The 115154-nt window shown below is 43.4% G+C and overlaps 1 protein-coding gene across 2 annotated transcripts; it reads left to right on the top strand.

The window, feature by feature from the left end:
* The first annotated feature begins 25274 nt into the window (after positions 1–25274).
* On the top strand, positions 25275–87461 carry DEPDC1B (DEP domain containing 1B). 2 transcript variants are annotated; one of them, XM_074952586.1, is made up of 11 exons: positions 25275–25383; positions 27304–27569; positions 49484–49619; positions 61842–61969; positions 63521–63651; positions 64801–64848; positions 70470–70610; positions 77132–77298; positions 79267–79443; positions 85508–85693; positions 86390–87461. In XM_074952586.1, exons 1-11 carry the CDS (start codon positions 25336–25338, stop codon positions 86549–86551), a joined length of 1590 nt encoding a protein of 529 aa, XP_074808687.1. In that variant the 5' UTR covers positions 25275–25335; the 3' UTR covers positions 86552–87461. The 2 variants fall into 2 exon arrangements, with proteins under 2 accessions (XP_074808687.1, XP_074808689.1); XM_074952588.1 differs by lacking the exon at positions 27304–27569 and having other exon boundaries at positions 25284–25383.
* Positions 87462–115154: the final 27693 nt, after the last annotated feature.

The following is a 115154-nucleotide window of genomic DNA, read 5'->3' as shown; positions in this document are numbered from 1 at the left end:
GTTCCCAAAGCAGGATTAATGTCTTATTGGGAAAGGTGCTTTCTAGACATATATGAAGACCAAGCTCCTGTGCTGAAGAGTTTACAAACTTGTCTAGATAACATCCAAATAGGGAAGTGAGAGAGAGAACAAGTAAAACAATACTGTTCATTAGTGAAGCTAAGCAAGGCATGTTTTAGGGTTTATTGGCCTCCTGGAAGAAAGGTGTTACTGAGAGCAATTTAGAAGAGAGGGTGAAGGCATAGAGGGCAGTAGATTAGGCCTAGTTTAAATATGACTCTCGCAATCGGGAGAAAATCATTGAAGGGAGTTTGAGTGGCTGGTGAGGGGAGATTATTTTGGACAGCTCTGGTGTAGAAAGGTGGATGTCTTGGAGGCCAGAACTGGCTATCTGTAATAGGAGTGTTAGGAAAAAGTGACCAAGAAAAATATTTGATTGAAAAGATGGGCAGGGGAGAAATCAGCAAGAATTTGTAGATGCTATGTTATCCTTAAACAATCAGTTTCCCATTGCCAAGATTATCAGATGTAGCAAACTTTTCACAGGACTGAAAATTCTCTAAAATAGAGTGCAGCACTGGTAGCTCATAAGTGGCTCTAGGTTGTGTGTGCACCCATGAATTTTCTTAAAGTAGCAGCAGAGAATTTTAATGTAGTTTTAGTATCATTAAGAAAAAAAAGTTGTTACTCTTCTGGCTACGAAAACAAACAAAAAGTCCCCTCAGGCACTAGTCTAGAAGTCATTCCCTTGTGAGAGCCAAATTCAATATTAAATGTTGGTCCATAAACCATGCCTACAACATTAGAGCCATATGCTACCCTTTCTTCACAGACATATACTGCTATTACCAATGAGATTTGGACATGTACTATTTGAAAGTACAAATATTGTAGTAACTAAAATGTCAGTAAAATTTCCTGTTTGTCAGCATTACTGAGTGAGGGAAAAATGGTATTAACCACCTTTAGGAGCACTGCTGTATAAATATTTAAATAGTCATTGGGTCAGAAAGAGAGGGACTGAGAATAACTCTACAGCCTGACAGATCACCCCTGACAGGAGGTGAGACAGGCCAGGTCCAGTTTCCCCTACTCCAGTGACTCTGTTTAGTTATACACATTGGAACAGCTTCAACAGGAGATGCTGTAGGAGCTGTGCATCAGAACAGTCTCTAGTTCAGTGATTAGAGCACTCAACTGAGATGTGTGGGAGACCTGTGTTCAAACCCATTTTCCCCAGCAGCAGAAAGGGGGGGACATTGAACATGGGTCTCCTACAATCCAGACGAGTGCTCTGACCACTGGGCTAAAAGTTATAACAGAGGTGATAGCAGCACCTCCACCACCTCTGGCAGCAGCTTGTGATTGAGATCCAGGCCTGAAAGTAACTTCTGAGCACACCTACGGGACTGGGTCTCACAAGTGAGCTAGGTTCTCCTTGGCCAGTCTTGTTTGGGTTCATGGGTAGCACAAGGATTTAGGTGTGAGCTAGACACCTGGATGCCCAGAATGAGTCAGCGCACGTGCCCAGGGGCAGAAACTTAGGGTATCCCAACACAGCAAGCAAAAAAACATGGTAGAGTCTTATAGCCCAGGTCTACAGACTTGGGCTTATGTGATGGTGCTAAAAATAGCTGTGTGAGGTTTGTGCTCAGGCTATGAACTCCACCCCCATCTGGACCTCTACACAGCTATTTTGAGTGTCATAGCATAAGCCCTTCAAGCCCAAGTCTGTAGACCCAGGCTCTGAGACTCGCTGCTCAGGTTTTCCGCTTGCTGTGTAGATGTAGCCATAGGCACATAGGGAACTTTTACAGTGGAAATTTAGGTGCTGAGTAAGTTTTTATGCACCTACAGTGGTAGGCAGCAGCTGCATGGTGTTTTGTGAATCACAGTGGTACCTAAAACTGGGCCTTAGGTGTGTAGGTACCTCTGTAGTCTGGTACCTTCCAGTGCTTTTGTATAGCCATCAAAGTTTTCACTGGAGGAAAGTTTCCAGGTTCCTGCAAATGATTCATATGTTATCCAGGGCTTGCTAAGCAGATGTCTGGGAGACAGCAACCAGTAGAAAGTAGAAGCAACAGCTATACGCAGCCATTCAGCTAACCACCTATGGACAAACTCTTACACCCACATCTCCCCACATCTTTTCCCCATGGCTTCCCTTACCTATCCTCTACCAGCCCTCAATTATCACTAGTTCCACTCAGACACTCCCCCAAACCCAGCTGCCCTGTTTCTTGCCTGCAGTAGCCTTTTGCCTGTGCTCCTAAAATACCCTTTGGCACTCACTTACCAACAGCAGCTGCCACGTTTTGTGGTGTTCCTTGTCTACCCCTGGCACTGCTTGGAGAAAGGTGTATGGACTTGGAGCTGAAGTTTATGATCCTATACAAATTTGATGATGAGCCAATTTGAACATCATTTGCATAAAATGTCACATGGAGCTGCACAAAGCTTGGCAGTGATGTTTGGCAGTGATATTTACAATGCTGGTTCTAACTAGAGTCTGTGCTAAGTCTGTGCTACATTTCAAAGAACTTGGTGTGAACTTGAACCTCTTCAACCCAGTATTTACAGAATGGAAGATGTGGTGTCTAACTAGAACCAGCATTGTAAATACCTCTCGTGAACTCTAGATGCTTCAGAGCCTGGCCTTTTTCTGCAACTACTTCTTTTAGATAAAGACACTACTCTAGGCTGCTGAGAGAGGCATGGCTGCTGCCTGCTGCAGGCAGAGACTTCCCATTCTCTCTCTCACATTTCTTCCTGTGCTGGCCATGTTAACTCATTCTCTCCTCCACTTCTGTCCCATGGGGGCAGTAGGTGCTATACTGCTGTCCCAGGCCTTACCTAGATTAGGGTAAAACCAGAGGTGAAAGTGGGCTGGTATGGTGTACTGGTAAGACGTGGGCGCCGGGACCAGCCTGTACACAACAGATGTTAAAACACTGCCGCGGCAGTGCTTTAATGTTGCTGCTCCTTTTGCCCCTCCCTCCCACCAGGGCCACCGACCGGGGAGGGGGAGGGGAGAGGGCAAAAGGGGTCTCTGCCCCAGGGTCCGGCTATTTAAAAGAGTTGATGGCTCCCGGCCACAGCCACTGCTATCATGGCAGCGGCTGGAGCCCCAGGCCCTTTAAATCACAACCAGAGCCCCGGGCGGCACAAGCCGGGCACTGTGGAAGGGCTGGCTGGGGGAGGCTGACCCCAGCCCCACCCCTTCTGCCCAAGGCCCCGCCCCTTCCAGGGGCCTGGAGCTGGGCCCCCATACCAGTAACTCTTTTATGTTACTTCCACCCCTGGATAAAACATGTGTTGCTAGCATATGTTAGAAAAGTCTAGTGTAGACAAGGCACACTGCTCAACTGGTGGCGTTAAAACCCATAGGGGAGCTGTATTAATTTAATTTGAATATATGGGCCCAAAGAGTCAAAGGTGTTAACATGACCCTGCAACTGTCCAACATTAAACAGTTTTAAACAAGGGTTGGGGTTTGGTATACAGAGACCTCAGCCTGCTTAATACCATGGCAAACACACCATTAACAATCTTTTTAACCCTTTATTAAAATACAAGAAAAAAGGAAAAACCAGTTAAAGCATTTCAAATGTAAAGTATTAAATAAGGCTTTCATTTTAACAACATGCTTTGTTCCTTTTCTCTCGAGCTGAAGAGAGCTTTCAGAGGGAACCCACTATCTGACAGTCTCTTGGATGGCTAAAAAGATGGTTCTAACCACAGGCGAAGGAATATGTCACCCTACGCACAAAGGTACCTTTTAGTTCATGCCAGCAGAATCTACACAGAGGTGTCAGTGCTCTGCAATTCACACCCCCATCTGCAGAGCCACTTCTCCCGGAAATCTGCCACCCCAGAGGCAGCTGCCACCCTCTTTAACGGCCTGTAGGTAGGGCAGCCTCTGGGTGTGGGGGAGGCAGCAAACTAGGAGAGTTCCACTAGTCTTGCTGTTAGGATCCTGGAGTTAGAATCCTGCACAGATGCTAGAATGAAACACTCAACAGAGCAAGAAAACGTACTTTTATTGGTGCTATGAGAAAAAGAATTGATTTCAATCCTTTCCTTTGGCATGGCCTTAAGTCTGTGCTACATTTCAAAGAACTTGGTGTGAACTTGAACCTCTTCAACCCAGTATTTACAGAACGGAAGATGTGGTGTCTAATTACAATTGATTAGATAATTAAAATGAATAGATTTCATAGAATCCTAGAAGATTAGGGTTAGAAGAGACCTCAGGAGGTCATCTGGTCCAACCCCCTGCTCAAAGCAGGACCACTCCAACTAAATCATCCCAGCCAGGGCTTTGTCAAGCCGGGCCTTAAAAAGCTCTAAGGATGGAGATTCCACCACCTCCCTAGGTAACCCATTCCAGTGCTTCACCACCCTTCTAGTGAAATAGTGTTTCCTAATATCCAACCTAGAGCTTCCACACTGCAACTTGAGACCTTGTGAGCCAAGAACTTCTGAATGCCAAGTGGTAGAGGGCACAGGGGTACAGAGATCCCCTGAGTTCACCAAAAGAACACCTTGTCAGGTCTCTACTTAAAGTCTGTGTCACACTGGTCATCATAATCACTGCAAAATATATGTATGGGTGTTGTGTAAGGAATTATGTATATATACTGAAAATTATGTTCTTAAATTCTGTGACTAGGGACTGGTCATCAGAGAAGTAAAAAAGCAGGTTTTCTTTCAGGCAACAAATGTTTATCCATCTGTCTGTTTACATGTAAATTAGGTATTGTATGGTTCAGAAGGGGCAGTCATTTAGCGTCTGAATGGATTGGTAATGAAGGATTGTGAAATCGTCAAAGAGAGGACATTGACAAGAAGAAAACAAGGGAGAGCCCTGTTTGAAATAAGGACAATGAACCTTTGTGAGTATAAATTAAGGGGTATGGAGATACACCCCTATTCCTTCAACGTGTGATGACGAGCCGCCAGTGGGCCTGATCTTATGAGAAGGGATCTCAGCCAAACTGGTTGAAAAGGCTGAGAAAAGGACTTGGTGTAAGTTATTTTGTAGTAGATGGGGCAGAATGCCTTGTGAGCTTAGGCTTTAAAAATTGTGTTATGATTTTTTATACGATTTTATTATATGTTATATATTATAAATTGTTTATAAATTGTTATATGATTTTTTTTTCATTTCCCCCCAATATTCTTACTTTCTGTCATTTGAATCTGTTCTTTGATGAAAAGCTCATTCTTGTATTTTTTCTCTCGCTCTCCCTCCTCCTGCCAATGGTGTGTATTAAGTAGACTGGGGATCCTGAGTTGAATCTTGAAAGCAGGGGGTACTATTCCTTCAGGAGTAGTGGATCTGAGTGTTCTATGAGTGTTCAATGAAGCATGAGCGGGGCACTCCAGAGGGAAGCTTGGAGGACTCAGAGGTTGGTGTGTGCCCATTGCAACCTGTACAGAGAGAGCAAAGCTTGTGGAGGCCTTCAAGGTTGTGCTTGTGTTGCCAGAGGCTGGTGGATTCAGGGAGCTGCTTCATAGCAGACACAGAAAAGACTTCCTGACACTAAGGGCTCACATCCCTGTGTTATCCTGAGACACATCATAGGAGGCAAAGGTCTATCTAAACATGATGAAAATCTGACAAATTTAAACCAAATAGGAATATTTCCAGTTCTCTCAGCATTCCATGAACAATTCAGACTGATTAAGCATAAAGTAAGGTGTGACCGTGGGACTTTTTTTTTTGGTTAGTTGTTTTAATATTTTTTTTTTAATTGCATGGCAATATGGATCCTTGTGTTTGATTTCTGTGACACAGAGAACACATTTTCAAAAACAGGATATATATTTGTTGATGACCACTTGTTTGCATTTGGTGCCCAGCTGCATGACTGGGGAATGCCCAACAAATGCTGTTTGTGCTTAAATTGCAAGTTTTTCCAGGGGCAGCATTGAGGGTTCAGATATAAAGGGGCCTGAATCTCTGTTGAATAACTCTGCTTTTACAGGGATGTAACTCCATTCATTTAGTTCCAGCAGAGTTACACAAACTTGAAACTGAAGTGACTCAAGAACTTCGGTGAGAACCTTTTGAAAATTCAGCCAATTGAGCATAAACTCACATGCCACAGAGGCCCATGAGCATTTGTGAAATTAACGAAGGAAAAGTGGTAATTCTTATTATTAGCTCTCTGACATTAAGCAGGCAGAAAATGTCTCGTGCACCTTTGTTCATAATCCTGCTCTAGAATAGAAGTGTATAATCCTTTATCATAAAGTAAATCACCTGATACGGTTCCAAATTTGCAGACTCGAAACTTAAAATCCATGTAAAGTTTGAGATCAGTGTAAATTACTCTTTTGGAAACTTAAATGCTTTATTTGAAGTTTGTAGAGAATATTAATGTTGTAAAACCAGTATATTACATGTATCGCCCATGAGTTTTTTGACGAAATGCACATGTGCTTTGGAAGTGCCTTGCTACTTAGGCCTGGTCTACACTAGGAGTTGAGGTCGAATTTAGCAGTGTTAAATCAATTTAACCCTGCACCTGTCCACATGACGAAGCGCTTTTTTTCGACTTAAAGGGCCCTTAAAATCGATTACTCCACTCCACAAGGGGATTAGTGCTGAAATTGGCCTTGCCGGGTCGAATGTGGGGTACTGTGGACGCAATTTGACGGTATTGGCCTCTGGGAGCTATCCCAGAGTGCTCCATTGTGACCGCGCTGGACAGCACTTTCAACTCAGATGCACTGGACAGGTAGACAGGAAAAGGCCCGCGAACTTTTGAATTTCATTTCCTGTTTGGCCAGCGTGGCAAGCTGCAGGTGAGTGCAGAGCTCATCAGCAGAGGTGACCATGATGGAGTCCCAGAATCACAAAAGAGCTCCAGCATGGGCCGAACGGGAGGTACGGGATCTGATCGCTGTATGGGGAGAGGAATCCGTGCTATCAGAACTCCGTTCCAGTTTTCGAAATGCCAAAATATTTGTCAAAATCTCCCAGGGCATGAAGGACAGAGGCCATAACAGGGAACTGAAGCAATGCTGTGTGAAACTTAAGGAACTGAGGCAAGCCTACCAGAGAGGCAAATGGCCGCTCTGGGTCAGAGCCCAAAACATGCCGTTTCTATGATGAGCTGCATGCCATTTTAGGGGGTTCAGCGACCACTACCCCAGCCGTGTTGTTTGACTCCTTCAATGGAGATGGAGGCAACACGGAAGCAGGTTTTGGGGATGAGGAAGATGATGATGATGAAGTTGTAGATAGCTCACAGCAAGCAAGCGGAGAAACCGGTTTTCCCGACAGCCAGGAACTATTTCTCACCCTGGACCTGAAGCCAGTACCACCTGAACCCACCCAAGGCTGCCTCTCAGACCCACCAGGTGGAGAAGGGACCTCTGGTGAGTGTACCTTTTTAAATAGTATACATCGTTTAAAAGCAAGCGTGTTTAATGATTAATTTGCCCTGGCATTTGCGGCCAGTACAGCTACTGGAAAAGTCTGATAACATGTTTGGGGATGGAGCGGAAATCCTTCAGGGACATCTCCATAAAGCTCTCCTGGATGTATTCCCAAAGCCTTTGCAAAAGGTTTCTGGGGAGGGCAGCCTTATTCCGTCCACCATGGTAGGACACTTTACCATGCCAGGCCAACAGCACATAATTGGGAATCACTGCAGAACAAAGCATTGCAGTGTATGTTTGCTGGCATTCAAACAACATCCCTTCTTTATCTCTCTGTGTTATCCTCAGGAGAGTGATATCATTCATGGTCACCTGGTTGAAATAGGGTGCTTTTCTTAAGGGGACATTCGGAGGTGGCTGTTCCTGCTGGGCTGTTTGCCGTTGCTCTGACGGAGGGAGGGGTGATTGACGACATAGCTTACAGGGTTGGCTTACAGGGAATTAAAATCAACAAAGGGGATGGCTTTACATTAAGGAGAAACAAAAACAACTGTCACACAGAATGGCCCTCTCAAGGATTGAATTCAAAACCCTGGGTTTAGCAGGCCAATGTTCAACCCAATGCTCAACCCACCAAGCTATCCCTCCCCCTAGTATTTCAGGCAGGACTGAATCTCCATTAAACTTTTCAAGGTGCCCCTGACAGGCCTCACCGAAACGATTGTTGGCTGTTGATTTCACGGAGGGAGGGAGGGGGGAGCAAATGAATACAAAACAAATCTGGTGTATCTCTTGTTTTGATCCACTCCGTCTATCTTTTACATCTTTGGCTGCCAGCAGACGGTGCAGTAGGACTGCTAGCCATCCTCATCTCCTGCCTGCTCAGCAGAAGATGGTACAATAGGACTGCCGGCAGGACTAAAGAGAATGACCTGGTCGAGTCATTCCTATTTTAGTCCCTGTGCCCATGTCTGCCCAGGCACTCCTGACCGACCTTATCAAGGCGGCCAGGAGCACCTCGGACATGACGATGACGGCTACCAGTCGTACTGTACCGTCTGCTGCCACAAGGCAAGGTGTTGCTGCTGCTGTGTAGCAATGCAGTAGCGCATCTGCCAGCACCCAGGAGATGTACGGTGACAGTGAGCTGAGCAGGCTCCATGCTTGCCGTGGTATGGCGTCTGCACAGGTAACTCAGGAAAAAAGGCGCAAAACGATTGTCTGCCATTGCTTTCACGGAGGGAGAGAGGAAGGGCTTGACGACATGTACCCAGAACCACCGACGACAATGTTTTTGCCCCATTAGGCATTGGGATCTCAACCCAGAATTCCAATGGGTGGCGGAGATTGCGGGAACTGTGGGACAGCTACCCACAGTGCAACGCTCCGGAAGTCGATGCTAGCCTTGGTACTGTGGAAGCACTCCACCGAGTTAATGCACTTAATGCACTTAGGGCATTCTGTGTGGGGACACACACAATCGACTATATAAAAATGATTTATAAAAAACTGACTTCTATAAATTCAAACTAATTTCGTAGTATAGACATACCCTTAGTTTACTGTTTGGCAGATAAAAGCGGAGTTATGTGTGTTTTATGTTGATGAGATATGTGTATGTATTACTAACGTGTGAAGTCTCATAATTGCTGTTGCACAGATTTTCAGTTAGATAAAATTTACTGGTAAAATGTTAGTTAGGTTTTGAATATGGGTACTTTATGGTGATGTCACACACAAGATAGATTTTAGAAACTATCTCGTGTGACAGAATTACCAATGTGAGGTCATTTCTGCAGGGCTCCTGCACTATAAAATTTAGCAGTACATCACTGGTAATAACTGGGGAAAAGAGAAAATGCTAGTTAATATGGGCTGAAGCTGCTGTTTCCTGTTTCCTGGAAGACAAAACAGGACAAACACATACAAAAGGGGAAAGAAAAGAACAGTAAAGATAGCAAATGCAGCTTCTGTCTCTGGTGCTGACTTTCACTTGCAACCTCTCTGCTGGAAAAACACAGGCACAGCCTTTCATCCTTATCAGCCTCTCCAAAACCTGGCAAACTTGTTCCAGTGTGGGGCTGTGTAGGGCATTGTTTTGCTTGGTTTTCTGGTCACAGGCTCTCAGCGGTATTGTAAAATATGTAGTATTGGCTGGCTGAGCCAGACTTTTATTAGACAGAAGGAAAAAGGAGAGGGATAAGAAGAAGAAATAAGGTGGGGGGGGGGGTGGAGGGAAGGAAACTTGCAGGGGCAGGGGGTAGGAGAACAAAGTCTCACATTCCAGCCAGCACAGGTGACTGGTGAAAATGTTCTTTGAGGGACTGAATGAAACTTAATAGCAACTGTGCTCAGGAACATTTTGTGCCATTCAGAATTGTGCGATTCTGACAGCAGTGGTTTTGGTGTATAATAGTGTATATGTAAGGGGACCGTTGCCCCCTTACTAACATTCTGTGGGGGTGTTTTGGTTGGCTAGCTCCCACTACTAAAAGGGAAGTGTTGACAGGAAATCAGGACCCTGAGACTGACAGTCCCTAGGAGCAATGAGGAGAGGCCAGTGCTCCAGGTCAGTCTGAATGACAGGGCGGACCGGCTAATCAGGGAGTCAGGAGGCCAGGGAGGTCCTGTCCTCTGTGTGAGCTGGAATTGCCTGGGTCAGACAGAGTGGGGCCAAGCTAAGGAGAAAACGGGGGCCCAAGCTGAGCTGTGCCAGATCCAGAGGGACCAGAAAAGCAGCCCAGAGAGAGCAGACCCTGTCCTGGGAGCAGAGCTGCAGCACCAAAGCCAGAGGCACAGCCCAGAGAGAGCAGACTTGCCCTGGGAGGAGAGCTGCAGCAACCAGAGCCAGAGGGACCAGAGAAGCAGCCCATGAAGCAGGTCAGTGCTGGGAGCAGAGTCACAGAAGCAGCCTGCAGAGCAGACCTGTCCTGGGAGCAGAGCTGCAGCAACCAGAGCCAGAGGGGCCAGAGAAGCAGCCCAGGGAGCTGGAGGTAGAGCAGCAGCTGTGCTGAGACAGAGTGGGGCTGGAGCTGAGACAGAGTGGTGGAGCTGGAGCTAGAGCAGTCCAGAGCCGGGTGTGGTGAGCAGCTGGGGAGAGCAAGGGGGGACGCTGGGCAGCAGGCCCAGCACAGGGAGACGCCTCAGCCAGGAGGCTCTGCAGACCAGACTCAGAGGGGGATTGGTAACCCTGACAGGGCGGGGACAACGCTGGGAAGAAGGGCCCTGCCACCTAGAACCTGAGAGCGTGTGGCCACCACCAGAGCGAGTGTCCAACCCACAGCATCCCTGCAGCACAGCCAGGGCCTGAGCAGGGGGCCTGGGACTTACAAGGAGCAGACTGTGAACTGCCCTGACATTCCAGAGACACTGTTTGTGATGTTCCCTGCCACAGAGCGGGGTGATGTGTTTCCTTTAACCTTTCCCATTTTTCCTTATTCTTTTTAAAATTAATTGTTGATTAAATAACTTGCATTTGCTTTAAATTGTATGTAATGGTCAGTGGGTCAGAGAAGTGCCCAGTGCAGAGAGAGTACCCCTTAGTGGGGACACCCTGGTCCCTGTCCTAGTGACCACAGCAGGGTTGGGGGTTGAGCCCCCCAGGAATCCTGGGCCCAGCCTTGTTGGGGTTACGAGGACTCTGCCAGACAAGAGAGTGGAAGGGGAATCCTCAAGGGCAGGGAGGCCTCTGGGTAAAGGAAGTGGGAGCGAGGACTCAGATCCTTTCGCCAGCCCAATTCACCGGGGTAGTGCAGAAACCAGGAAAGTTCCCCACAATAACAGGACTATTCCCCTGCTTACATATATATTCAAGCTGCAAATAGAAACATTGCTTGCTTACTGTATACAACATTTGACCACAACCCAGTGGCCAGTCTGTTTATCTTGTGTTAGTCCACTTACATCGGTAGTAAAACACATTCAGCGAGAACACAAAAAATAAAAACCTTGCTCTTACCTTCTTATTCCAGTAGAAATTGTCTGTTTCCCTTGGTAGCATAAATTTTCACAGCTTCTGAAGGATCAATGTCTTCAGTGATGTCAGATTTAATGTTCAGGATAGCCAAAGCTGAAAACCTTTCCTGGCTCATTGTTCTCAAGTATGTTTTAATTTGATGCATGGCTGAGGAGGATGTTTGAGATTTTACTGAGCCAGCAGACAGTGAAGAACTAACTGAATCAGTTTACAGAAATCTGAGGCTGTTAGCTTGGATCTCAGATTTTCTAACATTACAACCTGTCCATGAGATTCAGTATCAGTATGTGCAATCTGCATTTCAGATTTTGCTAAACTGGCATTGCTTGCTATGATCTTCCGTTAGATTTCCAGCACCTTGTCAACTGTGAGAGGTTCACAAGTCAGAATGGCATTTACACTTCTGGCAAGCATTGATGTTTCCTCAGAAAACCTTCTTTTAATTTCCCCATTAATGTATTAATAACTGGGGGAAAAAAGTGGTTGGCACCACTTTTGCTTAAGGTTCTGTGGTTCAGCTGGAAGGTGTTCTCTTGCTCCACTGCTTGAGTACACAATGAAGTCGCTTGGTTTTAAATTTTACCTTGGTCTCCAAACACCTTTTGTCTTCCTCTCCCTTAATAGAAATTCCAGCATTTTTGGCATTTTGCAAGACATCGTCCCAAATACAATTCCATGATTTTTTATTTCTCATGTTTTCCAAACTTGTGGCAGTAGTGCTAAGTACTTTTCCTGTTCAGGAGAGTGTGACCTTCTTGGTTTGCAGGGCCTTGTGTGTGATCTAATGATCAAAAACTAATAGATGTGATAAAAATCCGTCTCTTGCACTTGTTGCAGTAAACCACTTACTTCAACAAAACTTCAGTTACTTCCAGGCTGGCAGAGCTTGTTTAGATACTAGATGATAATATGAAATTAGAATAACTAACATGAAAGCTAAGTCAAACTTCAGAAAAAGAGCATCACTTGCATTTTGAAGTTATTACATGGAGGAGAAAAATCCATTTGATAACACCCTTACTGAAACGGTAGAACATACGGGATTAACACAGGGTCTTACCATTTTACCACACACCTACAAGTCAGAGCTGATATGAAAACTGTGTGGGTGGGGCCCCACCAGCAAGATCGAAGGAAACACTATGACGAAAAGTCCACTGCTCACCACTGATACCAGCTCCTGGAGAGGGATATAGATAGGACCCTCCCATATTCATGGCCCATTTTGGTCAATTTCATGGTCATAGGATTTTTAAAATAATAAATTTAATGATTTCAGCAATTTAAATCTTAAATTTCACGGTGTTGTAACTGTAGGGGTCCTGACCCAAAAGGGAGTTGCCAGGGGTGGGAGTGGTGGTTTGCAAGGTTAGTGTAGGGAGGTTGCAGTACTGCTACCCTTACTTCTGCTGCAGTGACTTTGGAGCTGGGCAGCCGGAGAGCAGTGGCTGCTGGCCAGGAGCCCAGGTCTGAAGGCAAAGTCACAGCCAGCAGCAGTGCAGACGTAAGGATGGCATGGTATGGTATTGCCACCCTTACTTCTGTGCTGCTGCCTTCAGAGCTGAGCCCTTGGTCAGTAGCTGCTACTCTCTGACCACCCATCTCTGAAGGCAGTGCAGAAGTAAGGGTCGCAACACCATGACCCCCCTAAAATAACCTTGCAATCCCCTTTTCGGTCAGGATTCCCAGTTTGAGAAATGCTGGTCTCCCCCATGAAATCTGCATAGTATAGGGTTAAAGCACACAAAAGACCACATTTCATGGCTGGAGACCAGATTTTGTGGTCCATTACACATTTTTCATGGCCGTGAATTTGGCAGGACCCTAGATATAGATAATCTTAGCAGCATGCTGCCCTGGGACACTGCATATGTGCTCCATCTTTTACATATTTCATATCACCCTAAGTCTAGTGAGTGTCTGATAGGTGTGAAGCAACCACCCTCAGCTGCTGGATGAGAGAATCGCCCTCTTTCTTATGCTACTGCCATATAGCCTGCAAGATGCTGTGAGTAGGGGGCATCTCCACAACACTATACCTCTCCCCGTACCTTCCAGGCTACCAGTGAATATCTCCAGTGCTCTATTCCTCTTTCAGCCTTTTAAAAAAATTATTTGTATTATTTTATCCCCCCACCCCACAAATAGATTCAGTACCTACCTCTCCTGTTCATCACTTTCCTAAATAGCAAGTAAACATTACAATTGATTATTGTTAGTTTTAGTGCTGTCCACAGGGCTTCAAACAGCATAGAAAACAGTGAACACCCTACGTGCTCACAAGCTCCTTAAAGGAATAGTACCCTATTACTGTATACGACAGTTAGCTGAAGTAGCTAGTGTTTTTAGTGTTGCTATGAGACTCAGACAGTGGCAATGTGGCTTGGTACACTTTAATGGAGTGTGGTGAACTCTGTTTGTGGCTAGAATATCTTAGCCTCCTTTCTGTTTTAATTCCAGAACTCCATCACAGACATGCCAGCCCTCAGTTTGACCAAGTTTGTGGAAACATACAAAGTGGTTTCTAATGTTGTATGTGAGTGATTTCCAAACTTGTTCCGCCCCTTATACAGGGAAAGCCCCTGTCGGGCCGGCCGGTTTGTTTACCTGCTGCATCCACAGGTTTGGCCGATCGCAGCTCCCAGTGGCTGCGGTTCGCTGCTCCAGGCCAATGGGAGCTGCTGGAAGCGGCGGCCAGTATGTCCCTTGGCCCGCGCTGCTTCCAGCAGCCCCCATTGGCCTGGAGCAGCGAACTGTGGCCACTGGGAGCCGCGATCAGCCGAACCTGCGGATGCAGCAGGTAAACAAACCAGCCTGGCCTGCCAGCGGCTTTCCCTGCAAAAGCGGCAGAACAAGTTTGGGAACCACTGTTGTATGTTATCCCAAAAACTTTGTACCTATAATGACAACACCTTTGCTTTAATAAACTCTAGTATTTATGCCAATAATTTTGATGACCTTAATTGCAATAATCAATATTTGAAACATTAGTTTAAATATTAATGCTATGTTAAATTTACTTGGAAAAGAGCTACAGAAAGGGCACATGAAAGATTTTTCTGGGGTAGGGACATTTATTTTTTGTTTGAATAGTCAGTGAATGGTATTTGAAATGATGCAGATGATTACTTTTGAGATGTATCCACCAAAATGTGTCCAGTTTTCTTTCAACTTACTTATTGTCATGTACAGACATCTCTGATGAAAGTAGCAAAGGATCAAATGTTTGAATCTTTCTGTAATCAGACTTAACTGCAAGTGTAATGAGTAAGATTCACCATTAATGAAATGATGTGTACTCAATTGACGTAATCATTCGCACATGTTCACTTTGACTCTGAAATTGTAAAATAAGCTAAAAAGTTGCTATTTATTATAATAAAAATATTTTAATTAATTGAGCAATTGTTGCTGTTGTTGTTAATGACGATCACTGATGACACCTATATTTAAGCATTCGTATGACCCTGTTTTGCACAGAAAGGAAGATTCTTTGTAATGTGGTGCTCTCTGTCTCTCCATAAAGAGGTTTATATGGTCTGTATTCCAAACACAATTAACTACTGCACCAAACATCCCCATGGAGGAGAAAGCTTTGGAAAAGGTATGTGCAGAAGGGCCAGTAATGGGGTTTCATAGATTGAAGGATTTTCAGGCTAGACAGAACCATTAGATAATCTAGTTTGATATCCTGTATATCACCATAGAATTTCATCCAGTTACCCCTGTCCTGAGCCCAGTAACAAAGTGTCTGACTAAAATGTATATTCAAAAATGGCATCCACTCTTGATTTGAAGACATGGAGAATCTACCATTTCCCTTGGTAGTTTGCTCCAATGGTTGATCACTCTCGTTAAAAATTTGTGCCTAATTTCTAATTTAAATTTGTCTGGCTTCAGCTTCCAGACATTGATTCTTGTTCTCTCTTTCTCTGCTAGATTAAAGATCCCTTTAATGCATAGTATTTTGTCCTCGTGAAGGTGCTTACACACCCTAATCAAGTCAAATCTCAATGTTCTTTTTGATAAACTAAACAGATGGCGCTCTTTAACTCTCTCGCTGTAAGGCATTTTCTCAAGCCCTTGGATCTGTGCCCTCTCCAATTTTTGATAATCCGTTAAAAAATGTGGACACCAGAACTGGATGCAGTATTTCAGTATTGGTCTCACCATTGCCATAAATAGAGGTAAAATCACCTCCATGTTCTTACTCATTTTTCCTGTTTATATATCCAACAATCACATTAGCCCCTGCACTGCACTGGGAGCTCCTGTTCAGTTACTTGTCCACTTCATTAATGACTTGGATACCAGAGCGGAAGATGGGGAATATGCTTATACAATTTGTGGATGACACCAAACGGGGAGGGGTTGCAAGCACGTTGGAAGACAGGATTATAATTCAAAAGGGCCTTGATAAATTGGAGAATGCATCTGCAATCAAGATAAAAGTCAGTAAAGACAAGTGCTACACTTAGGAAGGAAAAATCAAATGCACAACTATAAAATGGGGAATAACTGGCTAGCCAGTACTACTACAGAAAAGGATTTGGGGATGATAATGGATCACAAACTGAGTATGAGCTAACAATGTGATGCAATGGCAAAAAAGAATAATATCATTCCGGGGTGTATTAACAAGCATCATATATAAGCTCTGGGAGGTAATGGGCCCATTCTACTGGGCACTGGTGAGGCCTCAGCTGGAGTAAGGTGTCCAATTGTAGGTGCCACACTTTTGATAAGATGTGGACAAACTGGAGAGAGTCCAGAGGAGAACATCATAAGTGATCAAAGGTTTAGAAATCCCAGCCTCTGAGGAAAAGTTAATAAAACTGGTCATGTTTAGTCTTGAGATGAGAAGACTGTAGGAGATGGGGGTAGAACCTGATAACAGCCTTCAAATATGTTAAGGGCTGCTACAAAGAGGACAGTAATCAGTTGTACTCCATGTCCACTGAAGATAGGACAAGAAATAATGGGTTTAATCTACAGTAAGGGAGATCCAGGTTAGTGTCACCACGTAAGCCACCACTACTCCCTGGCTCTAAGCACATGCTGCCACATTCAGTCTCAAGTCTCAGTCAAGGAGGTTTATTTATTTAAATTTTTTATAACAAAGGATAGCAAAACAAACAGAAGGCCATCTTAGCTCATTACCCAGGCTTCAGGGCCACCCCTCACACGGGACTCTGGTACTCTAGCTCCTGGCAGCTTCCTCACCTCTGCCAGCTCTGCTCCCCTTTTGGAGCTGCAGCCACAGGATTGTTTCCTTGAGCTGCTGGCCACCTTGCTCCAGGGACCCATCACCAGCATTAGCTCTACTCCAACATGACTGCTCCCCAGCCCTCTTTAATTAGCTGGATTAGGATCAGCTGTTCCAGTGCACAGGAGCTAGACTCAGTCTATCCCCAGAGAGCAGTTACCCTGTGACCGTTAGCTATTACAAAAAACTTTCTAACTACCAGGATAGTTAAATACTAAGGGAAGTTGTAGAATCCATATCACTGGAGGTTTTTAAGAACAGGTTGGACAAACCACTGTCAGGGAGGGTCTAGGTTTACTTGATTGTGTGTTAGCAGGAGGGGGCTCGACCTTTCCAGCCCTATATTTCTATCATTCTATACTCCTACATTGGGGTATATATACCCCACATTGGGATAGAATTGGGTTAAGCAGTTTTGGGCTCCCACACCACTGCCGCTGCAAAGCCTGCACTAGCTAGAAGAGGAGCTTAAAAGAGAGCCAGGCAGCTCAGTTAGGGGAGGAAATAGCACATAGGCTAGTGGAATAGCCCAGCAGCTCATGTGCAACCATATAGCAGAAGCCCTTGCTGCAGGAAAGGTGGGTCCACAAACAGCAACTATCCCAGAGCAGGGATTAATTTATCCCTAAGGATTAAGGAAGCCTTCACTTGGATTGTTTGGTACTGCGATCATGCCCAGGGAAAGTAAATAGTAGGAAGTGTCCCAGGGAGACACTTGATATTGCTGCCACTTGTAGAACCCTTGGTCAGCGCCTAGTGGAGAGGGAGGACCCAAGTTCCTCTGCCAAACCTCTCTCATGAAACAAGAGCAAACCCTTCTCCAGACTAAGGGGGAATACAGATGTTGTGAGATCTGAGTCAAAGGCACGCAGCCCATAGGAACCTGGAGGAGGGCTGAAGGCTCTTCATTTTGTGGGGACATTGGACATCTATATCTTGTTGGATTCTGTTACTCTGGGAGGGAATTGACTCAACCGGTAACCTGGCTGGAGGGCCCAGTTACTACCTACTGGAACTGGACTGCCACAGAGCTGGACTGCATGCTGGCAAGGGATACGCAAGACAGGGGAGAGCTGGGACCCAGTGACCTAAGTGCTACACAGCAAAACAGTAAGTCACAGACCCCTAAATCCTTTCCAGAGTGACTGTTTTCAAGTCCCGCATTTGGTAGGTATGGCCTGTGTTCCTTGTTCCTAAACATGTTTTATTTGAATCCAGATCTCTCTGTAAGACTACTCTTGCCTCATCATTATTTACCACTTTGCCAAGCATTGGGTCAGCCACAAATTTTATCAAGAGTGAGTTTATATTTACTACCCAGTCATTGGTGAAAATGTTAAATAGTGTTGGACCTAGTACTGATCCCTGCAGAACCCTCACTAGAAAGACCTCCATTCGGTGATGACTTCCCGTTGACAACTACCTTGACAATTAGCCATTTCTTAAACCTTTTAATGTGTTCTTTAATGATCACGTATAGAGTGGTCACGTTTCAATCAGAATGTCACATGGTACTGTGTCAAATGCCTGACAGTAGTCTAAATATATTACATCTATTGTATCGTCCTATATCAAACTCATCACTGCAGTATCTGAGTGCCTTCCAATAGTGCATTAAGCAAAGTGACTATACATCTGTCATATGGTGTTTGTTTTTTCATCCTCTCCACAAGGATTGAAGAGTGTGCAGTGCAGTGTCTAGTTCTGGCTGGATTTTGGGTTTTGTTTTTAATTATTTGAATATACATGTTGCTATGTGTTTATATTAGAGTAGACATAGACAGAGGCCTTGCACTTGGAGCAGAAGGTGGTGAGGTTTATGTGGGTCCTTCGTTCTTGGGGGCGTTCAGTCACGCCCCTCAGAAAGTTCTGTCTACTGCACAGACAAGTTTCATCCTTATTGTAGAGAGTTGTTCTATTGTGCCTGAGGAGCGGAGCTGCTGAACGTAATCTTTGTTCAGGAACGTAGGAAATCTTTTAAATATTGTAATGCTGGCAGACTAGATGCCAGCTCATGCCAAAGCCCCTAGGCCTCACTATCACTGACAGATGAATAGTTGGAAACCAATCTGGCTCACCTGTGTGTTAGCATTGTTAAAATAGGTATTAAGTTTATGAAAATGTTTTTAGTGTTTAGACTTTATGGAATGCTTATAAGCTGCTGCAAGCAGCATTTATAATAGCCATATCCCATGTTAGAAGGTAATATTTAAGTGTTTGCCCTGGAACTGTAAACCCTCAGAGTCAGGAGAAAAGCATTACCAAGTATGAAATACTAGTTTGCCACAGGAAGTGTTATCACCTGTCCAACAAAAGAAGGCCCATAGACATCAGACAAACCAATGTGGAACATCAGTGGACAAATTACTTTCATTTCTTCCCCCGTGCCCATGAAGAGGAGATGTGCATGGGGACTGGTCCCATCAGCTAGAACTATGGGAGAAGGAAATAAAAATCTCGGACAGGAAGAAACTGCATCTCTATGCTGCTTGGACTTGGATATGGCAAGATTTCTAAGAATAAGCAAGGGATCCACAGCTACTTAGCGTAGCTAGGCCTAAAGGACTTAGAGGGCTTGCATATTAAACAGCAGCCTCTATTATCTTTTGGAACCAAAGACTGTAACTCATTTGTGTGTGTGTTTGTGTATTTTACCTGCTTTGTCGCACTACCCACCTCCAGCTGGGAAACTTGTAAATAACTCTTATTTCCTCTTCCTAGTTTAGTTTATTACAGGATTGGCTACAGGCGTTGTCTTTGGTGTGAGATCAAAGGTGCAATTTACCTGGGGTAAGTGATGGTACTTTGGAACTGGGAGTAACCTGAATAATATTGTGATTTTTTTTGGGGGGGGGGGGGGGGTGTCTAACGGACCACCTACCACAAAGGCAATGTTATCTGGATATGCCTAATGGATTACACTGCTCTGGTGCTGAAAGAAAGGCTATCTGGAAAACTAGTCCTATGTAAAAGAACTTGTGTAGCTCCAATGGTATGTTACTGTCACTGAATCTGAGTACCATCCTGAGCTCTGTGTGCTTGACTCCAACCCAGGACAGATATCTGAAGTTAAAAAGCTGGCATTCTGCTCCAGTCTGCCTCTGTCAAAGCTTTTTTATTTTTGGAAATTATAATCTGAATACAGCAGAATATTCAAAAGGCCCTGAAAAGCAAACACTTGCTGGGAGAGGTGGATGATTGGCGTGCAAGAGTAGGGGAGAATAGCAGGAGAGGGTTGTGGATCCAGGTGATGGGGAGGGGAGAATTAGGACACCAGGAAGAAGGACAGGGACAGAATTTTGTTGCCATTTAATTTCCTAGATTTTTAAACAGAAAGAGAAATGTTTGTTGGTAGGAGTTAGTGGCTTTTTAGACAGTTGTAGCTCTCACTTAGGTTGGCAGTTGATATGGTACTGTAATGCTTTTCTTCTGTAGATCTCAAACACCATTACATCATTATCCTCATTTTACAGATGGGAAACTGAGGCACAGAGAGGTAACATGACTTGCCCAAGGTCACCCAGCAAGCCAGTGGTAGAGATAGGAATAGTCCCAGTCCAGTGATCTTTCCACTAGGCCACACAGTTGCTATGTAATTCCTCAGTGCTCCCCTCCCCTGTATATTTTGTTATAGTGGAATGGGAATCATGGTCATACTTTGAAATGTTTGCAGTTGCTAACAGGGCCAATGAGAAAAATCTCAACCATTGTCTATGTCCTAAAATGTTGACAGTTTTATTACATGATTGTTACAGTAACTTTACGCACGTGAGAGAGGACTGGTGTGTCTTTCTCCTCCTCCACCATTTCCCACATGTAGCTCACCCGACCAACATTTCTAGTTCCGCCTCTTCTTCTCATCCTAGTAAGCCACTGGTTAGTACCGTAGAAGCCATTAACGTGTAAGAGGTTGCTTCTTGCTCTTTCCTGCCGTAAGCTGCTGTGTATAAAAATCACTGTTAGCAATTTACTGGAGGGCTGCATCCTACCTTGGTTAGGTAGCCTGAACTGCACACTGAGCTGGGCCCCTCACTCCCACTACCTACCTCCAGCTGGGATTTCTGCCCCTGCTGAAGCCAGGCTTCCCCAGATGTACCCAGTCTACCCCTCCTCCAAACCAAGATCTATTTTCTATAAAACCATGTTGACTGGAATTAATTATGTTCCTATTCTTTAATTTTTTAGTCACTGAGATTTCCTTAACCAACTCTTCTAGGACTTTTTGGTGCAAGTTATTAGGGTCTGCTGATGGGCTGGAAAGAAATTCATTGGCTTCATATGATACAAATACATGTGACACAAAGCACCCCTGTATTCACACCTTATCCACTGGTGTAATAATCTTTGTACAACATATGCCTTGGGAGATATCATTTGACAACTAATAACTCACTGACAATTAATATTCTTGTGTGATGTATGTGCATGACAGGCATTAGGAGTTATGAATATATGCTGGAATGATAACTAAAAGGTGTTCAAACCACGTATGTCGGGGGAGTTGTTAAACAGGCGTATGCTAAACAAAGGAATGTGTGTTACCTCAATTTACATATAAACAGTAAATAGGCCCATCAAGCTAACAAAAGGTGGAAGCAAACCATACACTAACAAGTGGGGAAGATGACACAATAGTGTCTACACTTAGCAAGAGAGAGAAGCTTGCTCTGGGTTTCACTTTGCAGAAGAATCCATTTCAAAGGTTTACTGGCATATAAAGACAGGGAACTGAACCTGAAGTGATAAGCAACAGAATCAACTGACTGTATACAATATGACTGTATTATAAAAGTGTAAGTGTGGTTCTTTTCTGAATGCTAATGACACACTGGTGATTAATATAATTGTGAAATGTATGTATTAACACTACATAAGAAATTATGGATACTCATTGATATTAGGCTGTATAGTCTGCCCAGACAGGAGAGAAAAATCACAGGAGGACAGGAATGGCTACAGATCTCATATGTAAATTAAGCAGGGTGGAATCAGAAACAATGGAAGCCCCATTTACATAGAAATCATACAGGTGCATAGGAAGCCCATAGGAAGGGAAGAACATCATGAGGTCATCCTTCCTCTTGAAACAAGTTAATTGAACTTTGGAAGATACAAGGAAGGGCAGGAGCCATCTGTGGCATCCATCACTAGATAGGCACAAGAGGCCAGAGCTCTTGCAACCTGAGAAAGATGGGTCCTTCAACCAAGCGGGGTTGAAGTCTCTGGAACTGAATATAGGTGAGAAACCTGAGTAGGCAAAGTTCTTTCACAAGGGAAGCCAACACCTTATACTTTTGTGGAAGATCTTGACTGAGGGAAAGTCAGCCATGGCTGGGAAAAAGAATGACTGAGAGAAACAATCTTGAATAAAGCCTGTATCTTCCGAGATTAAGTTGTAAACTCTTAGAAGTGTATTTTGTTTTACTTGTAACTCTTTCTATCTTCATTCCTTATACTTGAATTCACTTAATTGTATATATATTTTTGTTAATACATTTATTTCATTTTTACAATAAACCAGCTCAGTGCTGTTTTTCAAGGGAAGGGTGTATTTACTCAGTTAAGTTAATAAACTGTGGTGTATTTTTGTGTCTTTCGAGGAACAAATCAACCAAATTATATCTCTGAACTGCCCAGGAGAGAGCTGGACATTGCAGAGCACGTGGTTTTGGAAAAAATCTGGGACTGCGATTATGTGGGGGTCGCACCGCAAGTAGTAACCAAGGCTGGTGGAAGCCAGAGTGGGGCTGTAGACAGGCTGCTGGGGTCAGAGCTGCTGAACCAGGGCTGTGAGCACACAGACACTCAGGGTGCAATCTGCGTGCTGGGAGGCTGGTTGTGAGCAGCCCAGCTTGGGAGCTACAACAGCAAAGCATTGGGAGGCACCCAAATTACAGGGCAGACAGTGACACAAACCTTCATGGTCTGGATTGCACCCAGAATGTGACAGTACATCATCCTGCTTCTTTCCAAACACAAAACAGAAATAATGATTGAATAGTTTCTGAATCATTATTAACAATTTGACCATCTCTATCTGATAATGTGCTTATATCCCTATGCCATTTCTAGAACGTCTTTAGTTCCTAATATTCTTTAAAAAACCCTTTTTATTGTGCTTTAGCCCTCCCAGCTATGGATTTTTCCCTGTCTTCCCTTCCCTTATCACTTCTCTACACTTCATAACTTCTAATTTCTATTGATTGCTATCTATATCTTATTTATAATTGCCTACTCCACTTCAACACTGAATCAGGATGGACTTTTAACCAAAGTTTTCCTCTTTCTTGATTGTGAAATCTTTTTGTCCATCCAATAAACTCCTCTTAAAAAAATCCCAATTTCTCTCTAATTTTTTTCTCCCAATCAATGTCACTCATAATTTTCCTCATCTTGGTCCCTAGGCAAACACCAACATCCAGTCCAGTGATTAATTTTTTATCTGTCGTAATAAGGATCAAAATAGCATTCCCTCATGTTGGATGCTGTACCTTCTATATTAGAAAATCATCTATAATTTTTAGTAACTGGACGGAAGTTTTACTACTGACCACGTGAGACCTCTAGCATATCTCTCCCAAATCCAACTCCCCCATAACAGCACCATTTCTTTTAACACCTTAAGCATCTGTCTGTAATGAGTTAACTCATGCTGTGGGCATGCCACTCCACACACCTCTTCTACCCACTCTATTTTTCCTGAAGAGGTTATAGTTAATGGTTTCAAGTATATAAGTTTTTTCCTCATCAAGGAGAATTTATAATTCCTCTTGATGGTTACCCAGACTGCTAGCATTGATACACAGTATGAGCAATTGAAAAAATTCTCCTCTTTGCATTCTTTGCCACATCAGTACAATTTGTTCTTTGACGCTTTGGGTTTGAGTTTTGCCTCCTTAACACTCTCCCAATGTGTTGGTAATTTAATACCCTTCTAGCTGCTCCAGCTAATCTCTAGTTTATTATAATTTAGCCCCCTACTTGTGAGGGGTGACCTGAGACTGACTTTGTCATATACAGCCAGTCAAAACCCAGCTCTTTATGTGTTTATTTCATTAATCATAAAGAAATAAGTAATTTAAATTTGATCACATTCAATCACATTAATTTGATTACTTTTTTTGGAAATGTCATCTTACACTGATGTGTTTAAATAATTTTGGCCATTTAATGGGGAGCTGGGAACCACCAATAAGGAGCTGGCACCGCACCATGAATATTGTACTGGGAATAAGGAACCAACTTCAGCTTCAGTTGTTTTAAGTTATTGTAACACTTTACAAACTTTTGTCCACTTTCCCACACGTAGGCTCACAAGTAGGGTAAATCTGTAGGCCCAGTTATTATAACAGACCCACGCTTTAACAGAAACAGCCCAGCACGTTATAGCAGACACTGACAAAATCCTAACATAGACCAGGTAATGTGTGAGCAGCTGTTAGCACCTTTCTAACCTGGGTGAGACAACCTGAGGGTATGTCATTTTTTTGGGGGGGGGAGTGTTTTTAACACAAGTTAAATTAAATACCCTTACAGAAGACACAAGCAACTGGGCTTCTAATTCAGATGAGCAGCTTGAGTACAACATCATGCTCTCCCATGCCTTCAACTTGAGCTGCTACTCTGAGGCTACGTTTATACTTATGGTAGTACACTCTTACATGTGATTTGTTGTGCCATAACCCCCCTATTAGGCCAGCTTCCACAGGGCAATAGGGCACCCTCCCAATGTCCCTTCCAAGGACTCCCCCTCCATCACCTCCCAATGCCCTTTCCCAGCACCCCTCAATGTCCCCTCCCAGTACCCCCTCCATCTCCTCCCAATGCCCTTTCCCAGTGCCCCCATTACCCTCAATGCCCCCTCCCAGTGCCCCCTCCATCTCCTCCCAATGCCCTTTCCCAGTGCCCCCGCCATTACCCTCAATGCCCCCTCCCAATGCCCCCTCCATCTCTTCCCAATGCCCTTTCCCAGTGCCCCCGCCATTACCCTCAATGCCCCCTCCCAGTGCCCCCTCCATCTCCACCCAATGCCCTTTCCCAGTGCCCCCGCCGTTACCCTCAATGCCCCCTCCCAATGCCCCCTCCATCTCCTCCCAATGCCCTTTCCCAGTGCCCCCGCCGTTACCCTCAATGCCCCCTCCCAGTGCCCCCTCCATCTCCTCCCAATGCCCTTTCCCAGTGCCCCCTCCCTCTCCTCCCAATGCCCTTTCCCAGTGCCCCCGCCATTACCCTCAATGCCCCTTCCCAGTGCCCCCTCCATCTCCTCCCAATGCCCCCTCCCAGTGCCCCCTCCCTCTCCTCCCAATGCCCTTTCCCAGCACCCCCCTCCAGCACCCCTCAATGTCCCCTCCCAGTACCCCTTCCATCTCCTCCCAATGCCCTTTCCCAGTGCCCCCGCCATTACCCTCAATGCCCCTCCCAGTGCCCCCTCCCTCTCTTCCCAATGCCCCCTCCCAGTGCCCCCTCCCCGTACTCCCCCGAGGCTGCACAGTCCTTGTGCTGGGAGCTGGCCGATGTATCGGCCTCTTTGTCCTGCCCCGGCCCCTGCCCCTGCAATCAGGGAGCGATGAGGGGTCACGTGGTCACTTTGCAGTCCAATGAGAGGGCAGCATCGTGGGGGCCCTAATTCAAACTCTTCTTCGGCTCCGCCTTGTCCTGTGTCTTGTCGGGTTTCCGTGGAGACAGCGGGGCCTACCGGGCTATGGAGCCGCGACTGGTGGGCCCCGGGCCCTACCGGGCAACCCGGCTGGTAAGTCCCCGGCCGGATGTTGCAGCATCCGGTCATGCCAGGGCATCGAGCTCGGCACAGCCCCCCCCCCCCCAGTCCTCCTGCCCCGGACCGGTCCCCAGAGCCCCCCGATCCCGCCCCCTCCGAACAGTCCCCGTAGCCCCCCAGCCTCGCCCCTCTGCCCCCGAGCCGTCCCCGGAGGCGAGCCCTCCGACCTCGCGCTCCCCGGCCTCCCTCACCCCCTTGCGGTCCCCGGAACCCCCCTGTCTCGCCCCCCCCAAGCGGTGCCCTGAGCTCCGGGCCTCGACCCCCCTCCCAGCGGTCCGCGGAGCCCCGCTTCTCGCCCCCTCCCCCAGAGGTCTGCAGTGGCAGAGCCCTCCCGAGGGGTGCCCGGAGCCCCCCGCCCCTGTCCTTCGGGCTGGTCCCCGGAGCCCTGTCTCGTTCCCCTCCCCCCGCATCTGCCTCTTTCTCTCTCTAGTCTGCCTCCAGTCGCCCGGCTGCCCTATCCTGACCACCCCCCACCTCCCCAGTGCTGCTATTTGTAGTCTCCTTGGTCTCTCCCTCTACCTGGAGCCTTCTTCCTGCCCTCTGCTATCCCAGCCCCCAAATGGCCTCTCACGACTGTATCCTAGTCCAGTAGCTTCACCTCCTGGCTCTGAGCCCCAAAATACTGACACACACTTGTACACTCGCTCCCTGCTGGGTCTGTTAGACTGTGAGCTGTTACCGGAGAGAAAAGGAAGAGTGACACCAAGAAGGATGTTCAAGGTTTAATAAAAGCAGAAGTGACCTACAGTGAGCTCTTCCTTATGCACAAACTTACACCAGTTTAACTAAGGCTGTGTCAGCACTTAAACTGCTACAGCAACACACCTGCAGGAACACAATTGCGGTGCTGCAGCTATGCTGCTGTAGTGCTTCAGTGTAGACACTCACTACAGTGACCAGAGTCGCTTTAGTAGTTAATCCACCTCCGTGAGAGGCGGTAGCTAGGTTGATGGAAGAGTTCTTCCAACATTGTGGAGTCTATGCTGGGGGTTAGGTCAGTTTAACTGTTACACAGGCATGTGGATTTTTCACACCCCTGTGTGACATAGCTTGGTCAACCTAACTTTTTAGTGTAGACCTGGCCTTACTTAGGGCTAATGTACACTACAGCAATTGAAGGAGCAGAGTCTGTCACTGTAGTAACTCACCTCCCCAGGACATAGTAGCTAGGTTGATAGAAGAATGTCTATTTTGGGGGTTTAGGTGGGCATAGCTGTGGTGCTCAGGACTTTTGATGACCCGAGTGTCATAGCTACATCAACCAAAGTTTTAAGTGTAGACCAGGCCTAAAAATATGTGTGTGTTTTGTTTTAAACTGATTTACTTAAACCGGTGCAAACTCCTCTGCTCCTATTTCAGTTTAAGAGTGGTTTATATTGTTTTTAGTTTAAGCCAGACTGGAATAAGTCACTCTGAAACTGAGTACCTTCATAGGCATTTGCACTGGTTTCACTACATGGGTTTTTAAACTGATTTTAAGTTAAGTTGGTGTAGCTTTCTCATGTAGATGTACTCTAAGGTATAACTTTCAGAATGTATTAAATGAGGAGTTGATAATTTACTCCATGCTCTATTTAACGAATATTCTCTATGTTCAGCAGATTTATTTAACTTGCTGGGGGCATGGCATTGGAGATGTAGCAGTACAGGTATTTTTCATTCTGTCTAGTGGTTTTAGTCCTCAGGCTAACAGCAAAACTTTGGCCACAGTTGTGACATGATTGATAACTCTGGGACCTGAATATTTGCAGTTTTATTTTGTATCCATTAAAACCAATGCCTGCAAAATGCTCTAATTGTATTGGTATTGATTTCACATACAGCATCATTTCACCCATAAAGATTATTTTTAGAGCTCCTGTAATTGTATCTCTCTCCCCCCCTCTTTTCCAGTGGAATCAGACCATTGAACTCTTTCGTGAAGGGATGCCATTACGGAGGCATCGTAGTCTTTTCAAAAACTATGAGTGTTGCTTCAAAGCCTCAGAGGCAGTAGACTGGTTACATAAACTGCTCAGATGTAACCAAAACTTTGGCCCAGAAGTGACTCGTAATCAAACAATTCAGCTGCTTAAAAAATTTCTGAAAAATCATGTTATTGAAGATATCAAAGGAAGATGGGGCAAGGAAGACTTTGAGGACGACAGTCATTTATATAGGTAAATCATTGTATGATGTATCCTGGGTGAATTTAGTTCTTGTGAAAGTAAGGGATTAATGACATTAGTTAGGGGTTTTGCAAACCCACTTACTTTGTGCATCTACTTATCTCTAAGCATGCTCACCCGTTATCTTTTATTACAGTCCTGCTCTTCAGTAGACCCAGAGATACTATGTTGTTCTAATATTAGGAATCAAGTATCAGGGAGTAGCCATGATAGTCTGTATCCACAAAAACAACAAGGAGTTCGGTGGCACCTTAAAGACTAACAAATAAATCTGTTAGTCTTTAAGGTGCCACTGAACTCCTTGTTGTTAATATTGGGAATGTTACTCGAAGCACCCTTGTATCTGAAGTTTTATTTTTTAAGCAACATATATAAACAGTTTCTGGTCACTCCCAAATAATCTGTAGTATACAAACCTGGTTTTTGCTTACTGTGACCAATATTTTTACTAAATAAATCAAAACATACACTAAAGTCCCCAATGGACTAACACTTATGCATGTGATTAATTATACACGCTTGAGTACTTCCCTTGGTGGACTCCTGACTACACTTCCAGGAAGTTTTGGTCCTCGTTTATCATGGGCATCTGGGAAAATCAACTCCAGAGATAACTCCATTGAGTTTCTTCTGGGTCTCTTCCTCCTGTTTTCTTTCTACCTCTTAGCCTTCAGCCCCCTAAATTCCTTACTCTGCTCTGATGTTCAGGAGTTTCTGCAGGGGCCATTTTTTTCAACACCTTAGGGACAGAAGAGACAGGTGTTTTCTGAATCTGAATCCGAATCCTTCTTGCACTGTTAGATATCGCTTAGCATGTGAACAAGACTCCACCATCCCTGTCTATCCTGAACTGCTCTTTGTGTGGCCTCTTTGTTAAGTCCCATAAGTTTTCCCTCTCTCAGTAGTGTTAAATGGAGGGATTCTTTCAGTTAGTGTCATTATGTTTTCCTCCAGCTGCCTAATAGCATACCTGCCATGGTAGTTATTCTGGCTTCATTCCTAAACCATGTACCAAATATTTTGATTTGTCTTTTCTGGATAACTTTAGAGATAGAGGGTTGATGAACTCTGATGATTTTCAGCATTTGTTACAAATTCATTCCATTTATTACCTTGTATTTTTCTAAGGCATTTGCTTTTGAAGGCATTTAGATGTCTGTCTGTACCTTTCACCGGCTTCCAGCTTTCACATTCATGTATTAAGATGGAAATAACATTGGAATTGAAGATTTGTAGGTTGGGGTGTAAATTGTAGATTTTCAATGACCAATTCTTGTTTAAACTGGAAAATGTGGCTGCAAGCTTGCTCATCATGATATTATTTCCTTCTGGACACCCCCCATTGGCTTGCATGTTCCTGCCAAGGTGTGTGAATTAATTCACTTCTTGTATTCCTTTGCCTTCTAAAGTAATGCTTGAGTGGGAGTTTCTGGAGTTCTTATTACACTTGTTTTTTCATAACTGATTAGTAACTTTGCCTTCTTTGCTATGCTGGACAGACTTGCAATCTCTGCTTGCATGTTAGTAGAACTGTGGCTTAGAAGAGCTACGACTGTCCAAACACTGGATAAATCTCAAACAAGACTGGAGGCTATGTATGTTGGGTTAAAAAGAAATTTAGGTCACCAAAAATTAAAAATCAACTGTTCATTGAGACCATCTTAGGAGGATGGGACAATTTTTTAAAAATTCCTGTCACTGGGGCCCTCTTCCTTAGCTACTTGAATTAATAACCAGGGATTTATCCCTAGGAAATATCAAAGTGTCTATTTGTTGTGTGGAAGAGCTGAGATTACTCAATTCAGACAGCTATTCCTTGGTCTTGGTTTGAAATAATACCATGAGATATATAATATACAGATCCCATATTTTCATTGTTTACAAATAAAATATTTTATTGTGAAATTTGGATATAAGATTGCTCTATCTTGACCTTTAACCACATTTGAGGCACTTCAGAGCAAACTGGAAGATCACAAAACATTTAATTTCTAAGACGTATATAATGTTGGTTGAAAAAGATGTTGATCAGAAAATAACCTAGATGAAAAGGTGGGGGAGAGATTTGGACAAATTGATCTAGATGTACAGGTCTCTGTATGGCAAAGGGGATATACATCTTCAATTAGTTTAGCTCACAAATGAAATTTTTATAAATTACTGTGTAGATGGCATTAGACTCCAGTTAAGATGCATCATATTTTTGCTACTAGGGATGCACTCCATTTGAGGGATTGCAGGGACAGGGGAACATACTTGCACATGTGGTGGTTGTGTCTAGAAATTAGATGGTTTGGGGAGGAAATTATTAAAGAGATTAATCTTATAGCAAAATGCCAGCTTCTGAGAGATCCCCTGACCAGTTTACTTAATGCTCCAGTAAGGATCTACATTTTAAACAGAAATGACAAATTTAATTTTTTTCATTGTTAGCAGCAAGACTTTGTATTGAATGTTATTGGAAAAATGTGACTTCTCCTATGGAAGTGTGGTGTAGTAAAATATGGACTGGCCTTATAATGGAGAAATTTTCATGCCCAGTACATACACAAGAGAAGGGCCCCCAAAAGTTATTTAGAAATTTGGTCACCCTTTTTAGCATACTCTGAGAGGGGGGACTCCTCAGCCACCAAGCCAGAATTGCTAGCTAGGTACTTCTGAATATTAACTTGATTCTGATAAACATATTACACCGTACTATACTTATTACTTAATGTTTTATTGTAACTTCACCTTAATAAAGTTTCAAAAAAGGAAGGGAAAATAAAGGGCAACATCATCAGCAAAATCTAGATCTTCTAGCGTACTGCTGTTGAACCGTATGATGGTTGCGTTGTATCCATTTATACTTTTTCTCATAATGAAGTTAATGGCAATACCCAACAGTAGATTTTATTCCTGCTATTTCTTGGTGCAACCAATGCCCAGTAGGAGTCCATCCAACTCTGGACCTCCAGAGGTTGATCACCATCTTGGGAAGAAAAAGTTCTGGATGAAAACACCTTCCAGATTGTGCTCTTTCTTTCTTTTTTTCTTTCTTTCCCCCTCCCTTCCCTCCCTCCCATGGTAATACTATATTATCTGGTCAGCCTGAAGGATACCTACTTTCATGCCTCAATTTATCCCAGGCATTGGCAGTCCTTCCCTTTGACTTAGGGGAATCTTATTTCAGTTTGTTTCCCCACTTCTTCCTACTTTTACTTTTCAGGCTTCCACCAAGATCCTAGTAGCATTGCAAGGGCATATATCTATACCCTTATTTTGACAATATTCTCATCCATGCCTTCTCTGAGTCTCAGGAGATTCACTCTCAGGACAGTGTTCTTCAATATCTTCGTTTCCATGGCTTCCTGATGAATCTGCAAAGCTCTCTCTCCCACCCTGGTAATGCCGCACTGAGGAGCGATGGTATACATTTAAATGTGGCAAAGCAGGTTGGGAGCCCTGTTCCACGTTCTTATTTCCTCTCTTGTCTTGGTAAAGGCTATTTTTCATCTGCCAGGCCATTTCATAACCTGTGTGGACATAGTCTCGTGGGCTTGCTGCTTGCCTTCACCTTGTTGGTTTGGTCAGGTCCTCTCCTTCACTAGTCCTTCTCAGGTTGAGTGGAGCTTGGCAGGCAATCTCCTTTTGTAATGCTGGTGCCGTGTAGTGCAGTTCATTTCAGGATCAGGGAAAAACTGATGGAGAGAAAGATAACAGGAGATGAAAAGGGATACTGGAAGGAGAGGAAGACAGACCAGGATCTCACATGTATCCGGCTGGAGTCCTCGCTGGTGCAGCGCTGATAGTCAAAAGTTGGCCCCACTTGGTGTCATGATGAAAATCCTTCTGTTGTGTGTGCAGTGGGATGAGAGAAGTTCCTTTCTTTCCTCCCCCAAGTCTTTTTTTTTAAGGGTCCCCAAAAGGGGCAATTGGCAGACTTGTCCATCCTTTTGTTATTTTGTCCACCAATTAGATCTAATTTTTTAAGCACCAATTTTGGTCCTTTGATTTCCGAGTCCCCATCTCCTCTTGTTTACTAGTCATATCTTAAAAGTCCTTGGGTAGCATCAGTAGATCCTCTCTGTTTTTAAATAAATTCTGTCTTTTTTGTCTCCTTCTTACATCTTTTCTTAAACAATCGTATAAAACAGATCATTGTGACAATTCATTAACCTTTACCTACTTTTCACCTGCTAGGCCCCAATTATTACATCATCGTCTGCTGAGCCATTTTGTAACTGGCATGGACCTAACGTGTTGGGTCTATTTTCACCTTTGGCTATTTCAACCATACCCAGCTAACCTAGTGCTATTCTCTGAGAGAATCAGTTTGTTACTCCAGTCTTCCCTTTTGACAGCTTCCATTTCCTCAAGAGGGTCTCTACATCCTAGTTTTTGACCCTTCTTTCCTTATAAACATTATTATTCAATATTTTATATTGCAGCTTTTCAAATTGGGGTGCCTATATTGGGCTACTTTTCCATTCAAGGGGTTTGGTCTTTCGCCAAACAGAGGCCAAATATCACTCTTCTATAGCTCAGGGCCTTTTCCCTAGTCCTTTAGGCCTGAGAGCTCCATGTCACGAGCAGACATGTCTTGATTCAATGTGGCACCAGGGCTGCTGTTGCCTACATGAATAGATGGATATACTAAAGCCACCTTCCCCTAGTAGAAGTTCATATTTTCTTCTCGTGTGCAGTTTCTCCAGGGCAAGAGCACTACTGTTGCACAACGGCTCAGCTGTCATTCACTCACTCCTGGGGGTGGATCTTTTTTGCCTCTCAGGAAGCATAGTTTAGGGTGTGCAGTCCTACAAGCATCACACTGATGTAAATTTTCTTTCAGTAATGGTTGCTACATCCACAGCCTGTCTGAAATATTTCTTCCTAGCATGTAAGAAGATAGAGACATTTGAGAAGTGAAAATTATACACCAGTAATTCCCTTTCTCTTTCCCCGCTTGCTCAGGGATGTGTCTCTTGCATATCTCTTCTAGTCTGTCTTGTCTATTAACATCTCTTTAGCCCAGGAAGTCATTAGTTGATTGGAAGAAGGCTGATTAGATGCTCAGATAGGTAACTTGATTGCCTGCACTTCTGGTAAGTGGAGCCAGAATGCAATCTATTCAGAATCTTCTTTCCTAGGATGAGAGGTGAGGAGGAACAAAAGGAATTCATGTTAGTAACTTCTCCTGTCTTCAACTTTTGCTAGCTGATAATTGGCTGGGGTCATCAGAATAGGTAAAATTCATTTAAGTGTTGTCTGGGTTTTTGTGTCCACATACTCCCATAGTAACAACCACCGTTAAAATATTTGTAACATCTTTATTAAAGATAGAGAAAAGAAGAAAAAAACTTAATATTTGAAACATAAAGAATTAAGACTTTCATTTTAACAATTTCTCTTAATTCCTTTCCTTTAACTCAACAGAATCTTTCATTTGAAAAAACCCTGTTTGACAGTGCTTTTACATAGTATTAATGGTATTAATTGTCCTATTGGGATTGTCCTATTCACCGCAGCAGTGAAAGGAGCAGACCGTGGGGCCGCCCAGCGGCTCCACGCCAGCAGCTCCTCCGGCGTGACTGTAGCGCCTCCAACCATGCCTCCAGCCCTTCCACGCAGTGGCGTCTCCTGTCTGGGGTCTGAACTGCAGGGCTCTCCTGGGAACTGCAGTGGAGAAAGAAGCATAATGTGCAGCTCCTCTGGTGCGGCTGTACCGCCCTGGGCCCTGCCCCCAGCCCTGTCCTCTGGCGGGGCTGCCTACAGACCCCGGACAGAGGACGCTAGACACAGCCGTGTGGAAGGGCTGGGGGCGGTACAGCAGCTCCATGTTCTGCTCCTCCAGTGTCTTTCCAGTACAGCGTACCAGCTACAAATATCCTACTGGTATGGCATACCGTTCCGTACCACCCTACTTGCACCACTGGATGTGGTGAGATGATTTAGTTGTCCCTGCTACAGGCCAACCTCCTTTCTTCAGCAGCAGCATATGCTCTGCACACTCCCCATGCCCTATCCTAGTCATAAAGGGGCAGCTCCCATTTCTGTTGTATAATTTATATCACTATTAACAAAAACAACAAATAGAACAATAAACAATGTTCAAAACTGTTACTAAATATAAAAATATTAACCTATTTCTAAAAAGTCTCTTCTAGGGAACTCACTCACATATGTTCTTGACGGATTCATTGATATTCCTTCTGAAGACCCATCTTTCTCTGGTATCTTGACCACAGTTCTTTGCTCAAGGGAAGCAATTTCATGGCGCTAATATGGGCTTTTTCTTTTTCAGTTGTGATGCATGTGGGTTGAACCTGTGATGGGTCAACAAGTATTTGGATCAGGGTGTGCTCTGTGACTGGTCCATGACACACTTTATTGAGAAGGAAGATACATACGGATCTGTTTCATGTGCTGTCTGCTTTGCTTTGGTGCGTTGTGCAACTGTCTTGAGAGCTAACGCTTGACAAGTTCTGCATGTGCCATCTTATTATTTGCCGTTCATTGTTGTGAAACTTCAACTCTAAGTAACCATTAATCAGTGTGAATGTGGTGGTGGTGTTTTATTATGTTGGAATGAATCTCTGCTTGAGCAATAAGCATTGCACTCCAGGTGAGTAGTAAGGAATGCTAACTCTCTAGTTTTCATGCCTCTTTTCCCCCTTCCTCCCACATCTTGAGAGAACTTTCTGCAGTATTTTTGTATGCATTTATATAGATTTTAATCTCTGGCAGATTATATGTTTTACCAGTAGCTTTTAATTGACGTAGCCTTCATTCATTTTCTGGTTTATTTTTATGATCTTAACTCGTCTATTTTAGTAATAATTTCAAAACTCTTTTGAAAGATTAAACCAGGTTAATAGATCTTTGATCTATAGGTGCAACTGCTTACTATAATTCTCATTTTCTTTATGAACCTTGAATACCGTGTGCAGTTCTGATTGCCCCATCTCAATAAAAGATATATTAGAACTGGAAAAGGTACAGAGAAGGGCAACAAAAATTATTAGCATTATGGAATGGCTTCCATTTGAGGAGAGAGGAAAAAGACTGGCACTGTTCAGCTTGCAAAAGAGCCAATTAAGGGGAGATCTGATAGAGGTCTAAAAATCATGACTGGTGTGGAGAAAGTAAATAAGGGAGTGTTATTTACTCCTTCTCATAACACAAGAACTAGGGGTCACCAAATGAAATTAATAGGCAGCAGCAATGTTCCCTCTAATTTTTTCCACCCATTTGCGGAATGAATTTTGCTATGTGTGCACCAAGGTAATGTGCGGATGTGCGTCACCAGTAGAAACAAAAAACCTAGAGATAATATATATATTTTTAAAAAGTTACCATAGGGATAATTACTCCAACCAGGACAGGTTAGGCATTTTAGAACTCACAACTCAAAGAATTAAATTTAAGCATAAGAGAGAAATAAAAATGATGAAATATAAAATAACGCTTTGAAAGAATAAAATTACAGAGAATATATGTGCATTGCAGGAAGTATCAAGAAGTAACAACAACAACAACAATAATACAAGTATGTGGTGGGAGGTGAGTGTGAAAGACTTTGTGTGTACGTGTGGGAGACATAGACTCTGTGTGTGACAAAGTGTGTGTGTGTGGGGGGGGCTGTGGAGGGGAGAGGGGTGTGTGTGGGTGTCTGACACACACACACACACACACACACACACACACACACACACACACACACACACACACACACACACGTCTCTCCCCTCCACGGCCCCGAGGCTGTGGGGGAGAGGCGCCTCTTTTCCCCTCCCCCCCAAGCTCCCCTAAACACCCGTCACCTCACCCCACTGCCCCCACCCTCCACATTCTCCATGCTCACCAGTGTGCGTGCCTGTGCGGCTGGTGCACAGACCCTTGATGGCCTCATGTGTGGCCATGTAGGCACGCACCTGAGAGGGAACACAGTAGGCTTAAAACAAACATAAGAAAGTACTGAACTTCTTCACACAACACACTGTCAATCTGCAGAACTTGTTGCCAAGGGATGATGTGAAGGCCAAAACTATAATTGGGTTAAAAAAAGAATTAGATAAGTTCATGGTGGATAGGTCCATCAGTGGCTATGATGATCAGGGACACAACCCCACGCTCTGGGTTTCACCAAGGCTCTGACTGCCAGATGCTAGGACTGGATGACAGGGTAAGGCTCACTTGCCTTGTTCCTTTCAGTCTCTCTGAAGCATGTGGCATTGGCCACTATTGGAAGACAGGACACTGGGCTAGATGGACCATTGGTCTTACCCAGTATGGCTATTCTTATGTTCTTATGAACTTGGAATACTTTTTATTTTATTTTAAAGTATGCAGTAAGATTGTGACTCTTTCACAGCTTGTTTCTTCTTCTTGCATGAAAGCTCAGCTATCCTGAGAAATGTTTTTTCTACATTGTATCTTATAATATACAAGATAATGGTTCAGGTTAACTAACAGTACATGTTTCAATGTATGACTATATTGGTTGATCCATGTTATAGTTAGAGCCCTGCACGGATACAAAAATGTGGATCCGTATCTGATCCACAAGAATTAACTTGTATCCGACCCGCGATCCACAGTCCATCTTTTATCTGCATCCGCACCATACCCGCAGCAGCATGCTATCTCACAGTGCCTCTATGGCTTAATAATTGTGCATACTATTATTATTGTTTGTTTGTTGTTATTTTAAACATCAATCTTATTATACAACAGGCATCAGAACAAATAGCCTTTTATATTAAAAATAATAAAATAAACGTCTCAAGTCAATACTGCTCAAAATCACAAACTGAACTATAAAATAAAAAAGTCTGTCGCCTATTTAGAGCGATTTATAAAGTCATCACACTTAGAGCTCAGTAAGCCCAGTTTCTTTGCACCAGCCACTGTTCTCCCTGTGGAAGCATGCAAGGGGAATACTATCGCAGGGCTACAGTGCTTAATTTTTGCTGTGGCTTCCTGGGGCTGAGCCCTGGCACCTCTCAGCTTGGCAAGTCATCCTCCTAGAGGGGTTGTGAGGGGGCAGTGAGGAGCAATGACAGGCGCTCCATGACAGTTTCCCCATGTGGATGCAGGAGGGGGATGCACAGTTTAGGAGGTAAAGGGGGCATAGGAGGGGGAGTGCAGGGGGTAGGGGCGCACAGGAGGGGGGTGAAGGTGCTCTCTGGCTGCTCAGCCAGTGCTTAATTTGTGCCATATCAGGTCAGTTGGAGAGGGAGGCAGCTGTTTCTGCAAAGTAAGTCAGTATGGCTTCCCTCTCCGACTGACCTGATACGGCAATGAAGTCAGGAGAGGTTTTCTAAATTGCTTGGCTGCTTAAACTGCGGCAATAGGAGCATGTGGGATTTTACTACCTGTCTTAATCTATCGCCTCCCCTTTCTCTGTATATGGAGGGTGAGGGAATATGGGATCTGGAAGGTGGGAAAGCAGCCTCATAGGCTATGAGATGCAGACAGTTGTTTCACTGCCTTTTGAGACCCTATATTTAGAACTCTGCATAAATACAAAATTTGTGTTTGCGTCCCATCTGCGATCTGCAAAAATGGTCTGTGGATATAAAGTGGATATCCGTGGATTTGCAGGGCTCTAGTTATAGTAGAATCACTTTATTTGTATATAGTTCTGTCACATGTTACTCTTGTAACAAACTAATCTCCACTCAACTCATTTCTTAATTAAATGTAATTTATCTTGTGACATTTTGTGACCTAAGGGTTTTTTCCCTGGTGAAAAGACTTTCTTTTGTGTGCTGAAAATTGTCCTTTCACATTCATGTCCTCCTTTCAAATATCTTAAAGCAGTTTTGATTCTGTCTGTAGTTGGATTTTTTTAAAACAAGATTATAGGTCTGCTTGATAAATGCAATTCTGTTGATATAGTACACTTGGATTTCTCCAAGGCATTTGACTTGGTACATCATGGCATTCTGATTAAAAAATCTTGCATTATATGGACTTAATAGGGGACACATTAAAAACTGGCTTGCTGACAAATCTCAGTGTCAATGAGGGGACCATTTCTAGAAGGCTTTCATGGTCCAACACTTTTTAATATTTTTTTTAATCAACTATCTAGATGATGGTATAAAATCTTTGCTGTTAAAGTGTGCACATGACACACAGATTAGTGGGATAGTAAAGGAGGACAGATTACTGTAGCAGAGTGATCTGAATCACCTGGTAAAATGGTCACAGGCTAACAAAATGCATTTTTAATACAGTTAAATGCAAGGTAATATATCTGGGAACCAAGAATGCAGGTTATACTTAAGGGGTGCAAGATACTGTATTAGAAAGCAGTGACTCATGGCTTGTCTTCACTACGGCACTAAATTGGTACAGCATTGATTTAGCAGGTCTGGTGAAGACGCTATAAGTTGACGGGAGAGCATCTCCCACTGACATAGCGCAGTGTAGAGACCATGTTAAGTCAATGTAAGTTACATCACTCAGGGGGGATGGGTTTTTTACACCCCTGAGTGATGTAACATATGTCGACTTAAGCGGTAGTGTAGACAAGGCCTCAGAGAAAAACTTAGGGGTCATTGTAGAAAATTGCCTCAGCATGAGTTCCCAGTGTGGTGTCATGGCAAAAATGACTAATCTGATCCTTGCGTGTATAGAGGGGAATATCAAGTAGAAGGGAAGTGATATTTTGTCTCTGTATACAGCATTGGTAAGACTGCTGCTAGGATACTATGTTCTATTCGGGTGTCTGGGCTTCAAGAAGGATGTGGAAACGAACAGAACATAAGAATGGCCCTACTGGGTCAGACCAAAGGTCCATCTAGCCTAGTATCCTGTCTTCTGACAGTGGCCAGTGCCAGGTGCCCCAGAGGGAATGAACAGAACAGGTAATCATCAAGTGATCCCGGTTAACTGTGAGCTGTGTGAAGAAATACTTCCTTTTATTTGTTTTAAACCTGCTGCCTGTTCATTTCATTTGGTGACCCCTAGTTTTTGTGTTATGAGAAGGAGTGTAAATAACACTTCCTTATTTATTTTCTCCACACCAGTCATGATTTTATAGACCTCAATCCTATCCCCCCTTAGTCATCTCTTTTCCAAGCTGAAAAGTCCCAATCTTATTAATCTCTCCTCATATGGAAGCTGTTCCATACCCCTAATCACTTTTGTTGCCCTTTTCTGAACCTTTTCCAATTCCAATATATCTTTTTTGAGATGGGGCGACCACATCTGCACACAGTATTCAAGATGTGGATGTACCATGGATTTATATAGAGGCAACATGATATTTTCTGTCCTATTATCTATCCCTTTCTTAATTATTCCCAGGATTCTGTTCACTTTTTTAACTGACGCTGCACGTTGAGCGGATGTTTTCAGAGAACTATCCACAATGACTCCAAGATCTCTTTCTTGAGTGGTAACAGCTAATTTAGACCCCATCATTTTATATGTATACTTGGGATTATGCTTTCCAATGTGCATTACTTTGCATTTATCAACATTAAATTTCGACTATTTTGTTGCCCAGTCACCCCGTTTTGAGAGATCCTTTTGTAGCTCTTCGCAGTCTGCCTGGGTCTTAATTATTTTTAGTAATTTTGTATCATCTGCAAATTTTGCCATCTCACTGTGTATCCCTTTTTCCAGATCATTTACGAATATGTTGAATAGGACTGGGCTCAGAACAAACCCCCTGAGGGACACCACTGTTTACCTCTTTCCGTTCTGAAAACTGACCATTTATACCTACCCTTTGTTTCCTATCTTTTAACCAGTTACCAATCCAAGAGAGCACCTTCCCTCTTATCCCATGGCAACTTAGTTTGCGTAAGAGCCTTTGGTGAGGGACCTTGTCTGAAAATCTAAGTACACTATATCCACTGGATCCCCTTGGTCCACATACTTGTTGACCCCCTCAAAGAATTCTAGTAGATTGGTGAGGCATGATTTCCCTTTACTAAAACCATGTTGACTCTTCCTGAACAAATTATGTTCATCTATATGTCTGACAATATTGTTCTTTATTATAGTTTCAACCAGTTTGCCTGGTACTGAAGTCAGGCTTACAGGCCTGTAATTGCCGGGATCACCTCTGGAGCCCTTTTTAAAAATTGGCGTCACATTAGCTATCCTCCCGTCATCTGGTACAGAAGCTGATTTAAACGATCGGTTACAGACTACAGTTAGTAGTTCTGCAATTTCACATCTCAGTTCCTTCAGAACTCTTGGGTGAATACCATCTGGTCCTGGTGACTTATGGCTGTTTAATTTATCAATTTGTTCCAAAACCTCATCTAATGATACCACAAATGCTGGGGAAAGTTCAAAGAAGGGGCCACAAAAATGATCCTAGAGCTGGAAAACATATGATTTGAGGCTTAAGGAGTTCAATTGATTTAGTTTATTGGGGAAAAAAAAAAAGTTACACATGGAAAACATTTGATAGTGGGGTTTTTCAATCTTGCTGACAGAGGCATAAGAAAATTTAATGGCTGAAAGCTGAACAAATTTAGTCTTGAAATAAGATGCAATTTCCTAACTATTAGGGTAATCAGACATTGGAAGACCTTACCAGTGGAAGTGGTTGTCATCATTTGGAGTCTTTTTTTTTTCCTTCGGGTTGGGGGGGGGTGTTAATATGTCTACACTGCAATTAAACACTTTTGTCAGCTGATTTGGGCTTGTGGGGCTCAGGCTACAGGGCTGTAAAATTGTGGTGTAGATGTTAAGGCTGGAGCCCAAGCTCTGGGACCCTGCAAGGGTGGAGAGTCCCAGAACCTGGACTCCAACTGGAGCCTGAAATTCTACACTGCAATTTTATAGCCCCGCAGCCCAAACCAGAGTCAGCTGACATGGGCCAGCTGGGGGTGTTTAATTGTAGACATACCCTTGGACAAGATTAGGAATCTTTTGAAAAGATAAACTCTAATGCATTTTCTAAGGAAAACTCCTCAGCCTGTGTGTGCAAGCAGTTGAGCCAGATAGTTGTGATGGTCTCCTCTGGACTTGGAATCTGTAACTCTGTGAATCCCCCAGTTCATCTCCTTCCTTCATGAGCCTCCTCTTCATGGGGAGAACGGAAATGGTTGCATTGCCCTCAGCATGCTCATAACCCTTGCAGCTCTGCATTAAAGACCACGACTGTCATCAAGTTTTATGCTTCAGGGCTTCAACTGGCCACCTGCAGTGGGCAGGAAGGAATTTTGTTACCTGCAATTGACCAGATGTATTCAGAATTATTCATCAGATTTGGGGTTGGGGAGAAATTTTTCCCAGGTCAGATTGGAAGGGACCTTGGATTTTTTTCGACCTTCCCTTGTAGCATGGGGCGCGGATCACCTGGTTAGGGTAGGGGTAGTCAATAGGCGGACTGCAGATCAAATTTGGACTGCCAGATCCTTTTGAATTGATCCCCAAATCTTTTTATTTACTTATAATTATTATTTTATTTATTATTATCATTATTTTTATTATTTTCTCTGGACTCTGGACCTTGACTATACCTTGACCAAGAAATTTGGACCTTTTAAAAAAATTAATTGATTATCCCTGGTCATATCTCAGCTAATCAATTCCATGCCATTGTGAAGGCTTTGTGGATTGATGGCAACTTAGTCTTTCCTGTTTTCTGCTTGTGATACACAACTTAGTTTCCCGAGGACTGAAATGCTTTGGTCTAATTAAAGTCTTTGGGCTCAGTATAGGGGTATTTGGGTGAAATGTGATGGCTTGTGATATGTGGTAGGTCAGCCTAGTTAAAATAATGGTCCCTTCTGGCCTTAAACTCTAAAATATTGGTGGCAATCTTTTGGCACTGGTGGGTATGCAATTCTTATCCTTAAATACTCAACATATTTTGTGTTTTCTGCTTAATATTTGCAGAGAGAGAAAGTCAGTTAGGCAATTTTTGAGTGAAATCAAGAATTTTGCATGATTTCTTCTTGAATAGACACAATCTTTCTTCAAGTATGCTTGATATATTTTTTTTTTGACTTGTTTAAGCCATCTATGACTGTGGAGTTTGGATTTCCAGTACCCAACCATGCTCAATATGCACTAAAAAAACTTTCGCTTTCCATCTTTATTTTTCAGTATATTTAATATCCTGGGCGCTTCAGCTGTAATGGTGTAGGTAGGGGTGAAAAAGAGGTGAATGTAGGTATGTTCCTTTTTTTAATTGAATCAACAAATACTACACAAGTTTTGGGGACAGTAGTCACCTTTATACTTTATGTAAACTGTTAAATTGATCCTTTTTATGGTGACTTTCAATGATGAGACCATTACTGAAAGATGTGAAGGGTAGTCCTTCCATTTCTGTTTTATAGGAGTGGAGAAAATAAGTGAGTAAACTCTGACTAAAACTTCCAGGCACATGGTCAAATGCCTAAATTGCTCATGAAATTAAACCGCCAAAAATATTAACATATTAAGTACAGCCTAATGCAAGAGAATACTTATAATTTTGTAATGGCAAATACCCTATGGTTTATACATCAGTATGTCTTCACTGATTGCCACAATTTGAGGCTTCAGTGCTGTTGGGTGTTATATTTCATTGTGGTGTGTAAAAGCATTGACACCTGTAGGTTCTGCAGTTTCTGGAATCTGAGCAGTTGCATTTAAAGTTTCTCAGAAAAAAGACCTGCACCTCAGATGGCTGGCTGACATCTGGGAGGATTGTGGCAGCTCTTTCACTACTGGTGGCAGTGTGGGTGGCACTGTCTCCAGTCACCACTTCAACCATAAACTTCTCTGGGGTGTTGTTTCCCTCTTTTCCCATCCCCTCCCACATCCAATACTCTCAGCTGAAGGCTTCACTAACCCCAAAGGTCAGTCTTGGTTTGCTGTATCTAGGGTGCTTGTTATGAATAATTAATCAGATTAGCTTTAACCATCTCAAAGCCTGAGGTGGTCCATCTGTTGGCTCCACAACCCAAAAGGGTGACTTTGCCTAAAGCTGAGTTCAATGCTATCAGGAGGAAGTGAACAAGCCCACTAGTACCTCTTACTGTGAGAGGTATGATAGCCTACTTTACCTTCCTTCCAGAGGGGAAGAGGGTAGAGCTGGGGTGTGACAATCTTCCCTCACTGTACAAAATGCTGGTACCGTTGTTTATTCTTAGACTGCCAGGAGTTGGCTCTATCAGTCTCATTTCCTCATAGCCAGTGCTTCTGCCTATTGATCACTCTTCCTGAATCTATGGCTTCAGCAGGGAGGGCAGCAGTGGGAATGCTGAAACAATGGAGATGAAATGGAGGTTGCTTGGAAAAAAGGAGGGAGAGAATTATAGGCAAAGAGACCGTAAGAAAAGCACCACAGACACGGTCATTTAAAACTCTAAAAATCATGTAATAGTTGAAATACAAAAATGTTACATTAGTAGTGAGGGTATTAACTATATTGCTTGTAAGACATACTACTAGAGTTGTGAAATTTGTGTGGAGGAGGCTTTTGTTGTCTGTAGTAAGAGTTCATGCCCTTCTTTGGATACTGCTAAACCATTCCTGCCAAGGCTTTGACATGTCTCTGGATTATAAAGATTCTTTTGAAGAGGGATTCTGGTGATGGTGATTGTGACGTTAAACCCCATATTCTTCATGGAAATATGGTTGTGATATGAATATGGTACAACTAAGATATACTTTATGCAAGATGGCTCATGTAAGGTATCATTGGAAAGGTTATGATTTACTGAATGTGTTTATCCTATTTGTATGCATGTATCATTTTTATATCTGAAGCTGGGAATATTGACCATGTCTCTGTATTTCAAATGTGCTATGTTGGATGAGGCCAAACAATGGTAGTGGCTTCTTGAAGAAATGCACACAAGCATAAGGATCACCCCAGGAATTGTGTGCAATAGAAACCTCTCAGAGATAGCACTACACAATGGGAACTGTTTAACCCAGGTCACAGCAAAAAAGCTTTCCAGCAAGTGGGGGGAAGATATAAAAGAGGGACAATGACAACAGGAAGGGTCCTCACTCTCCCTACAACAACACACCTGAAAACACCTGAGGAAAAAAGACTGAACTGTGAGAAGTGATGGTCCCAGGCTAAGATCTTTTAGCCTATGTATGAAAAGCTGGGAAAGCAAAGGCAACTTGTACCTTAAGAATCTGCCAGCCTGTTTATCACTCAGGATGAGAATTTGTTAATTTGTATCTTACCTATCTAGTGTGTTAAGCTCAGTCTGCGGCTTTTGTTTATTTACTAAGGTAATCTGCTTTGTTCTGTTTGCTATCTCTTTAACCACTTAAAATTCACCTTTTGTAGTTAATAAAGTTTTTATACTGTTTATAATAAAACCCAGTTTATGTAATTTCTAACTGGGAGGGCAAGAAGTTGTGCACATCTCTCTTCACACTGAGGAAGAGGGTGGATTTTTATGAGCTTGCACTGTGCAGATTTTTCTATATGGTGCAAGACAGTATTATTTTGGGTTTATCTCCCAAAAGGGGTGGGCACGTGAGTGCTGGGGGAATCCTCTCACACAAAGCTGACTTCAGTTTGTGACTGCAGCGGGGCGTTGCCCTACCTTTGTGTGTGTGCTACAAGAGGCCAGAGAGCCTAATTCAGCAAAGCAGGGAGAGGGAACCGTGGCTGGTTGAGCAAGAGAGGCTCAGTGAAATTCCAGTACATCAGGTGGCACCCCAGAAGGGGGATCCAACCCGTCACAGTGACGTTTTGGGAATGGGTATGTGTGTGTGTTCGTTTTGTTCAAAAACGCTTCCCCATATAGGATAACCCGCACCCTGAAAGGACTTTTATCTTGCATACTGCTCTTCCCCCCAAGATGCAGGTGCAGAGAACCTGCAATCTACTCAGTATTGGCTGAGTCACTTGCACTAGCTAGTTGAGCTTTGAAGAAAGCCTTGTCAACAAAACTGAAGGGAAGTGTGTGTGTGTGTGTGTGTGTGTGTGTGAGAGAGAGAGAGAGAGAGAGAGAGAGAGAGAGAGAGAATCCCCTTGAAAATCAATGAAAATGTTTGATCAATTGGAGGAGTGGGTAGTGAATTTTCGGGAAAATTTCTGTCACTCTAGTTAAAATGTCCCCCTCCTGTCGGAGACAGGCCTAAGTTCCTTGTTAGCTGGCACTTCTGGGGGAGCTTCCCCTTGGTTGTAGGGACTGTGCATGGGTGGTCAGGCTTAATGGTTAGTTAGGTTCCAAGCCAAAGATGAGAGACAGAGTCAGATGTCAAGCTAGGGGTCAAAGTGTTGGGTAGGATGTAGGAGCAGGGACCTGGAGTGAGGCAGGTACCAGGATACACAGGAGTCTGGGTTAAGGAGGATAAGAACCAGGAACAGCCAGAGAGGCGGGAAGGCAGGGCTCAGGAATCATGTAAGTAGGCAGAGTCTATAGTAGCAGCCAGCCAGGGATTCCTGTAGTTGCTTGGACAACTTCCTGTGACTCTTCACGGTTTAAATAGAGCTTTCCAGCTAATTGGTGGTGCTGGATGTTTTTCCCAGTGAGGAACTTTGAGGGTGGGTCCTTTGTGAGCTAGCTCCATTCTCTAGTTGTTCAGGTGAGCTGCTTGGTGGTGTCCATGTGCTGAGCACTGCCTGGGGACCCATTGGCCTGGGTTCAAGCCCATTATCCCTCACATTGGCTGGACACATTCTTCCAGGGTCCAGTTCCTCACCTACACTGGCTAGGAGATTGAGTCCCCACTTCCTAGGTACTATTGAGTTAGCCCTTCTGGGGGTTCTAGGCCCATATTAACTCCACCCACTACCTCTGAGAGTACTCCTAAATTTGTCCCAAGATAATGGGATAGGCCAGTGTCGAGGCCAGCCCCACTACCAGGATCATAAGAACGGCAATAGTGGGTCAAACCAAAGGTCCATCTAGCCCACTATCCTCTCTTCCGACAGTGGCCAATGCCAGGTACCCCAGAGGGAATGAACAAAACAGGTAATCCTCAAGTGATCTGTCGTCCATTCCCAGCTTCTGGCAAACAGAGGCTAGGGACATCATCCCTGCCCAGCCTGGCTAATAGCCATTGATGGATCTATCCTCCATGAATTTATCTAGTTCTTTTTTGAACCCTGTTATAGTGTTGGCCTTCACAACATCCTCTGGCAAGGAGTTCCACAGGTTGACTGTGTGCTGAGTGAAGAAATACTTCCTTTTATTTGTTTTAAACTTGCTGCCTATTAATTGCATTTGGTGACCCCTAGTTCTTGTGTTATGAGGAGTGTAAATAACACTTCCTTATTTATTTTCTCCACACCAGTCATGATTTTATAGACCTCAATCCTATCCCCCCTTAGTCATCTCTTTTCCAAGCTGAAAAGTCCCACTCTTATTAATCTCTCCTCATATGGCAGCTGTTCCATACCCCTAATCACTTTTGTTGCCCTTTTCTGAACCTTTTCCAATTCCAGTATATCTTTTTTGAGACGGGGCGACCACATCTGTACACAGTATTCAAGATGTGGACGTATCATGGATTTATATCGAGGCAACACGATATTTTCTGTCCTATTATCTATATCTCTTTCTTAATAATTCCCAACATTCTGTTTGCTTTTTTGACTGACACTGCACATTGAGCGGATGTTTTCAGAGAACTATCCACAATGACTTCAAGATCTCTTTCTTGAGTGGTAACAGCTAATTTAGTCCCCATGCACTCACCAAGGCCACTGCTTTGCAGTGCTGGGCATTCCATCACACTAGTCTAGTCGGAAGGGACTCGGCCTCTGGCTGAGCCCTAGACAGTCTGCCTCCTTCCAGGGTTGTCAATGAACACAAAAAAGAAACACAAATGAATAGTCCCACAGCCTGAAGAAAGAGCACCTTACTAAACATGTTCCTGTTAAGCTGTGGCCCCACAGATTAATATAGGGAAAATAGTCCCCTCAAGTAGGTGGATCAGCATCAAGCCCTCTCTTCTTCCAGGGAGGTGCTGCTTGGCAGTGGTCATCTGAAAAGCTCTTGCCTTCAGTCAACCCTCTCTCCAGGAGCTGGACACTGGGGTTCTGCTCTCCTTTCTGGTCTGCCACCAACAATACTATGTCTTTCCCTTTTAAGTTCCTCCAAATCTGACATTTCTTACAGGTGTGGTGGGATGGGGCTACCTAAACCCATATTAGCTCATTAACCCTGTGTTGCCCAGAGTGGGATTTGTTATACCACATCACAGTTCACAATTATTGGATCGCTTTTTCGTATTAGCTACAGCTTTCCTTCTGCTTACCCATAAGGAGTTGGAATCTAGACTTTCTTCTTGAATGATTCAAGTTTCTCCAGCTCTTCTACCTTCAGGAGAAAGCCCTCCACAGAGAACTAGTCTTACCTCCTTGGCTTTTCTCTCTTTTTACATGAGTTTCATGTTTTAAGATTTGATTTATTTAATCATTACTGTAACAAGCCTTTTTAAAATTCAGATTTCCAGATGTTATGAATAGCTCATTGTTCAGTTGTATGATTGTGACACAAGCGGTAAATCATACAGTTGACCTGATTAAAGAAAAATAATACATTTTTATTTGGTTTTTGAAAGTAAAACACATCAAGACTGGACAGGCAGGAACCTTTCCCAAGCTGCCGTAAAACAAAGTGCATACACTATAGCAGGGGTGGGCAAACATTTTGGCCTGAGGGCCACATCTGGGTTTGGAAATTGTATGGTGGGCCATGAATGCTTATGAAATTGGGGGTTGAGAGGCTGAGGGCTCTAGCTGGGGCTCTGGAGTGGGGCCAGAAATGAGGAGTTCAGGGTGTGGGAGGGGGCTCCCGGCTGGGGCAGGGGGCTGGGGTACGGAGGTGGGGTGAGGGCTCTGGCTGGAGGTACAGGCTCTGGGGTGGGGTTGGGGATGAGGGGTTGGGGGTACAGGAGGGTGCTCTGGGCTGGGACCAAGGGGTTTAGAGGGCGGGAGGGGAATCCAAGGCAGAGGGCTAGGGTGCAGGAGGGGGTCGGGGTGCAGGCTCCAGGCAGTGTTTACCTCAAGCAGCTCCCAGAAGCAGCGGCATGTCCCCTCACCAGCTCCGTTGCAGAGGCGCAGCCAGGTGGCTTTGCACACTGCCCCGTCCACAAGCGCTACCACTGCAGCTCCCATTGGCCATGGTTCCCAACCAACGGGAGCTGCAGAGCCCCTTGTCTGACCCTATGCATAAGAGCCGGAAGGGGGACATGCCGCTGCTTCTGGGAGCTGTGTGGAGCCACAGCATAGCACAGATCCTGGCGGGAATTTGAGGGCCAGATTAAAATGTCTGAAGGGCTGGACGTGGCTCCACATCACCTCCATATTCGTGCACATAACAAAATTTATGAGGCAGGGGTGGGACTGAGGGGTTTGGAGTGTGGGAGGGGGCTCAGGGCTGAGGCAGAGGGTTGGGGTGTGGGGGGGGTGAGGGCTCTGACTGGGGGTGGGGGCTCTGGGGTCGGGCTGGGGTCGAGGGGTTGGTGTAGGCTGCCCTGTTGCTACAGCAGGGAGAGAGGACTCCCCCTAGCTCTCTCTCCCACCACAGCAGCACCTGGGCTGGAGGGGAGAGGCACCTCTCCCTGCCGCAGCAGCTCCGGGGCTGGGGCCATGGGATAGGCGCCTCTCCCCTGGATGTGGCAGGTCCGGGGTTCGGCTGAGTTGGGGCGCCTTTTCCCTGTTCGCAGCAGGTTTGGGCTGGAGCTGGGGCTGGGTGGGGGCGCCTCTTCTCCATCTGTGGCAGTTCTGGGCTGGGTTGGGGCCAGGGGAGGGGCCCCGCTTCCCCGGCTGGCGGTCCTAGAGGAGTGCAGGGGAGGGGCCGGAGAGGAGAGGAGTCAGCGCTGTGGCCTCAGGGCCACAGCACAAGTGAAATGGAGGGCCAGGTCAGTGGGGCCCCTGCTGAGCGCAGGCCTGGCACCATTATAAACCTGGTACTGGCCAGGCTGGGTTGGGGCCGGAGGAGGGGCGCCTCTCCCCGCCATGACATCTCTCCCCACTGCAGCCCTGAGTGCCTGCACGGTGCTTAATAGGCTGCTGCACAGCTGCGCAGCTTAGAGGGAACTTAGGTGATCAGCAGCTGCGTCTGAGCACCTGGGTTACCCTAGCTCAAGTGTGAGCAGCCACTGCAAGGTCACACTTGAGTTACTATGTTCTGACTGGTGCTTCGTTGATCTGTGTGTATCAGTGGGAACATAATCCATGGTTCTTTGTACTGCTGTATGATTGATTGTTTCCCAGTGAATTGTGGAAAAACTTGTCTTTCCTTCTGGGAACACAGAGAGGGATTTGGGAAATCATTGGAGGACTGTCAGCATTCAAATGACTTGCGTTGTGTCCTCACTGCAAAGGGAATGGGTTACCAGCTCACATGAAATCTTTACTTGGGTTTTAGATTATAGACCAGTGATTCTCAAACATTTTTTACTGGTGACCCCTTTCACATAGCAAGCCTCTGAGTGCAATCCTCCCATCAATTAAAAATGTTTTTTTTTTATATATTTAACACCATTATAAATGCTGGAGGCAAAGCGGGGTTTGGGGTGGAGGCTAACAGCTCGCGACTACCCAGGTAAGAACCTTGTGATCGCCTGAGGGGTCCTGACCCCCAGTTTGAGAACCCCTGCTATAGCCCCAGATAGCCAGCTAGCTCGTGATGAAAGAACCACTAACCTAGAGAGAAAGTGTTTTGTATGCGAATGACAAGGATCTGAGGGATAACATCCAAGGAGCCCAAATTATCTCTTCAGTGAAGATGTAATCTAAGAGGTGCAAATGAGTGACAACCCACCTGATTCTGTAAGAAAGCAGAATCCACTTAAACCTTTCCTAGCAGGATCAATATCTCCTAATGTGGAGAAGTATTCAGACATACTAGATGTATATATGTGCACCCACATATCAAGTAATGTAGAAAGACACAGGTTGAAAATAGTAAATATAAAATTGCACAATATTTAGAAGCTTTTTTTTTTGAAGTGTTATCTTTAATGTTATTTAGGTTTCCTCCTTCCTCACCACTGAAACCATATCCAACAAGGCCTCCATATAGAAAGGAAGTAATTAAATTTCCAGACTGGAATGTTCCTGAAGCAGGCACTTCCCAAGAACACATCCCAGTGAAGCCTCTCATGATGGTAAGATTTCTTGTTTCCAGTTTCTAAAATATTTGATATTCTGAAAGGAAAATAGGTAATGGGAAGGGATAAAATAAACTAACGATCTTTTCTTTTTTGATGTATAGTGTTTGGCTGTAGAAAAATTGAAAGAAATAAATTTTTGTTATGTTGAGTTTTTGCTTAGAGGAAGTCATTGTTCTTTCATTTTTAATTATAGCTAATTGGTTGTTTTGTTTTTCTCTCTCAGATGGGTTGCTTTCTCATTTGATTATTTTTATGTTCACAAATTACATTACAGAATTTACCAAGTACATAATTTCAAGGATAAATTCATAAATTTGAGAGGGTTCAGAGAAAAGCTACAAGAATGATTAAAGGAGTAGAAAACATGCCTTATAGTGATAGACGTAAAGAGCTCAATCTTTTAGCTTAACAAAGAAGGGTGAGTCCGTAAGTATCTACATAGGAAACAAATAGTTAATAATGGGCTCTGCAGTCTAGCAGAGAAAGGTACAACACGATCTAATGGCTGGATGTTGAAACTAGACAAATTCAGACTGGAAATATGGCATACATTTTTAATAGTGAGAGTAATTAACCATTTTAACAATTTACCAAGGGTCATGGTGGATTCTCTATCACTGACAATTTTAAAATAAAGAGTAGATTTTTTCTAAATGATAAGCTAGGAATTATTTTGTGGACGTTCTTTGGCCTGTGTTATACAGGACACAGTGGTCCCTTCTGGCCTTGGAATGTATGAATCTATATATTTGACATTTAACTCATGTACTAATGTATTGTAAAACAACAACAAATTTGCTTCATTCCAGGATAAAATGGTCATTTTGTTGGAATTGTATCGCATGATTGTTTCACTTGAAGGTTGCGCAACCCTACTGGTTTTTTAAAACTCTTATAAAGCTACAGTTTTTTTATGGCTTCCACATACTTGCTCACAATAAATGTTACTCATGGAGGAATTCCGCACCACTGTGGAATGCAGAATTGCCTGTTTTCCCCACAGAATTTCTGGCCGCCACTAGGGGCCACTGGACTCCGCGGAGCCCAGCTCGCAGTGAGCAGAGCACCCAGACTGGCTGGGCTGGAGGCTGCACGCTCTTTGATCCTCATTCTCCCAGGGACAGGAGAGGGCCCGGGAGACCCAGCCAGCTCTGGCAAAGGGTGAGGAAGGTCAGGGCCAGGCCACACCACACCATGTCCTCTGGCGGAACAGTAAAGAAGTTGGGGAGGAGTAAAGGCTCTGGGTGTCCTGGTGTCTGGGCCGGGGACTGCCCTGCTGCTGGGCTCTGGGGGGAATGGGAGTGCAGGTGTCTGGGCTCTGGGGGCCCCACACTGCTCACTCCAGCAACCCCAATTGGAACTGGGTTGTTGTAGGGGTTTCTTTAACTCTCTGCTCCTGAGGGAATCTTTTTGCTGTTGTCTGTTTTGTTGACGTACTTATTGACAGGTATTTTGAAATAAAATACCAAAATAATTGAAACTGGAGTGATTATATTGTTTTATTTTGACAAATAAAATATGCAGAATTTTCCAGAATTTTAAAATGTTGTGCACAGAATTTTTAATTTTTTGGCACAGAATTCCCCCAGGAGTAAAATATGCTGCAGCTACAGGTTGTGTTGGATTGTTTTGCTGTGTGAACTTGGAGGATCTCTCTGTTTTAATCCTTACCTGATCCCAGCATTTCCCAAACTGCCTCCCAGACTCCACATCATAAACATGAAACCAATTGTGCTCTAGCTTGCATCCCTGACATATGTTGTTTAAAGGCCTGAGCATTTTACTTTATGCATCTTCATGTCTCCAACCCTCCTCTGGGCTAATCCTGTGTGTTTGCGCAAGCACACACTCCCCATGCACTCTTTTTGGAAATAGGTGCAGATTTTGATAATATAATGTCTTTCTTACATGTTTTGATCAGTGAAATTGTTAACATTGTTGATATTTCAGCTGTCGTTGGCATCTAAGTTGTCATCCCTTGAAATTAATGGCACAGTTCAGGCCTCAGAGCAATTGTTTCAGGAGTTCGTAAACACAGTCAGAGATCTCTGCTATTTTTAGCATGTTAGCTTGGGCAGAGTTAGCAGGTGTACATCTACTCAAGCTGGAAATTACAACTCCCAGCTGCAGTGCAAACATAGCCAAAAAGCTAATAGAGTGTGGGCATGGTGGTGCAGGCTAGCTGCCCAAGCACACCTAGGTATGTACTTGGGTGGCTAGCCTGAGCTGCTGTGGCCACACGGCTATTTTTGGCATGCTAGCTCGAGCAGAGCTAGTGCCTGTAAATCTTCCTGAGCTGGGAATTAAACCTCCTAGCTGCAGTGTAGACTTATCCTTCGAAGGTTTTCTTTGCAACCATTTATAGCTACACCCTATATATATATATATATATATATATATATATATATATATATATATATATATATATATATATATAAAAATTCAGTTTTAAGACGGTGGAGAGCCATTGAGAGGTCTATGCACACACTGCTGCACCCTGCCTCCTTCCCCCCCGCTGCCCTACTTACTGCCTTTCTTCCATTAGGGTGCACCTTTCACTTTGGGAAATAATACCATAACCCATGCTATTGAGGCCATGTTTTTTACTCACCATTCTTCTAATCAGGGGCTAGATGGAGTTCCTTCTGCTGTTAGTCAGTAACATGGCTTAACTTGGTTACAGTTTTTGGATTTATGCAGAGTAGGACTGCCAACTTTTCAAGTTCTGCTCCTCATTCCCCTTCAAATGTCAGCAGTCACTCAAATAAGCTAATATCAATGAAACAAGCTATATCAGCCTGTTCCTTAAAGAAAGACAGGACAGGCATGCCAGTTGCTCTTGAATGCAGTGACAGGATGATAGCATCTTCAGTTTAATTCCTTTTTAAAGAACTACCAAAAATATCTTGAGGCACAAGAGGAAAAGGCACATCCATTTGGAACTTCTGTAGTGGGTGGGAGATGTATTGTGAAGCAGGGAGGGTGGCAGATTAGCAAGGTCAGTGCATGCAGCATCACCCTCTGATGTACCTAATCAGATAAACTCATTCGTTACTGAAGTATGTGAGACTCCTAGACTTTAAGGTCAGAAGGGACCATTATGATCGTCTACTCTGGCCTCCTGCACAACACAGGCCACAGAATCTCACCCACCCACCGACTCCTGTAACAAACCCCTGACCTATGTCTGAGCTATTGAAGTCTTCAACTCGTGGTTTAAAGACTTTAAGGTACAGAGAATCATAGAATCATAGAATATCAGGGTTGGAAGGGACCTCAGGAGGTCATCTAGTCCAACCCCCTGCTCAAAGCAGGAGCGATCCCCAATTAAATCATCCCAGCCAGGGCTTTGTCAAGCCTGACCTTAAAAACTTCTAAGGAAGGAGATTCCACCACCTCCCTAGGTAACCCATTCCAGTGTTTCACCACCCTCTTAGTAAAAAAGCTTTTCCTAATATCCAACCTAAATCTCCCCCACTGCAACTTGAGACCATTTACTCCTTGTCCTGTCATCTGCTACCACTGAGAACAGTCTAGAGCCATCCTCTTTGGAACCCCCTTTCAGGTAGTTGAAAGCAGCTATCAAATCCCCCCTCATTCTTCTCTTCCGTAGACTAAACATCCCCAGTTTCCTCAGCCTCTCCTCATAACTCATGTGTTCCAGTCCCCTAATCATTTTTGTTGCCCTCCGCTGGACTCTTTCCAATTTTTCCACATCCTTCTTGTAGTGTGGGGCCCAAAACTGGACACAGTGCTCCAGATGAGGCCTCACCAGTGTCGAATAGAGGGGAACGATCACGTCCCTCGATCTGCTGGCAATGCCCCCACTTATACATCCCAAAATGCCATTGGCCTTCTTGGCAACAAGGGCACACTGTTGACTCATATCCAGCTTCTCGTCCACTATAACCCCTAGGTCCTTTTCTGCAGAACTGCTGCCGAGCCATTCGGTCCCTAGTCTGTAACGGTGCATTGGATTCTTCCGTCCTAAGTGTAGGACTCTGCACTTGTCCTTGTTGAACCTCATCAGATTTCTTTTGGCCCAATCCTCTAATTTGTCTAGGTCCCTCTGTATCCTATCCCTACCCTTCAGCGTATCTACCTCTCCTCCCAGTTTAGTGTCATCTGCAAACTTGCTGAGGGTGCAATCCACACCATCCTCCAGATCATTTATGAAGATATTAAACAAAACCGGCTCCAGGACCGACCCTTAGGGCACTCCACTTGATACCGGCTGCCAACTAGACATGGAGCCATTGATCACTACCCGTTGAGCCCGACTATCTAGCCAGCTTTCCATCCACCTTATAGTCCATTCATCCAGCCCATACTTCTTTAACTTGCTGGCAAGAATACTGTGGGAGACAGTGTCAAAAGCTTTACTAAAGTCAAGGAACAACATGTCCACTGCTTTCCCTTCATCCACAGAGTCAGTTATTTCGTCATAGAAGGCAATTAGATTAGTCAGGCATGACTTTCCCTTGGTGAATCCATGCTGACTGTTCCTGATCACTTTCCTTTCCTCTAAGTGCTTCAGAATTGATTCCTTGAGGACCTGCTCCATGATTTTTCCAGGGACTGAGGTGAGGCTGACTAGCCTGTTGTTCCCAGGATCCTCCTTCTTCCCTTTTTTAAAGATTGGCACTACATTAGCCTTTTTCCAGTCGTCCGGGACCTCTCCTGATCGCCATGAGTTTTCAAAGATAATGGCCAATGGCTCCAGTAAGTGACCCGTGCCCCACACTGCAGAGGAAGGCGAAAAACCCCCAGGGCCTCTGCCAATCTGCCCTGGAGGAAAATTCCTTCCAAACCCCAAATATGGTGATCAGCTAAACCCTGAGCATGTGGGCAAGACTCAATAGCCAGACACCCAGGAAAGAATTCTTTGAACTCAGATCCCACCCTATCTAGTGTCCCATCACAGGCCATTGGGCATATTTACTGCTAATAGTCAAAGATCAATTAATTGCCAAAATTAGGCTATCCCATCATACCATCCCCTCCATAAACTTATCAAGCTTAGTCTTGAAGCCAGATAGGTCTTTTGCCTCCACTTCTCCGTTTGGAAGGCGGTTCCAGAACTTCACTTCTCTGATGGTTAGAAACCTTCGTCTAATTTCAAGTCTAAACTTCCCAATGGCCAGTTTATATCCATTTGTTCTTGTGTCGACATTGGTACTGAGCTTAAATAATTCCTCTCCCTTCCTGGTATTTATCCCTCTGATATATTTATAGAGAGCAATCATATCTCCCCACAGCCTTCTTTTGGTTAGGCTAAACAAGCCAAGCTCTTTGAGTCTCCTTTCATAAGACAGGTTTTCCATTCCTCGGATCATCCTAGTAGCCCTTCTCTGTACCTGTTCCAGTTTGAATTCATCCTTCTTAAACATGGGAGACCTGAACTGCACACAATATTCCAGATGAGTGTTAGGGGGCTTATTCCTTCACCCACTTACTTCCCTGGTCCTTCTCGCAGGAACAGAGAGCAACAGTACCCAAAGTCCAAAGGTGCAAACAATTCGATGTTTATTGGGGTGAACTTCCAGCAAGCATGATTCCAGTTTCCTTCCTTAGTGTCCCCCTTCCCAGCTCTGACACCACAGAGCCTTACCTGTGTCCCTGTTCCCATTCCTGCCCTTAGCTAAACATGATTCCAATTTCCCCACCCCCATTCCCTGTTCCCATTTCACACACCCATCCACTTCCTGATTGACTGCAGACTATATAGTAAAACTTGAGTTCTGCTTAGCTATACCTTAACCAATCATTTTCCTGAAATTTAACTAACCAATCCTAACATATTGTAACATGATTATGTAACCAATTATATCCCACCACCTTAATTAGTTTACACCAAGCAAAATTAATTATACAGCAGACAGGAACAATCACAGAACCAGACAGAGATTATACAGACAAACAATAGCAAAGTGGGAACTATAAAGACAAAACAATACAGAAGTGAGGATTTCACATCCCAGCTATTGATAAGTGAGTTCTTGCCAGACAGGATGCTATCAAACTAAGTTTCCTTTTACATTTTCTAGGCACTTCCCTTTCTCTGGAGGCGATAGGCATTATCAGGACAGGATTGTATTCCTAACAGCCCAATAGCACCTTATTTCAATGTGACTAGTTTGGAATGTGAGGATGTGACTGGTTGCTTCCCAGCTTATGGCTGCTTCTGTTGCTTAGCCAAAGATCTTCACCTAAGCACAGGGCCTCAGACTGTCACAGTAAGAGAAGGACCTTACACCGGCAGACAGTGATTTTGATTCTTTCTCTTATACCTCTATAACTAGCTAAGTGATAAGAATACACCTAAATTCTTAGAGTATAGGCCTTTACAGACAGGCCTGAATATCTATATCCTAACAATGAGGTCTCACCAGTGCTTTGTATAACGGTACTAACACCACCTTATCTCTACTGGAAGTACGTCGCCTGATGCATCCCAGGAACGCATTAGCTTTTTTCACAGCCATATCACATTGGCGGCTCATAGTCATCCTGTGATCAACCAATACTCGAGGTCCTTCTGTTCCTCTGTTACCTCCAAGTGATGCGTCCCCAGTTTATAACAAAAATTCTTGTTATTAATCCGTAAATGCATGACCTTGCACTTTTCACTATTAAATTTCATCCTATTACTATTACTCCAGTTTACAAGGTCATCCAAATCTTCCTGTATGATATCTCTCTGTATTGGCAATGCCTCCCATCTTCGTGTCATCCGCAAACTTTATTAGCACACTCCCACTTTTTGTGCCAAGGTCAGTAATAAAAAGATTGGTCCCAAAACCGATCCCTGAGGAACTCCACTAGTAACCTCCTTCCAGTCTGACTGGTCACCTTTCAGTATGACCCTTTGTAGTCTCCCCTTTAACCAATTCCTTATCCACCTTTCAATTTTCATATTGATCCCTATCTTTTCCAGTTTAGCTAATAATTCCCCATGTGGAACCGTATCAAATGCCTTACTGAAATCAAGGTAAATTAGATCCACTGCATTTCTTTTGTCTAAAAAATCTGTTACCTTCTCAGAGAAGGAGATCAGGTTGGTTTGGTACGATCTACCTTTTGTAAAACCATGTTGTATTTTGTCTCAATTACCATTGACCTCAATGTCCTTAACTACTTTCTCCTTCAAAATTTTTTGCAAGACCTTGCATACTACAGATGTCAAACTAACAGGCCTGTAGTTACCTGAATCACTTTTTTTCCCTTTCTTAAAAATAGGAACTATGTTAGCAATTCTCCAGTCATACGGCATAACCCCTGAGTTTACAGATTCTTGCTAATGGGCTTGCAATTTCATGTGCCAGTTCCTTTAATATTCTTGGATGAAGATTATCCGGGCCCCCTGATTTAGTCCCATTAAGCTGTTCAAGTTTGGATGTGGTAATATCTACCTGCATATCCTCATTCCCATTTGTCGTCCTACTATTATCCCTAAACTCCTCATTAGCCTCGTTAAAGACTGAGGCAAAGTATTTGTTTAGATATTAGGCCATGCCTAGATTATCCTTAACCTCCACTCCATCCTTAGTGTTTAGCGGTCCCACTTCCTCTTTCTTTGTTTTCTTCTTATTTATATGGCTATAAAACCTTTTACTATTGCTTTTAATTCCCTTTGCAAGGTCCAAATCTACATGGCTTTTGGCCTTTTTCACTTTATCTCTACATGTTCTGACCTCAATAAGGTAGCTTTCCTTGCTGATCCCTCTCATCTTCCACTCCTTGTAGGCTTTCTGCTTTTTCTTAATCACCTCTCTGAGATGCTTGCTCATCCAGCTTGGTCTACAACTCCTGCCTATGAATTTTTTCCCCTTTCTTGGGATGCAGGCTTCTGATAGCTTCTGCAGCTTTGATTTAAAGTAATCCCAGGCCTCCTCTGCCTTTAGATCCATAAGTTCTTCAGTCCAATGCACTTTCCTAACTAAGTTCCTTAATTTTTTAAAGTTAGCCCTTTTGAAATCAAAAACCATAGTCACAGATCTATTTTTGTTTATCCTTCCATTTAGTTTGAACTTAATTAGCTCATGATCACTCGAACCAAGGTTGTCCCCTACAACCATTTCTTCTATGAGGTCCTCACTACTCACCAAACCCAAATCTAAAATGGCATCCCCTCTTGTTGGTTCAGCAACTACTTGGTGAAGGAATCCATCAGCTATCGCATCCAGGAAAATCTGAGCCCTATTATTATTACTAGCACTTGTCCTCCATTCTATATCTGGGAAGGTAAAGTCTCCCATGATCACACAATTCCCATTAGTTTTTACTTCACTGAAAACATTAAAGAGGTCTCTATCCTTATCCAAATCAGATCCCGGTGGTCTATAGCACACCCCAAGCACTATCCTAGGGGATGCTCTAGTAGCTTTTTTCCCCAATGTGATTTTTTGTATCCATTCCATCACTTCTTATTTCTTTACAGTCTACCTCATCATTGATATACAATGCTACTCCACCACCTTCGCCTTTATTTCTGTCTTTCCTAAACAGCACATACCCTTCAATACCTGTACTCCAGTCATGACTACTATTCCACCATGTTTCTGTTATCCTTATATCTGGTTTCACTTCCGGCACCAATAGCTCTAGTTCCTCCATTTTGTTACCTAGGCTCCTCACATTCGTGTACAAACATCTTAATTTTTGCTGTTTGGCTTCTTTCACATTCTTTACCCGATTAGGCACAGACATTCTACCGCCAGTATCACCTATTAGACTGGTATCTACACTGCCCTTCCTCCTTATGTCCATTCTCCTACCCATGGCTGTATCCTTTCTTACTTCGTTTTCTTCCCTCTCGATGCTAAAATCCGGCGTGGAGATTACCTGGACATCTCCCAATCATCTCCCCCAAATTCCTAGTTTAAAGCTCTCTTAATCAGTTGTGCCAGCCTCCATCCTAGAAGTCTATTTCCCCCCCTACTCAGGTGAAGTCCATCCCGAGAGAACAGTCCTCTGTCCATGAATGCTTCCCAGTGGCCATACACCCCAAAGCCCTCCTTATAGCACACTGCCTGAGCCATCTGTTGATCATCATAATCTTGTCACACCTTTGTTGCCCTTCTCTAGGAACAGGCAGAATCCCACTGAAGATCACCTGAGCCTCGATTTCCTTAAGCGTCTTCCCCAGTCTGGCATACTCTTCCTTGATACTTCCAGCGAGAATCTAGCCGTATCATTTGTTCCCACATGAAGGACAATCAGTGGATTCTTTCCCACTCCCGTTCAGATCCTCTTCAGCCTCAGGTCCACATCCCATATCTTGGCACCCAGCAGACAGCACACCCTTCTGTTCTCTGGATCCGCTCTTGTTACAGGCCTGTCTATTCTTCTAAGTAAGGAGTCTCCAATCACGTAGACCTGCCTTTTCCTGGTGATGGTGCGATTCTTCGGTCTATAACCTGTTCCCTCTGGCTGCAAGTCCTCTCGATTCCTATTGTCCCTTGCAATCCTCTGCAACCCATGCTGTATCCTCCTGGGGCTCATATTTGGTGGTGTTATCTCCATTGACTCCTCCCCTCTTCCTATAGGACTAGCTGCTCTTCTCTTCTTCCTTGCCCTCTCACCTTCAGTGACCACCTACTGTGCCTCTTCTTCATTTTCCAGCTTCGCAAATCTGTTCCTGAGCTCTATTTCTCCTTCACTAGCCCATCTTTTCCGCTGCCTGGTTCTCTTAGTCATATGCCTCCCAGCAGTCTCTCCTCAGCGTTCTTTGGTCCTGCTTCCATCTGCAAATCTGAGTGTTTCATTTCAGCCTCCTCATGTCTTTGCTTCATCATCTGCTCAAACCCCCTTCTAAACTCAACCAGAGTTTCCACCTGCCTCTCCAATCCTCGGATCTTTTCTTCCATCAGCTCTATCAGGTGGCAGATGAAACTCTTTTTAGGTACCCCCTCCAGGATCATGTGCATGCCGCAGCTTCCACATGCAGTCATCTTCATTGTGTTTTCCACTGCTTGGGTCACTACCACTGCTGCCTCTGTATCTGTCACAGCCTTCTCATCTAAGTCCTGTTAGTCCAGGAAACACAAACCAAACCAAAACACCACCACCCAGAGCAAAACAAAGCCCCAACGAGCACCAAACCGCTGCCAGACCACCACACACTCCCTTCACTATCCTGTTTGTTCCTCTGCCTGGCTCTCTTAGTCTTCCCCCCAAACTCCCCTTGCCAACTCCCACTCAAACTCCCCTGTTTACAGCTCTGTTTGCTGGCTCCTGTGCCGCTGCAGCTGTCTTAGGTCAATCGTCCGCCCAGAGCTGTGAAAATAAAGACCACTCCATACAAAGCAGTTGTCATCTTTTAGGCTAAAAAGGAAAAACTCCTAGTAATTAAGAAAAGTTGCTATTTGGTCCCTTCATACTAACTTTCCCTTCATACTAACTTTAATATACAGTATCCTGACACTCCCACCAGTGCATACTGTTTCACTTGGGTGCAAAGGGTGACCTCTGTGTGGTGGTCATGCAGTCTTTCATTCTCTGCTGCTTCAGTTCTATCCTTTCAGTCAGGATAGAAATGACTATTGGCATCCTAGTTTTTGTGAAGAACTAGCTTTGCTGGGTCTCCTCAGTTTTACCTATTTGCATTCGTTTTCTGTCTGCATTACACCTGCTAGGACTTGCTACTTAAATCGCATCAGCATGCACAGAGCCAAGCAAGATGAAGACCATGAACTGGTCTACACAGCATGGCAAAATGCATCAGAGGGGCTGCCCCATGTAGACCCTGCTGGCCTGCTCTAAAAGGTACCAAGTTTGCTTTAACATAGTCCTGTTTGAAACACATTCAAATGCTTCACAAGTCATACCCCTCTAGTGTGCTTTGCCAGTACCGTGTACATAAGACCTGAGAATGACTCTCTCACCTGGTTGTTCTTTGGGAATTCTTACAAGGGTAGGGGCTGTTGTTAAATGCAAATGTATGATAGAATAAACCTTACACATGATTGTAATAATCTTTGTACAAAGTATGCTTTGTAAAGTATCATTTGAAAACTCAGTTTGCTGGTCAGTATTGTCCTGGTAAAATATGTGTGGCCACATTGTTTGTGAAGTTATAAGATCCCCCTGTATGTTATTAATGGATGTTCCAAACCCCGCAGCTCTTCCTAGGCAGAAGTCAGGTCTTGCCTTAATTTACGTTTAAGTACTAAACAGTGTCATCAAGCAGGGAGGGAAAACAAAGGAAGTTCAAACAGGTGAAAAAAACCAGTAGCTAATATCATTCCCCTTAGATTCTTTGTCTCCTTGGTCTCAGCTGTAAATGTTTTCAATTGTGGGACTGAAACTATAAAAAGAAGGGACAGACATCCCTCCCCCCACCCATTACATTCACTGCATCTGAAGAGACAGAACAAGTAGCCACTGGATTCTGTGGGGAGGGATCCTGAACAGTGTGTTCAAGTTGAAGGGGCTGGGCAACTCTATTTGGGGTAACAAGTTGTGTGCATATTATTCCCTTAATGGAATAACAGGCTCAATATATCTGTACTGTCCAGGAGAGGATGGATAGTACAGGACATAGGTTTCTGGGGGGGAAATCTGGGAGTGTGGTGGGGGTAATCCCGTGGTAGTCTGTAAGGCTGGTAAGAGCCAAGTTATGGCTGGCTGGCTGCAGCACACACAGACAAATTTGGGAGTGACTTACATGCTAGAGCAGGGATGGGAAAACTTTTTGTCCCGAGGGCCACATCTGGGAATAGAAATTGTATGGCGGGCCATGAATGCTCACAAAATTTGGATTGGGGTGTGAGAGGGGGTGAGGGCTCTGATTAGGGGGTCCAGGCTCGGGGGTGGGGCCAGAAATGAGGAGTTCAGGGTGCGGGAGGGGGCTCCGGGCTGGGGTGCGGGGGCAGGGGGGTGAGGGCTCCAGCTGGGGGTATGGGCTCTGGGGTGGGGCTGGGGATGAGGAGTTTGGGGTGCAGGAGGGTGCTCTGAACTGGGACCGCAAGCACTGCTCTGACATGGGCTCCTTCTGCAGCTTTGGACAAATCACTTAACTGAGGCAAAGATGCTTCCCATCTATAAAATCTAAATAACACTTACTGCTCACGGATTTTACGAGCATTTGTTATTGTTCATAAAGTGCTTGGAAGAGGAAGCATGCTACACTGTGTAAGTGCTATACTATTTTATCATTGAAAAAATTGGTAGGTGAAGGAATGTGCTCTTTTTTTTTTTTATTTTGTAATACAGAATTCTGAAATGTGGTTCAAACGTCACAGTATAGCAATAGGAGAAGTACCAGCTTGCAGACTTGTGCACCGCCAAGAGTTAACACAGGCAAATATAGAAGAGATATGGAAATCCATGACGCTATCACAGTAAGTGTGTTTGTGAGTCCTCCACCTTTACACTAATGTGTATAGTGGGCCAACAGTCTCACCTTCTCTGCTACCTCTCCTAATTTCACCCATTCTTTACTGCTATACTGCCATTAGGCGTATACTTGCTAGACTAATTAGACTTGCTTATTATTTGACTATCAGCCTGTGATTTGTGAATAATCTCTTTTGTATTTAGCAGTTTTAACAATTCCTCTTTCTATGATACTATATAGCAAATTTTTCTGTATGTGTTTGTGTTGTGTAGTGTGGTGAAATCTTTCTCCTCACTTCTCTTTCCACGATGGTAAAATTCAAACAGTTCTTCTGGGAACATGAAATCCTAAAAATCACTAATAAAAAGTGCAATCATATAATATCAGGGTTAGAAGGGACCTCAGGAGGTCGTCTAGTCCAACCCCCTGCTCAAAGCAGGACCAATCCCCAATTTTTGCCTCTGATCTCTAAATGGTCCCCTCAAGGACTGAACTCGCAACCCTGGGTTTAGCAGGCCAATGCTCAAACCATTGAGCTATCCCTCCCCCGAATGTTTAGTTTGAGGACATAGGAAATGGAAGATCTGATCAGCTGGGTGAAAAAAATTCTACAAGCTTCCTACATATAGAAATAAGCTGTAAAATTTTAACAATGAGGGTAATTAACCATTGGAACAGTTTATCAAGGGTTGTGATGGATTCTCTATCACTGGCTATGTTAAAATCAGTATTTGATTTTTCTTTTTAAAATGATATGCTCTAGTTCAGTAGTCCCCAAACTTTTTACCGTGCACCCCACTTACACCTGTCTGCGCCCTCTGCCCCACAGGATCCGGGGCCGAGGAGATGGGGAGTAGCTGGGGTTGGAAAGAGGTAAGGAGGCTGAGGCTGGGGCTGGGGGCCGGGCCCCAGGTGCGGGGCCAGGAGCAAAGCTGGATGGCACTCCCTCCCTGCCCTCCGTGGGGGCTGACCCGGGCTCCAGCTGTGCCCCCTAAACATTCCTTAGCACCCCCCTAGGGGGGCGCGCCCCACAGTTTGGGGACTTCTGCTCTAGTTCAAAAGGAATTATTCTGGAGATGTTCTATGGCCTTTGTTAGATAGGAGTTCAGACTAGATGATCACAATGGTCCCTTCTGACCTTGTAATCTATTAATCTATATTCTATTATTATTATAGGCAATCCAACATTAATATCCTGCACAATGTAGGGGGCTGTCTATTTTGTGTGTGTGTATGAATTTTATATATATATAATTTTTTTCCTCTGGTTAAAAAATACACTGGCTGTTTGACAACACAGGTGGAACCTAACCAATAATGTTTATAGTGTAAACTGTTAAAATGGCATGTTATTTTTATGAGATGAACTGGATATACATCAATGAAATGTGCAGCATGAAAATATTAATGATCAAATAACGTACTTGAAACTGCCTCAAGCTTCCACACCCCAAAGATGACAAAAACAAACAGAAAGGAATTAATTTAAACAAGTGAATCTTTCCCAGTTTGTTTTTTGATATAGATGATGTAAACTATTTATTTATTTTAACAGCTTGCAAAAAGATTTGGGCCTGGATTCTCTGGATGAAGTATTGGATACAAAGCTTGTGAACCCAAAGCATATCATCCACAATGTGTACAATGTCAATAAACAGGGCATTGTCATTTTGGAAGACAAAACAAGTGAGTGGGCTGGAGATTTTTATTATGTTTTTAAGCCTTCCTATGTTGATTATAGCTCTTTTTTAAATTATTTTTTTTCTTTTAAGGCTGTATTGTTGGCTGTCTTGGGGTCTTTTAAGACTTGTCTACCCTGGAAAGTTTTTTCCTTTAACTACACCTGTATTATTAAAGTGGAAATCCCTCCCCTAGTGTGGACACATTCATACCTGTAGAAAAGTGCTTATACTAGTATTGATTATTCCAGTTCAGGAAGCGAAATAGGCTATGTTGATATAAGGCACCTTTATATCAGTGTAACTGCATCCACACTAGGGCTTATACCAGTATAAATATATTGATTAAAAAGACAACCCTAACTAGCGTCTTTATACTGGTATATCTTTTCTAGTGTTGACCAGGCTTAAGTCAGCCACTAATGGCCTTTGAAGAGTCCTACCAGTGTGAATCAGTTTTTGTTTTTTGCCCTGATCCACCCACAGGCAGTTCAAGGTTTCAAGATGCAAAGGTACTTGAGAGTGAAGGTGGAAGATTTTCTCACTAACACAAGGTCAGGGCTCTTTCATCCTTCTCCTCCCTTCACTCTAGGTGTCAGAGGAGTTTATGCCTTTTCCTACTGTCACATCAGCCCCCTACAGTACTTGGGCTTCCCTCTGAAGTACCTGGCACTGGCCACTGTTGGAAGACAGGATACTGGGCTAGATGGACCTTTGGTCTGACCCAGTATAGCCATTCTGACGTTCTTATAATGTCTCTGAAGCATCAAGACAGTATATTCTTAAATCTTCCACAATTTCCCTGTTTTTGACTGAAACCTCCAGCCAAACCTTATATTTTAAAATTACTGTTAAAAATATATATTTTGATGTACTAGGGGAAATGTCTCAGTTGAAATTTAGATGTTTGGCACTGTTTCATAGACTACTTTACTGCTATGTTTCTCCATAAGATTGGAGTAGTATAAAATTTGGCCAGCGGCATCTAAGATAAAGTGTATCCTTGGAGTAGCCCAACTGGCAGTATTTTAAGGTGTTGGAGAACTGTAATCTAAACCACATTTACTGAAAGATTTTGAACTTCTCTTGTATTATGCCAGACTGTTAACTGTTTTAACTGTTCTCATCTCTTCTCCACAACCTCCCTTCTGAGAAGAAGAGCTACCTCACTGGGTACTGTCAGCAATGAAGTGTCTAGCAAATTGTAAGTATATCACCAAATTCTAATAAAAACAAAATTGAAGTAACTCCTGTCTCACTTCACCAAATTCATTTTAATTAAAGGGTCAGAATTATGTCCTCTGATTCATATCCTAGAAAGTAGAGATGGAAAAGATCTTCAGGGTCATCTGGTAAATACTCTTGCCAAAGCAACATATTTCCTGGAGTATATGAAGCTGTTTTGCTTTTAACTATTTAGCTTTCATTTGTGACAAATCTCTGTAAAATGGTCCAATGACCTTTTTGTAGGCATGTGGCTATAAAAATGTAGTTTTGTTATAGCAGGTGTTTATGCATATTGAGATTCAGGAACCATGTTATTTATGGATGGCTTAGCCCCATGTAAATTAAAGCAGCAGTTGAAGTGAAAATAAATTAAGTTACAAAAACCCTCAAAACAAACAAAACTGACTGTGATGGTGATTGTGAAATGCTCAGGGAGAATAGGGAGGCTACAGAAACAGAAATCGCAATAATAATGGGGGATTTCAGCTATCCCTATATTGGCTGAGTATATATCATGTCAGGATGGGATGCAGAGATAAAATTTCTAGACACTGTTAATGATTGCTTCTTGGAGCAGCTAGTCCTAGAACCCACAAGGGAAGAGGCAATTCTTGTTTTGGTCCTAAGTGGAGCACAGCATCTAGTCCAAGAGGTGAATGTAGTGGAACCGCTCAGTAATAGTGACCATAATGCAATTAAATTTAATATACTTGTAGGGTGGAAAATGCCAAAGAAATCCAGCACTCTAGTATTTAACTTCAAAAAAAAAAAGGGGGAACTACACAAAAATGAAGAAGCTAGTTAATTCGAAATTAAAGGGAACAGTCACAAGAGTGAAATTCCTGTAAGCTGCATGGAAATTATTTAAAAACACCATAAAAGAGGCTAAAAGAAAATGTGTGCTCCGAATCAAAACAAACAAATAAATAAACAATATGAGTACCGAAAAGAAAAGAAAAAAGCTCCATGGCTAAACAATAGAGAAAAAGAGTGGTTAGAGACAAAAAGGCATCCTTTAAAAATTGGAAGTCAAATCCTACTAAGGAAAATAGCATAAACTCTGGCAAGTCAAGTGTAAAACTATAATTAGGCAGGCCAAAAAAGAATTTGAAGAACAACTAGCAAAAGACAGAAAAGCTAATGGCAAAAAATGCTTTAAGGACATCAGGAGCTGAAGCCTGCCAAACAGTCAGAGCGGCCACTGGACAATCAAGGAAGACAAAGCCATTGCAGAGAAGCTAAATTAATTCTTTGCATCAGTCTTCACTGCAAAGAATGTGAGGGAGATCCCTGCCTCACAGCCATTCTTTTTAGGTAGCCCCTTTCTGCCGGCTGAACATCTGAGCCGTATCAGGAAGCTAGAGAAGCAAATAAGAAAGGGTATGTGCTGTGAGATCCTCCCTTCCTCTGTGGCCTCTGACCATGAACACGGCTTGGAGGAGCCTTATGACCTGACCATGGAGAAGGACTGAGAATGGAGAGAGCCGTTGCTGCAGGAGAGGAAAAAGGACTGAGAGGTGCATTTGGAAATGCACCAGGACATCATGGGTTTGTTCAGGTAACAAACTCAGATGTTGCAAAGCATTATTGACCTATGTGCCCAAAGATCCAGTATTCAGTAGCCTTTCCAAAATCATGGTTGGTGCTCCCTTCACACCCAACATAAAAGATGACAGCATGGTGTACATCCTTATCCCCTACTACTCCATGCCGGCAGACAACAAGGAGAACCATAGCTATATACCAACTGTGAAAATCCCAGGATCAGCCACAATACTTTATGCTGAAATAATTTTTATGTATATGAACATAAATGTTCATTGTTTACTTGTGTTTTTTTTACTGGGGGTTTTAAAGTATGGTTCATCCTGTTAGCGTTGCTTAAAGGTTTGTACCTTATATGTTTGCACTTTAATTTTGTTGCCTGTTTTTTGCACACAATAAAGTTTTGTTTTTGGAAACTTACTGTATATTAGCTTATACCAAGCATTATAGACGCATTATAGAATTTGATAATGGGAGGCAATAACCAACCAGTATTTAAGCTTCGTTACAAGACAGACTATTTCATAAAAGTGTCACACAACTCTATATTGTGGCTGACAAAATGTTTTTTTAAAGCATCCCTCAGATGTATAGCTGTTGGCTCTTCTAATAGCCCTTGTGTCTGGCTATTCAAATTCTGCAGACAGCTGGTCCACCTCGCCCCTCCATCCTTGCGGTAGCTTTCCCCCCTTCACTTCACAGCAGTATTCAACATGCAGCTATACTGCTGATCATGTTTCTCTTGCTGAGATCCAATCTAGTGAGTAAACAATGCCACTGACCCTTCAGTCTACCAAAGGCACATTCAATAGCCATTCCGCATTAGCTGAGCTGGTCGTTGAATCTTTCTCTGGTGCTATCATGGTATTCTTTGTATGGCTTCATGAGACAGGAGAGCAAGGAGTAGGCTGGGTCCCCCAGAATCACTATTGGCATTTCAACATTGCTAATGTGAATGTGCTTACTAGGGAAGAATGTCTCTGCTTGCAGCTTTTGGAAAAGTTCTGTATTCTTAGCGATGTGAGCATCATGTGCTTTCCCTGATCAGCTCACATTGATATCACATAAGTGTCCATGGTGATTCACTTGTCTTTGTACAACCACAGAAGAGGTATCCTTTTCTCTTGATGTGCTTGCTGGCAGGGTGGGCTCATGCCAGAATGGGGCTTTGTGTGCCATCTATTGCCCCATTGCAGTTTGGGAACCCCACGGCAGCAAATCTTATCTACCATTTCCTGCACATTTGTGAAAGTCACAGTCCTGTCAGCAGCGTACACTTCATAGCTCTATACACTTGGATGACAACAGCATCCAGTGTGGATTTTCCAACTCCAAACTGATTGACCTGTGATTGATAGCAATCTGGCATTGGAAGCTTCCAGAATGTGATCACCTTTTGCTTCTCCACTGTCAACGCAGCTCTCATTTTGGTGTCCCTGCGGTGGAGGTCTGGAGTGAGCTTAGCATGCAGATCCAGGAATGTGGCCTTTCGCATCCCAAACCTGCATTACAATGTGATTCCACTAATCAGTGCTCATTTGTTGGTCTCAGAAGCAGCGATTCAATGTGAGGAGCTGCTCCATGAATGCCGTCAGCAACCTGGCATTTTATTTACTGTGATCATCGGCATCCAGTTATTGTTGTGTTTGAACATCTCCATATTTTCCTCATTGCATACTCGGTTGTTGTAGTATTCATTCAAGTTCTGCAAATACAGGAGAATCATGTGTCCTGTAGTAACAAAGGTCATTTTAACGGCACTGAGCTCTGCAGGATCCATGCTGCTTCCAGAGAGATGGCAGAAACTAAAAAGCGGTGTGTGGGACTGGGGAAGTTTTTTTTTAAAAGGGTGCATAAATAGAGAAAGTGGCATAGATGGAAACTTCTGTGCTGCCTTCAGAGCTGGGCGGTTGGAGAGCGGCAGCTGCTGGCTAGGTGCCCAGCTCTTAAGGCAGCGCCGCCGCCCGCAGCAGTGCAGACGTAAGGGTGGCATGGTATGATATTGCCACCCTTACTTCTATGCTGCTGGTGGTGGCAGTGCTGCCTTCAGAGCTGGGTGCCTGGCAAGCAGCCACTGCTGTACACTCTGCCTTCAGAGCTGGGATTTCACAGGGGAGACCAAATTTCACGGTCAGTGACGTGATTTTCGTGACCATGAATTTGGTAGACCCTTAATTATGAAAAGTGTTAGGCAACCTGAGCTACAGGATGGCTTTATAGCTCTGTCTATAATCCATACATGAGGTTTGGTGACCATCTTTTTTATGTTTTTTTTTGAAAGCAGAATAGCTTGTTTTGAGAGTGGTGCTTTGAAATGAATAGTATGTAGGATGCTGACCGTTCATATGAATGACATATGTCTAAGGTTCAAATGTAGTGACAGCTGTGGTAATTACATAGTCGTTGTAACCCATCAAGGATCAAATTAATGTCTATCAATTCACTGTTTGAGAACTAAGGCTTAGAAAAGTCTGCTGCTTTGAATGTGTGTGTACTGATGGCTAAAGTGTTTCTAGCCGTGGAGAGTAACAAAACATTGAATCTTAAAGCAGGGAATGTTACCTATTATAGTAAAATATTTTTGCTATGTGTTTGAATATTACCCATCTAGATGTTTCAGTACCTTCATAAAAAAACATTAAAAGCAGAATTGGTATTTTTATCTCTTGATGTGGTTCCTTTTCCTAGCAAAGACAAAGAAGCCATTTTGAATCTCATAGTTTTGCAGATGTCTGTCATAAGCAGTCCCTGTTTGTATGTTCAAGAAGCACTACTACAGCCAACTAAATTTAGTGAAGAAAATATCAACTTTTGGGTTTTTGTTTCTTAAATCTGATATTTTTTCCCCCTCCATTTCAGTTAATTGGCTGTAGTAGCACCTGAAAGTTCAGACAGAAACTGCATATGTCCTCAGCAAAAGCCTGGGAGAGGAAACCACAGCAGAGGTACAAATATTAACTCTGCTTTAACTTTTGTGTCTGAAATTACTGAGTGCATTTACATAGGTAACAGCTATTAATGAATTTATTTTGAAAATAAAAATCATATCAGTTGCAGTTAGATAATACTGATTAATGTCTTGCTCTTTCCTTCAATTCCAGAATGATCTTAGTAAGCTATGTCTACACCAGCACTTTTGCCGGTATAACTTATGTTGCTCAGAGGTGTGAAAAAAAACACACCCCGAGCGACATAAGTTACACCGAAGAACACGATGTGACAGGAGAGTGTCTCCTGCCAACATAGTGACCACCGCTTGTTGGAGGTGGTTTAATTATGTCAACGGGAGAGCTCTATCCTGTTGGCATAGAGCAGATACATGGGAGATTTTTACAGGGGCGCAGCTGCACTGGCCATCTGGTTCATATTCCTATGAACATGTAGTGTTTGGAGATAAATGCTTATACTATCTGAAACCTAATTAAGTAACAACTTCAAACATTCATCTCTCATTGCATAGCATTCTAGTACTAGTGCATTTCAACCCAGGGATGTAAAACTTGAGAGTAATACTTTGATTAAAAGAAGGCATTGTGTAGAGCAGTGGTTCTCACCAGGGGTCTGAGGCCCCCTGGAGGGCCGCGAGCAGGTGTCTGCCAGGCAGGGCCAGTGTTAGACTCACTAGGGCCCAGGGCAGAAAGCTGAAGTCCCACCGCATGGGGCTGAAGAAGAAGCCTGCGCAACTTAGCTTCCTGGGGGCCTCAGGCAATACCCCCTAATGTCAGTCCTGGCTTTTATATGCAGAAAACTAGTTGTTGTGGCACAGGAGGGCCATGGAGTTTTTTATAGCATGTTGGGAGGGCCTCAGAAAAAAAAAATGTTGAGAACCTCTGGTGTAGAGCAGTAAATAGCAAGGAGTGGACTCATTTTAAGGGCAGTAAGAACTGTATGGGTATTTTTTCACGTATTATGTCTGTTTTCACTCGATTAGTTGCAGTTTGTGTAACTACTACTTTGAATAATTAATTTAAATTTTTCCCTTTTGAAACTTTGCTTGTATTGGCTAGAAATGAAAATAGGTGACCCTGTTTGTGGTTTCATTTCCTCTCTTAGGGCCCAGTTGTTCAGATTTGAAGCAACCTACATACTTAGGATTTGAAAGAGATGTCTTCAAAACAATAGCAGACTACTATGGCCAGATGAAGGAACCTCTACTCACATTTCATCTTTTTGATGTTTTCGTCAGTGTGTTAGGTAAGTTGGCTTGTAATATAATAAATAGAAGAATTGTGAACGATTGTGGCTTTTCCACCCCATTACCACAAATTATCTTAACTTTTATAAAGATTTAACAAGTCTCTCAAATTTTTTTATGTGTTCCTTCCACTGTAGCTATAAATAGAATATTCTAATACTTAAATGTATTTTGAAAACTAAGACAACACAGTGCTATTGTTACATACCTTAAGTTGTGTTATGAGGCTGAAGGCCTTGGACCAGGTTTTTAAGGGTATTGAGATGTGGCTCCACTCAGCATTGCAAGGCCTGAATGACTTAGATAGCTAAATCTTATTGTCAAAAGGGGCTCAGCTCTTAAGTTTTATTATTGACTTTCTCTCTGTGCACTCTGTATACATTTGTGCATGCTTTTACTAGCTAGTATTAAATTCTCTGTTTAAAAAATCCTATTCAATTAAAATCTTTCCCTGTTCTTTTACACACTTTTTGTGTGTGTGTTACTTCCATTGTACATTGTATTTCACTTCACACAGCACTGACAGGGTTTTATTTCACAGCTGCAGTACTCTTCACAAATAGAATACAACCCCCCCCCCCCACTTCACTTATACCAAAGTTTATGTGGAAATGAAAAAAGTTTTGCGCACTTGCAGTTAAAAGTGACTTATGCACTTTTGAAAATAGGATGTAGGCAGTACTGAAAGTTTTTACTCCAAGAGCACAGACACCAATGTTCTAGTAGCTGGCCTTTGGAGAATCTTTGTTCTATATGTAACATTGAGGAGGTTGCATTTCCATCTTCTAAAGAGAACCTGGTCTGTAATAAAATATAATGGTTATGTATCATAAGAAAAATGCTGTCTTGTGGCAGAAATGTATAGTGTGGTTTTTAAAAGTTTATTAGGAATATTGTTTTCTACAAATAATGGTACTGGAGCCAATGTTAAAGCTTGTTATTACTAAGGATATCTGAATAAATAGGCTTCAAACCTTATGCCTCCTGCGGAAATCCTATCCCTGTGAGTGACCCGCACTCCAGCTGTCTAAAGTGCTTGGGTGAGACTTATATATGAAATCACTGTCAGATCTGCTGTCAGTTCAAGCTGCGAACGAAGGAGGACTGGGAGGCCAGTTTCACGTCCCTCCTGATGGAAGCGGTGCTCAGACTGGCTTCGGAGCGAAGCCGGTCGGACTTGGCACAGTACCTTGGTGTCGATACGGGAGTGCTCCTCCTGCTGCATGGGACTCTTGGCACCGTTCCCCATCACCGGTGCTGAGAAAGAAGCATGCGAAGCAGCGGTGCAAGAGAGGTCATTCCCTGGGTCTAAGAAAGGACAAGCCCATGAAGCGGAGTGGAGTGCAACCTGTGTCTGGCCAGTCCTCTGCCCCCGCTCCGCAGATTGCACCACTGACTCTGCCCTGTTGACAGGCTCCGTTGAGTCTGGTGTGGGACCAGCTGTTGGCACTGGGGAACATCGTGGCACCAGCAGGATTGTGGTGCCGTCCACCTGGGAGGTGTTCGTTGTGGTCAAGGACTTGCTGGCACTTTCAGTACTGCCGTCGCCGGCAGTGCAAGAGTCGGCACCGGTGGTGAGGGTGAGCAGAAGGAAGCATTCTGCCCTGAGCTCTCATTCAGTACTGGAGCCCTTGTTACCGTCTAGAGCAGGGGTGGGCAAACTTTTTGGCCTGAGGACCACATCGGGGTTCCGAAACTGTATGGAGGGCTGGGTAGGGAAGGCTGTTCCTCCCCAAACAGCCTGTCTCTCACTTCCTGCCCCTGACTGCCCCCCTCAGAACCACCGACTCATCCAAATCCCCCTGCTCCTTGTCCCCTGACCGCCCCCTCCCGGGACCCCGCACCCCTAACTGCCCCCCTGCCCCCCTGGGATCCCACCCCCATCCAACCCCCCTGTCCCCTGACAGCTCTGACCCCTATCCACACCCCCGCCCCCTAACAGGCCCCCCCTGGGACTCCCACGCCTATCCAACCCCCCCGTTCCCCGTCCCCTGAATGCCCCCCCCAGAACCTCTGCCCCATCCAGTCCCCCCCCCCCCCCGCCCTGTTCCCTGCCCCCATACCATGTCACTCAGAGCACCAGGACTGGAGCCAGCCACACTGCCACACAGTCTAGAGCACTGGGGCAGGCAGACAGCTCTCACAGCCACGCTGCCCAGCAGGAGCTCGCAGCCCCGCCGCACAGAGCACTGGCGGTACGGTGAGCTGAGGCTGCGGGGGAGGGGCCAGGGGCTAGCCTCCCTGGCCGTGAGCTCAAGGGCTGGGCAGGAGGGTCCCGTGGACCGCAGTTTGCCCACCTGATTTAGAGAGAAGGTGGCCCTGTTGATGTTGACATGGGCTTCCCTGCTTCAGTACCAATCCCCGGATATGCTGCACTGGCCCTTGGAGATGACGCATACAGCACCTCCGTGGTTCCCGACGATGACTCATCATCAGAGTTTGAGGTGGAGTTGTGCACCCAGCAGAGGGGCCATTACCGGTGCCTCACCAGACAGCCCTACGTGGTGGTGGATCACAGTGTGGGGGTTCCTAACAGATCAGTGGGCATTGGCCCGTGCAAATGCAATGGCCTTTTTGGAACCTGGGGGGTTTTCCCCCGTGGTCTGGCCCTCCTTCTAGCTTTTCCTACTCCGTGGTGTTAGAATGGCCCCTCTGTAACACCGAGCAGTGCCCAACCTAGACTCCGGTACTGATCCCAGTACTGATCCTCAGGAGCTAGAATTGCAGGTTCTGGTCTGTGCAGAAGGAAAGGAGAAGGGACCAGTGCAGGCCTCCTCCTCCCCAGACAAGTCAGTGTCGGGGATGGGCAGTTTAATGCCCCAGGACGACTTCACGGCTCACCAGGAGCTATTGAAGACAGTGGCCTCAAACTTAGTGCCGGAAGTGGATGTAGTTAAAGAGTCCTCCCACAGCCTGGTCAGCCACTTGGCCATGGTGGTCGAATGTGGCTCTACCTCTAAATGAGGCCATCATGGGTCCAGTCAGAAACCTGTGGCAAACACCGTCCTCTCTGCCTGCCACTTCGAAGAGGAGAGAGAAGAAGTACTTTGTTCCCACCAAGGGGTATGAGTACTATTACTCCTACCCACCTTCTGGGTCCCTTATGGTCTTGGCGGCCAACAAAAGAGAGAGGCAGGGGCTGCCAGGGGTGACCCCCAAAGCAAAAGACTCAAAGAAGGAGGACCTTTTTGGCAGAAAGGTACGTTCTACTGGCAGCTTACAGCTCCACATCTCCAACCAGCAAACATTGCTAGGGAGGTAGGATTTCAACATCTGGGACTCCCATATAAAAGTTTAAGGACTTGCTCCCCCAAGAGTCCAGCCAGGAATTCTTCACTCTGGTGGAACAAGGGAAGGCTATAGCCAGGGCTTCCCTACAAGTGGCCCTGGATGCTGCAAATGCAGCAGCCAGAGCTATGGCATCCGCGAAAGCCATGTGAAGGTGCTCTTGGCTCCAGTCCTTGGGCCTACCGGCAGAAGTTCAATAGGCCCTTTAGGACCACACTAAGTCTTCTGAAGGCCAAGAGGGACAGGGCAAGGGTTAAGCTTATAGCCCCAGCCTGGCCAAACCAGCACTGGTTTGGCACTTGATTGGACTTATCAGTAATTGACCCCAATGCCACTACCTCCCCTCCTGGACCTGATCTTGCAAGATCACCGCCAAACTTACAACACCCTCCACCTGCCCACGTGGAAGCTCCATGGTTAAATCCAGTGGAGCTGGCCTGTTTGGAGCAAGACTGCCAGGTTTTAGTAGGGAACCATCTATTAGAGCTACCTATGTCGCCAAGTGGAAGCGTTTCTCCGTTTGGTCATTCCCATTGAGTCCTCTTGTCCACTAGGCCACCTCTCCAGACTGTGCTGAAGTATCTGCTTCTGCTGAAACAGCAAGGCCTAGCTATTTAATCTATTAAAGCACATCTAGCGGCCATCTCAGCTTTCGACACTCCAGTGGATGGTTGGTCATTTTTTTCGCATGAAATGTCCATTCATTTCCTCAAGGGCTTAGAAAGGCTATACCCACAGATCCAGGAATCCATACCCCTGTGGAACTTAGACCTGGTCCTGTCAAGACTCTCAGGCCCTCCCTTTGAGCCTCTGTCATACCTTTCCTGGAAGGTCATCTTTGCAATTACCTTGTCGAGGAGGGTCTCCGAGATTAGGGCCCTTACTTCAGAATCCCTGTACACTGTGTTCTTTAAGGACCAGTTACAGCTTCACCCCATCCCGCATTCCTCCCAAAGGTGGTTTCACAGTAATCAGACCATTTTCCTGTCTGTTTTCTTCCTGAAACTGCACAAGAATAGGGAGGAGTAGTGTTTGCACACACTGGATGTTAGGCATGCCCCACCTTTTTACATAGAAAAGACCAAGCCGTTCCATAAATCCATGGAGCTATTTGTGGCAGTAACACATAGGGTGAAAGACCCAATTTGGCTTGGAGAATTTCATCCTGGATCACTTCCTGCGTTCTCATGTAGTATGAGCAGGCGGCTATGCCACTACCTGCCATCCTGACCACCCATTCTACGAGAGCACAAGCTTCTTCAGCATCGTTTGTTACCCAGTCCCAATCCAAGACATTTGTAGAACGGTGACCTGGTCGGCGGCACATACTTTTTCCTTCTACTATGCCATCACCCAGCAAGCTAGGGATGGTGCTGGGTTTGGTAGGACAGTATTGCAATCCGCATGTCCATGAACTTCGAGCCCAGCTCCTAAGGAACTGCTTGGGAATCATCTAACATTGAATGGACATATGCAAGCATTTGAAGAAAAGACAGTTACTAGCCTTTCTGTAAATCTTGTTCTTCAAGATGTGTTGCACATGTCCATTCTATGTCCCAGCCTCCTACTCCTCAGTCGGAGTTAGCCAGCAAGAAGGAACTGAGACGGTGCAGGGTTGGCTGGTCTCTTTATAGAGCACCATGAGCGCATGGCACCAGAGGGCGCTAAAGCCAACCCGACGGGTACCACTGAGGGAAACATTTCCGGTGACTGCATGGGGAGCACACACATCAAATGTGGGTTGGACATCTGCAACACATCTCGAAGAACAACAGTTACAGAAAGGTTAGCAACCGCCTTTTATAAACGGGATAGGATGGGCAGAGAGCAGATGTGTTTTATAGCAGGAGGGCATAGAGGGTAGACATATTACAATATGCAATATGAACTGGAACAGGACTTGAAGACATATGTCTGAAGTTGGTCTGTTAAGAAGATTTAAGTTAGGAATAAGGAAGCTACTCTTACTCTTGCTCGATATAGCAAAAAATCCAGTCCTAAATCTGTGGACCCAGGCAATGGCTCCTGAATCACTGGAAAAAAAAATTAGAATACTTAATAATGGGCAACAGAACACGTTTTATGAGAACAATGCCAGACAAATGTGCAGAAATGGATAAAATTAATATGTAATTAAATAATACCTTGCAAAGGTAAACAATACGAAAGAAATACAGATGCCCCCCGACTTACCTAATCGTTCCGTTCCGGAAAGCCTTGCATAATTCGAATTTTGCATAAGTCGGAAATGTATACCTGTACGTTATGCAAAAATTTCCGCAACTCGAAAATCCTATTTCTGGCTTATGGAACTTTTTCTGTAAGTGCGAATTTGCATAAGTCGGGTCTTGCGCAACCCAGGGAGCGTCTGCAATGAAATAATTGAGATGCTTTGATATCGACATGATACGTTCACTTGGATGTATAGGGTGAGGACCTTTGTGGGTCTCTAATCATTCCTTGTCAGAGAGAATGCCTAACTTCACATTACCCTGCTCTTGGCAATGCTGTCTGATCTCCCATTTCTATATGGAAAGCAACTATACTGGGGGAGGGATAGCTCAGTGGTTTGCTAAACCCAGGGTTGTGAGTTTGATCCTTGAGGGGGCCATTTAGGGATCTGGGGCAAAAATTGGGGATTGGTCCTGCTTTGAGTAGGGGGTTGGACTAGATGACCTCCTGAGATCCCTTCCAACCCTGATATTCTATGATTGATTGATTGAGTTCAGGGAGGGGAAAGCTGCATGGTACAGCAAGGTGAGATGATCCAGCCACGGTTATTGAATTTCAAACATTCTTGCATGGTATCTGTACCAATACATTAATCTTTCGTGATGAGAGAGTTCAAGCTTCTTGCTATTTTGTTTCTATCAGCATTTCTTTCACAAGACTGTGACTGCTCCTTTCGTAACCACAAATACCATAAAGTGACTTTTCCCCGCTCTCACTCACCAGGCTGTGGTGGTGGTAATGTTTACATTTTTCATTTTAAAATTTACTGGAAGAAAGTTACGTGAATTCCTGAACTAGTACACAAGGGGGAAACATATAAGTTCAAATTGTATTATTGTTCAACTTTGTGTGATGGAATTCTGCTAGGGGGTCAGAGGAGTAGGTAGGAAAATTTGGAAAATAGATTTTAGATGTGTGTTCTTAAGATTTTTTGGGGGGAAAACTGTAACTAGGAAAGGTAATTAATTTAAATAAATCTCTCAAATCTTGTTTAAACCAGGTCTGCTGCAGAAAAACAAAAAGGCCATTGAAGCACTTCGGGTTTCCTGTCTTCTGCTGCCACCAGAAAATCGGAAAAAGCTGCAACTACTGATGAAGATGATGGCAAGGATCAGCCTCAACAAAGATCTGCCACCTCTTTGTGACTCAGCTGGGACCAGAACACTGGTATGCATATTTCTAATGTGAAAAACCGAGCAAGGCTTATGAAATCTTGAAACAGCATAGATAAAAGATTCTTGTTAATACATACAAAATACAGTACACTTTGGAGATGATAGCAAACAAAGTTCAGTTGATTATTTCAACCATATAGATCGTGATTGATGAGAGCACCATTTGGAAGTTGGAAGTTCTCCGTGTTTTCATGGAAATGGATAACAGTCATGAGTTGTAGCTTAAATACTTGGTCTCCCACAGTATCAAATTTGTTTAAACTGAACAGGCTGCTGTACTTTGAGAACCTTTGGTGCCTTCAGGGTGAAACTTTGACAAGCAATTTATTTGCAAAAGATTCTAGTGAGATACCATATTTCTTTTTTTTTTTTATATTCTAACAGTTGAGGAAAAACTCCATGGCTATGTTACCGCAGTTTGAAAGAGCAAGCAGGGGCCACTTAAAGATTATTATGGTTTTAATATGGAGTATCGGATACACAGAGGATGGTTTTGGCCATGAGGCTTTACTGCAGCAGAGTGCTTCAGGGGAGGGGAGGGATGGCTAGTTTCCCACTCCCCCAGATAGCAGGATTTCGGATGGGCTGCTATAGAGGGAAATAGTGTGTGTGGGAGGGATGGTGTCTCTAGTAATCTGCTTTCCTTCCTCCCCCTTCACAGAAATTGCATCTGGGGGGATGGTGTGTGATGGGAGATGCTTCAGGTGGACTGCAGGCACTGCCTTTTTCAGACAGAGATTAAAGGTTAAAGAGAGATTGTTGTGTGTATACAGAGCCCAGAATTTGATTTACTTAGTGCTCATCCATAGGAAAATGTATGCCAGACTCTCAATATTTTTGTTCACCACTCTGCTATAAAAATGTTGGCTTTAAGTGCCATTTTTATTAGATTTTGACAAAGCCATGGTTTATGCTCAGACCCTCTCTCCAACCCTGTTTCCTGTGTTGTGTTGCTGCTAACACCAATGACAGTATAGTGAAGACAAGGAAGTACAGCAAGCAGTGCAAAGTCACATTGCCATTTGTTCTATTAGACATAAATGGCAAAGATTCCATGTGACATAGAACCAAGGGGACAGTGAAAATATGGCTTTCTTGCCTTTGAGTATTTTGCAAATAAAAGCACAAAAGAAAATTAATCATGTCCCTTTCACTGTAAAATGAAATCAGAGTGAATGCACCTATATTTGTTTTTAGCGATTAAGATTTTAATTAACTATACATGATAACTTGATTAAAACCTCCTAAGTGCCATTATTTTTAGTGGTGTAATCTATCCTCTGTGTGTATTCTATACAGTGTTTTAATGTAGCAGTTGAAAAGTTAGTCTGTTGCATGTGGCAGAGAAGTAGAACTCCATTTGCCTGCTGTGCTTACAGTGGCAAGTAGTGACTGGAAAATAGACAAAAGATGATTGCAATTAATTATTACAATTATTACAACGAATGTGGTAGCTTGCACCTGTGTCTAACCAGCTGTGGTAGTTTGGGTCCAGAGCTGCATGACAATGAGCTGGACAGCCTTCTGGAATCTAGTTAGAATTACTTAGAAACATTTTCTTTGTTTAATAATAAGGAAATCCAGATAACCTTGTGACTTTCCACTACATAACAGTCCATGATTTATTATAATGAAATACTACTCTTGTTTTCTATTTGGTTTGATATCCCATGTGAAATGGCTATCTTTTCAGGTCTTAACAATAACGGAGTTTATTTCCAGTAGTCTAGGTCTGAAATAAAGGCTAGACTATGCAACTGCACCACTGGAACAATCTAATATATAGTGCAAACAATACATTCATCATTCTGGTTTAACAGTTTCACTTACACCAATATTTAAAGAAGTATTGTGTATTGGAAACATGTTGCTTCTGTTCAAGTCTACACTTTGACACCATTTACAATTTTTCCTGCAAACAAGGCAAAATATATACGTCGTTTCCTGATTTTTATTTCAGATGGTTCAAGCGTTTTCTCGTTGCATCCTCTGCTCTAAAGATGAAGTGGATTTGGATGAACTGCTTGCTGCTAAACTAGTAACATTCCTGATGGACAATTGCCAAGAGATCTTGAATGTTCCCTCCTCCTTACAGACTGTCATAGAGGAGCATGTAATACATCTCCGAAGAGTCCAGGTAGGGCTAATAGAAGTGTTTGTTCTGTAATCACATGACATTTCTTCCTTCTGTTCCTAAAAACAAGACAAGTCTTACAGCTTTTGCTATCTCTCTGATATCTTAGGCATTGCATATAGCATGAATGAATTGCTGCTGCCAGCAACACGTTATATACATCGTATATCTATACAAACACTAAGTAGACCTCAGGTAGTTCAGGCAAAGTAATAGTGAAGGGGGAGACTATACCCATTGCATGTCGTGAAGCATTGCTTTTTGGTGATGGACTAATGAAACATGGTGGGGGGAGGGATTTGCGACCTGATTTAGGGTAAAATTTTCAAAAGCTCCTAACTGACTTGAGTTCCTAAATCCCAGTCGCATTTATGAAAGTTTTATCTAAAATTTAATTCAGTGACAAAACACCAACCTGCACGTGGGGAAGGCTGGGGGTTGTAGCAGTGGCTGAGCTAGTGATTCAGGGCTTGGGGGAGAACATTTTATTCTTCTTGATCTCCATGGAGATCCCAATTCTAAAAGGATGAAGAAGAAAACAAAGTAAAAAATCAAAGAGAAATAAGAACCCTAGTTATGGATAGCATGTAAGTTATTTTCAGTCGTACTAAGATGAACCGACTCGAGAAGGCACTCAGCCAAATTTAAATGAATCCTTAACTGCTTCTTCTGTCAGGGATAAAAATCCCTATCCACTTACTGCAGGTGAACTCTCGGAATGTATTCAGTCATACCTAACCTACAATACTAATGGCTATCTTGTTCACCTAGAGCCAGGAAGTATCTTTTCCAGTATGGCAGGACAGAGGTCAACACAGATCCTCATTCAGCAACTCCAGCAGATGGTCTAAATTAGCTGGCTCACAAATTCTGAAGCTTAAAAAGGAAACTTAATTATTTCCTTTTTCTCCTCCTGGGCTGGTTCTGCTTCAGAAGTATGGGCTTAAAATGTCATATAAAAGGGAAGCCTTGTGGAATTTCAAGGGATGTCTTCTCTTCTAATATGTCTGCCACTATATTTATATTTTAAAAAATCTGGATATTAGATGCCATAATCACAGTGCCACCCTTGTAGTCTTGTGCAGGAATTTATTTTTGATTCTTTTTAGTCCCTCCCAGAGAGAAGGTGTTTGACTCTTTTTGTTAAATCTGTTAAGGGAAGTCAAGCTTCACAGTGGCTTAGCGCCACTCAACCTTTTTATGTTCAATAGTTCTTCATAATCCTAATTTCACTTTCTCACCAGTCCTGGTGATTGATGTTTCCTGCAACTCAGGAAAATTTCTTTTTGCTTTATAGAAAAATGAGATTCTTTGTCTCAAGACCTATACCTTCCCTTAATAACCTTGTCCCTTGTATTAAAGGACTTGCATTACCCATTCTGCCATGTTCCCAAACCTCACCCTTTACCCCAGCCCTCCCCAAGTATGGAAGGTGAACAATATCCTCCTTGCCCTCTTCCAATCCTGCATGTATAGACATTAGTCTTAATGATCCTTCATTAACCTTTGTGAGAGAGGGCTTAGTTTCCCTGATAACTCCCAGTGCAGCTTCTGAGAATATCTGTAGGGGCATGTTCAGTTAGACAAACCTTTGTGAGTCATTTGCCCCAAAGCCATCAGTACAATTTATTCATACAGAAAGTACATACAGGATCAGAAGGCTAGAACAATGGGGAGAAGCAAGATCAACTCCTTACTGAGGCTGTTTTACGAACCATTAGCTAACGCTGTGTTTCGCTGACTTAGCAGAACCTCTCAACTGTTTGCGTTTTGTTGTTGTTTGTTTGAGTTTTACGCAAGTCATTCACTGATTATTTGAAGGTAGGATAGGAGGGAGTTTAATGTAGTTCACTCTGTGCTTTACTTATTTTTTCAGACTGATTTCGCTACTAAATTTAAAATCATGACTTCAAAGTTTGAGTCCTTTTTGTGACTGATTTAGCAAGAGAGAGATTTATCTTGTAAAATCTTCACAGTAACACACGTAGAACTGCAGCCTTAAGTGTCATACTTTCTAATACTTTTCTGCTCTGTCTTTCAAAGCTTTAGTGTCTCTGAAGAGCTGTGAAGTTTGCTATTGTATAACACTGTAACATGCCGGCTGCTGTTAGATTAGTTTGGATTGTGGTTTTGTTTACTCTGTTTCATAAATGAGTGGTTGTATGTTTTATTGTCAGTCATTTGGACGACATACAAATCTTCCTCCCTCCCCCATACCAATAGAGTTAGGTGTGTTTACTATGCCTATAGCGCCTTAGATTGTTTGATTAATCAATTACTATGTCTTCTTCTTTTTCTTTCACATGGCTTGAGTAGGTAACAACAACTACAAATTTATATCTAAGTTTGATAGCCGGCACATTGCCGCAGCAGTGAGCTGGTGAACGTCCTTCAGGCCCCCGGCAAAAGAATGAAGGGGACATTCAGCTATGATGTGCTCTATCGTTTTGTGCTGGTGACCACAGTCGCATACAGGTGTTTGCTTCATTTTCCATTTAAAGAGGGTTTGTCCACATCTCCCATGAGATGTCCTGATGCGATTCAATCTGCACCAGTCTTTCCGACATAAATCAAAACCTGGTGGTTCCTCAACAGGATCAACGACAAGCTGTTTGTTTTGAGCGGTCAAGGTGCTCCATGTGACTCTTCATTGAGCCTCAGCATCAAAGTTGGGTGTAAGGATCTTAATACGGTTCCATAGAGGGGTGCGGAATTTTAATCTAGTATTTGGTGGGTTCTGCAAGTCATGGTGCAGTTGGATCGTCGTCTTTGCATTGACATGATTAAGAAAGTGAGATGTCTGAGCAGCTCTTCTAATCTGTGGAGGAGGCTGGATGTGTGACAGGACCGGGGAGCCAGTCAACTGGAGTAGATTTGAGCATCCCCGACACTATGCGCATAGCATTATTGAGTTGAGTGTCGAGGAGTTTAGTGTGAGTGCTATGAGACCACACTGGTGCACAATATTCAGCTGCAAAATATACCAAGGCAATTGTTGCGGTTCGTAAGATTCGTGGACTGGAGCCCCAGGATGTTCTGGCCAATTTTCTGAAAAGCACAACAAGGGACTTAACCTTATTGTGGGTGTTCTCGAGATGTTGTCGAAAGGTCAAACTCTGGTCCAGTGTAACACCAAGATACTTTGGATTAGCTTCGTGGCTGATGCTGTCACCGCAGAACTGCACATCAAGTTTGGTGTTAGCCATTTTATTGTTCAGATGAAAAGCAGTTACCGTGGGGTTTTTTTGGATTAGGCCTAAGTTTCCAGGATTGGAAATAATCAGCAATTGTGCTAAGATCCTGGGTTAGGGTGCAGCTGATGGTATGGAGGCTTGCTTGCTGAACAGCGAGGGCATGAATTTCCTTGACTCCGTTGCTGGTATATCTGCAGTGTATAGATTAAAAAATATTGGGGCCAGGACAGAGCCCTGAGGGATGCCCGAGTTAAGAGTTCTTGGTCTCCTGCCTCAATGTGGCTGGTAAGTGAAGCTACTTGGTCACAGCAGCTCCTCTTCAGGCGAAATCCTGCCTGCTCCAATGGGAGGATGTCTTCAATAATATCAGCCAGACGGTGGAGCAGCACGTGTTCCACGAGTTTGCTGGTGGTTGAGAGGAGAGAGATGGGGCGGTAGCTGATTATGTCCTCTGGGGGTTTCCCAGGCTTCAGTAGGGCAACCACTGTTGCCTGTCAGCAGCTTGTTGGCACTTCTCTAGTTCTATGCATGACAGTAAAAAGCGCCGCCAGCCATTGCCGTCCCCGTCTCCCCAGATTTTTGAGAAACTCTGGAGGAATACCATCAACCCCTGCAGCTTTCCAGCTTTTGGTTTCCAACAGCTCAACATTGATCTCCTCGACAGAATATGGGGAAGAGAGTGGGGATTCCTCTGGGCTTTGTTGAAGGTTTCTTCAGAGTTCCCGCTGGAACTTCTGACATGTAATCTTGTCTGTCGGAGTCTTGCTGTTAGAAAGAAGATGAGAGGCAACAGCATTTGCTGTCACCTTTAAGTGTTGCGTTTTGGCTGGATTCCTCCAAGTTGCTGCAAAAAAGCCCCTGCCTTGTAGCTCGAATGGGTGAAGTCAAGGCTTTCAACGGTCACTTTCCACCTTTCCAGGCGCGCCAAATTCAAGGACCAAAGCAGCATAGGGCTTTATCTAAGTTGCCGCTCTTTTCATATTCCCTCAGGAGAGACTGATTCTTTTGTCCAGCAGGGGGTGAAAGCCTTGCAGTGTCCACACGGATTGTACTTTTTAGTGGTTGATTTTAGGATGTTTGTAAAATGACCGAAGTTTCTAGGTATCGGTTACGAGCCGTGGGATCTGAGATTCTATTTCTGAAGTGTAGGCAGGCCAGTCAGCCTTGCAGAATTTCCAATGTGGCTTTGTCACAGACTGCAGAAGAGGCACTTCTAGGCCAATCTGGAGGATGACTGGGCCATGTTGGCTATGCGGGAAGTGACTCAGGATGGTTCTTGTTGTGGCCAGTGGGACACCGGCGCTATTACGGGTCATAAAACACAGGTCAGGGTTGTGATCCTTTGTCCACCTCGTAGACCAGAAAGATCCAGGTTGCTTCGGATCATAGAGCAGGTGGAGGTCTTCAAGGAAGGCCCATTCTGTGATCTGCTCCCCGGCTGTGTCATCTGAGCAGTATCCTCAGTCTTGGTGATGGCTGTTAAAGTCACCTGTGTAAATGGCCAGATGAGGAAGGTAAGGTAAGATGGGATCAGGCCACATGATGTTAGGTGGCTTGTATATGTTTACTGTAACGATGTCCCTGATTCTAATCACTTCCACTGGTCGATAATTCTTTCAAACTTCCACATCCACTAGTCCATTTCACATATTGTTATTTTATTATTATTGTATTATTGTTTGAATATGATGGTCTTCGAGGGTCCACGAGAGGTAATCCGCTTTTCCCCTGGACATCCCTTCTACGTTAAGTTGGTATATTCGGAGGACTGGCCCAACTGTTCTTTTTTGGTCCTAGAAAGGGTAGTTTGAGGAAGTATAATCGTTGCTGCATTCACTGGGAGGTCAGTAAAACAACTTCCAGTGACCAATTGCCGACATTGTTGTGTTGGTGGATTTGCACAAAACACAGAGCACAAAAAACACCAGCACTTAACAGAAGCACCACATGAAGGTTGTCATCTTGCTCCCAATTACTATGCAATAATGTAGAACTGAGTGACAAGGGAAAAGTGTAAGTTTAAATTCTTTAATTTGGAGTAAATGCTTGTTCATCTAAATCTGCACAGGAAATTCTATTGTGGTGTTCTGCAGCTGAGTTAAGATTGCAGGGTGTCCTACATATTAAACTGTCCATGTTAAGATTCTGGGACATGTTTTACATGGTTTCAAGGGTTTTTTTAGTGGTCATAATAGTACTCTGCCCCTCTCTGACATCTTTCAACCAAGGATCTCAGTCAACTTTCTAATCTTTGCTTTACAGAGATTTTGGGAAATATAATTCATCCCTCCCCGCCAATAAAGTGGTGTTGGAAACAGTAGAGGACCAATCAAAGGGTTATGGATTTCTGAGACTGCCAAATCCCTCTTTGTGCGTGCCTGCACACACACACACACACTCTCTCTCTCTCTCTCTCACTCTACCCTTTTGGCAGACTCTGCAATTTCCCCATGGAGGAAGTATGTGGGGGAGGGTGGGGAAGAAGAAGCCGCTTAATAGCTGGTCACTCTCCTTCTGCCAGCTAGCTGCTTCTTGGTGCTATCCTCACTTACTCAGATCCTATCACTGCACTCCCCCGCCTCTCCTCCACACTGTCTGTTTCCTAACACCTCTATTTATTTACCTTCTTTCCACATGTGCCAGGGTTCTCTCTCCTCCTCCTCTCCTTAATTTATGATGAAGTGCTTTAGTGATTCTGTATTTCTACAATAAATGGCCTGGGTGAACTGAAACATCAACATGTTTCTTGATTTGATCAAGGTCACACAGTGGTCAGTGAATCACACCGGCCCTCTCTTTAATCAAGCCAATTTTTCCAGATTTATTCTTGAAATTACAGTCCTTTTGCCCCCCCCCCCCCCTTTCTCCTTCAGATAAAATATGCAGACGCTGATACTGATACAACTCTTCCTGCTCCGTCGTTTTGTCGCCAAATCAGTACAGATGAATTTGAATACCAAAGAGTAAATGGCTCTCAAGAACCACTGGCAGCTCTGTTGGAAGAAATTACAATGAATAAAGAAATATCTGTTAAAGACAAGAAGAAGAAGCTGAAGCAGGTAAAGAAAATTCTCAAAAATCATTGCTTGTGTTTTCTTTTCAACCTCTGTGTATGTGACGGATTTGATATTATTTGCTTCTCATCTTTTACATCTGTACAAAGACCAGTTTCATAGTTGTTTAATCCTTGAGGATTAAGTTACAGTGAACTAAAGACACATTAAATCCTGACTGAGAACATCCTCATGGGGAGGGATGCGGGGGTGTTAACATACTTTTATGTATGAAAATTGACTTTGCACTTTTGGTTGATTTCCTTTTACTTTCCTGAGTGTCCCTGTGTAGACATGGCTTTAGATTAATGAAGTTAAAAGATGGAAATGTTTTTTTGTGTACTTTGAGATTTTGAGGTGTTTTCATAAAAAAGTCTGTATCAAATTATAAGCTTCCAGTTCGCAAAAGGAAAAGGAGACTGGCGTTAAAACTTAGAATGTAGACACTCTCTTGTAGATTAAAGTAAAAATAAATTACAATTATTCAATTTCTCACAGTAGGGGCTTTGCAGTAAAACAAATCCTATTGGAAAAGACTACCAAGTTTTAAATGCATAGTTCTAAACTGCATGGCACAGGAGAGCATATTTTTACTGACTTGTGTAACTGAGATTTGCTTTGTTTGTTTCTTTTTTAAGTAGTTGAATTAGTAATGTCAAGCTTTTGCTGTGGAGTTTTGTTTAAACTGTACTTCTTTTTTAGTTTCAGAAGTCCTACCCTGAAGTGTATAAAGAACGATTTCCTACTCGTGAAAGTGAGGCAGTGCTGTTTCCGGAAAAAAATAAACAGAAACCACAACTGCTGATGTGGGCATTGAAAAAGCCTTTTCAACCATTTCAAAGAACCAGAAGCTTTCGAATGTAACATTTCCAAAGTCATTAGTGAACTGTATCTCAGTATATTAGCGATCAGATAGATCTTGTGCAAATGTAACCTAAATAGCATTTAACTACTGGAAAAAAGTTTAACTACTGAAACAGTGGGAAAAGGTTGTAATGGCAACATGTTTTGGAGGGAATGCTATATTGAGCCATTATCAGTATTTTTGTCACTGGCTATTTTTAATGATTTGTTATTTTTAAGTACAAGATGGGTAATCATTATGAATGATAATATGGAAAAAATTCTTTGCTTTTATACTTTTAGTTGTCATTTCAAGTGTTAGATGTATTTTTATGTGTATATTTCACTGTCTTGTTTGTCACTGGTCAACAACATTTTTCCTGAAAAGGAGACTGTATTATCTTTGTTTATAGCTGGCATGCCTGAGGGATTAAAACATTGTACATACTTGAGTGAACTTTAAACACTGGATCTTGTACTGCATTGCTGATTGTGTCTCAGGTAGGAGCCCTGATATATTTTATAATGCAGATTTCAACAGTGTACCCTTTGTTTCCCCATTCATATGCTGCATTGGGGCCTGATCCAGCGCCTGTTGAAGTTCCATTGACTTCATTGGTGCATGGCCAGGCCTTTGAAAACTCACATGATCTTGCTAAATATTGCTGTACAAAATTAGTTACTAACTGGATGGAAGTTACACATTTTTATCTGAAAATCAAATGCCTTATATTTTCTGTGAAAAGGGAGGTATTTGTGGCAAGGTCAAAAATTAAATAAGAACTACAGATTTTATTTTTAATGAGGATGCATTTGTTCTATATAATGAATTCTACTGTTCTTCTGTATATATTTTGGTTGTACTTGAACTGCAGCACTTCTAATTTTTTCAGTTATTAAAACAAAACTTTTAAAGGTAATTCCCTGGAGGCAGTGGTTTTCATCATAGCCGTCTGTAACGATGGTGGTTCTGGTGGGACCCAACTGAGAGTGCCAATTCAGGACAAACTGCTTAAAGCAAGTCAGTTACAGCCCAAGGCTGTGGTTTCTATGCACACCAAGGCAAACCAAACCAGACAGACAGAGAAGACTTTGGTTTTACCCCACTGGCTAACCACAGGTCACACAAACAATTCCCTTAGACACTCCAGTTTCCCAGTATCACCACCAGTGCCACACGTTATGGGGATGAATGGTTATGAAAACCAATACCCCAGTAAAGGAAAAAAGGTTCTCTCGATCCCAAAGGACCAAGCTCCAGACCCAGGTCAATATACAAATCAGATCTTACCCACAAATAACACTGTTGCCAATCCTTTAGAATCTAAAATCTAAAGGTTTATTCATAAAAGGAAAAGATATAGATGAGAGCTAGAATCGGTTAAATGGAATCAATTACATAGAGTAATGGCAAAGTTCTTGGTTCGGGCTTGCAGCAGTGATAGAATAAACTGCAGGTTCAAATCAAGTGAAGTGAGCTGTAGCTCACGACAGCTTATGCTCTAATAAATTGGTTAGTCTCTAAGGGGCCACAAGTACTTCTGTTCTATCCACAGCTGGGATGGGTCATCAGTCCTTGGGTCAAAGCTTCAGTGTAGCAAAGTTCCTCCAGAGGTATGAAGCAGGATTGAACCTCAGAGTTCTGACCATAGGCACGTCCCTGCATACCTTGCTGAGTCACAAGGCGTGTTTGCCTTCTCTCAATTGGGTCAGTTGTATAGCTGATGGTCCTTAATGGGCCAGCAAGCAGGCTAGGCAGAGCTGACACCAACTTGTCTGGGGTGTCACCCAGGGTATGTCTACACTACGAAATTAGGTCGAATTTATAGAAGTCGTTTTTTTAGAAATCGTTTTAATATATTTGAGTGTGTGTCCCCAAAGAAAATGCTTTAAGTGCATTAACTCGGCGGAGTGCTTCCACAGTACCGAGGCAAGCGTCGACTTCCGGAGTGTTGCACTGTGGGTAGCTATCCCACAGTTCCTGCAGTCTCCACTGCCCATTGGAATTCTGGGTTGAGAGCCCAATGCCTGATGGGGCTAAAACATTGTTGCGGGTGGTTCTGGGTACATATCATCAGGCCCCTGTTCCCTCCCTCCCTCCCTCCGTGAAAGCAGCAGCAGACAATCGTTCCGCGCCTTTTTTCTGTGCAGACGCCATACCAAGGCAAGCATGGAGGCCGCTCAGCTCACTTTGGCAATTAGGAGCACATTAAAGCACATTAAACACCAAACAGGAAATGAGATTCAAAAGTTCGCGGGCCTTTTCCTGTCTACCTGGCCAGTGCATCTGAGTTGAGAGTGCTGTCTAGAGCGGTCACAGTGGAGCACTCTGAGATAGCTCCCAGAGGCCAAAACCGTCGAATTGTGTCCACAGTACCCCAAATTCGACCCGGCAAGGCCGATTTAAGCGCTAATCCACTTGTCAGGGGTGGAGTAAGGAAATCGATTTTAAGAGCCCTTTAAGTCGAAAAAAAGGGCTTCATCGTGTGGACGGGTGCAGGTTTACATCGATTTAATGCTGCTAAATTCGACCTAAAGTCCTAGTGTAGACCAGGGCCCAGAAGCATAGCATAAGTTTGAAATACAGACATTATAGAGCCAATATTCGTAACTTCAACTACAAAAATGATACACACATATAGACAGCATAATCATAATCAGCAAACTATAACCTTGTCGTAAACAGCTCATTTGACCCCCTTTATATAAGATTTGGTGCCACTACAGAACCTTGGTTGCAACGATGATCTCTACGATCCCAGATTATGTCAATAACGTCACACCTTCATATCTGTAATGAGCCACAGTCCTGAAAGAGTTGAGTCTGAGTCTCCACAGTGGACTCTATTGTAGGGTTGAGGGTGGTTTAAAAAACCTTGATCAACTTCCCACTTTGAAGTTACAAAGAATATAAAGAGGTTGGCTGTAGTATGAAGGCTGGCTGGTAACTGGCTAATCTTGTCATTGCCCCTGAGAGAGCAGAGCTGTAGGTGCTGAACTATAATCAGACCTGAGGGTGTTCCCTGTGAATTGTAGGCGTTTGCAGCCTAAATCCCTGGTCAGGCAGGAGTGGATTGAATGATCCCATCCCAAGGAGAGTGACCGCTCAAGGTCTGAGATGTGAGGTATCCCCAAGGAAACCACAAATCAGTCAGGTGCAGTTACCTCTGGAACTGAGACACTTAGGACTTGTTTTCAGAAACTAGTTTCAGAAACAATTTTCCCATGTAATTTTGCTTTTTAATTCCACAATAGTCGTAAGAACAAGGCTTGGGCAAAGCACTACTTCCCACCCCTTTCCCAGTTTTTACTGGCTTCTCTCTTGTTCCATCTTAAAGAAGGGAGTGTCAACAGCCTAACTGGCCATTTAAAAAAAAAATGAAATTGTTGCTGAGATAGATCGGCAGTGGTCTTCATCTTTCTTCGAAAGATCAATTTTACCATAGAATATAAACTCCTTTTTACTACAGGTCTTCTTTTTTCTATCTGTAACCCATGCTAACACACTGGGCTCGTTCTCCCACCTAGCTCACAGAGATTTATCTGCCACTGCCTCCAAGTTTATGGAGCAGGTCCTTCAACTCAAGTATAGATTATGCTTTCAGATCATTAGTTTAATCACCACAGGCAACCCCTCCAGGGGTGTGAATGCACATGCATTTGTCAAATTAATATATTGTGCACTGAACAGCTAAAGTGCTTTACCGTCCTTGCAGTGTATGCCACTGTCTTTGTCAATTTGGATATGGGGATGCTGAGGCAGGAGTGCAATTTCCACAATGCAAAGTGACAGAGATGGGATGAGAATCCTAGGGAACCTGCCTCTGAACCTCATGCTCAAGTACTTGCCATTCACTTATTTTACATGAATTTTTAAAATGAACTCTTGTTGCTCTTTTGATTCTGATAAAAGAAGTGAGTTTCTATTCAAAATAAAGCTTTGTTGTGAAAATTAAATAGCAACAGACAAGGCCCCCTTTAACCCTCTGTCAGGGAAAGGAGCAGGATCATGTGCTTGTATCACCTGAGGATGATGAAGTATTTTCCATTCCATTCGTAATCAAGGAGGATGTTAAATGTCTACTCGGGGTAAACCTTTTAAAAACAGCAGGCCTGGATAACTTGTACTCAAGAGTCTTAAAGGAGCTGGCTGCGGAGTGCTCTGGCTTGCTAATGTTAATTTTTAATAAATCTTGGAATACTAGGGAAATTCCAGAAGACTAGAAGAGCACTGAAGTTGTGCCAATATTCCAAATGGGTAAAGGGGGATGAGCCAGTTCACTGATATCAATCCTGGGCAAAATAATGAAAAACCTGATACGGGAATGAATTAAAGGATAAGACTATAATTAATGCCAGTCAAAATGGCTTTATGGAAAACCATAAAAGGTGTCTGTAGAGATGTAATCTACTTGGACTTTTGTAAAGCTTTTGACTTATTACTGCATGACATTGATTAAAAATTAGCACAATACAATATCAATAAAGCACACACAAATTGATTAAGAAGTGGCTAACTCTCAAAAAGTAGTCATCAGTGGGAAATCATTATTGAATGGGGGTGTTTCTAGTGGCGTTTTGCAGGGATCAGTCCTAGGCTGGATACTATTCAACATTTTCATCCATGATCAGGAAAGAAATATAATATCACTGCTGATAAAATTTGCAAATGACACAAAGATTGGTGAAACTGTAAATGATGAGGACAGGGCAAGCATACAGAGCTATTGGGATTGCTAGTTAACCTGGGTCCATTCAAATACAATGCATTTTAATACAGCCAAGTACAAAGTTATACATCTAGGGACAAGGAATCCAGGCCATAACTACAGAATGTGGGGCTGTATTCTGGAAAGCTGTGATGCTGGAAAGGATTTAGGGGTCATAGAGGACCAGCAACTCAACCTGAGTTCCCAGCGTAATGCTGTGGCAAAAAGGGCTAACACAATCATTGTATGTATTATGGGGGAGGAAGGTGATTTTACCTCTGTATATGGTATTGATGAGACTCATACTGGAATACTGCACTAAATGGTGTCAACATTTTTAAAAGGATGTTGAAAAATTGGAGAGTGCAAAAAAGAGCCACAAAAATGGGTGAAATTTAATGGAGTGTGATATGCAAGAAGTCAGACTTCAAAAAAAAAAATGGTTTAACGGTCCCTTCTGGCCTTAAACCATGAATCTCCTCATATCAGGAACATAACTCTGTACTAACTAAATACAGCAATTTAAGTCTAACAACATATGTCATTAAAAGTTTGATTTGCTCTCCTGTCCTGTAACAAAGCCGACAGATCCTTTGGGACGGAGCAGGGAAATCCTCATGGGTCAGAAGTACTCAGTTTATGTTCTACAGATTAAAACAATAACACTCATGCAGGTATAGGAAAAGACAGGCCATCAGCTACAGTTAACAAGGCACAGGTGCTTCCCTCCCCTACTCTAATTGTGGGGTAAGCGAAGGCAGCTGTGCTCTTCCCAGGACTGTAGTCAGGCTAGCAGCTAAGTCTTTTTGTTCTAATGCAAGGAGTCTCTACTGAAAGGTAAAGGAAGGATAGAGGCATTGAAGTATATTCTGCTGATTGGCTCCTAAATGCTAAGTATGATTCTTAATGTTTTCTTTGTTTTGCACTGGTTATGAACTTGATTGACACCTGGAAAATGTGGCATGGGGGCTAAGAACGTATTCAGTGTTTATCTGGGGCTATGTGCAACTGCTCTGAGTAAAACTGATGTCTGGAATAGAAAATTATCTTCGACTTCAAAAGTGATATGATGAATTGTCTCTTGTACCACTATGAGCCTTGGGCCTCCTATGCTTCCTTTCTCATTGCTATGTTTTTTGTTTTCCCCTGTGTGATAATGATACTTAGATCTATCCCGTGACTCTCTAGAATTTTAGGATTAGTTTATAGTGAGAGAAGCTTCCTGTAATTCAGCTGTACTTCCTGACACTCAATTTTTGGCAGGGGACTGTCTAGCCCCTGGAAGCCCCTGCATTAGGAGGGTAGAAAGATAGATTAAAAAAGCATCTCTGTATATGTGTGTGTGTTCTGCCTGACCTTTGCCTCCTGTTATCAAGATTTATTATGCAATTTTAATGTTTAAATATAATGTTCATGCTTAGAGTAAATGTTATTAAAAGCAGCTATCTGATGTTCTATCTTTACATTTAAATTGTGGAGGGAGAGCGAGCTTCTGGATAGTTCATTTTCTGATGAATATGTGTTTGTAGTGGCAGCTTTCCTATTGCCAAAGGGATAGTAAACAGCTTTGGTGATGGAACCTACATTAAATATCTGGGGTTTGAAAGGATCCTTTCTCCACCCCCCCGCCCCTCCCCCGGCAATACACAAGAGGTTTGTGGGTGTGTGTTTTTGTTTTGCCTCTGTTTTAGGAGTTCTATCGTTCAATAATTCATGATTCAGCTAGAGGTCAAAAGCTTCCCAGTAGAGGTCAGCCTTGTGACATTATTCTACCTATATAACTGAAGGAAAAGAATGGAGACAGAGTTGTGTAGTTAACTGTAGTGCACTCGATATAGATCTTACTTTATAAAATGAAACTGAAATTCCACACTCTTTGCCATATCAGAACTGGTCTGATATTACTGCTTTATGGTTACAGTATCTTCAAACCCCCCCCCCCCCCCCAATAAACTCTCATTACATAGCACAAAAATGCCTATTGCTTGTTTAAACAAAAACACAAACTGTCTCTCAATATCCTGCCTTATCAGCATAATAAACAAATATCCAGCTGCTGATTTGGTTGAACAGAACAGGGCTGTATTTCCAGTGTTACAGAGCTGTCTGTGAAGCTAAATTTAAAAAAAAAAAATCATCAAGAGTGAATACTAAAAAATAAACTATTTAAATAGGGGTGTTTTTTTTGTTTTTTGTGGTTTTTTGTTCTTTGAAATACCTTCTTAAAACATTTCTACTTTATCACAACATAATGCTACACTCCTATGTTTATAATGACACATTTAATTAACGTATTTGTTTTATGTTCCTGGTTTGTGCCCTAGCATCACTAATGAGTTCAATAAAACTTTGGGAATACTGAGTGTTAGTTGTAGAGTCACTTTCAGAGACAGAACATAATCATGACATTTTTATTAGACTTCTTGCAAAAACATGGGGTTTTGTTTGTGATGATAGCAGAATTCCCTCACTCCCCCACACAGCAGCTCAGTAGCACAAGAGGTTATAGAAGAATGTAAAACACTGACACTACAGTGTCCCATAAACACTGTCATTGATAGGCCTGTACCAGTAATACATAATTACTAGCAATTTGCTTGTCTTCACTGCAGTGTTTAACTCAAGTTTTGTCCACACAAACAGCCCCTTAACTCAACTGTTGATGGTGCTGTTAATTCCAGCTGGCTGACTCATCAGATAGGTATTGACTATAGCTTGAGTTGTACAACTGATCAGATGCTAATAACACTCGGCTCAGTTTGAGTTTTATTTCACAGTGTGATTTTGCAAACTCAGGAGGAGTTAATTCAGATGTAGACAATTTGATTTAACTCTGCAGGGAAGACCTAGTCATAGTCCCAGCTAGTGGAGTCTACTTCAGGGAAAGTGGTTGTGGTCTAGTGGCTAGAGTATGTGACTGGGAGTCAGAAACAGGGGCTGTTTCAGATGGTGATGTGAGAGGGAGACACTTTAAGGAAATTCTCAATATTATAAGTTCATCAGTGAGTGAGGACATCTGACCACAGACTCTAAATGTGGTACTAAATCCTAAAACTAATGCTAGGCTCCTCGCATATTTTGGATTGCAACAGACTGATATTGTTCCATCTTCAGAACCACCAGAACATGTTAGAGCACATTCTACTCAATCCATTTCAACCTCAGTAACGTTCCAATACTAGAGATCTGTAAGGCGGCCACTTGGGCCTCCGTCCGCACATTTGCAAAGCACTGTGCAGTCACACAGGACCCCTGGGCTGACGCCATAGTGGGCCTCACAGTACTTACCTCAATGACTCGAACAAACCCAAAGTCTCTTCAGCCCTCAGAGAGGCACTTCTCTACAGTCACCTAAAGTGGAGTACCTACAGGGACACTACTCAAAGAAGAAGAAGGAAAGGTTACTAATCTTGTGCAGTAACTGGAGTTCTTCAAGGTGTGTCCCCCCCGAGCGTGCGTCACTACCCACCCTCCTCCCCTCTACTTTGGAGTTCGCAGTGAGGACTCTGCAGTAGAGAAGGAATTGGAGAGCTCGAGTTGTGTGCACGCTACTTGCGGCACAAATGGCACCGCAAGACGCCTACTGCGCATGCATGACCCGCATGGATACTGCTACCATAAATTTCTGACCGGTGCTGGGATGCATCACTACCTAAAGTGGAGCACCCACAGGGACACACATCTCGAAGAACTCCAGTTACTGCACAACGTGAGTAACCTTTCCTTACTGACCTCTTTCCCACAAAGAAAGGAGATGGAATATAAGGAGAAGAAAACTAATTATTGGCAGTGTGGAGAGACTGAGAGATGTGATCATTTTGGGCACTTTTAGTACTAATTCCACAGCTATGCATGGCACTTAGATACCATGACAATAAGTACCTTAGAAATATGGAGTGAGATTCCCCCAACCCCATATGCTGGGAAAAGAGGCTCTAAACTTGGTGGATCTTTCTGATGAAGAACCCTCCTGATCCAGAAACTGAGGAGTACAGCTGCAGGCTTTTATCTAAGAACCCCTTCACAAACTCTAGCATAGTGGGGTGTGCTGGGACAGGGCTTGGGGCAAAGCCACAGCACCTAAGGATGTGGAAATTGTGAGCAGTGCTCCCCAAAGGCAGCCTAGGACAGGCTGCCCTTCACAGCTAAGTTACACTTAGGGCTGCTTTGGCTCCTGGATCAAGTCACCTTAGCTGCCCCATTCGCCTCAGCTGTGAGTTCTGTGCTACAGCACAGAATATCTGGCCAATGATGTATTTTCCTCTTTATGATTAGAAATATGACACATTCTTCCACATAATCTGCATTTAAGAAGCTAAATGCTAGGGTTAAGTTGCTAGATATTAAAAATGTCCACAAGTAGTTTCTGTTTTAATCGTTTTCCTGAGAGATGCAATCTTCCATAACAAGAACATTTCAGACTTTTGCAAACCATCAATCAACTCGAGAAATGCAGAGACATTCTCCAGTAATGAACGGTGGAAAGATTTTTCTAAATTAAATCCAGACCACACATTTTACCATCTTATACAAATTTTAAAGCATATAGGAAAGATTATGGAGGATCCCTTTTATAGTGAACTCATCTGTCCTCAGACAGTTTCTCTCTCCAATTGAGTGCTCGGTGGGGAGGGGGCACAATAAGTAAAATTGGGACACTGTCATAAAACAAAGCTCCTAGAACATGCAGTTTATTAAGGGGCCAGTTCAGAAATGCTCTTAACCACGTGCTTAAGCCTATCCCTATACAGGACAGTACTTAAGGATGGGTTTGCCTCCTCTTAAGTGCTGGACACATTTGAAATACATCCAGTTTCAGCACCACTAACTCTTCATGTGAGAAATGTTCTGTTGGGTTATAAAGTCATGTTTTTCTTTTGTTTTTCTTAAAGAAAAATTGCACTGTATCTAGTTGTAAAGGGTAAAGTAATAGTAAACTTACTGTCAATCAACTTTAAAAGATTTTGAAAATCAGTGCACCATCAGAGGTGTCACAGGCAGTAATGCCTATGGTTTAGGTTGTCCAAAACTTTCCATTGTGAGACTCTGTTTGCAGTTTCTTAAAACTTTACCAAACTTTCGCTGACTGGGCTGAAATTTTCTATGCCGGGTGTTTGCCTCAGACTAAATGTATGGTTTGGTTTGGTTTGTTGGAGAATCTCTCTAGTGCCCTCAGTGCTCCCCCTGCTGGAGCTCTGGCAACCTAGTGGAAAAGAAAGAAGCCTAATTGGAATGCAGAGGGGGGAGGAGCCAGCTCCTGGGTGGTACAGAGTGGGGGTGACTAGGTCAAAAAGCTGGGGGTGGGGGGGGATACGATGTAGAAACAAAGTTGGGACTGGACAAAAGAGAGGCTTGTGGGGCCAGGACAGTAGATGTCTGGCTTTGAGGAAACAAGGGTCTGTGCCCTCTTTTCAGAACCTGGAGTAGAACCCATTGCCCTTGCTTTCAGCAAATAGCTATGAAACCCACTGAAAAAATATGTCCATCTCCCTCTAGTGACTGGCCCACAAAGGATGGCAGCCTACTACTGCTGTCAGTTCTCCATTAGCTGAAGTGGCAGAGGTCTGTGCTGGCATTCTAACACTGCTGATGAACCATGGGGGAGTTAATATGGTTCCACAAGATGGAATTTCTTGATATTTTTTTCCACTTTGCTTTTTTAAAAATGTAGGAAATCAGGAGACTGTCCTTACTGTTCCTGCAATCCTCTGCCTTGTTCACCACACACCTCCCAGCTTGGCACTTAACCAGTGCATGGGGCTGTTCACCCTGAGTGTCTCCTATCTCATGCTCTGGGAGGTGAGGGCAGCCTTGCCTTCTGCTTCTTTTCCTTTCCTTGAGCAGGTCCTGCAGGAGGGCACTCTCCATGCGCTTCTTACCCCTGGCTCTCCAGAACTCATCACTGGGCCCCTGCCATGCAAGTCTCCCCGGCCACCCTTGACATTCTACCTGAGGTGGCTGTGTGGTATCCAGCCAATCCACCTCTGTACCACACCCAGAAAATATCTGTACGTGCTTATGCTTCACACCGTCCATTTCTGCACCCCTGTGTCCCGCCAATTGTGGAGTGTGAGGAACCCTGGTGGACCAGTCTGTACTCCACTCTGGTCGCACAGCCTGCTGGGGATGTTAGTTGGTTGCTCCTCCATGGAGCCATAAGCACAGGCATGTGCCTGGTGTGGGTCATGAACTCTCCTGGTGCTTGTGCCTTCTGCAGTGAGAGGGAGACCCTGGCACACATCTACATAGGGGGTGTCAGGTTGCAGCCCCTCTTCTGGCTCCTCCAGAGCCTCTTACTGAGGTTCTGGCTGCACTTTTCTCCTCACCTCCTGATCCATCCTTGTTCCTACAAAGTTTCAGGACCTCCTCATCAATCTGCTCCTGGAACTGGCCCAGATGGCCATCCACCCATGGGTAGAGATTGGGGGGCATTGCCCCCCCCAACTGTATACACTGATAGTGGGGGGGCACAATTTAAATGTTCTGGGGGGCATATGACTTGCCCCATGCATCACCTGGATCTACAGAGGTTTTCAAACTGGGGCACAACCCCCGGGGATGGGGGTTAGCAATGATGCCAGGCAGCTCTGGGAGGGAGTGCCACCTCTACCCCGACTCACTCATTAAGTACGCTGTAATTTAAGTACCACTAATTATCCGTATATTTAGAATTTAGACCTATACCTATTAAGGTTATTAAACCCTCTGCCCCCCAAATACAGAAGTCAAACTATGCCTAGTACCCACCATGCCAGGAGAAGGAAGTTGGATGGGGGTGCTCTGCAACTGTGGTGCCTATTTCCAATCCCTTGTGAAGTTATGTCTCTGAGCAGAGATCCTCTGGGTGGCCTCCACTAACTCCCTAGTTGCTCACTGCTCCTCAAAGGCACTGTTGGAGGTTCTCTGCTTGGTCTCCTCTCCCTGATTTTCCACCCAGTGACACTCACTCCCATCCCTTCTTTTTTTTTTTCATTTGTTGTCCCCAGTATTCAATTATATCCTGGGTCCACTAGCCCCTCCTGCCTGGCTAAAGGGAAGGGCCTTTAGCTACAGGCAGGCCTACGCCCATCATCTCCAGGTACCCACAATAGGCACATACTTTCCAGCTTTTGCAACAAATGAAGCAGGGGGTCCTCCAGACAACAGCAACACAGTCCTGATTCTCTCCCTGACCACCATTCATCCTGTGCTCTGAATGAGGCAGAGGTCCTGTAGGAAAAAATAGTACTGTCATATAATTAAAGACTGTGTCATAATGCCTATGCATAAGGGGGCAAATTAAGGTTTCTCAGGGAAACTTATTTTGGGCATTTGCTAACTTTTGAGTGCTTGACTGTCCAACCATAACATTGTTTTAATGTATTTATTAATATAATATAGCTTTGTGTACAGCACCATGGCTTTTGCTGACATTTTATACCATAGGCGCCGACTCTGTGGGTGCTCCGGGGCTGGAGCACCCACGGGGAAAAATTGGTGGGTGCTCTGCACCCACCGGCAGCTCCCCTCCCTTCCCCGCCCCGCCCCAGCTCGCCTCTGCTTCCTCCCCTGAGCACGCTGCCGAGTCCTGCTTCTTCCTCCTCCCTCCCATCACTTGCACCGTGAAACAGCTGGGGGCGAGGGGGAAAGAGGAGGAACGCAGTGCACTCTGGGAAGAGGCGGGGCCAAGGGGCAGCGAGCTCCCACTGGTGCCATGGAAAGCTGGTGCCTGTGTTTTATACCCAAAATAAAATGCCTTGAAGCTTTCAGACTAGAGCCTCAATCCTGCAACTTACTGTATATAGGCAGAGGAATCCACCTGGCCTAAATAAGGCAGGACCATGGGCTAAATAAAACATAACATAGAAAGGAATGACAATGAACCATTAGTTATTAGTTTAATCCAAGGCAGACTGCGAAGAGCTACAAAAGGATCTCTCAAAACTGGGGGACTGGGCAACAAAATGGCAGATGAAATTCAATATTGATAAATGCAAAGTAATGCACATTGGAAAACATAATCCCAACTTTACATATAAAATAATGGAGTCTAAATTAGCTGTTATCATTCAAGAAAGAGATCTTGGAGTCAGTGTGGATAGTTCTCTGAAAACGTCCACTCAATGTGCAGAGGCAGTCAAAAAAGCAAACAGATTGTTGACAATCATTAAGAAAGGGATAGATAATAAAACAGAAAATATCATATTGCCTCTATAGAAATCCATGGTACACCCAATTCTTGAATGCTCTGTGCAGATGTGATTGCCCCATCTCAAAAAAGATATATTGGAACTGGAAAAGGTTCAGAAAAGGGCAACAAAAATTATTAGGGGAATGGAAAAGCTTCCGTGTGAGGAGAGATTAATAAAACTGGGATTTTTCAGCTTGGAAAAAACTAATGGCCTATGATTAAGGTCTATAAAATCATGACTGGTATGGAGAAAGTAAATAAGGAAGTGTTAGTCACCACTGGTGAAGTGGTGTAAACCCCAAAAAGGGGACGAGGCTTGTTTGGAAGCGCAAGCGAAAGGCTGAATTTTAAACGGCCCAGAGCTGTGGCTGAAGACCCTGGAGAGGGCAGATAGACAGTTTCTTTTGGACTTTCTGCTTCCCTGGAAGGCTATCATTTTGATTGTGTGATCCAGCTGGTGGGCTGAGCCACCAAAGACCCACCAAGTGAGAGCGACAACCTACAGGGGGTGCCAGGAGTGTGAAAAGGACTGCAGAACTGCTCATGGCAGCAGGAGGCACCCTGGAGTTGAGTGGCCCCTATCACAAGACTCAACTGTTTTGTATGTAGAGTTGGGATTATGTTTGCCAAGGTGCATTACTTTGCACTTATCAACACTGAATTTCATCTGCCATTTTGTTGTCCAGTCACCCAGTTTTGTGAGATCCCTTTGTAACTCTTCCAGTCAACTTCAGACTTAACTGTCTTGAGTAATTTTGTATCATTCGCAGCCTTTGCCACTTCAGTGTTTATTTCCTTTCCACGTAATCTGTGAATTGAAAAGCCCAAGCCCCAGTACAGATCCTTGGGTGACCCTGCTATTTACCTCTCTTTCCACTCTGAAAACTGATAATTTATTCCTACCATTCATTTCCTTTCCTTTAACCAGCTATTGGTCTGTGTGAGGATCTTCCCTCTTACCCATAACAGCTTATTTTTCTTAAGAGCCTTTGCTGTGAGAGCTTGTCAAAGGCTTTCTGAAAGTCCCATGTACACTATATCCACTGGATCACGCATATCTACATGCTTGTTGACCCCTTTAAAGAATTTTAATACATCGAAGCATGAATTCCCTTCACAAAAGCTGTGTTAACACTTCTCCAAAATATTGTGGTTATCTATGTGTTTGATAAGTGCATTCTTGACTATCATTTCAACCGGTTTGCCAGGATCACCACTGGAGCCTTTTTAAAAAATTGATATGACATTAGCTATCCGCCAGTCACTTGGTACACAGGCTGATGTAAGCAATAGGTTACATACCACAGTTCTGCAATTTCATATTTGAATTCCTTCAGAACTCTTGGGTGAATACCATCTGGTCCTGGTGACTTCTTATTGTTTAATTTATCAGTTTGTTCCAAAATCTCCACAACTGAAACCTCAGAGTGGGACAGTTCCCCATACCTGAGCATTCTTTTAAGGTGGCTGATCTGAGGATCTCTCTCTGACCCTGTGCACTGAAGCCAAATGCAGAGAAGCTAAATGAATTTTTTTGCAATGGCCCTGTCTTCCTTGAGTGCTCCTTTAGTATCTTGGCCTCACTGGCAGGCTTCCTGCTTCTAACACTTTTTTGCTGTTTAGTTTTTGTCTTTTGCTAGTTGATCTCAAATCTTTTGGCCTGCCTAATTATATTTTTGCATGTGACTTGCCAGCGTTTATGTTCTTTTCTGTTTTTCTCAGTAAAATTTGACTTCCAGCTTTTAAAGGCTGATTTTTTTTGCTTCTAACTGACTCTGTAACCCTGCTGTTTAGCCATGGTGACATTTTTTCATCCTTTTACTATTTTTTTTATTTGGGGTATATCTTTAGTTTGAGCCTCTTATGTTTCCATGCAGCTCACTGGCATATCGCTCTTCTGACTTTTCCTTCTAATTTCCATTTAATCAGCTTGCACACTTTTTTGCATAGTTCCTCTTTTGAAGGTAAATGCTACTGTAGTGGGTTTCTTTAGTATTTCTCCCCCCCCACCCCAATAAGGATGTTGAATTTATTTACATTATGGTTGCTATTACCAAGCGGTTCAGCTATATTCACCTCTTGGACTAGATCCTCTGCTGCACTTGGGATTAAATCAAGAATGCCTCTACTGTTGTGGGTTCCAGGACTAGCTGCTCCAAGAAACAATCATTAATGGAGTCAATAAACTTTTATTTCTGCATCCCGTCCTCAGGTGACATGTACCCAGTCAATGCTGGGTTTTCTCTGTAGGCTCTCTAATCTCCCTGAGCATTCCACAGTCACCATCGCTATGCTGGTCAGGTAATGGGTAGTATATTTCTACTGTGTTACTCTTATTATCCAAGCATGGAATTTCTGTCTACAGAGATTCTGTGGCATTTTGATTCATTTAAGATTTTTAATATATTTGACTCTATAGTGCCACTCTCCCACCACCATGATCTATTCTGTCTTTCCTGTATATTTTGTACCCTGGTATTGCTGAGTTTCATTGATTATCATTGTTCCATCAAGTTTCTGTGATGCCCATTATCACGTATGTGAATGAAGAAATTCTGAAAATAATTAAGGAAAAACAACTTGCACTGGGCCTGAGGATCAATTTGGGAGGTTGTACTCTGTCAAGAACTACCAGTGCAAATATTAATAAAGGTGAACGTAATGAAAAATGCTTTAAATATTTGAGGAGCAAGCAGCCAGGCAATCAAGGAAGCAGTAGGGCCATTAAGCCAGACTGAAAATTTAGTGACAGGTCAGCTTGATACTCTTCGGACTGAATGATTTTGAATTAATACACTTTGACATATTATTCATGAGAGAAACTGGAGGTCAAATTCTCAAGACTGGGCTAAATTGTCCTGGGAAGATAGTGAAATGATAAAAAGGCTTTCTCATCTTGACAGGACAAGGGAATTAAATTCATGAGGAACTGACAAAGCACCAGTCTCTCGGAAATTGTAGCTCAAAATTATAATACTTGTATAGAGCTTTCCCAGGATTAGATTCAGGTAGGATCCATTATTGAAGAGTGGGAAAGGGGCCCACAAAATTTGTACCCAAAGCTCCTCGTAGAGGCCTCACCAATAGAGACTGACTCCATTGCAGGAAGAAGCATTTGCGGGGCCAGAGCCAAATCTATTTGACTTCTGTTTTGGGGGAATCAGCTATGCCTCCCAGATGTATCCCATAAGAGAAATAGGAAAACATTACTTTGGGTCCTAGGGAACCACTCCCCTCCATATAGGACAAACCCATTTGAATATAAGTCTCTTGGAAAAACTCCCCATTCTCTCTCCACACCATAGTGACTCTGTGAGAGTTTTATTTCCATCAGAACAGCCCTTTCTTTAGAAAAGTGACAGTAGGAGGTATCTGGAAAGAATGGGCTGAGTGAATAAATTTATTCAACAGCTGCATGGAATGTTGCATGACCTGATGGTGACACTCTTCTTTATTCATGAATTTCTTTAGCTAATAAATCTTTGTCTGCATCTGGCTCACAGACAGTTTGTGTATATTCACTGTTTGTAATTCACATCATGTAGATTAGTTGCATAAATCATTTGGTATTGGGTATATGATCTGACTGAATGCTTAAGATGCCAAGAAGGGTTTTTAATTCTTGTATTCACTTGTAAAATTCACAACTCGCATCTCTGGTACATAAATTATTCCATCTTAAAATTTCGAAACCATCGATTAGTACATTTGCTTGTGTCATTTACTTTCACTGTTGGCTCATGTTGGGGTAATTCATTGGCATTCTGGGTACGTTTGGCAGAACACTGCCACCTCTGGACTAGAGACAGACAAATTCTGGACAGAGCCAGGTTTTCTCTCTCACTAAGAGGTGTGTAGATAGAGTTCTGCCCTGCCAGGAACCCCACTTGTTGTCAATCAGGCTCAATGAAAGTTCCTAGGATTCACCTGTATGATTTTCTTTAAGGAGCAGGGTATTAAAGTGGCCTGCAAAGAACATTTGGTTAGCAAGCTGCACAGTGGTCTGCCTATAGAACCTAAGCACTATAAATAGCTATAAGCACAAAATAATTCCTCTGTTACACTAAATATAAAAATCATTGAGCATATTCAGCCCTAAAACCTATTCTCCCTTCCCCTCTGTTCAGGGAATTGTGGAGGAGGTGGTCACCTTCACATAGTTACAAAACACTGTTTTATTCATAACAGAGGGATCTAAACATTCTGTAACCAGGAAATGGAGTATCTCCTGGAATGGACAAATGAAGATTAAAGTCTGATTCTGCAAGCTGAACTGTGAAATCCGTGGGCCTCCGTGTAGACACAGAGGTTCACCCATGTAGGTCAGTGTGTAGGATTAGGGTATGTTTACACAGCCCACAGAAGTATGTCTCCTAGCCTGGACTGACAGACTCAGGTTCGTGCTAATGATCTAGAAATAGATGTGTAGAAGGCTCTTTGAAGTTGTGGGTTGGGATGGAGCTCAGGCTCGAAGCCTAGGGAGGGCCGGAGGTAGGTAGGCTTCAGAGCCAAAGCTCCAACCTGGGCTGCAATTTCAGAGCTTTGTCAATACAGCTGTGTTAGAGAGTTAGTGCGAGCTCCACTAGCCTGATACTGTTGACCTGGGCTGGGAGGCTTGCTCCTGTGGGCTGTGTAGACATACCGTTTAATGGCTAAAGCTGGAAGTTGTTAGTACAAAGTAACAGCTTGTGGTACATAATGGCTTAGTCTGCCCCTTAAGGATAATGGGGCCTAATTGTCAGCCCACCCCCATCATGTGGCGGGGCACTTTAAAAGTTTGAAGAGTCCAATTATATATACACGGACCTGGAAGATATTGGGAGGGAGGAAGTAGTCCTGGGAATAAGAAGTGTTTGGGAGGAAATCCTGTTACTGTTTAAGGGCTTGGGGCCAGAAGCCTTGTAGAGAGGGTGGGGCAAGACTCTCTCTCCCTCAGCCAACTGGAGAAGGGAGCCAGCATAAGGGCTGCCTCCTTCTGCATAGCAGGGCAGACACCAGGAGGTATCAGCAGGGAAGGGCTGGCTTGCTGAGCACTCTGAAGCCTGATGACTAATTAAGGAGAAGGGCCCAGCTGAGGGAGAAGCTGGTAAAGGCCCTGCAATTGGCTAACCCACAACTCAAGACAGTGAGCAATAGAACAGCGGTGATGACCTGTAATGGATATGCCACGTTATTTTCCAGCCTGCAGACAGAAGGGATTTGATGTGCATGAACGGCAAGTTGGTGGCTGTGCTAGGAGAAAAGATTGTTGCATTGGAGGGGCCCGTTGAGATGCTAGTGACAATCTGAGAAGTTCCTAGACAATCCTCTAAGTGATGGGTATTTAAGGGGTTCGTCTTGTTTTTTTATAGTCCAGAAAACCCAGACAAAGTTCCTTTCCCCTGTTGGGTCACAGACATCATGCTATCTTCCTCATCCTCTGGTCAATTTGCTTTTTCTATTGCCTTAATCATTTTGTTTATGTTAGATGTAAATGTACTTCCATTGTCTCTGGCCTCAACTTGCTCAATTTATATTGGAGAAACAGCCAGAACAACTTCCCTTTGTCAATAACAAACTTGTTTAATCACTGAACTCAGATTGCTTGGTCTAACATAGTTTAGTAACAATTCCAGCGCACACACAATTTTATATATGCTAACTGTACGTACATCATGCAATAATATTAACGATCAGCATCTCACCAGTTTTTATATGATACCTTACAAGACACTATTTGGCTCAATATTCTGGCAACTGTATGTAGCATGTGTCTTTCCCAGTTGACATAAAGGGGTCTTAGGGTTATACCCATGTTACAGGAGGGCAGACTAGATGATCTTTCATAAAAGGATCTGTCTGGACTTGTTTGTAACCCAAATGAAGTGAGGCAGAGCTCACCTGCAACACATGCTTGACTGAAAGAGGGCTCAACAGGGTGGCCTCCATACTATCATAAATTGTAATTGTACCAAGTGGTCGCAGGCTGTAATAGAGCCAAAATGTTGTGATTTTTTTTTTTTGCTTGTTACAATCTTTATTTTTCTTAAAGTCTCAGCTGCTGAGACATGTTTATAGGAGTTTTTTTTTTTTAAGGAAGTTTCCAATAACTAGTTTCTAGGTGTTCTCCTTTTAAAAATAAATCATGTGGAAGTGATGTCTTCACTGATCTATGGTGTGATCAATATAGCTTGAAGTCTATGGTATTGTATTATTTCCTTTTCAAACTAACGAGACCTTGCATTTTCTTTATAATAAGTGTCAAGTACTGAATGCCTATTCAGAGTTGCTATTGATGTGTGTATTCTAGCGATGACCTGCATGACTGTAGTCTAGTCTTCAGTTGACACGCCATGAAATTTCACTTAGTTCTTTAAACTGACATGCAAGTGAAGCTCTGACCCACCTGGTTTAGTTGGCACATGCATTGCCCACAGGAAGATCCAGTTTAAATGTGACCAAAAAGTCAGTTGATAAGACAACAACAAATACGGTGGAAATGATCGAGGCAAAAAAATTGAAAACATCTCTTACAAAACTGTCCTATAATTTTGCCAAAAGTAATGAAGGTATAAGTGATAAGAATGTAACAAAGTACGCTGCAGAGCATAAGCCAGGAGATATAACAAGTTAAACAAAATCTTCATAGTGTTGATATCAGAGAAACAAAACAAAAACAAAAAACACTTTTAGTGGGCGCTGGTAACAATTATACAACCATGCTTGATTTGTCTGGTATTATTAGAGAACTTAATTAATATTGCCACATGCTGCTTTATACTTAAACCAAGGAAACTGCAGTAGTGAACATAATACAGAATGTGGTTTGACACTTTGGAGTTCAACCCAGAGCCAGTGCAGGGTTGTGTCACCAACTGCCCTACAACTGTGGTTGCCTTCAAAGCTATGCTGCTGTGGCTCACAGCTCTGACACCAACAGCCACCTTTTCAAGCATGCAGGTCGCACCCTGGTTTCTACTGCCTTGTTCCTTTTTTGGAGAGTCACCCCAAGACCCCATCCAAAATTCCCCAGATTTGTTTGTCTGTCTGTCTGTCTGTCTCTAGCGTGTTCAGCCTCTTCCTGGAATATTCACAGAACTTAAGTTAGTTTCTCCTTTTAAAGAGTCAGTAATTGGCAGTTCATTAATTTAACTGGTGTTTGACAAACACTTTTATTTCAATCATAGCACTGATGTGGTGTGTATATAGTGTAAAAGTAAAACCAAGTTTATTAACAAGAAGTCATAAGTTAAGAGATACCAAGTGTAAGGAATAAAGATAGAAAGGGTTACAAGCAAACAAAAATGAAAATACATTTCTAAGCCTAAAACTTAATTTTCAGCAAGTTAAAATTTTTGCCTAAGTAAGTTTCTTACCTAAACTTAGTTCCCAGAGACATCAACCCGCTTGGTTGAAGGACTCAATGTTCTGTGATTTCAAGAGCTCCAGCCCCTTGAATTCCCCCAACTGATAGATTATTCAAATGTTTTTTTGCCTGCCTCGTATCACCTAAAAATTCACTTGCTTTCTTTCAAGAGCTAGGAAGTCTTCCTGCTATTCTTCCCTTCCTATGGACTTCCCATCCCCCTGCTGATTCATATGCAAAGGGTTGGTCCAATAAAAGATATTACCTCACCCACTCCAATGCTTTACATTGTCCCTTTGGAGAGCATCTCTTTCTCTCTCCCTCTCTCTCACCCCACCTCCTTGTGAATGCCTGGAGGTGTGCTGAGCTCTCATGGGATATTTGTGGTGAGCAAGGCACTCTCTAAAGAGACACAAGCTGGCTCCTTCCCCAGGCTGCTTAACAAGTGTAAGCCCTAATTCCATGTTGAAGTAGTCTTGGTTTAGACTTCAGTGTTTCAGACTGAAGCCTGTTCAGGTTAGATTTAGGGTCATTATTTGCTGAATGGTATAGCGAGAGCCATGATACTAGGTTGGAAGTCCTCTGAGCTTTATGAGAATCTATTCATGATCAGTTTGGTTTTGTTTTACTCGCTCATTAGTATTTGTACTGAAAAAGGCCTCTGAGATCAGGGTTTTGTAGACCAGGATGACATGAGAAGCTTCTTTCACGCAACAAAAGCTCCAAAGGCCCAACCCCGTTATGTTCTGAGGATGGCTCCACCCTTCTCAAGGACAATGAAGCCGTTAAACAACTCTGGAAGGAGGTTACTAAACCACAAATCCATGGTCTCTGAAGTCACCGTCGGGTTCATTCCACAATGTTCAGCAATGGAACACCTTGCTGGTTCCCCATCTCTTGAGGAAGTCTGGCATGTCATCGCTCAGACAAAAAAATCACAGAGCACCAGGCCCAGACAGCATCCTAGCTGAGGTTTTAAAAGATGGTGCAACAATGCTCCAGCACAAACTTTGCCAACTACTCAACAAAATCTGGACCTGCAAAGAAATTCCACCTGACTTTAAGAAGGCCAACATTGTTACAATATTCAAGAAAGAGAAAAAATCTTTGTGCGGGAACTGCAGAGGTATTGCTATCCTCTCCATTGCAGGGAAGATTCTTGCCCAGATCCTACTAAACTGCTGTGACAGGGTCAGGCCAGATGGATACAGGAGAGTGCTGGAAGGCAGGTATATTAGCCCCAGGATATGCAGATCCCTTTTCCCTTGGTAACTAAACAGAGGTTACTTTAGGTTAATAAGGACATCTGGGGCCAATCAAGGGCCTGCCAGAACCTGCTAAAAGCCTCCCTCCAGCCAGATAGGGGAGCGCAATAGGAGTAGTGGGAGGAAAGTGCGCTACTGGAGAGCTGGGCGGTGCAGACGTTGGCAAGCACCAAGAGGGAAAACCCCACAGGTACAGAGGCGAAGGGAAGGGGAAACCCTACCCAACAGGGTGAACAACCCTTCTGAGCCCCAGACATCTGAGGGAAGAGACCTTGCCAGGGAGAGAGACTGAACTGGGTGCCTGGCTTGTTGCCACCATGCCTGGAGGGGCTACAAGAGACTAGAGGCTCCCCTTCCCCTCCCCCCTCAGGGAGGCCAGGAGGAACTCTGCTCAAACAAGGTATGGACAGCAAGCCTAGGGGCGTGGGGAAATTCTGAGGTATAGAGGAATATCCCAACCCACCGCTAAGTGCAAGAGCAGAATCCAGCGAGGCAGAGAAGGAGCTCTGTCACACTGCCTCCACCCCCTTTGCCGAGGAACTCCTCCCTGAATCACAGAGTGGCTTCAGGCCATCCCAAGGCACAACCAACATGATCTTCATGGCACAACAGATTCAGGAGAACTGCAAAGAGCAATAGCAGGAACTGTTCATGGTATTCATTGACCTAACCAAGGCCTTTGACTCTAACAATCATGATGCCCGATGGAAGGTGCTGTGTAGATTTGGCTGTCAACAGAAATTCATTTCCCTCATTAGACTACTCCATGATGGGATGACTGCCACCATTTTGTGCTACGGCTCAGAGACTAAACCATTTGTACTGGTGTGAAGCAGGGCTGTGTCATTGCTCCAACACTCTTCTCCGTTTACCTTGCCGTGATCCTGATTCTCATGCATGACTGCCTTCATGACAGAATTGGGATTGAGTATCGTATGGATGGCCAATTCCTGAATCTTCAACAGCTCCAAACAAAATCTAAGATCATGAGAATTGGCATCACTGACCTTCAGTATGCAGACGACTGTGTCATTCTTGCACACACAGAGGCTGACCTGCAAAGCACCCTAAATCTTTTTGCAGATGCCTATCACAGTCTGGGTGTCTCTCTCAACATTGGGAAAATCAAGGTACCTCTACCAGCCCTCCCCTGCACAAACTACTCTTCATACTCTACAAATCACCAACAGCAGAGAACCCCTGGAAAATGTGGACCATTTGCCGTATCTTTGCAGCCACCTCTTCCAAACAGCCAGCACTGACACAGAAATAGAATACAGGATCCACTGTGCCAGCACATCTTTTGGAAGACTACTCAAATGAGTCTTCAATGATAAGATCTTGGTACCTGTTTGTAGATCCCTGGTTTACAAGGCAGTTGTCATCTCTGTCTCTATGGGTGTGAGACCTGAGTAACCTACAGACGTCATCTCAAGCGGCTGGAGTGGTTCCAGCGGCGCTGCCTCAGGAGGATTCTCAGGATCAGCTGGGAAGACCAAGGCACTAACATCAGCGTTCTCTCTGCAGCCAACATCAGCAGTATAGAAGTGCAGGTCAAGACATACCACATTCACTGGGCTGGCCACTGTGTACGTATTCGAAGAAAGTATTCTTCTCTCAGTTAAGTCAGGGAAGAAGGGCTTGCAGAGGGCAGTGGAAGCATTACAAAGGGAGGAGTCAAACCAACAAACTGGGAGAACGTGGTGTGGAACAGAACACAGTGGCACCACACCATACAACAAGCCACAGCTCACTTTGAGGAGAACAGATATGCTCATGAGACAGAGAATCCTATAACTGGAAGGGACCTTGAGAGGTCATCTAGAGTAGACCAGTCCCCTGCACTCAAGGCAGGACTAAATATTATCTAGATCATCCCTGACAGGTGTTTGTCCAACCTGCTCTTAAAAATGCCCAATGATGATGGAAATTCCACAAACTCCCAAGGCAATTTATTCTGTGCTTAACCACCCTGACAGGAAGTTTTTCCTAACGTCCAACCTAAACCGCCTCCAAGATTACACCTGTCACTTCTGTGGGGAAAATCTGCAGGACAAGAATTGGGCTCCTCAGCCACTTAAAAACTCAGACATCATCCTCGTATCAAGGGATAGCCGAAGATTCATGAACTACACAAATCGGGGCATTTGTGTTTGTTTTGAAGTCTTTAGGTTTGGGGATGTATTGTCTTAACAGGTATTGGGGAATAATGTTATACAAAATACATCAGCCCAGCTTCTAATTGCCACTTTTTAGGAAAAATCTTCAAGCACAATGCTCTGTAACACCTGGGGATCTAGCTTGTGTAATGTAATTCTTTCCAGCTCTAAATTCTGTGATACATGGCGGCTCCTCATAAATATCTTATTTACATGGGGAGATAATTTTTAGTCCTAATGTTCTGGTAGGTACCTTGGAGCTTTCAGCCCCAAAAGAATGTGTTAAATGATGCAGTTGTTCTGTGGTCTGAATGTTTCACTTGTGCTGCATTTCCCCTTGTTCACTGTGCATGTGGTGTATATCTTCCCAAGGGTCCAGCCTAGAACAGGGAGTTGGGCTTTTGGGAATAGGATAAAGTTTTTGGTTTCTCTAATAAAAATAAATTTACTGCAAAGTGTGAACATAACGAGAATGTAGGGCATTTGACTTTTTCTCAGCCTAAGGTTCTCTTTGGTAGATGACTGTACTTTGTCATAATTTATAGTAAGAATATTCTTAGCATTGGTCTGCGACAGAGCGTTGTTGTATTTGTTATTTATAGATTTTAGCAGTTTAATAGTGTGATTTAAAACATTGTGTGTTATCTGACACACTTAGCCAGGATACATAAAGCCTCCCCCTCTTACCTCCCCCCAGCCCACGAAAACAAAGTAGCTTACTTTTCTGAATACACAGAGAATTGGGTCCATTGCTGCTGAAGAGTTAGCTTCCTTTACATTAGCAACTATTTGGCATTGTTTCTTGAGGCAATCTTCTGAGGATGACCGTCTATCCAGTAATCTCCTATCCCTGACCTCCCTCTTTTGGAAAGGGTTTCTGGCTGAGCAGCTGTGGGGAGATTGGGAGTCCTGAGTTCCTTTTCTAATTTCACCTCCTGATTTGTCTGGCTGTAGAGCAAAGACAACACTGATCTTGTAGGATGATGATGATTTAGTGATAGACAAAGAATAAGTGTTCAACTGTTATAGATCTGTCATTAGCCTCTAATACAGGGGTCTCAAAGTCCCGGCCTACGGCCCATCTGTGGCTCGAGAACCTTCCCACTGCAGCCTGCGGAGGAGAGACGCATGCAGCCACTCTGCCGGCTCTGTCTGCTGCAGGTGCTGCCTCCCGCAGCTGTCATTGGCTGGGAGAGAGGGACAGAGATATCATCACTAGTCGCTGGGCAGTCAGCCATGGAGGCAGCATCATTAGTTGCTGGGCAGAGTCTGCCATGGAGACAGTGTCCCTTTTTTCCACACTGAATATAAACAAGTCTGAATACCGAACACAACTATCTGATGCACACCTTGCTGCAATCTTGAAGGTTTCAACTGCTCAGTTGCTGAGGCCAAACATCAACAAACTGACAGAACTGAAGCATTGCCAGGTGTCTGGCAAACACTAAAAACTCTCTGGCAGGTGAAGAATTGTATAAAGTTGTATGACAGTTTTATTATTTCTAAGAAATTCGAAATAAAAAATACAATATAAACGTTTTCCTTTCTGAACACCATCTTCAGTGACATTATTGGCCTGCTGGGAGGATCTGAGGACAGGCACTGGCCCTAAGATAAATTGAGTTTGAGACCCCTGCTCTAATATTTTTTAACCATGAGGTTTTTACTTGTCTGTGGTCCCTGGTGGAAATGGCTGCAGTCATTTTTTAATGGCTCCTTTCTTTCTTCTGCGATCCCAGTGTGTTGTATGGGTGACTGCTTGTGTGTTATGCAGTGTGTTTGTCTCAGAGTTCTTCAGAGCTCCATAGTGACCCAGCTTGCTTCGTGTTTCTGAGGCTTCAGGGGGATAACTCATTGCAATGTAGAGCTACTCCACTTCCAATGTGAATTAACTAATGCAGAATGAGACACCAGATTATTTGGAAGAAAAACTTGTGGGGATAAAGGCAGTTTATTCTGAACTCACTAAAGTTAATAAACAAAAGCTTCTCCTAGGTAGCCAAACCCATAGACTCTGTATGTGGACATCAAAACATTCAGTCAAATATTGAAAATATATGGAAACTAGAGTGACTATAATAATGCAATGATCAGTATAAATTAAGAAATATCTATTTAATCTGGGTTCCCATAAACTTTCCAAGAGCTGCCTTGATGTTGTAAGAAGGTGTTTTGTGATACATAGGAAAATGATATTGCCTCCTGAAAGTAGGTCAAAGTGCCCAAATAGAAGGACCGATCCCAAGTAGTGACAACATTTCAAAGGGTAATGCAGATGTAATATTTAGCAATCTATAACCTATGAATAAATTATCCAGGAAAAAAAGGCATCCTGGAGTATGTGGTAGGTTACAGAAATGGGGAATTCTTCCCACCTCCCTGAGCACTCTACTTACTACCCTGGGAAGGTGAGGACTTCCCCTCTCCAACAAAACATAGGTAACAAAGGAACTGAATAACAGTTCTGTTGACAATAAAGCCACTCTCTGATTATTTTTAAATAATCACTCACTGAGCTCAGGCATGTATATTATGAAAACAAAAATGACGCAAGAGTTTATCTAGTGCCAGATTTATGCTTATTAAAAAGTGCTCAGTGGAGTCAAACAAATACATTTTAAAGGTCATCTGACTGAAATACATGCAGTATAATGTCACCATTGTCAAGAAACTTAACTGAACAATTGTGTTTAAATAAGAAGAACAAATACCATTCTATTGCAACACACAAAAAGGGTCCAGTATTTAGCTCATAAAATAGCCAGAAGCATAGAAAATAAATGAACTATTAGAGACTCTTTTTTTCTATTTTAAAGGAATATAGGGATTACCGTTCCACGTCGGACTGTTGGTTTATTTTGTCTGGTATTGTTTCACCATCCATGGACAGTAAAGGATGTTTTAGAGGAATTCCCAAGGTGGACCATTATACAATAATATACATATAGGAAGGAACCCAAGGTAGCACACTGTCCTAAACACGAAAGCTGAAATCCTATGTAAATTTCTCTTCTAGCTACAGGGTAGTATAACTGGATAATATTCCCAATATAAATGTCTAATTCATTGACATTGAGTTCTCTTTCTGTAAATACTTGGTAGCAGTGAGTTTCAAAGGTTAATTGTGCTGTAACTTTTAAAAACTTTTTTTCCTTTTTGTCAACTTAAAATGTTGCCTTTTTAATTTCATTGGGTTTCCCATTATTCTTGGGTTAGAGGAAAAAACACATAGAAGTCTCTATTAGCCTTCTCTGTTCTCATTGTTACTCTAACAAAACAGTTTTATTTAAAGAGAAGTAATAATATCAAAGGTATATAATCTGTCCTCAGGCAGATTGTAGCCCTTCTCTGGACCTATTTTTCTGCTTTATTCCCCTTGAGATAGGGTGCTCAGATCTGAACAAAAGAGAGTCCATCATCAATTTATATATTGGTGCTATAATATTTTCATTATTATTCTCTTCTTTTCTTAATGCAACCTCATACTCTCTTTCATATTTGACCACTCATTCACATTGAGGAAATGTATTCATTACATTGGAAAAATGGGTGAACAGTGAGGTGGCAAAGTTTGCAGATGATACAAAATTACTCAAGGTAGTTAAGTCCAAAGCTGAATGCGAAGAGTTACAAAGACATCTCTCAAAATCTGGATGACGGGGCAACAAGATGAAATTCAGTGTTCATAAATGCAGTGTAACACACGTTGGAAAACATAATCCCAACTATACATAGAAAATGATGGGGTCTAAGTTAGCTGTTATCACTCAGGAAAGAGACCTTGGAGTTATTGTGGATAGTTCTCTGAAAACATCTGCTCCGTGTCAGTCAAAAAAGCTAAGAGAATTTTAGGAAGCATTCGGAAAGGGACAGATAAAACAGTAAATATCAATGCCACTATACAAATTCATGGTAAGCCCATACCTTGAATACTATGTGCAGTTCTGGTTGCCCTATCTCAGAAAGAATATATTAGAAATTGAAAAGGTGCAGACAAGGGCAACAAAAATGATTAAGAGAATGGAACAACTCCCATATGAGGAGAGATTAAAAAGGCTGGGGACTATTCAGCCTGGAAAAAAAGATGACCCTGGAGGATATGAATGGTGTGGAGAAAGTCTAACCCTCCATGGTTTGGCCCAGTATGGCCATTCTGATGATGTCCCAATTCTAGTTTTTAAGATGAGTGGTTGAGTGATCAAAATAACATGTTGTAGGTGCAGCCAATCAGGAAGTAAGAAACAACACCATGGTTAGGCTGGTTAACAGAAACCATTTTGGCTTTTCTCTGGAGCTTCAGTGGATTGAGGGAGGAGAGGGTTCTTTATCTCCCCTCCGTCTAAACACACATGTATGAGCACAAACTACCCAGAATTTTAAGGAAAAATGAGCCTGTCTGTCCTGTGAAGCCACCAAAGATGCTAAGTGGGATGCAACAAAACAAATAGTCAGTAGGATTTATGTGGTATTGAGGAACTAGAGGCCACGTGGCCTGGTGGGATCTTCCAGAAGTTCTGATGTCTTGGACAAGTATCCAAATTGTGAATCTTTTGAATTTCCCCACTTGCAAAATTTTTATGAGGTTTGATCAAGGTGAGGTAAGGGGGTCACACATTTATTTTTCTGCCCCTTGCATTCACAGTATTCACAGTGATTTATTTTATTACACAGTGGGGTCATGGTGGAAGACAGAGTGCCTCTATCTATTGCCAAGTTATTGTTGTCATCAGCACTACTATGTCCACCACCTCAGACTTGGCTAATTGAATTTTGCGGTCCCAAATTCTGATTTAAATTCTCAACTTCTTGACTGGTTGATGCAGAAACCAATAGATCCCATGAATTCCTTGAGGCTGAACTGAAGTGTCTGTCTCTGGCCCCTTCCATCCAGAGTTGACCTGTTTGTATCTCTCTCTAAATAATATCTAATATTTGTGTTACTTTGAGTGGTGGTCTACCCCATTTTATCTTTTCTT

The sequence above is a fragment of the Natator depressus genome, chromosome 5 (assembly GCF_965152275.1).
Source record: "Natator depressus isolate rNatDep1 chromosome 5, rNatDep2.hap1, whole genome shotgun sequence".
Lineage (NCBI taxonomy): Eukaryota > Metazoa > Chordata > Testudines > Cheloniidae > Natator > Natator depressus.
Note: the sequence above shows the minus strand (reverse complement) of the source record. Positions and strands in the feature narration are given on the sequence as shown.

What these genes read in the sequence shown, in the direction of transcription:
- DEPDC1B (XM_074952586.1), top strand. Translation starts at nt 25,336, where the DNA reads ATGGAGCCGCGACTGGTGGGCCCCGGGCCCTACCGGGCAACCCGGCTG. An exon ending in GACGACAGTCATTTATATAG is followed by an intron (nt 27,570 to 49,483) that starts GTAAATCATTGT and finishes AATGTTATTTAG; the next exon opens with GTTTCCTCCTTCCTCACCAC. An exon ending in CATTTTGGAAGACAAAACAA is followed by an intron (nt 63,652 to 64,800) that starts GTGAGTGGGCTG and finishes CCTTCTGAGAAG; the next exon opens with AAGAGCTACCTCACTGGGTA.